Here is a 138795-nt window from a genome sequence, read left to right as displayed (position 1 = left end):
TAAAACTTTTAACCATTCTCTTATTTGCTTCCCATGTAGGTCTTAAAGCTCTAGCTCTTCTTGGTATATTGCCAGACGGTGACTCTACTTCAGAAAAGCAGGCCCCACCAGTCGCTGTGCCCACCCAAACATCAGAGGAGCAGCCAGAGAAAAAAGCCATCCAGGCTGCTGTGGAGCCAGCCGATGCAGGCCCATTTGTGCACCGCAGTGTAAGTAACAATCCTTCCCTGGGCAGAATCACAGGTGAGCTCAGAGCTTTCACACGAGGGACTGGAACACAGAGGTTAACGGTATAGGCTCGTGACCCAGATTACCTGGGTGCAGATCCTCTGTCAGACCTTGGGCACGTCACCCGAATCTCTTCGCTTTGGTTTTCTCGTCAGTAAAAATGGAAGGATAATAATGATAATACCCATTCCTTAGGATTGTTGTGAGGATTTACATGCATTACATACATTGAATTAATGTCTATAAAGTGCTTAAAACAGTGTTCAGGAACTTCCCTGATGGTCCAGTGGTTAAAACTCCATGCTCCCAGTGCAGGGGGCCTGGGTTCGATCCCTGGTTGGGGAGCTAGATCCCACATGCCGCAACTAAGATCCTGCATGCCACAACTAAGATCCCACATGCCACAGCTGAAGAGCCCGCATGCCACAGTGAAAAGCCTGCATGATGGAATGAAGATTTCCTCACGGAGCAACGAAGATCCTGCATGCTGCAACTGAGACCCGACACAACCAAATAAATAAATAGATAAATAAGTAAACATTTTTCTAAGAAAAGCAGTGTTCATAGTAAGTTCCCTGTCAGTGTTAATTACTCCTGTTTCCTGCCTCCTGTGGTTTTTATAAGAATTGAACAAGATTATGCACCTGAAGAGATTGGTTCCTGACCTATGATGAACACTGTATATGTGAAACTGTTTTTATATTCAGCCAACAAATAGGTGATACTAATTGCTTACTACTTATCAAGTAGTTTACATATGTAGTTTAGAGTAGTTTGCATATGCTTGTGTAAGTTGAAGAAAAGTCTTCCTGGATCCAGGTGGAACCTGTGACAGTGACATTAAGATTGTTCTGTGGAAGAGCAAGCAGAGCTTCCATGATACTGCCTCCAAAGCTTGAGTTGGTGCTGTAAATGCCCCTGGCTTTGCCTCAAGAGCTGCTGCTGTTTCTGTCCTCTGTCTCTGTTGTGGAGGATCCCCATTTGGTGGTTATAGCTCACTGGGATCCTGTTGTCATTTAGAGGAAGGCAAAAGCAAAGGTAGCTGGCAAAAACTTGAAAATTCTATTAGCTTCATTCCGCCAGAGAGCCAGCACAGGACAAGTGACATAATAACCTTCAAGCCTGTTTTGACCACAAAACCCCTTCTCCAGGCAGCATCGTACCCACCCACAGATTATGGTGGGGCAGAAAGAACGTTATCAGCAGAGACAGGATAAATCAGCAGTCTTGTCTTCACCTTTGAGCCTGGGAATAATTGTATCTTCTTGTGAGCTCCCAGCATCTTATGCTACCCATCAGCACAGCGCTCCCCATGTATCTACTTATTCATTTATTTATATGAAAATGGACTCGGTGAATTTTTTTTATTCAATGGATTAAAATCTTTTACTTTTATTACTTATTTTGATGCTCATGTTGTCCCGTGTTTGGCCAATGGAAACTTCCAGCTGGCTTTTGTGTCCTTTTGATATGTCTCCATTATTATTTGAGCACTTTCTTAATTTTTGATACAAAAAGATGTTTCAGGCTTATCTTAGGCTTTCCCTGCCTAGGGACTGGAATCACCCTTTTTCTAAGGATCTCCCAGGGCATTATTTTTATTCCTGAGGTATCCCTACCTTTTGGGTCCTCTTCCCATCAGCAGCTGGGTATACCCAGGGTACCCTGCCTCTGCCTCTGGCTCTTAGTCTTCTCTCTAGCAAATTGCAGTTTCCAACACTGTGCCCACAACAGAACCCAAACGTCCCCACTACAATGGCCCTAAGAACCATATCCTATTTGGGCCCTGAGTACAAATCACTTGTTTTTGAACTTCTGCATGTTTCTAGCCAATCCTAGGCTGTATTAAGGGTATTGTCCCTCCTTCCCTCTAATGTCTAGAGATACTTTTTGTTTTAAACAACTGAGAAAGCAGTCTCAGCCAGAGACATCATCTGTCTACAACGGCCTCTGGCCAGTAATGAGACCCTCTTGAGTGCCATGTGGTGCAACTGCAGTGGCTCTTTGGAGTCCTGTGATAACAGGAAAGAAGATCAAGACTAACATTATTAGCCAGAACTTTGGAATTATATTGTTTCCACAAAGGGCCGCATAGTACAGAGAGTATAGTGTTGGAGATCTTTTCAGAGGGTACATTTTTAACAAGGCAGGTAGCTCTCCCAGTCTCGGTCCCCTTTTTGGACAATCTTTTTTTTTTCTATTAAATAACTGTATTTAAACTTACATAGAGATTGAGAAATCCAAGATCAAGAAACAAGTCAGGAACAGAGCTGGGAAAAGAGGTCAGGTCTATGGATCTCAGCTTCATAGGAGAGAGAGAAGGTAGGGGACACGGTGGAAAGTAAAGGCACATTTGTCTTGATGTGGGTGAAGCTGATAATGTGTCGATTCATGATGTAGATGTGTTATCTTCCAAATGCAGAAAGCAGTTAGCTGACTTAACACAGGGAAAAACCGACAGTGACATGAGGACGGGGGAGGAGTCGCTAATTCGTGTCACAGGGGCAGGTATCTGTGTCACTGACTTTAATGATATTTTTGACTTGAACAGCCATTTTCTTTGTCTTTTCTTTGAAAACCTCGTAGTCTTCAGGGCTCAGATCATGGCCTTTGGCAAGTGCCATCGTCAGGGAAGTCATGAATCCGTCCTTACTTGTGTTGACTAGAAAAATAATACCTACCTTCCTGTGATCAGGAAGTGTGTATAAATAGTCCTTCCCTGAGTAGAGCATGCTGAACCAGATAGCCACGGGGTTTTTTTTGCAAGGAGGCTGAAGCTTTGACACATATAATTAACCCTTCAATAAAAGGTGACTCCAATGTCACCATTGGATGACTCGTTAATAAGCAGAAGTTCATCCTTAGTGGTCCATTTTCACTTACCATGTTTTCATTGTTGGCAGCCAAGTAAATGGTACTCCAGTTTCCAGTCCACTCTTCAAGCACCCACATTTTCTCTTCCATTACCATTTCTTCTTCTGTATCTTGGGCAATACAGAGAATGCCTTAATTAAAAAAGTGTATTGTTGTAAAAATGTCGCTGATGGACTTGCTCGATGCAGGGTTAACACAAACCTCAGAAAGCTCCAGTCATCCTGTGGTCAAACAGAACTGGTGCTGTGATCAGTTTCAAGCTTAGATTCAAGTTCCATTCTGTCTTGGTTCTGTCATGTGCTTCGGGCAAATCTCCTGGACAATCTCATAGCCACTTTCTTCTTGGGGTGTTGAGGGTAGGATTGATGTTGAGGTTACAGTATCTGGAGAAGGGAGGATAAGTCAGCTGCCGCTGGGAGATGTCAGGATCTTCTCATGAGTGTTTAGTGTTGGACAACGCTCCATCTTTGGCTCCAAAGTGTCCTGCAGTCGCAGACTCCTTGGAGCTAGGGTGCCTCCACCATGCACAGAAGCCTTCCTGCCTGGCCTGGTTTCCACATATAAGCCTGTGTGACAGCAAGGAAAAGTACCCTGAGGGCCCAGGGAGTGCAGGTGATTCTTGGGGTGACTCTGAGTGACTCCTAAGGAAATTCAGGTCAAGGACTGTCACCCTGCCAGTGTGGGCAGCTCACTGCCAGACTCCTGAGCCCAGAAAACCCTCCCAGCTCCAATGAGGGCCCCCTTTATAAGTCTCTCTGCCAAAATGGAATTCTCAAAGGTGTAAAGTCAGCTTACTGTGCTAGAAGGAAATCCACACCTTTGTTTTTTTTCTTTTTCCCCAAGAGAAGAACTGTCTATACCTGGCTTCTGGAAGATAAATAGAATGTGTTAGAGGTTTGTACCAGAGCCATTGCTTATGTGACTGCAGGCTCTGACAGAGCGGCATTTGGAAGGTGTTGGGGGGATGTGATGCAGTGATTACTGTCTTAATTAGAGTACAGATTTATCATCAGAAACGAGGGGCATTCTCTAATTCAAAAGTACTTTTGTTTGTGAAGACTGATTGGCTAGTGATTTTAAAAGTTGTATTAGATTAACAAGTAAACTTTTTAAAGAAAGAAACCTTAATTCTTTTACACTCACCGTTTTGCTTTTAGGGGAAGAGGGATGCCCCTAAGGAAGTCAGACCTTTAGACTGTAAGCAGAGGAGCAAGGCAGGGGGAGCTGCATCGTTACTGAAGGGTCCTTCCTGCCAGACGCAGATTTCAGACTCACCTGCAGATGTCTGTGCACCTACAGAACTTCCAGGTAAAGACTCTTTGACAGTTACCTTGATTTCTTTCATCTTAAAGTGCACGCATACCCGTCCCTGACTTACTCCTTGCACACAATTTAAAATTGGCTAGCACCCAAGGGTGCATGGTTTCTCAGTTCTACATCAGATGGTACTGATAACACTTTGAAAGTCACCTTTTCTTCATCTTGCCTGCTTTCCTACCTTGTTTATTCCCTAATTTACTGAGTGCCTTCTATGTGCCAAGCACTGTGCTAGGCCCTGGGGTTGAAACAGGGACCAAGTCAGACAGATAGACACATAGCTCCTGCCCTCACAGTGCTGACAGTCTGGGAGGGTTTAAGACAAAGGTGTGTGTAACTGATTTGAGCTGGGATGTGCTTCTGTCCAGGAGAGAGGCCCAAGTGGGTGTTAGCGGTGATGGGTGTGTAGCTGGAACAGGTTGTGTCAGTGTAAAGCCCTTGTAAATAAGGCCTGCACGGGACCTTCAATGTGCTGAGATCTACTGCGGGGAAGGGCATTCAGGGCAGAAAGAACTACACAAGCAAAGAAAGGCCCCAGAGTGGGAACCCCCAGAGAATCCAGGCAGTCCCCTGGGGGGCAGGTATGTAGGGAGGGAGTGGAGCACTGGAAGGTGGAAGTGGAGAGGGGCTGTGCACTCTGCTGTGGAGGCCCTCGGACATCTGCTGGGGATGGCAGCGCAAGGTCAGGGCTGTTTCAGGGCAACTGAGGAGCCATGAGTGGGGGCGCTGTGGGCAGAAGGAGCGCGGCAGCAACGTCAGCCCAGTCCAGGACGGCTCGGGGAGGCGGGATCCTCCCCACACGGCCGCTCTGTGACAGGCAGGGGTGAGCGCCGGCATCCTGCCCCGTCCGTGGGGCCAGCTCTCAGATGGGGCTGACGCTTATCTCTGCAGGGCCTATAATTCTAAGGTCCAGAAAACAGTTTGACTCCATGTCAATCCAGGTCATCAAAATCCACTCTGGTCTGATTCCATCTGAGGAGGAGCATCCTGGTTCACATACAGTTTATTCATCCATCAAGTATTTATTGAATAGCTGCTGTGCTCCAGAAACATTTCTAGGTGTTTGTGATACATCATTGAAAAAAACAAAAATCTAGAAGGGAAGCCAGACGGTAAACAATCAATATCAAATAATATGGTGTGTTAAAAGGTAATTAAATGCCATGAGCGCAAAAGAGCAGGGGAATGGAGAGCGCAGAGGGGTTGGGAGAGATCGGAGGGCAGGCTCAACCTTAAACCAGGGCGATCAGGACAGACGACCTTGAGTAAGACGTGTTCAGCAATAGGTTTTTAAAGTCCCAGCTTGATTCTGTAGTGGCACAGGAACAGTGCAGTGGTTTACTTGCCTCTTCATACACATATAGAACCTGGCAAAATCTCAAAGCTTGGTGTTTTACAACTCAGATGCTGAAAATGCAGAAGCATCATCTCAGAAGCCCATCGAGGAAAAGGCAGTTACTCCAAGCCCTGAGCAGGTGTTTGCTGAGTGTTCCCAGAAGAGGATTTTGGGATTATTAGCAGCCATGTTACCTCCCTTAAACTCGGTAAGAGACAAATTGGTATTTAAAAAAAGGGGGGGTGGGGTGGGTAGTGTTATGCATAGAAAAAATTTTTGGAAAGCCATATACTGAAATTAACTGTTAATTGCAGTCATCTGTGTATCCCTGGGGTAGGATTATAAATTACAAGTAGGATTGTAAGATGATACCTGAGAATGTTTATTTCACAGCCTATTGTCCCTAAGCCATTTGTGAAAGACACTGCATAATTCCTTTGGCACCAGGCCAGTTATAAATAATATATGAAGGAGATGGAGTGTTTAGTTGGTGTGGTTACATAGATTTTTGTATTGAACAGATTCTTCTCCTCTCTCGACAGGATCCCACAGTCCCCCTGATAGACCTGGAGCACGTGCTCCCACTCATGTTCCAGGTCGTCATCTCAAATGCAGGCCACCTGAATGAAACGTATCACCTCACCCTGGGTCTTCTCGGCCAGTTAATCATCCGCCTTTCACCAGTGGAGGTAGATGCCGCAGTGACCAAGGTCCTCTCAGCCAAACACAACCTGTTTGCAGCAGGGGACAGTTCCATTGTGCCAGATGGCTGGAAGACCACCCACCTGCTCTTTAGCCTGGGAGCTGTGTGTCTGGACAGGTAGCCACCCTCACTGTGCCCCACCTTGGTGTTCATTTCCTTAGGTCAGTGATCTGGCTGTTGATTAATTTCAGCGTGCTTCCCTGCTCTTGTCTAGGGATCTTTTGTGAGAGTGGAATTTGTTTTATTAGCAACACTGTCAACCGACATTAAAACTGCGCTTAAAACCCACATTAAGACAGCTGTGCAGTCTGGGCACTCTCTGGTGATATATATTCTGGTTTGTTCTTTCCTGAGAGTAATAAGTGTAGGCTTTGGGGTTGAAGAAAATAGATCTATTTTCATTATATAAAAGTAACCTAATCAAAATACCAAATTTGGAAAACCAAAATGAGGGGGAAAAATCACCTTGCCTTGTACCACATCAATGCATCTGGTGCTGTTTTATTCTCCCCACTGCCACCACACTGCTTGCAGGATCTCAGCTCCCCGACCAGGGATTGAACCCGGGCCATGGCGGTGAAAGCCCAGGATCCTAACCACTAGGCCTTTTTTTTTTCTGTACATGAATGTGAGTGTGCACAAGTGCACATGGTGCATGACCTTTTATAGAGATTTTTAAAAGCATAGCTGTAGACTTGAGTATATAAGTAACAAATCTTGATATCCCCCCACACACACTTATCATTATATGAAAAGCATCATTCTGGTAGTTTTTTTGTTTGTTTGTTTTGTTTTTGACTACATTTATTCCAGGAAATCAAGGAGGGTTTACAGTTTTAAAATCACTACGTTAACAACCACCAAAATGGGAGTGAGTGAGTACAATGTGATCATATCAACCAGTGAAGACAAATCATTTGATAAAGCACAACAATGTATTCATGATTTAAAGAAAAAAAGAATAGAGGAGTAGGCTCCTGATCAGTTAAAGAGTTGTCTAACATTCTGGTAGTTTTTAAATTAATATAATGAATGGCTCATTGGCATGCTTCTGGGTCTGCCGTTGAGTGTGGCGACCTGATGAGTTGAATTTGGAGCCTCTGCGCTGCTGTCTAATGGAGCTCTTGCCTTCTAGCCGCGTGGGCTTGGACTGGGCCTGCTCCATGGCGGAGATCCTGCGGTCACTCAACAGCGCCCCCCTGTGGCGTGACGTCATTGCCACCTTCACAGACCACTGCATCAAGCAGCTGCCCTTCCAGCTGAAGCACACCAACATCTTCACGCTGCTGGTGCTGGTCGGCTTCCCCCAGGTACGCCACTGAAGGCCTGGCGTCCTCTTCATCACGTGCACAGCGTATATCTTTGGAAGTTTTTTTTTCTTTAGTTGTATAATTTGCCTTTACAGTATTGGTATATTTTCAAGATTATGGGATGGTTTGTTCAACTTGCATTTTTAACAGTTTTAGCCATTTGATTCATTTTCTTGGCTTTGAATAATAGGTAACTGTAATATATTAAATTACAGAGAACTTCAAAATACAGTTGTTCACTTTGGCATTCACCTTGATCTCATTTCTACTCTTCACGTCTCTCAACTGGTTGGGACGAAGAGGACTGTGAAAACATGGCTTTATCCAGCAAGCACTTAAACCAATTCTGTGCCAGGCCTGTGCCAGGCCCTGGACTTAGAGATGGGAAGAACCCTGTCCTTGAGTGCTTGTTGAAGTCAGCGGCACAAGCAAAAGGCACTGTGCTCTATATGCTGCTGAGTTGCCTTTTCTGTCTGTGTCATGTTTAGGTCCTCTGTGCGGGGACCCGCTGTGTTTATATGGATAATGCCAACGAACCACATAATGTGATCATCTTGAAGCACTTCACTGAGAAGAACAGGGCTGTGATCGTCAACGTCAAAACCCGGAAGAGGAAGACAGGTCCCAAGCATAATTATTTTTTCTAAGAATGAGAGACAGTTGTCCAATCTCTGTATACCCTAAAATCAGTTAAGATATCTTGGTTCTTCCCCTGCATGTGAATTTTTAAAACACAAGTTATAGCTCCCCGAACTTCTTTTTGCTTGTCTCTGAAGTGATGTGGTTGAATTGGAATCACTTTGAAGGCCCTTTCCACACTGTTATTTTGTGTACATGGCTCTGTGTTTTTGAGTTGGCTAGATGTTTAGGTTCTGAACATTAACTCTTTTCATTTGCCAGTGTCATTTGTTTTCTAATGGGTAATTTAAATATATGATGGAGTCAGGCGGTTACAGGACTGTAAAATAACTTCACATAATTGTATTGGCATTCATGTCACTTTCCATTTTGTTTCATCAATAGAACAGTGAAGGTACATCATTATGTGCCCAGGTCTGCTCTTGAAATAATCTGCTTTATCATTCAGCTTCAGCACTAGGCACTGTCTGTGCTATTTTTGTGTACTGTGCAATGTAAAAGTCAAGGCTTATTTATTTATTTGTTTGTTTGTTTGCATGTGACTGTCCCATTGTTCTACGACCATTTGTTGAACAGACTGTTCTTTCTTCATTGAATTATCTTGGCAACTTTGTGAAAATTAATTGACCCATGTATGTTTGTATCTATTTGTGGATTCTGTGACGTTCCATTAATCTATATATCTGTCCTTACGCAAATACCACATTGTCCTGACTGTTGTAGATTTCTCCTGAGTTTTGAAATCAGGTTCTCCAACTTTGTGATTCTTCAGAATTGTTGGCTAGTCTAGTTCCTTTGTCTTTCTGTATAATTTTAGAATCAGCTTGTCAGTTTCTATTAAAGAACCTGTTGGACTTTTTTTTAATTAATATTTATTTGTTTATTTTTATTTTGGCTGCACCGAGTCTTAGTTGTGGCATTCGGGTTCTTTGATTGTGGCATTCGGGATCATTAGTTGTGACAAGTGGAGTCCTTTCAGCTGGGACATGTGAACTCTGAGTTGCGGCATGCATGTGGGATCTAGTTCCCTGACCAGGGATCAAACCCGAGCCCCCTGCATTGGGAGCACGAAGGCTTAGCCACTGGACCACCAGGGAAGTCCCCCTGCTGGACTTTTGATTGGCATTGTATTGAATCTATAGATGCATTTGGGGAGAATTGACATCTTACCAATACTGAGTCTTTTGACTTGGGAGCATGGTATATCTCTCCATTCACTTATGGGATAAATTTGGATCTTATAAAATGTAGATCTTTAATTTCTCTGAATTTCACATGGGGTATCAGATGCCTCTTCTCACTCCTGGTTTTGGTAATTTGTATCTTTTCTTTTTTGTTTCATAGGCTAGCCAGAGATTTATCAATTTATTGGATCTTTGCCAAGGACCAGCTTTTGGTTTCATTGATTTTTCTCTGTTTTCTCTTTTATTGATTTCTATCTTTCCATTATTAATTTCCTTATTTCTTCTTGCTTTGAGTTTAATTTGCTCTTTTTTTCTTTTTCTGGTTTCTTAAAGTGGAAGTCTAAGTCACTGATTTGAGACCTTTCTTTTTTGGTCGATAGAAGCATTTTAATGCTGTGAATTTCCTGTTAGGTGTGGCTTTATCCACATCCATAGTTTTTGATATGTTGTGTTATCATTTTCATTCAGGTCAGAGTATTTTCTATTCATCTTGTGATTTTTTTCTTTCTTCTGTGATTATTTAAAATTTTGTTGTTTAATTTCCAAATATTTGGGGGTATTCCAGATACCTTTCTGTTATTGATTGCAAGTTGTGGTCAGAGAACATACTATGAATGATTTCAGTCCTATTAGATTACTGCAATTTGTTTTATGGTCAAAAATTTAGTCTGTTTCAAATAAGATTCCATGTGCACTTGAAAAAAAATGCATATACTGTGTTGTTGGTAGAGTGTCCTATAGATGTCGTTGAGATCAAGTCATTTGACAGTGCTGTTCAAGTCTTCGATACTCTTACTGATTTTTTGTCTATTTGTTCTAACAATTGCTGAGAAAGGAATGTTGAGGTATCCAGCTATAATTGCGTGTATGGTCTGTTTCTCATTTCATTATGAAACGTTCCTTTATATCCCTAATAATATTCCGTGTTCTGAAATCTACTTTAATATTTAGGTAGCCTCTCTAGCTTTTTGGTTGTTGTTGTTACTAACATTTGCATGATGCATCTTTTTCTATTCTTTTGCTTTAACCTCCCTGTGTCTTTACATTTCAGGTGTAGATAGCACATAGTGGAGTCTTGGTTTTGAATCCAGTCTGACAATACCTGCCCTTTTTGTTGTTGTTTTTTTTATGGAAGTATAGTTGATTTACAATGTCATGCTAGTTTCAGGTTTACAGCACAGTGATTCAATATATATATTCTTTTTTCAGATTCTTTTCCTTTATAGGTTATTACAAAATATTGAGTATAGTTTCCTGTGGTATACAGTAGGTCCTTGTTGGTTATCTGTTTTATATGTAGTAGTGTATGTCTGTTAATCTCAAACTTCTAATTTATCCCTCCCCAATACCTGCCTTTTTTTTAAAATTTATTTATTTATTTTTGCTGTGTTGGGTCTTCGTTTCTATGCGTGGGCTTTCTCTAGTTGTGGCGAGCGGGGGCCACTCTTCATCGCGGTGCGCGGGCTTCTTACTGTCGCGGCCTCTCTTGTTATGGAGCACAAGCTCCAGACGCGTAGGCTCAGTAGTTGTGGCTCACGGGCCCAGTTGCTCCGTGGCATGTGGGATCTTTGCAGACCAGGGCTCGAACCCGTGTCCCCTGCATTGGCAGGCAGGTTCTCAACCACTGTGCCACCAGGGAAGCCCATACCTGCCTTTTAATTGAGATGTTTAGACCATTTGTATTCAATACACTTATCAGGATGATTGAGTTCAAATCTACTATCTTCTTATTTATTTATTTGTTTGTTTTTATTTTTGGCTGTGTTGGGTCTCTGTTGCTGTGCGCAGGCTTTCTCTAGTTGAGGCGAGCGGGGGCTACTCTTTGTTGCGGTGTGCGGGCTTCTCATTGTCGTGGCTTCTCTTGTTGCAGAGCATGGGCTCTAGGTGCATGAGGTTCAGTAGCGTGCAGGCTCAGTAGTTGTGGCACACGGGCTTAGTTGCTCTGCGGCATGTGGGATCTTCCCGGGCCAGGGATCGAACCCATGTCCCCTGCATTGGCAGGCGGATTCTTAACCACTGCGCCACCAGGGAAGCCCCTCTACTATATTCTTGCTTGTTTTTTGTTTGTCACATCTGTTCTTTGTTCCTTCTAACTTCTTTTGGATTGAGCTGGTTTTGTTTTTGTTTTTTTAATGATTCCATGTTATCTCCACTATGAGCTTGAAAGTATATCTTATTTTTTTAGTGGTTGCGTTAGGGTTTACAGTAGTTTACCTTCAAATAATTTCTTACTGGTTGCATTAGGGTTTATAATATACACCTTTAACTCATCGTGGTCTGTCTTCAAACAGTCTACCACTTCACATATAGTGAAGAAACATAGGTTTTGTATTTTTATTCCATCATCTTTTGTACTGTTGTTGTCACACATTTTACTTTTACATGATATAAACCTCACAATACATTATTTATTTTGCTTTAAAAGTCACATACTTTAAAAGGGATCTTAAAGTGAGAAAACAATAGCTTTAATATTTGGCCACATATTTACCATTTCTGGTGCTCTTCATTCCTTTGTATAAGTTCAGGTTTGTACCTGGTATCATTTTTTTTTTCCTGAAAAACTTCCCTTAATATCTCTTGTAGTGCAGGTCTGCTGCTACAAAATCATTATTTTGGTTCGTCCTGCCAAACCAAAGAAATATTTACTTTGACTTCATCTGTGAGATGAATTTTTCTAGGTAAAAAATTGTAGGCTGAGAGTTTTTTCTTTGTACACCTTAAAGATATTGATCTTTTTTCTTCTGGTTTGCATAGTTTCTGCCATGAAGTCAGCTGTCATTCTCTGTTACTCTTCAAAATGTGTCTCTTTCTCTGCCTGCTTTTAAGATTTTTCTCTTAATCACTGCTTTTTAGCATTTTGATTATGATGTGCCTTGGCATGATTTTCATTGTGTTTCTTCTGCTTGATGGTTTAAAGAGCTCCTTGGATCTACAGATTTATAGTTTTCATCAAATTTGGGATTTTTTTGATCATTATGTCTTCAAATAGTTTTATGCCCCCGACTAGGACACTTCCACTCTCACTGGTCAGAAGACAGAATATTCTCAGAGTTCTTTGTGAGCTCCAAGAATTGTTCTGCCTCCTGCTTTTTGACAGTTCTTTCCTAGAACCAGGTAGTTTCCTATCTAGTTTCTTCTCACATTTGTGTAGATCAGTATTCAGCCAAATACTCATGAGGAACCCTCTGTAGATATCTAGAGAGGTCTCCCACACACCCCTCTCTCTGTGCATCTCTCTTCTCTGTGATATTGTGTCCCATAAGTCCTAGCTGCCTTGACCTCCCTGAACTCTGACCTCTGTCTCCTCAGTTCATTAAAACTGGACTTGGATTTCCACTCCATGCTGTGCAGGCTGGAAATTGTCTCCAGATAGCCAGGGCTATTGGAAGGCTCACCTGGTTTATGTCCCTTCTTTCAGGGGTCATCATCCTGTACTACCTATTGTCCAATGTCTGCAAACCATCGTTTCATGTATTTTTCCAGGGTTCTGGTTGTTTAATGTAAGAGAGTAAACCCGATCCCTTTTACTCAGGCTTGTTCTGAAATGGAAGTCTCTCATGTGTTCTGTGTTTATGAACTTCCTTTAACACCTTTGGAGACAACCTGTTTGTGTGAGTAGTAGGAATGTGAATTGCATCTCTTGGTGGCTTGGTGGGTAGGTGGCCCAGTACCACTTTTGTGCTCAGCTGCAAACTGGCCTTAAATATAATGGCTAAGTTTGAAGCCAGAGAGATTTGTGTTTTGGGGTCTGCAGTTCTTGCTTCAGTAAGGCACATTACTGGGGAAGAAACTTATCTGCAGGAAGTATTAACTGTGCTTTTTGTGCCTTCTTTTCCTGCCTGACATCACCCTTCAGTGAAGGACTACCAGCTGGTCCAGAAAGGAGGAGGACCGGAATGCAGCAACTCTCAGGCCCAGCTGAGCCAATACTCCCAGCACTTTGCCTTTATTGCCAGTCACCTTCTGCAAACCAGCATGGACAGCCATTGTCCCGAGGCAGTGGAAGCAACTTGGGTCCTGTCCCTGGCCCTCAAAGGATTATACAAAACATTAAAGGTAGTGGTGAGCTGCTTCTATTTGCTAATGAATCTGGCTGTGTTTTAACACCTGCAGGGTATTAACTAGAAGGACATACCATCTGATTTCAATGGATGGTTAATCATAGGATCTTGATTATTTTTAGAAATAATTGGCACCTTGCACAAGGATAACTTTAAGGAAGAAACAGAGTTTTCCCAATAGTTGGTTCTCTGTAATTTTTCAGTCCTGCCTCATGGAACCAGGTACCACTACCTAATGGGCCCATAACCTTGGAAGATGAGAAGAAAAATTGACTGAACAGTTTCTCACTTGCCTCTGAACCACAGTCCCTTCTGGTTCATCCTGGGAAGAATAAAGGGGGCTAATATCTTACGGGATCTTGGAGCAATAGGTTTGGCATTTGGTGTAAGAGAAGACAGACAAGTTAAAGAGCTGGCCGATAATTGACATGGAGATGGGAAGCCTTGACTTGTGGGGAACATGATTCTTCTACCATCTGAGGGGCATCGATAGGGAGGATCTTTCCAACAGAACTAGCCATGAGAGAAGGATCTCATTTGGAAAGTTTATGCGTTCCCTGACTTTGGCAACACTGGCGAGGAGGCCGTGGAACGACTCAAGCACCACAAGGAGATTGGACTAGATGGCATTTCAGCTCTGGCCCAGCCCTGAGAGTTTATATTTTTAGGCTTGAGACCACACATCTGCTGTTTGTTGATTTCATGGCATTTATCACAATCTACTATTGTTTTAGTTGTTTACATTACAGTAGGAAAGAGAAAATAAACTCCCTGAGGGCAGAGACCATTTCTGTCTTTGAATCCTTCATTCTGTAAATATATGTCTATTTGTGGAGCACCGGGGGCCAGATGGAACTGAGTAGTAGTGTTGAACTAGAAAGAATGTCCCTGCTGTCATGGAGCTTTCAGCCTAAACTGCAAGGGAGACGACAAAGAGCCTGCAAGGAAATCCACCATAAGCCAGAAAGAGCCTTTCTGAGGAGGTGAAATCTGAGGTGATAAATAAGGAGTCTGGGCAGAGCATTACATCCTGGGAGAGGTCAAACTCCAGGCCTGGTTGTCAGGGAGCAGAAGGAACTACCTTAGGGCTTCAGGAAAGTGCCGAGGAGGAGATGAGACCACAGAGACAGGCAGGGAGCCTGCGGGACCTTGTCAGCTATGAATAGGGACTTGGATTTCAGTCTGCAGGGCAGTGGGAAGCTTTTGGAAGGTAGAGAGCAGGAGAGGGACATAAAACCTCTGTTCTTAGCACAGGACTCAGCACGTAGAATGTACGAAGCTTCAGAAATACTTGTTGAATGAATGAATTAGAGAGCGAACACACTTAGGTTATGGCTCAGGTTCAGAGTTTCATTCTCCCCGTTGACTCTGGAATTTTCACCAGAAGGTGAACTTGGGCCACTAGCTGAGACTGGGCTGTGACAGAGGCCTGCTTCTCCCCGAGTGACCCTTACCTTCTTCACTCTGAGGCAGTTGCAGATCATTCTTTTTCTGTTTGACAGGCTCATGGTTTTGAAGAGACCCATGCTACCTTCCTTCAGACTGATTTGCTGAAGCTGCTGGTGAAAAAGTGCAGCAAAGGGACCGGCTTCAGTAAAACGTGGCTCCTCCGGGACCTGGAAGTAAGGGACCAGGGTGATTCCTGCTGCTGCTTCCTGATGCAGATTTACTGGCCTGGGAGTTAGAACCACCAGTCAGTTACAGCTGGTTCTGCCCTGTGCACTCTCATCTGGTGCAGTTGTTAAAACAGTGTCTTATATTTGTCTTCCTTTTTGGAAATAGAGATTATGACACCTGTCCTCCCTTGTCAGGGAAAATGAATTTGATGTTTCTTCAAAGAATATTGGAAGAGAAGTATTTTGTGGAAACACACGGTTGACCAATTATATCATGGTAGTAAATCTGCCCTTGAATTATAATTTCCCTTTAAACTTCCTTTGAGCTAAAATCAGTTCCTAAATTTGTCCTCACTTATGTTTATTTTATGTAGGATTTTAGTTGATAATTTTCATTTTATTTCTTTTCGCCATAGGCCTTAGACTTTTCTTAGTGGAATTACTGTGGTTCCCTGGGGCGTTTCTGTGCCAAGCGTCAGCTTCAGGTCAGAAAAGGCTGCTGCTGTATGGGGGTGCTCAGCTGGTCATTCTCAGTCACGCAGAGGCCTGAGCTCCAGGAAGCAGCTCTCAGGTGCCACAGGAGGATTTGGTTAGGTTTTAGGAAAGTACGCTGAAACATATTAATGGATAACCTGGTGAGCATTTGAGCTCTTGTTCTTTAGGAAATATTTTAAAGTAAATTTTTTTTTACATTCAAAAACTTATATTTTTTATATTCAGAAAGTTTGAAAAATAGAAAAGAAAGAAAAACCCCAAATTTCATCCACCCCAAACACAGCTACCGTTAGTATTATGTGTATTTCCTTTTTCTAATTTTTTTCCTTCTGTGTTTATATTACATACGTAGGTTTAGATTGTACAATGAGGCACACTGTTGAAATAAATTGAGGTCATGTGACGGCCACTTTTCTAGGCTGCTAGGTAGTTTTCATAACAACCATCTTTAGTGGCTGCAGATGATCCATAAAGATGGATTTCAGGTTTTTGCCATTATTAAATGCTTCATTGACCATATCAAGAGTATAGCTTTTCACACATTTTACATTATTCCTAGAAGATGAGTTACCAGGTCAAAAGTTATGAACATTTGTGTAGCTCTTTACATTTCACCAAAATGCCTTCTAAAAGGATGATAACAACTTACACCATCAGTGGCAAAGTTAAACACAAAGGTCCCGTGTAGTTTTTAGTTTTTTATTTTTTTTCAGTGTTCTTAAAGTTTTTTATTCTAATGCACATATTTTTACAAAATAGGGTAATGCTATATAACATGGCTTTTCTCTAAATATCATCTAACAAACGCTTTTCAGAACCAATAGAAATCTGTCATTATTTGTAAGGAATGTTCCTTTGTGTGAGATGTGCACTAATCAAACTCCTACTGTTGGAAATTTAGCTTGTTCCCAGTTTTTTGTTTGTTTGTTTTTTTGTTTTGTTTGTTTTTTTACATCTTTATTGGAGTATAATTGCTTTACAATGGTGTGTTAGTTTCTGCTTTATAACAAAGTGAATCAGTTATACATATACATATGTTCCCATATCTCTTCCCTCTTGCGTCTCCCTGCCTCCCTCCCACCCTCCCTATCCCACCCCTCCAGGCGGTCACAGTCCCTTGTAGTTTTTAGTCAGCATTTCTTTGATTATAAGTATGGTTGAACATGTTTTCATATTTCTTTACTAATTTTACATTCTTTTTGTGAATTCTGATGTCTTTTAAAAGGTTCAGTCAGATATTTTCTACCCTTTGAGGGTTAAAGATCTCACCCACTAAACACTCATGTTCCTGCCCTGCCTGATTTTCTTTCTGTATAGATTTTGTCCATCATGCTGTACTCCTCAAAAAAGGAGATCAGCACTTTGGCTGAGCATGGAGAGCTGGAGCTGGATGAGCGAGGGGACCAGGAGGAAGAGGTGGAACGGTCAGTCAGCAGCCCGGGTGAGCCGGAGCAGAAAAAGCTGGACCCTCTCGAAAGCCTGGATGAGCCCACCAGGATATGTTTCTTGGTATGTTCTTGGGTCACGGTGTGGACTGAGGAAGGGACTCTAAGGAATGGATTCTCTTTGGCTTGGGCTGTGTTTTAGCCTCCACGTGAAAATGCTTCAGACTGATGTCCTGAGAATGCACTTCCTGAAGACTCAGTCGGTATTGTGCAGAATTTGTCCAGAGGGATGGAAAAGCCCTATTACAACAATAGTTCTTAATGTTTGGGGGGGGTCATGGACCCAAAAGCTTTAGATCGTTTCTCCCATAAACTATACTTGCAAATAACTTTTGTAGAATTTTGCATGTAATTTCAGGCCTGTCCATAAATCCCCAGGTGACAGTCTGTCCTCACAGTTTCTCAAGACACACTCCTACTTTCCCTGGATAATCCACTCTTCCTCAGAATGATGTGAAAATGGGCAAGGGCTTGCACTTCAAAGGGTCTAACTGTGTGAAGAGTAAACAGAGAGTATGGGGTGGATATTAGAAAAGCAAGTACAGTTTTTAAAAGCATCAAAAGAAAGTCCAGTACTTAGATTTATGTGCCACTTAACAAACTTGAGTGCAAGGCAGCTGCTACAGAGAAGCTAGCAATGAATACAATTTGGTGGGTTATTATTGACTATTAACAGTAGATTTGTTTGCATGACTTTTTTTTTTTGGTGTTTCCATGTTTTATATCTTCCTTTGAATTTATAACAGTAATGCAGATTTTACAGTCTATGTTTTAGGGCTTATAATCTTTTTTAATTTTTTTATAATTTTTTATTTTTTTGTGGTACGCGGGCCTCTCGCCGCTATGGCCTCTCCCGTCGCGGAGCACAGGCTCCAGACGCGCAGGCTCAGCAGCCATGGCTCACGGGCCCAGCCGCTCCGCGGCATGTGGGATCTTCCCGGACTGGGGCACGAACCTGTGTCCCCTGCATCGGCAGGCGGACTCTCAACCACTGCGCCACCAGGGAAGCCCAGGGCTTATAATCTTATATACATGAAGTGCCCATGTGATGTTTTTAAATTATAACTTGTGGTAACTTTAGGAAATAATTGTTTTATCACTTTTGAGGTCAGATCGTCAATAATGTGTTAAAGCAGTTTAAATTGTCTCTCTTCTACTTCCTCCTTGTGGCCTTCAGATGGCTCACGACGCCCTCAATGCCCCTCTGCACATTCTCCGGGCCATATACGAACTGCAGATGAAGAGGACCGACTCTTTCTTCCTGGAGGTTCAGAAGAGGTAAGGGACATTTAGATGCAGCCAAAGTGTAGTGAGTGAGGCAACAAGTAAGGGCAGGACTCTGTTTACCTCCTGCCAACTAGATCTGGGTAAAAACTCCTGACGGGCCAAAGAGCAGTTGGTTTTCAGTTCTTCATAAAGCGACATGAAAGCTGGCAGTGCCACACCGCATGGCTCATCTTTGGGTTGTGTTGTGTGCTTCTTCTTTAGGAAGAGCTTTATATTCGCAGTCTGCCTCTTAGAGTAAACTCGTTGTGGGGGCAGAGTTTTGACACAGACGCCAAGGTTTCTCTCCCACGTCAGCCCAGGGAGCAAACGGTGCAGAGCAGGACCTTCTGGTACATTCTGGTCAAAAGTGTCCTTTCGTTTGTTTGTTTTTTCACTTCTGTACATTATTTTCGTGTTTTTTCTTCAAGGATTATTATAAAATAACAATATACCCTTCCTCTTGGCCAGGAAGTTCAGAGCTAGTTCTCGGGCCCAGCTCTTAAATTTGTGGAGAACTTTATGTTTCTGCAACTAATCTCCTCCTCCATCCCCCACATCCTAGTTTTGACTTCCTATTCTGATTTATATCCAATTCCAATTTAATTTTCTTTTATTTCATATTTCTATTTTCCCATATGTATTTCTTATCTACTGCCTCAAATCCTTTGTGAGATGAGGCAGGGTTGCATCAGTTAGGACACAGAAGTATCATGGTCAAGGAAGATGGAATTTGTTTTCCCTCTCACGGCACAGTCCAGAGGTAGGCAGTAGCCTATGGTGGGTGGGCGGTCTGCTTCACAAGGGACCCCGCACCCCCAAGGGTGCTGTCCTCATCTGTGTCCTCAGAGCTGGCTCCCCGACACCAGCTCTTTGTTCCAGCCCAGGGGAAAGGGGGAAGGTGGGGAAAGGAGCTCATCCTTAACCCAGTTGTTTGAGAGCAAGCTGCAGAAATGGCACACGTTACCTCACTGGCCTCCCGTTGGCGTGACCCTAGTTGCATTGCTGCTAGGAGGACTGGGAACTGTGTCTCCAGCTGGGTGATTGTGTATCCTGCTAAAACTTCAGGGAACTTTGTTTCTAAATGAAAGGAAGAATGGATCCTAAGGGATGGCTTGCATCTCTGCTTTGGGCACATGGGCATGCGTGCATGTTTGTGTGCCCGTTTGTGTGCACGTTTGCGTGCACGAATAGATGAACACTGTGAATCTAGTGTGCGAAATATGGAACGTAATAACGTAATTGCAAAATAACAGGAAAATAACTCGGATTGGCATTTCTGCAAGTTTCACTGCAGGTTAAACTCTTGCCTTTCTGTAACTAGGGTGCCCAGCTTTGTGTTTCTTCCTCCTCTTCAGGTTTGACGGGGATGAGCTCACCACTGATGAAAGAATACGGACCCTGGCTCAGAGGTGGCAGCCCAGCAGGAGTCTGAGACTGGACGAGCAGAGCGCCAAAGCTGTGGATACAGACATGATTATCTTACCATGCTTGGTATGTTGCCCCACCTGGGAAGCAAGGTGTCTGCCCTGCCCCCACCCCAGTTGTGAGAAGGCCAGGCCTCTGTGACGGTGGTCTTTGGGTTGCAGTCCCGGCCCGCACGCTGTGACCAGGCCACCACGGAGTCAAACCCTGTGACCCAGAAGCTGATCTCCAGCACGGAGAGTGAACTGCAGCAGAGCTACGCCAAGCAGCGGCGCAGCAAGAGCGCCGCCCTCCTGCACAAAGAGCTCAACTGCAAGAGCAAGAGGGCTGTGCGCGACTACCTCTTCCGCGTGAACGAGGCCACAGCAGTTCTGTACGCCCGCCATGTGCTCGCATCCTTGCTCGCTGAGTGGCCAGGGCACGTGCCAGTGAGCGAGGACATCCTGGAGCTGAGCGGCCCTGCCCACATGACCTACATTCTGGATATGTTCATGCAGCTGGAAGAAAAGCACCAGTGGGAGAAGGTAATTAGGCGGCCGGGCTGGGCTCTTACCCCACTTGCTCCTCCTCTGTGTCCCTCCCAGCCCCCCGCTGGGGCGTTTGAATAGGCTTCCTCTAGGGAGTGCCTTCCTGGAGTGAGGTTACCTGTGTGGCCCTACAGCCCCCCTGACAGGTGTGAACGCAACGAAGGCAGGGTCAGGTTGCTGTTAAACTCTCCCAAGTACTGGCCTGGAGCCGAGCTCATGGCCTAGGCAGACTTGGTGCTCAGGGAGTGTTTGATGTAACAATCCACGAAACCTACCCTTGCAGTTTTCCTTTTTTGTTTTCAGACTTAAGAGTCTAACTCTCCTTGATAGCCTGTCTCTTCTCATGTTCCCTAGGGTCTCACACAGTGTGAAGTCTGCGGGACAGGGTTAATTATGATTCTGACAGCCTGTTCCCGTAATACAGGAAGCCTTCCAGGAAGGTTTACGTCGTCTGTTTTAAACCATGGTTTCTAGAATGTCTACCTCAGGTCAGACACTCTGCCAGCACTTACACCTGTGTTACGTTGTGACCCAGGGAGTTTTATTGGTGAAGAAGTCAAGCCCGGGAGGCTTGTCCAAGGCTCCCAGCTTCTGGGTGGCAGACGTGGGGTCTTACCAGAGTCTGTGCATTCTCTTAAGTCCAGTGCTCTAATTTTTTTTTTCTTTGGCCACACCTTGTGGCATGTGGGATCTTAGTTCCCTGACTAGGGATCAGACCCGTGCCCCCTACAGTGGAAGCACGGAGTCCTAACCACTGGGCCGCCAGGGGAGTCTTCAGTGCTCTAATTTTAAGTTTCAACTTGACAAGTGGTGACCATCTTTTGTTTTGTTTTTAAATCACATCTTCGACTTGGTCTTTTGAAGTAGTGCTGGGTTACCAAACTTTCACAGGACTGGAAGCATCTCTTCCACTTCCTTCTGTGTAGAACCAGGGGACCCACATAGCAGAACTCAGGAGCCCTGGGCACAGTCTCTAGCTGAACTACAAAGTTTTGTCACCATCTTCCCATGTTTCCTGCCTGTGTCCCACCAGATACTGCAGAAGGTGCTCCAGGGCTGCCGAGAGAGCATGCTAGGCACCATGGCCCTGGCTGCCTGCCAGTTCATGGAGGAGCCAGGAATGGAGGTGCAAGTGAGGGAGTCGAAACACCCGTATAACAACAACACCAACTTCGAGGTACGATCCAGGGTCGGCCAGACTCGCCCAGCCTCAGGGTACGCAGCTGGCAGGACCGGCAAGGGTTGCTGAGTAGCATGAATTTCATCAACTCCCACTGTGGCTCTTTCTGCCTGGACAGACATGGCCTAGAATGTGCTCCCGTGGTCTCAGCAGCAGTCCGCCTCCCTGAAGCCAGTCCCGGGAATCTATACAAACAAGTCGTTTCTTCTCCTGACCTTGTTTTAATAGAAAGCAAGGGGCCATCCGGCCCTGGAGGAGAGATTCCTCTTCCTGCAGCAAGCTCCTTAGAGTGAGGCCTTGGTGTCTCTGGCAGAGACTTTGAGTGTGGGTCTGGGTTCAGCCCTCACTCTGTCCATCTCCTGATGACCTGGCCACACCTTGGAGTCTCCCACCCCTTTGTTTAATTACCCAGAACTGAAAAGCCGCATCTCTTCCTTCCTTAACTCTGTATGTGGAGAGATGTAGGAGTTTGAATGAGGCCAGGAGGGTGGCGGCCTCAGTTATCCTCATTGACTTAATGCTGCTTGCATTTCTTCATCTCTTTTCAAAATGTTGGTGCTGTCGTTCTGAGTAGGTGACGACCTGTGGCCACAGTGGTGGGCGATAGAGAAACTAATCCAGGAGATGGTTGTTGCCAGCTGAGGTTTCGTTTTGCAGACGTATAAACCTCCTCACTCTCTACCTTCTAAGCCTCTTTTCTTCCCCGGCTCCTAGGCTCTGTCCCCACTCCCCCAGCCCCACGTAGACACACCTAGTGAGCTAGCGAGTTCTACCTCAGAGCCCTCAGAGTGATCACCTTACCTTCTCCACTGCCCTGACTCCTCCCCTTCCCTGGGTCCCTTCCTCTGCTCCTCTCTGATCCCCCACTGCTGGCCTGCCCCGGCCCTGGCCTTGCTGCACACCAGCTGTCACAGTGATCCTGGTACAGCACAAACCTAACCTAGGCTTTCTCCTGCTTACAACCCTTCCAGGGCTCCCCCTGCCGTCCAGACAAGTCTCAACGCTTCATTTTAGCACACAAAGCCTTCTGCATCTGTCCCTGCCAGCCTCTCCAGGGCCACGCCACCCCTGTCCCCATCTCCCAAGCATATGTGCACACAGAGCTCACCCGGTACCTCAGACACATCCCTGAACATGTCAGGCTTTCCAGTCAGTGCTCTTTCCTTTGCCTGGAATGTACCCGCCAGGTGCTCATCTCTCTCACCTGCCTCCTGCCATTCCTTCCTCCTGGACAGGCTGCTCCTGTGCCCCCAGTCTCCACAGCAACCCAAACATCCCTTCACTGGGACTCTTTTCTGCCCTCGCCTCCCCTCCCCTCCCCCCACTCCTTCGAGCTGTGCCCCAGGCTGCACAGTGTGCTTCCTGCCGTGTTTGCAGCCATGTGCGTTCTCCCCGACTCAGCTGGGCCGAGAGCTCCTGGAAGGCAGGGGCTGTGACTTACCCCTTCTTACGTGCCCAGTTTTAACTGCAGATTGGCACAAGGAAGCCTTCAGTCACTGTCCAGTGGCCAGCGATGACAGGAATGTCCTTGTTTCCCCTCCTAGGATAAAGTTCACATTCCTGGTGCAATCTACCTCTCAATCAAATTCGATCCTCAGTGCAATACAGAGGAGGGCTGTGACGAGCTAGCCATGTCCAGCAGCAGCGACTTTCAGCAGGATCGACACAACTTCAGCGGGTCTCAACAGAAATGGAAAGATTTTGAGCTTCCAGGTAGTAAATAAATACTGAGTTATACAGACTCTTAACGTTAAGTACCTAGAAGGGAAATTGTTGAAGGATTTAAAACTGTGTTGAATCTGTCTCAGTGGAAAGCGCTCACTTGCCTTTCCCTGTTGCTGCAGTGTCCTGACTTGTTTTCTGATCCTTGTGTGCCCCAGGAGATACTCTGTATTACCGCTTCACCTCTGACATGAGCAACACCGAGTGGGGCTACAAATTCACTGTGACAGCTGGGCACCTGGGGCGATTCCAGACAGGTGTGTGCTCTGGTCTTTCTGTTTGCATGATCTCCCGGCCCGGGACCCTCTGGGGTTCGGTGCCATTATGTCACTGATCTTTGTTAAAATCAAAGCAGGTACTTTTCTCTGAGACTTCAACAAATATGTCCACAAGGCCCACGCATATCCCTCGTGAATGTGCTGGAGTTGGCAGGTTGTAACTTCTAAAGGGCCATCTGTCAAGACCTAGGAAAGATGCTTGTTCTCTTAGAATTTGCCAGGGCATTCTGCAAAAAGGAAGAACTGAAAGTGTTCCTATGTTGCTTTTACATAAGGCATAATTTCAGGTGAAATGTAAATGATCACAGTGGTTTCCTCCTAGTCATAAAAACTTGAGCAGTTTACATTTTTCAAATGTCTCTGTGTTGTGGGGGTTGCCAGGATTCGAGATTTTGAAGCAGATGCTGTCAGAGGAAAGAGTTGTGCCGCACCTCCCGTTGGCCAAAATTTGGGAATGGCTGGTGAGCGTGGCCTGTCGCCAGACTGGTCATCAGCGGTTAAAAGCCATCCACCTACTCCTGAGGATCGTGCGATGCTGCACCCACAGGTGAGCTGCCTTCTGGATACGAGTCCCTTGCTGGGTATTTGTATTGTGAATATCTCCCCCCACTTCGGGGCTTGCCATTCACTCTGTTAGTGGTGTCTTTGATGAGAAGTTTCTAATTTTAATGTCTTCCAGTTCATCACTCATTTCCTTTATGATAGAGCTTTCATTGTCCTATTTAGGAAAATTTTGCCTTATTTGACCTTGGGGTCATGAAGATAAAGCTTAATTATTTTTTCTTCCATATTTAGGTCTACAGTCCACATGGAATGAATTTTAGTGCATGATTTGAAGGGTAGGGTCAAACTTTGCTTTTTCTCACATGGATGTCCACTTAACTCGAAAGCCCACCTTTCCCCTCACCACACTCCAGTGCCATCTTTGTCACAGAGAAGGTGTCCATATACACATGGATCCATCCCTGGTTGCTTTTGTTCCATTGGTCTTTTTGGTTATCTTTGTGCCAGTACCACACTTAGATTTTGTAGCTTTATAGCAAATTTACGTTATCTAGCAGTATAAATCCTTCAACTGGTTCTTCATCTTCCAGATTGTCTTGGCTATCTTTACCCTACATGTCCATGTAAATTTTAGGATTAGTTTCTTTCTTTCCCCCCCACCAGCTTTATTGAGGTATAATTGACAAATAAAATTGTAATGTATTTAAAGTATAGAAGGTAATGATTTGATACATAATACATTATACATTGTGAAAGGATTCCCACAATCGAGTTAACTAACACATCCATCACCTCATATGTTTACCTTTTTTTGTGGTATGTGACAACACTTAAATTTCACCCTCTTGCTGAAATTTGCTTTTCAGCAAATTTCTGTTATGTGTTATAGTATTGTACACTATTATCAACTGTAGTCACCATGTTGTATAATAGATCCTCAGACCTTATTCATCTTGTAACTGAAAGTTTATACCCTTTTACCAGCCTTTCTCCATTTCCCCCACTTCCCAGCCACTGGCAACTACCATTCTAACTCCCCGTTTCTATAGGATTGACTTTTTTTTGGATTCCACATAAAAGTGATACCGTGCAGTATTTGTCTTTCTTTATCTAGCTTATTTCACTTAGCATAATGCCCTCCAGGTTCATCTATGTTGTCAGAAATGGCAGGATTTCCTTTTTTCTCATAACTGAATAATATTTCATTGTGTATGTATACACCACATTTTCTTTATCCATTCGTCCATTGACAGGCATTATTTCCAGACATTGGCTATTAGGAATAATACTGCAATGAACATAGGAGTACTGATAATCTCTTTGAGATAATGATTTCATTTCTTTTGGATATACCCAGAGGTGGGATCGCTGGATCATTTGGTAGTTCTAGCTTTAACTTCTTGAGGAACCTCCATACTGTTGTGCATAGTGGCTGTACCAGCTTACATTCCCACCAACAGTGCACAAGGGTTCTCTCTTTTCTCAACATCCTTGCCAGCATTTGTTTTCTCTTATCTTTTTGATGAAAGCTATCCTAACACAGGTGAGGTGATATCTTATTGTGGTTTTGATTTGCATTTCCCTGATGATTAGTGATAATTGAACACCTTTTTACGTACCTGTTGGCCATTTGTATGCCTTCTTTGGACAGATGTCTCTTTAGGTCATTTGCCTTTTTTTTTTTTTTTTTTTTTTTTGCGGTACGCAGGCCTCTCACTGTTGTGGTCTCTCCCGTTGTGGAGCACAGGCTCCGGATGCGCAGGCTCGGCGGCCATGGCTCACGGGCCCAGCCGCTCCGCGGCATGTGGGATCTTCCCGGACCGGGGCACGAACCCGTGTCCCCTGCATCGGCAGGTGGACTCTCAACCACTGCGCCACCAGGGAAGCCCTGATAACATTTTTGATATGTTTATTTACTATTGTTTTTAATATGGTCACACAATACTACATACACAGTTTTTAAATGTTTACATTTTATGTTGCGTATCTTGCTCTTTTCCACTTAACGTTTATCTTGAGTTTTTTCCGCTGTCACTGGAAGTTTTTAACAACCATTTTTAAAGATGTGTAGTTGATTTACATGAATGTGCTTGAGGATATCCTTTTCCCCGGAGTCCTGGTTTGAAGTTGAGATGCTGCCCCTTTTTTTTATTTGCCATTGGTGAATATTTGGGGCTGTTTTGGGGAGTGTGAGGTGACTGGAACTGTCCTGTCCTGCCTTTACTGGATGGGGGGGCGGGGAGTGTTGGAGCTGCAGTGCCCGGCAGCTACCCTCTGTCTGTCTGACATCTGATGGGCGTGATCCCAGCAAACCATACCCCTCTCCCACAGCGACCTCTGTGACCTCATGCTGTTGAAGCCCCTGTGGCAGCTCTTCACCCAGATGGAGTACAGCCTGTTTGAGGACGTGACACAGCCTGGCATCCTGCTGCCCCTGCATCGCGCCCTTACCGAGCTCTTCTTTGTCACTGAGAACCGCGCCCAGGTGAGGGCCTGTCCTGCCTCCCCACCAGGTTCCGGGCCTCTGCTTCGTCTGCTGCCTGGGGCCAGCGCTGGGCCTCAGGTCACAGCCCTCTGAGAGCCCAGGGTGTCGTGGGGGCTTGGCAAACCCTCACAGGGAGACAAGCGTGGCCTGGGGCCCGGGGTTCCCCTCTCTCCCGCCCCAGGGAGCCAGGCCCTCCCCAGGATTGCTTGTTTGCTCAGGCCTGATGCCAAAGGGGGAAGGAAACTGCCCTGGATCGACCCTTGACAGCAGTGAGTTTGGGAAAATAAACCAACAGGTTCTTTCTTCTTCCTCTTTTCCCTCCCCTCAGCACAATAGACTCATTGACTGTGAGAGATGAAAGGGCCTTTCAGAACTCTTTAGCTTAAGCCCTCGTTTTATAGTGAGGAGACTGCGGTGAGTCAGGACACCTGGTTCCCCACCGTCCTGCTCCTTCCATGGCTCCCAAGGAAAGCAGGCAGTGAGATGTCTGGCAGAGTGGGCAGCAGTGTCCCACCCGAGTCTTTTGCGGCCTTGGGTCGTGGGTAGTGGGTGGGTGTCCGCTAGCAGGTGGCCTCTGACAGCTGCCCTCCGCTCTTTCCGCAGGAGCTCGGCCTGCTGCAGGATTACTTGCTGGCCTTAACCACCGACGACCACCTTCTGCGCTGCGCGGCGCAGGTACGCCCTCCCCGGGCGGCCGAAATTCCCCCGGCACCCGTGCAGACTCCACCCCAGCTTTACACGGAGCTCTGTTCCCAGTCAGCCACTTCCTACTGGTGTCACAGAGAGCAACGGAGCCCCATTTATCAGTGTCGTTCGTATTAAACTGTGGGGTCAGTAGACACTAGCAAGAATTTGTGGCTTTTACACCAGAACAGCCAGTGCCTTAAATTTATAGTTTGGCTGATCCCTGAAGTTTCCATAGAGGATTTCAGATATTTTTGGATGTAACTTTCTTCCCTGGTAGGAGAACTCCTCTCTGACAGCTATTGGGTCTCAGGGCCCCTTTGTGCTTTTAAATTACTGAGGATCCCCAAAAGCTTTTGCTTATATGCATTATATATATTGATATATACTGTTAGAAATTAAATTAGATTTTAAATTTAGAAATTAAGTTAGAAATTAAATGCTAAACACTTATCAATTTGTTTTTTAAAATAATCTCATTCTATTTAATACTACAGTTGTGAAAAACAACGGTATTTTTCAAAACAAAATAATTTTTGAGAAGGGTAGCGTTGTGTTCCATTTTTGCAGATCTCTTTAATGTCTTCCTTAACAGAAGACAGCTGGATTCGCAGATCTGTTTCTGCTTTCAGTTGTTCTACTATCACACAGCAGCCTCTGGAAAACTCCACTGTATACTCGTGAGAGTATGAAAGTGAAAAAAGAGAAATAATGTCTTGGTATTATTATGAAAATTGTTTCCACGACACGGAGCCCCTGAAAGGGTCTGGGGAACCCGCAGGCTCCAGACTACATTTTGAGAACCTTAGGCTCACAGACTCCTTGAACATCGTAGAGTGTGTGGTCTGCGTCCAGAGTGGACAGATGGGGACACGGAGGCTCAGAGAAGGGAAAGATTTGCCCGCAGTCTCACTTGAGGGGCATCCAGCTGGGACTCCCGGCCAGCGCCCTGCACTCTGTTCCTGGCAAGTTTTCTCAGTGAACCTACGGTCCTCCTACAAAAAAGGGTCAGAGTGCCTGCTTAGAAGCGGGCTTCCCCATCCACTACGGAGGGGTTTGTGTGAATCGTCCTGACCCCGAAGGCAGAGTGAAAACTCCCTCCCCTCCCGACGGATGCCTGCCAGCCCTGCCATCACCATCCGTGGTGTCCCAAGGTTTCACACAGTGAAATCTTGACATTTGACCGTTTTGACACCGGAAGCTTTGACACCGCATCACATATTGCTGTGGCTTCTCCCTCACCTGCCGCTGTGTCCGGTCTCCTAATCCTCATTCTGACCCTCCCTGCAGCCTGTCCACTTCGCTGGACCGGCGCTCTGCTGCTTCTCCCTGCTTCCGCCTCTTCCTTCCCCAGCCCCTGCCCCCGGCTCCTGCTGCCTTGGCTTGGAGACCAGCCTTGGCCTGGCTCCAGGGCGTCTGCCTTCCCAGCATTGCTTCCCGGGGGGGCCCCCCACTGGCTGTTTGTTTCTTCCCTTCTGCACTTTAGTGCTGCTGTCCCCATTCCCTAAACAGCTTTCCCAGACCCCCCCACAGATGTGCCCTCTGAGCCCCCAGAACTGCACCTGCTCCTCTCTCGGGACAGTGATGATTCTGCCTACATTTGGAGTTTCCATGTGGACTTTCTTGATAGCTTTGTCTTTCACTCTAGACTGTGGTCCCCCTGTTGAGGGGAACCACATCTGGCTCGCGTCTGCCTCTCCCCTTCCCTCCTCAGGTGCTCAGCTGAGGGTCTTGTTCTGTCAGTTAGTGACCCAGCAGGTGACCGGTTCTTGACGTTGGTGATGACTCTTTCTCCCTCCACAGGCTCTGCAGAACATTGCTGCTATCAGCCTGGCCATCAACTACCCAAACAAGGCCACCCGCCTCTGGAATGTTGAGTGTTAGCCCTTGGTATGGTGTGCATGGAACTAGCTAATCTGTCCACAAGGATCTTAGAGCAGATGTCTAAACTCATTCGGGAAGATTCCTGTGGCGTTGGTGCCTGGCTCTCCTTGAGCTCCCCCTTCCACCCCAACTAGAATGCCAAGCCGCCATGTCTCCGAGAACTTCCCGTGTCACAGGCCAGGCACCCGCACGTACCATAGCATGTGAGAATAAGCAGACCAGTGCAAAATTATTCAGAAAGGGCAGGCAGCAGGCCCTTGAGAAGGTTGTTCAGAGGCCAGCCTCCTCCAGGGTCTGTCCCTGCAGAAGCCACAGCCCCAAGAAGACCTGGCTGCAGCCGCTCTGGAAAGGAATCTGTCTCCGTTGAGCTGGAACTGCCTGCACTTGACCTTCAGGGGAAGACAGGGTCCGCCCTGAGCCACCTTTCTCAGCAGGACCTCCAGCAGCAGCCTGGGAGCTCCTCCTTTGCTTTTGCTTCTTGAGACTGGGTCATCCAAACCAAAACCAGTGAGAGCCCCTCGGGGCTGCCACCTGGTCTCCACCATTCAGTACGGAACCCACTGCCGCACTGGCCCCCTGCATAGCCTCGGCCGTCCCGGAGAAATCCTTGGTGAGAACAAGTGCCCTTGGGAACAGCCTGCAGGCCGCCGTGCACGTCCACCTGTGCCCTGCTCCCAGCACAGCTGCGTTGTTTTAGTTGTTGTTTTAACATATTTCGGTTCACACCTCATGTTCTTAGAAAGAACCACACCAACTCCCTTGAGAGAAGCTCGGGGGCCTGACCAGTGGATCGGTCATTCCGGGGGACAAACTGGTTTGTGTGAAAGTAGCAGAACTTGAAGAATACTCTTTAGCTTCTGTACCTAAAGATTTGAAATGTAATCACAGGATATCTTACCTTAGAAGTAAAAACAAACAAAACCACATGATTGTATATCTGCTCCACGGTCGTGGTAGTCCATCACGTCCACCTCTGGGACTCTCCGTGGTTACTTGGCTGTCACTTGTCTGGCAATAACTACATTAGTTCTAATGAATGCTGTTTTCCACATTTTTTTTTAAATGGTTGTAGTCTTGCCCTGAAGTGCTGATTACTATTCTCTTTCCAAAGCCACGCTTTGGAGTGTGAGGCTGGGTTGGCACCTGTGCCATGGATAAGCCTCAGTGGGACTCGCCATTTGAAGAATGTTTGAGCCAGCTGCCATTTAAGGGCGGGGGTCTGGGCCCGAGCATGTCCCCCCACACAGGGCCAAACCCAAGGAAGGCTCATCATACCCAGGGCCAAGTTGAGCAGATCAGCACTGCCATGGCCTCGGAAGCCCCCTCTGCAGGGCCCAAGACTCCTGGTCCCAGGAGCATCTCACCGCAAGAGCACTTTTGCCTTCTGGGTCAGGAGGCCAAGGTGCAGCGACCTTCTGCAGCCCTAGAATTGGATTCTCAGCCCAGCCCCAAGCTGCATGTGGAGCCATTATGGAGGGAAGAATTCAAAGGAGACGGAAACAAACAGGACAGGTCCTGAAGCTCGGTGACCTGAAGCCCATCACCCTGGTGTCAGAAAGGCCCGGGCATGGCCTGGTGTCCCACGGTGTTGAGGTGTGAGGCGCTGCTGGCTTGGTAGAAGCCGCTTTCTCATCTTTTGCTCTGCCTGCATCCCCAGAGAAGGGCCTACACTCCGTACCACCCAGACCCGGGTGGGTCTCTCAGTGAGGAGGGAATTCACAGAGAAGCGCTGTGCTCGGGAGGAGAGGTCCCTACTGCGGGCTCGGGCTCACTGAGGGGCTCCACGGAAGGTCAGCATGGAGATGGTGCACTCACTGCTTACCCTCGCCATGCCCCCCACCTCCCCGATACCCCTCCGTGCCTCAAACTGACAGCAGCCACCAGCTTTGCTCCCCATGCTCCCTCCTGGAAGATAAACTGTAAATAAACGCTGGTCTCCTCATAGCTTCTCTGTGTACACCACCCTTGCTATTCTGGTCTCTCTGTGTTCAGTTTGCACAGAATAAGCCTCGGTTTCCCCTTCACACACAACTGCTGCTCTCTCCTGGGAGGGCCCTGCCTGGCCCAGCTCCCCTGCATCTCACCCGCCTCTGCTTCCAGCCACTGGGTGGCGCCGCTGAGCCAGGCCCCGCTCCCCTGGTCCCCAGCTGGGCCAACAGCATCCGAAAGCGCGATTTCCATCAAGACCAACATCCCTCTGATCCTTCTTAGGCAGGACTGCCTGGAATGAGATAAAACTGGCAGGAATGAAGGTGTTGTGGAAACATGTGCCTAATCTATAAAGAAATCTGTTCCAAACCATGTATATTGTACAGACAGACGCTGTTCCTAACGAGGAGTGACTTATTTTCATCATCGTTTTTAATTTGTTTTCTTACAGGTTTACGATTTTGAATTTTTCTTATTTGGTTGAAGGAAAGAATTTTGATTATATCAGCTGAGTAAGTTCAGCCTGTATAAAGGATGTTAAGTTGTGGGTAAAATATGCAAATGAAGAGAAATATATTGTACAAATTCTATATAAAAAGGTACACTTGTGTGTGGACTTTTCTTTTTTTCCTTCTGCCTCTCTTACGAAGATGATACCTGGAGTTTCTATCAAGTCCATCCTGATGAATTTCTAGAATCCCACGTCCTCAGGGTAGAAAGGAATCAGAACGGTTCTTAGCTCCGATACCCCTCCCAGCTGCACCTCCTGCCTTGACTATAGCCGTGCAGGAGATGCCCCTCCCCTCGGGCTTATGGTCTGGGGGGCTTATGCTCAGCCCCTGCCCCCTGGGCCTGTCCATCTGCACAGCTACTCAGAGGTTTGTGCACATACACGCTCTCTGCCCGGTCAGCTCCTCTCCAGCCACACACCCCAGCTGCATCCCAGGCACCCCTCACCTCTTGTGGCTCACAGGACCTGTGTGCAGCCAGCCGAGGGGAGGAAGGCAGGGGTCTCACGGGGCTGCTACCCATCCAGGGCCCGGTTTCCTCCTTGCCTGCCTCTGGACCTGCTTCTGACAAAACACGAGGCCGACGTCTGCCCATCCTGGGGTCTTGCGCTTCCTCCCTCACATCGCTGGTTTGCCACTTACTGCTGTGCCCCCTTTTCAGCCACTTTCCTAGTGCTGAGGGCTGTCTCATGAATTAGAGAAGAGAGACTTTGGTGGGAGCTGGATGTAACCAATCTTCGAGGCCCGTCTGTTCCGGCCTGAAAGCATCTTGACACATCCCCCCTAAAGCCCCCAGACTGCCTTCTGAGGAATCCGGGGCCAGGACCCAGGACCCAGACTCAGCCCTCATCATCCTTGAGGCCGGAGAGAAAACTGGATCAGCGTGGGGCTCAGCAGAACTGGGTGCTCCCAAGGCCTGTGCAGCCACTGAGTCTCCCTCTAGAGCCTGTGGGTGATGCTTTCGCCCTCTCCTGTCTCACAGCGTTACCTAAGCAACATTGATTGCTTGGGCCTTTACTCCAAAAAGTCGGCCTGGAGAGGCTGGCTGTGTTGCGCTCTGTCCGTCTGAGCCCCGTGCTGCTGCTCTGACACTGCTTTTGCTTGGCTGGAAAGGCTGCCTGCTGAGATTAACCCACGAGTAAACAATAGAAGGTCACAGAGGTCAATAGCAATCTGAACTCAAGCCTTTTAGAACGGAAGGGAGACACAGTTCAACCAGCCAAGCCTCCTCATTTGAGAAAGAACTAGAAGCTGTGAGAGGTCAGCTTGAAATCGCACAGGAAGTGGTGGCAGAGCCAGACCAGCTCAGCTCTTCTGACACACCAGCCCCAAAGCTGTCACCGTGGTAGGCACGCGTTCATTCATTCAACAAACAAATTTACTCAACCAATCAGCAGTAAGCCACCCGGTTAAAAACCCAGGCTCTGGCTTTAAATTCTGATGTTTTCAAGGATTTTAAGCCCCTGGTGTTTCCTCTTCATATACTAAGTTCTCCAGTCTGCATTTTAATTAAAATGGTAATTTCTATTAAAAACAAAAACAAAACCAGCCTCCGGATTGAGGCCAAATGTAAACATGGCCCTGTGTGCCCTATATGGTGGACCCTGTCACTTACTACCCTTTCCCACCCACTCGCCTTCCCTGCTAACAGAATCCAATTTTTTTGCAGGTGACGACTGGAGATACTTTAATCTCAAGAAAGACAGGACCTTACACTAGCTCCTGAGGAAAGTCACGATTGGTTTAAATCCGTCTCGGTAATCTCATTTCTATTTGCTGAATGTTCACTTTTCCAGCCCCTCCCACAGTCAGGGTACCTGTGTGACCCAGTTCTGGCTAAAGAGAATTCAGCTTAAGCCTGTTGGGAGGCCTTGGGGAAGGGATTTTGCCCCGGCCCCCACTTGTTCCTCTTGACTGTGGTGAGAGAGCACCATGCTTGGCACTCCCGCAGCAGTCTTGCTGCCACGGGGCAACCTCCAGAAGTGCGTGTGTGTGTGTGTGTTTGTGTGTGTGTGTGTGTGTGTGTGTGAAAGAGAGAGGGAGAGGGAGAGGGAGAGGGAGAGGGAGAGGATGATAGAGAATATGTTTGTTGTTGTGCGGTCTCTTCCAGCTGAAAGCAATTCTGACCCAAGTTTATGCAACAATTTGGCTCCAATAGTTCGAAAAAATGTCGTAGTTCTGTCTCATCACGTCAATACGAAAGGTATATGGAAAGCAAATATGTAAAAATCCCTGAAATAAAATCAAAGAGACTTCTGACAGTGTCCAGTCAAGCCACAGATGACATTAAGCTGCAGCCGTTGCCAAGTTGTTATTCTCCTTTCTAGGGATTCTTGGTACGGAGCTTTGCTCATGCTCAGTTAGCCAAAGTGCCAGACTAACTTTGGAGGCGCTGCCCTGGATTTACTGGGATTTCTTCAGTTGCAAGTTAAACCCACTCTAAGCTAACTTAATTTAAAAGAGAATTTATTGACTTACAAAACTGAAAAAGCCCAAGTTGCATCTGGCTCCAGGCAAAGCTAGATTCCAGGTCAGTCTGTCTGTCTCTCCCCCTCCCTCCCCTGCTCTGCTTCTCTCTTGGGTTTTCACAGAGGTGAAGGTGAAGAACCAGGTGATGGTTCTCCTCTCCTTTCCAACCTGACCACTGCCCACCACTGACTCCCCGGTGGCGACAGCCTCTCACTGTCTCTTCATGTGATGCTTCCCTGAGTTGTTAACTGATGTTTTCTAGCCATGAGTTAAGTTCATGTTTACAAAGCTACTTGGGAGACCCATGACTTTGCAGGTTGTCAGCCCAGAACTGCTGAGCAGCACAGCATCCATGACAACTGGGCAGGAGATGTGCCGGGAGAGCCCCACAGAGGTGTGCTGTGGGTCACACCAGCACACCTGCTCAACCACTCAGCTACCCTGCCGGGCAAGATGCCCCTCATCCATTAGTGGTATAGACGTTTCCCATACAGAAGTGGAGAAAAACATCCAAAAACAACCGATCTAAAAAAAAGGTTACATGGAAAAGAATAAGCACGGGTATACCAAGCAGATGAGACCAGAAAATCAGGGTCATTTAGTATTAGGCAATGCAATTCAAGACAAAAAATTTAACTGGACCAAATGTCATTTTATGGATCAATATTTTCTGCGGATAAAGAGTGTAATTTGTGGGACTTCCCTGGTGGTCCAGTGGTTAAGACTCTACGCTCCTGATGCAGGGGGCCCGGGTTCGATCCCTGGTCAGGGAACTAGATCCCACATGCCACAGCTAAGAGCCTGCATGCTGCAACTAAGACCTGGCGCAGCCAAATATATATATATATATATTTTTTTTTTTAAGAGTGTAATTGGCAGTTAAAACAGTTTTCTGTACGAAATCCCACCAGAAATTACATAAGGCAAGCACTGCTAGAAATGTGTGGAGAATTGAGCAATTGTAACGGAAGGCAGGTGACATCCTTCTCATTTACCAGCAGGTTATTTGAAAAAAAAATGAACAGCAGAGTTGTAAGGAAGCTTTCATGACAAAGCTCCCCTTCGCCGAGACTGCCTATGGAGAGAGAACCTCCTGAGAAGGAGGGCAGTTGACCCTCCCAGACCTTGACTCTCCTAGGCCTGCCTCCCGTCCCTGAGGGTCCCCTTCCGGGTGGACCATGTCATGCTCCCCGGGGGGCCTTGTGCTCCCTTTGCCCTGCAGGCTGGGTATGGACATAGGCCTTTGTCTTACTGCACATGACACAACCAGGGCTGGACTGGGCAGCTCATCAAGGCTTGTCAGATGGTCCAGGCAGAGCAGGCAGGAGCCACAGCACAGCCAAATCTACCACAGGTGACTGGCTAGCTCTGGTCATCAGTCAAAGGATGGGAGGAAGTGCCCTTCAGGATTCAGAAAGGACAGTAGCTACCTTTTCCTCTCTCTAAAGCACCTTATACTGGGATGGATTGGGAGTTTAGGGTTAGCAGATGCAAACTATTATATGTAGAATGGATAAACAACAAGGTCCTGCTGTATAGCACAGGGAACTATATTCAGTACCCTGTGATAAACCATAATGGAAAAGAATATGAAAAATAATGTGTGTGTGTGTGTATATACATATATATATGTATATACACACACACATACATATATGTGTATATATGTATACATATATATGTATAAATAACAGAATCACTTTGCTGTACAGTAGAAATTAACACAACATTGTAAATCAGCTATACTTCGATGAAATAAATTTTAAAATAAATAAAGCCCCTTACACCAGCCCCTGCTCCAAGTCCTCACTTTCTCTCCCAGGTCCAATTCTTCCCAGGCTGATGGGCAGTGGGAATGTCTAGTTCCTACAGGGGCACCTCCACTCAACTTCCCATCATGCTACTAACAGTCTGGCTAGACCACAACACAATCACCCACCGTCTCTCTGTTCAAGGGTCTTACAGCAGTTAATAGCACTGCTCTGTTCTTAAGTAAGTGTGGGTGCGTACCTGTGCTTGTGTGTGTACATGCAGATCGTGCCCATAGAGAAGGCCTTCTTTTCCAGTGCTCATGGATAATTCCTAAAAAATGGATCCTATTTCAGGCCATTGTATTAGATATGCTGGACATCACATCTCTTCCCATATAATCTTTCTAAGGGAACCTGACCCCATTCCTAGCCCAGCTGGGGGGGGGTGGTGAGCAAATAACCATCCATTATGGCCACAGGTGATTGGATCAGGAGTGAACACCTGACCCAACTTACGGCAATCAGACCCTTTAGGAAATAAGGATTTTAGGACACAAAAAACTGTGGCAAACTGTGGATCTAAAGAGTTACGTAAAATTGGGGTTGGTGGTCATGTTGAGCCATGTTCAAGTGAATGAAACTAATCTACAGAGTAGATATTGGAGCAGATGAAAAGAAAGAGGTTCAGTAAGAGATTCCCAGCCCTAGAGTAGCTTCCTGGTTCTTTCTTTTTCCTCTGAAGTCCAGCTATTGTTCCTCCACTTCATTTCTGTGAGAGTGTTCCCCTTTTTACTTGACTTAATGTGAGTGGGTTTCTCAATAAATATTTTAAAAACAGAAATTGGGTGATGGAAATACTCTGAAATTAGATCATGGAGATGGTTGCACAACATGGTAAATACACTAAAACTACTAAATTGTGTTTGACTTTTAAATGGTAAATTTTATGTTCTATGAATTATATCTCAATGAAAAACTTAAAGTAGAAATTATATGCCGTTAAGACCAGATGTTATTAACAAAAGGTTTAGAAATCTAGCCACCAGAACAAGGAAACGGAAGGGAAGGGAACTATCATAGGTCATTCTTTGGTGAAAAAGAGAATCCACACTGCAATTACTATTTTGAAGTTAATGACAGTGAAAAAATATAAAAATTGTGCGTGTGGAGGGTGGTCAAAGCTTTATTCAAGGAAAATCATAACCATAAGTGAATTTTTACTAACATAAAGAAAGCAAAATTAAATGAACTAAGTGTTCATGTCAAGAAGTTAGAAATCAAAAAGCAAAATAAACGTAGGCAAGATGACAGAAAGGAATGAATGAAGATTAAAAATAAAATAATAAGATTTTATTTATTTATGTATTTTGGCCGTGCTGCGTGGCATGTGAGATCTTGGTTCCCTTACCAGGGATCGAACCTGTGCCCCCTACAGTGGAAGCACAGAGTCTTAACCACTCGACTGCCAGGGAAGTCCCCAAATAATAAAATTTTAAAAAGAAAAAGCAGAGAGGATAAACGTGGGTCCTAGACATGTCAGTCACAAAGCTTACAGGTCCACCATCCTTCTTAGAGACAGCCATCCCGTTCCTGCCTCTCTGCTAAGGGAGGGGGCCCTGGGCTGCTCCTTAAACAAGAGAAGCTTCTGACAAGAACTCCAGTGAGGCCCTGAGCAACGGAGGCCCAGGATAGCCAGGCATAAAGAGCTCTGTCCAACAGAGGCAGTGTCAAACAGCATGACATCAAAGATGGGAGCCATAAAGGAGAGATGGACAACTTTGACTATACAGAAGTTAGAACTATTGCAAAGGAGAGGAAAGCTTGAAAGCATGCTGGGTCAGATGTGGAAAACAAAGTTTGATTCCTACCTCACACCTTACATCAATATAATTCCAGAGAAAGAAATACAACTGGCCAAAGAACATATGAAAAAGAATGTGCATTCTCATTTAAAATTGAAATGTAATTCAAACAGTTGTTTTATCTATGAGGTTCACAAAAACTAGAAAATTCTACCTTACCCAGATCTCTCACACATTGCTGGTGGGTGTGCAAACTGATGCAGCGTTTCTGCAAGATCTAAGTAAATGCTGAATATATTTACCCTTAACCCAGCAATTTCACACCCAGGAACGTATCCTGCAGAAACCTTAGAACATGTTCACAAGTGTGTGTGTGTCTCTCTCTCTCTCTTTTTTTTTTTTTTTTTTTTTTGTGCCGCACCGCACCGCATGCAGGATCTTAGTTCCCCGACCAGGGATTGAACCTGTGCCCCCTGCAGTGGAAGCGCAGAGTCATAACCGCTGGACCGCCAGGGAAGTCCCACAAATGTGTCTCTTTGTTATTCTGTTGAAAGAAATTTGGGAAGCTCACAAATATATGAAAATTAAATAACATACTCCTAAATAACCAATGAGTCAAAGAAGAAACTGAAAGGAAAATTAGAAAATGAAGTGAATAAAAATGAAGACACAAAACACCAAAGAGCAGCTAAAGCCATGCTTAGAGGAAATTTTAAGCCGTAACTACCTACATTAAAAAAAGAATGATTTTAAATCCGTAACCTAACTTCTACCTCAAGACAATGGTAAAGTAAGAGCAAACTAAGCCTAAAGAAAGCAGAATGAAGACTGGAGTGGAAATAAATAGAGTTCGAAAAGCAGAGAGAAAAATCAATGAAATCAAATCCTGGGTCTTTGAAAAGATAACCGTATTGACAAACTTCAGCTGAATTGACCAAGAAAATAAAAAAGAATACTCAAATTACTAGAATCAGAAATGAAAGAAGGAATATTACTACCAACCTTACAGAAATAAAGTGGATTATAAAGGAAGGCTATGAACAATTGTATGCCAATAAATTAGATAACTTGGATGAAATGAACAGATTCCTGTAAAGATAACAAACTACCTTCAGGAACCCGGGCCCCTGGCAGTGAGAGCGCCAAGTTCTAACCACTGGACCACCAGGGAGTTCCCAGAAATAGAAAATCTTTAACAAAATATTGAATTAGTAATCAAAACACTACTTACAAAGAAAAGCCCAGGACCAGATGGCTTCACTGCAGAATTCTACCAAAATTTAAAGAAGAATTCATACCAAAGAAGTCTTCACAAGCTATTCCAAAAGTGGAAGAGGAAGGAATACTTCCCAACTCATTCTATGAGGCCAGTATTACCCTGACACCAAAATAGTGAAGATAGCACCAGAAAAGAAAGCTATAGGCCATTGTCTCTTATGAGATTGGATTCAGAAATCCTAAACAAAATACTCGCACAAACCCACATCACAGAAAATAATTATACACCATGAGCAAATGGAATCTATCACAGGAACGCAAGGTTGGTTTAACATCTGAAAATCAATTAATGCTCTACACCATATCAATGGAATAAAAACAAAAACCACAGGATCATCAAAATACACAGAAAAGGGCTTCCCTGGTGGCGCAGTGGTTGGGGGTCCGCCTGCCAATGCGGGGGGCGCGGGTTCATGCCCTGGTCCGGGAGGGTCCCGCGTGCTGCGGAGCGGCTGGGCCCGTGGGCCGTGGCCGCTGGACCTGCGCGTCCGGAGCCTGTGCTCCACGGCAGGAGTGGCCACAGTGGTGAGGGGCCCGTGTACCGCAGAAAAAAAAAAAATACACAGAAAAAGCATTTGACAAAATCCAGCACCCTTTCATTAAAACAACAAACTAGGAGTAGAAGAGATCTTCTATAAAGGGCGTCTATGAAAAACCCACTAACATCATACTTACTAGTGAAAGACTGGATGCTTTCCTCTTGATATCAGGAGCAACACAAGGATGTCCACTCTCACCACTTCTACTCAGCATTGTACTGGAGGTTCTAGCCAGGGCAATTAGGCAAGAAAAAGAAATAAAAGGATTCTGTATTGGACAGGAAGAAGTAAAATTATCGCTATTTGCAGATGACATGATCTTGTATATGGAAAATCCTAAACAATTCACTAAAAAACTACTATAACTAACAAATGAATTCAGGAAGGTTGCAGAATACAAAATCAATATATATAAAAAATCAATTACATTTCTACATATTTGCAGTGAAAAATTAAGAAAACAATTCCAAAAAAACAAACAAAAAACAACATCAAGAATAATAAAATACTTAGGAGTAAATTTAACAAAAGGAGTGCAAAATTTATTGGTGGAAACCATGAAACATCGTTGAAAGCAATTAAAGATCTAAATAGATTTTAAAACATTCCATATACATAGATCAGAAGACTTATTGCTATTAAGATGGCAATAGTCCCCAAACTGATCTATAGATTTGGTGCCATCCCTTGTCAGATTCCCAACTGACTTCTTTGAAGAACTGGCAGACTGATTCTAAAATTCACATGGAATGACAAGGGACCCTGCATAGCCAAAACAATCCTGAAAAAAGAAAAATGGGGAACTCACACTCAAAATTTACTGCAAAGCAACAGAACTTCAAGATAGTGTGATGCTGGCTTAAAGACAGACGTATTACTAAATAAAAAAACAAGATATAAATAATGTCAACAATCCCATTTATATAAGAAAAAATATTTTTTCCCCATAAGGAAAAGTCTCACAACATTAACACTGCGTGAGTAACAGTGCTCATGCAAATAAGGGTAAAATTAAATACGCAGGCTTGAGGCCTGGCATGTGGGGCTCAGCATTAAGGGTGGTGTGGTGACCCAGGTCCAGGGGCTGCCCCAGAGTCAGGACTTCATGAGAAACAGGCAGCTAGCTCCTGTTTGTTCCAAACTCCCAGTGCCTCTCAGGCAACCTGGAAAAACACAATTCCCCAAGCAGGAAACCCGCCACATATTCCAGCCTGGAGCTCAGAAAGCCAAACCCTGTGACAAATTTAAAAACAAAACTTGAAAAAGCAAACTCTCACAATAGAATGTTAAAAAAAACAAAAACCAAAAAGCCAACTTTTATTTTCCTTTCTTATTAATAAGTACCACACGTTTATTGCAAAAAAATTTTTTTCAAAATACAGATAAGCAAAAAGAATATTTCCCATAATCTCGCTGCCAATGATGACCAATGTTAATATTTTACTGCAAATGTTGTGAGATTTTCACTATAGGTCAAAAAACTTGTAGACGCTATAACTTATTTTTTCATTTAGTAATACACTGTGAACGTTTTTACATGTCAGTAAATATACATGTATATTATTACATAAAGCACCTGTTCTTGCCATTTTCCCTTCTCTCACAGAAGTTTTTCTCTCTGGGGCTAACCCAGCAGGATGCCCACTCCTGGCCCAGACTCAGGCCTGGCCAATCAGAGTCTTCTGTTCCCCTGCTACAGTGATTCATCCAGGGGTGGGCACGTGACCCAAGTCATTCCAATGAAACTCTGTCCCAGGACCTTTGCCGCAACTGTGGAGAAAGAGAAGTTCTCTCCCTACGGGGGTTGCTGGGACACAGGAACATCAGCATGGCCCTTCTGCGCTCCTGTCAGGAGCATAAGAATGAGGATGCTTTATCCCTTGATACAGCCATCCTGACACCAGCTACCCTGAAATTGTCAGTCACAGGAGCCGAGAGTTTCCCCATTTTTGCACACCCACTCTGAGATCAGCTTCTGTTACCTGCAAACAAAAGAGGCCTAATTCAGTGAGCTAGGAGCCAGGTGCTGTGCCAGGCTCGGACGTGGCAGTGACAGACCCAGTAAGGTCCAGGCTTCCTCCTGGTGGCTGACCTTGTCTGTGGTCTCCCCACCAGCCTGCCCAGCAAGGCAGCCCTCTGGGTCCTTCCATCCGCAGAGCCTTGCAGATTTTGAACTCTCCTGTACAAGTCTCTCGTTGGCAGGAGAGCAAGAAGTTGAACTCACATTCCCCCCACATGCTTGACTTCACGTTCCACATTTCTTAAAGTCTCCCATGGTAGCTAGAATTTTGTGTAAATTCTGCATTCTCTACTATTATGTCTTAACATTTAAAGAATGTGTTCTCCAAAAAATCTTGGAGTAAAAGTAAGATACACCCTGCTTATCCTGTGTCTTTTTAAACTAGACTTTTATCTAGATAAAAGTAAAGATAAAGGTATATGACTTGTAAATATTTTCTCCCATTCTATGGGTTGTCCTTTTACTCTCTTAATAGTTCCTTTGATGCATTAAAGTTTTAAATTTTTTTAATTTACATATAGTTAATTTACAATGTGTTAGTTTCAGGTGCATAGCAAAGTGATTCATATATATATTCATATATATATATATATACACATATATATATACACATATATACATATATATTCTTTTTCAGATTCTTTTCCGTTGTAGGTTATTACAAGGTATTGAATATAGTTCCCTGTGCTATGCAGTAGGTCCTTGTTGTTTATCTATTTTATATATAGTAACGTGTATCTGTTAATCCCAAATTCCTAATTTATCCATCCCTTCCCCTTTCCCCTTTGGTGACCATAAGTTTGTTTTCTATGTCTGTGAGTCTGTTTCTGTTTTGTAAATAAGTTCATTTGTAACATGATATCACATATAAGTGATATCATATGATATTTGTCTTTCTCTATCTGACTGCACTTAGTGTGATAATCTCTAGGTCTATCCATATTGCTGCAAATGGCATTATTTCATTCCTTTTTATGGCTGAGTAATATTCCATTCTTTTTTTTTTGAATTTTATTTTTTTATACAGCAGGTTCTTATTAGTCATCCTTTTTTTTTTTTTTTTTGCGGTATGCGGGCCTCTCACTGTTGTGGCCTCTCCTGTTGCAGAGCACAGGCTCTGGACGCGCAGGCTCAGCGGCCATGGCTCACGGGCCCAGCCACTCCGCGGCATGTGGGATCTTCCCGGACCGGGGCACGAACCCGCGTCCCCTGCATCGGCAGGCGGACTCTCAACCACTGCGCCACCAGGGAAGCCCCAGTCATCCATTTTATACACATCAGTGTATACATGTCAATCCCAATCTCCCAGTTCATCACACCACCACACCACCCCCTGCCACTTTCCCCTCTTGGAGTCCATACATTTGTTCTCTACATCTGTGTCTCAATTTATGCCCTGCAAACCGGTTCATCTGTACCATTTTTCTAGGTTCCACATATATGCGTTAATATACAATATTTGTTTTTCTCTTTCTGACTTACTTCACTCTGTATGACAGTCTCTAGAGCCATCCAAGTCTCTACAAATGACCCAGTTTTGTTCCTTCTTATGGCTGAGTAATTTTCATTGTATATATGTACCACATCTTTATCCATTCGTCTGTTGATGGGCATTTAGGTTGCTTCCATGACCTGGCTATCGTAAATAGTGCTGCAATGAACATTGGGGTGCATGTGTCTTTTTGAATTATGGTTTTCTCTGAGTATATGCCCAGTAGTGTGATTGCGGGTCATATGGTAATTCTATTTTTAGTTTTTTAGGGAACCTCCATACTGTTCTCCATAGTGGCTGTATCAATTTACATTCCCACCAACAGTGCAAGAGGGTTCCCTTTTCTCCACACCCTCTGCAGCATTTGTTGTTTGTAGATTTTCTGATGATGCCCATTCTAACTGGTGTGAGGTGATACCCCATTGTAGTTTTGATTTGCATTTCTCTAATAATTAGTGATGTTGAGCAGCTTTTCATGTGCTTCCTGGCCATCTGTATGTCTTCTTCGGAGAAATGTCTATATAGGTCTTCTGCCCATTTTTGGATTGGGGTGTTTGTTTCTTTAATATTGAGCTGCATGAGCTGTTTTGGAGATTAATCCTTTGTCCGTTGATTCATTTTCAGATATTTTCTCCCATTCTGAGGGTTGTCTTTTCATCTTGTTTGTAGTTTCCTTTGCTGTGCAAAAGCTTTTAAGTTTCATTAGGTCCCATTTGCTTATTTTATTTCCAGTACTCTAGAAGGTGGATCAAAAAAGATCTTGCTGTGATTTATGTCAAAGAGTGTTCTTCCTATGTTTTCCTCTAAGAGTTTTATAGTGTCCAGTCTTACATTTAGGTCTGTAATCCATTTTTTTTTTTTTTTTTGCGGTACACGGGCCTCTCACTGTTGTGGCCTCTCCCGTTGCGGAGCACAGGCTCCAGATGCGCAGGCTCAGCGGCCATGGCTCACGGGCCCAGCCGCCCCGCGTCATGTGGGATCTTCCCGGACCGGGGCACGAACCCGTGTCCCCTGCATCGGCAGGCGGACTCTCAACCACTGCGCCACCAGGGAAGCCCTGTAATCCATTTTGAGTTTATTTTTGTGTATGGTGTTAGGGAGTATTCTAATTTCATTCTTTTACATGTAGCTGTCCAGTTTTCCCAGCACCACTTATTGAAGAGACTGTCTTTTCTCCATTGTATATCCTTGCCTCCTGTGTCGTAGATTAGTTGACCATAGGTGTGTGGGTTTATCTCTGAGCTTTCTATCTTGTTCCATTGATCTGTGTTTCTGTTTTTGTGCCAGTACCATATTGTCTTGATTACTGTAGCTTTGTAGTATACTCTGAAGTCAGGGAGTCTGATTCCTCCAGCTCTGTTTTTTTCCCTCAAGACTGCTTTTGTTATTCGGGGTCTTTTGTGTCTCCATACAAATTTTAAGATTTTTTGTTCTAGTTCTGCAAAAAATGCCATTGGTAGTTTGATAGGGATTGCGCTGAATCTGTAGATTGCTTTGGGTAGTATAGTCATTTTCACAATGTTTTTTCTTCCAATCCAAGAACATGGTATATCTCTCCATCTGTTTGTATCATTTTTAATTTCTTTCATCAGTGTCTTATAGTTTTCTGCATACAGGTCTTTTGTCTCCTTAGGTAGGTTTATTCCTAGGTATTTTATTCTTTTGTTGCAGCAGTAAATGGGAGTGTTTCCTTAATTTCTCTTTCAGATTTTTCATCATTAGTGTATAGGAATGCAAGAGATTTCTGTGCATTAATTTTGTATCCTGCAACTTTACCCAATTTATTGATTAGCTCTAGTAGTTTTTTGGTGGCATCTTTAGTATTCTCTATGTATAGTATCATGTCATCGCAAACAGTGACAGTTTTACTTTTTCTGTTCCAATTTGTATTCCTTTTATTTATTTTTCTTCTCTGATTGCTGTGGCTAGGACTTCCAAAACTATGTTGAATAATAGTGGTGAGAGTGGACATCCTTGTCTTGTTCCTGATCTTAGAGGAAATGGTTTCAGTTTTTCACCATTGAGAACGATGTTTGCTGTGGGTTTGTCATATATGGCCTTTATTATGTTGAGGTAGGTTCCCTCTATGCCCACTTTCTGGAGAGTTTTTATCATAAATGGGTGTTGAATTTTGTCAAAAGCTTTCTCTGCATCTACTGAGATGATCATATTGTTTTTATTCTTCAGTTTGTTAATATGGTGTATCACATTGATTGATTTGCATATATTGAAGAACCCTTGCATCCCTGGGATAAATCTCACTTGATCATGGTGTATTATCCTTTTAATGTGTTGTTGGATTCTGTTTGCTAGTATTTTGTTGAGGATTTTTACATCTATATTCATCAGTGATATTGGTCTGTAATTTTCTTTTTTTGTAGTATCTTTGTCTGGTTTTGGTATCAGCGTGATGGTGGCCTCATAGAATGAGTTTGGGAGTGTTCCTTCCTCTGCAATTTTTTGAAAGAGTTTGAGAAGCATAGGTGTTAGCTCTTCTCTAAATGTTTGATAGAATATCACCTGTGAAGCCATCTGGTCCTGGACTTTTGTTTGTTGGGGGATTTTTAATCACAGTTTCAATTTCATTACTGTGATTGGTCTGTTCATATTTTCTATTTCTTCCTGGTTCAGTCTTGGGAGTTTATACCTTTCTAAGAATTTGTCCATTTCTTCTAGGTTGTCCATTTTATTGGCATAGAGTTGCTTGTAGTAGTCTCTTAGGATGCTTTGTATTTCTGTAGTGTCTGTTGTAACTTCTTTTTCATTTCTAATTTTATTGATTTGAGTCCTCTCCCTCTTTTTCTTGATGAGTCTGGCTACTGGTTTATCAATTTTGTTTATCTTCTCAAAGAACCAGCTTTTAGTTTTATTGATCTTTGCTATTGTTTTTTGTTTGTTTGTTTTTTGTTTTTTTTTGTGGTACATGGGCCTCTCACTGTTGTGGCCTCTCCCGTTGCGGAGCACAGGCTGCAGACGCACAGGCTTAGCGGCCACGGCTCACGAGCCCAGCCGCTCCGCGGCATGTGGGATCTTCCCGGACCAGGGCACGAACCCGTGTCCCTTGCAGCAGCAGGCGGACTCCCAACCACTGCGCCACCAGGGAAGCCCTTTGCTATTGTTTTTTTTTTTGTTTCTATTTCATTTATTTCTGCTGTGATCTTTATGATTTCTTTCCTTTCTGCTAACTTTGGGGTTTGTTCGTTCTTCTTTTTCTAGTTCCTTTAGGTGTAAGGTTAGATTGTTTATTTTTGATTTTTCTTGTTTCTTGAGGTAGGCTTGTATAGCTATAAAATTCCCTCTTAGAATGGCTTTTGCTGCATCCCATAAGTTTTGGATCGTCGTGTTTTCATTGTCATTTGTCTCTACGTATTTTTTGATTTCCTCTTTGATTTCTTCAGTGATCTCTTGGTTATTCAGTAACGTATTGTTTAGCCTCCATGTGTTTGTGTTTTTTACATTTTTTTCCCTGTAATTATTTGATTTCTAATCTCATAGCGTTGTGGTCAGAAAAGATGCTTGATATGATTTCACTTTTCTTAAATTTACTGAGGCTTGATTTGTGACCCAAGATGCGATCTATCCTGGAGAATGTTCCGTGCGCACTTGAGAATAAAGTGTAATCTGCTGTTTTTGGATGGAATGTCCTATAAATATCAATTAAATCTATCTGGTCTGTTGTGTCATTTGAAGCTTGTGTTTCCTTATTAATTTTCTGTTTGGATGATCTGTCCATTGGTGTAAGTGAGGTGTTAAAAGTCCCCCACTATTACTGTGTTACTGTCAATTTCCTCCTTTATAGCTGTTAGCAGTTGCCTTATGTGTTGAGGTGCTCCTATGTTGGGTGCATATATATTTATAATTATTATATCTTCTTCTTGGATTGATCCCTTGATCAGTATGTAGTGTCCTTCCTTGTCTCTTGTAACATTCTTTATTTTAAAGTCTATTTTATTTGATATGAGTATTGCTACTCCAGCTTTCTTTTGATTTCCATTTGCTTGGAATATCTTTTTCCATCCCCTCACTTTCAGTCTGTATGTGTTCCTAGGTCTGAAGTGGGTCTCTTGTAGATAGCATATATATGGGTCTTGTTTTTGTATCCATTCAGCAAGCCTGTGTCTTTGGTTGGAGCATTTAATCCATTCACGTTTAAGTTAATTATCGATATGTATGTTCCTATTACCATTTTCTTAAGTGTTTTGGGTTTGTTTTTGTAGGTCCTTTTCTTCTCTTGTGTTTCCCACTTAGAGAAGTTCCTTTAGCATTTGTTGTAGAGCTGGTTTGCTGGTGCTGAATTCTCTGAGCTTTTGCTTGTCTGTAAAGCTTTTGATTTCTCCATCGAATTTGAATGAGATCCTTGCTAGGTAGAGTAATCTTGGTTGTAGGTTCTTCCCTTGCATCGCTTTAAGTATATCATGCCACTCCCTTCTGGCTTGTAGAGTTTCTGCTGAGAAATCAGCTCTTAACCTTGTGGGTATTCCCTTGTATGTTATTTGTCGTTTTTCCCTTGCTGCTTTCAATAATTTTTCGTTGTCTTTAATTTTTGCCAATTTGATTACTATGTGTCCGGGCCTGTTTCTCCTTGGGTTTATCCTGTATGGGACTCTCTGCACTTCCTGTACTGGGGTGGCTATTACCTTTCCCATGTTAGGGAAGTTTTTGACTATAATCTCTTCAAATATTTTCTCTGGTCCTTTCTCTCTCTCTTCTCCTTCTGGGACCCCTATAATGCGAATGTTGTTGCGTTTAATGTTGTCCCAGAGGTCTCTTAGGCTGTCTTCATTTCTTTTCATTCTTTTTTCTTTATTCTGTTCTGTGGCAGTGAATTCCACCATTCTGTCTTCCAGGTCACTTATCCGTTCTTCTGCCTCAGTTATTCTGCTATTGATTCCTTCTAGTGTATTTTTCATTTCAGTTATTGTATTGTTCATCTCTACTTGTTTATTCTTTAATTCTTCTAGGTCTTTGTTAAACATTTCTTGCATCTTCTCGATCTTTGCCTCCATTCTTTTTCCGAAGTCCTGGATCATCTTCACTATCATTATTCTGAATTCTTTTTCTGGAAGGTTGCCTATCTCCACTTCATTTAATTGTTTTTCTGAGGTTTTATCTTGTTTCTTCATCTGGTACATAGCCCTCTGCCTTTTCATCTTGTCTATCTTTCTGTGAATGTGGTTTTTGTTCCACAGGCTGCAGGATTGTAGTTCTTCTTGCTTCTGCTGTCTGCCCTCTGGTGGATGAGGCTATCTAAGAGGCTTGTGCAAGTTTCCTGATGGGAGGGACTGTCCATTCTTCTTTATACATTCATAAACGTACACCACACTTTCTTTATACATTCATCTGTTGATAGATACTTAGGTTGCTTCCATGTCTTGGCTATTGTAAATAGTGTTGCTGTGAACATTGCGGTGCATCTGTCTTTTCAAATTAGAGTTTTCCTCTTTTCTGGATATATGCCCAGCAGTGGGATTGCTGGATCATATGGCAACTCTATTTTTAATTTTTTTAAGGAACCTCCATACTGTTTTCCATAGTGGCTGCACCAATTTACTTTCCCACCAACAGTGTAGGAGGGCTCCCTTTCTCCACACCCTCTCCAGCATGTATTTGTAGGCTTTTTGTTTGTTTGTTTGGCCTCATTGTGCGGTTTGTGGGATCTTAGTTCCCCGACCAGGGATTGAACCTGGGCCCTCGGCAGTGAAAGCACCAAGTGCTAACCACTGGACCGCCAGGGAATTCCCATTTGTAGACTTTTTTTTTTTTTTTTTTTGGCGGTACGTGGGCCTCTCACTGTTGTGGCCTCTCCCATTGCGGAGCACAGGCTCCGGACGCGCAGGCTCAGCGGCCATGGCTCACAGGCCCAGCCGCTCCGTGGCATGTGGGATCTTCCCGGACCAGGGCACGAACCTGTGTCCCTTGCATTGGCAGGCGGACTCTCAACCACTGCGCCACCAGGGAAGCCCTGTAGACTTTTTAATGATGGCCATTCTTACTGGTGTGAGATGATACCTCATTTTATTGGGTTGGCCAAAAAATTCTTTAGGTTTTTAAGTAAAAATAAAAGACACATTTTTCATTTTCACCAAGAACTTTATTGAACAACGTATTCACCGTTTTGTTCCACTTCCTTCTGCCATATTTCAGGCAACTTCATAATTCCATCTTCCCAAAACTTTTTATCTTCTTGAGCAAAGAACTGTTCAGGTGCCTTTTACAGTCTTCCAGGGAATTGAAATATTTTCCATTAAGAGAATTTTGTAAAGACCGAAATAAATGGAAATCCGAAGGTGCAATGTCTGGTGAATACAGTGGGTGAATCAGAACTTCCCAGCCAAGCTGTAGCAGTTTTTGCCTGGTCATCAAAGAAACATGTGGTCTTGTGTTATCCTGATGGAAGATTATGCATTTTCTGTTGATTAATTCTGGACACTTTTCATCGAGTGCTGCTTTCAGTCAGTCTAATTGGGAGCAGTACTTGTTGGAATTAATCGTTTGGTTTTCCGGAAGGAGCTCATAATAGAGGACTCCCTTCCAATCCCACCATATACACAGCATCCCGGCCTTTGGTGGGGTTAATGGTGGTTCATTTCGCTTGCCCCACGATCTCTTCCATTCCACATTGTTGTACAATATCCACTCTTCATCGCCCGTCACAATTTGTTTTAAAAATGGAATATTTTTGTTACATTTAAGTAGAGAATCACATGCAGAAGTACATCAAGAAGGTTCTTTTCGCTTAACTTATGTGGAACCCAAACATCAAAGCGATTCACATAACCAAGCTGATGCAAGTGATTTTCAGCGCTTGATTTGGATATTTTGAGTATGTCAGCTATGTCCCGCGTGGCATAACGTTGATTGTTCTCAATTAATGTCTCAATTTGATTGCTATCAACTTCAACTGGTCTACCTGACCGTGGAGCATCTCCAGCACAAAACTTCGCAACCACTTTTGACATGTTTGATCAGTCACAGCACCTTCTCCATACAGTGCACAAACTTTTTTTTGTGTTTCAGTTGCATTTTTACCTTCCTTGAAATAATAGAGCATAATATGCCAAAAATGTTACTTTTTTTCTTCCATCTTCAATATTAAAATGGTTACACAAAAACTCACCAATTTCGATAAGTTTTTTTAAAATGCACACTGATACGACAGTTGTCACAATACAATCTAACAAAGTTGTTTCGAATGAAGTGAAAGACAACTAAGGGCTACTAGAGCCATCGTACAGAAAAAACCAAACGAGCTTTTTGGCCAACCCATAGTTTTGATTTGCATTTCTCTAATAATTAATGATGTTGAGCATCTTTTCATGTGCCTGTTGGCCATCTGTATGTCTTCTTTGGAGAAATGTCTGTTTAGGTCTTCTGCCCATTTTTTTGATTGGGTTGTTTGGTTTTTTTTGATACTGAGCTGCATCAGCGGTTTGTATATTTTGGAAATTAAGCCTTTGTCAGTCACATCATTTGCAAATATTTTCTCCCATTCCATAGGTTATCTTTTTGTTTATGGCTTCCTTTGCTGTACAAAAGGTTATAGGTTTGATTAGGTCCCATTTGTTTATTTTTGCTTTTATTTCTTTTGCCTTGGGAGCCTAACCTAAGAAAATATTGCTATGATTTCTGTCAGAGAATGTTTTGCCTATATTCTCTTCTAGGAGTTTTGTGGTGTCAAGTCTTATATTTAAGTCTAAGCCGTTTTGAGTTTATTTTTGCGCATGGTGTGAGGATGTGTTCTAACTGCATTGTTTCACATGCAGCTGTCCAGCTTTCCCAGTGCCACTTGCTGAAGAGACCGTCTTTTCTCCATTGTATATTCTTGCCTCCTTTGTAAAAGTTTTTAATTTTGATGAAGTCCAATTTATCTATTTGTCTTTTGTTGCTCGTGCTTTTAGTGTCATATCTAAGAAACCATTATAAATTTCAAGCTTATGAAGCTATGTTTTCTTCTAAGAATTTTATAGTTTTAACTGTTTGATTCATTTTGAGTTAACTTTTGTATATGGTGTGAGGTAAGGGCCCAACTTCAGTCTGTTGCATGTGAATATCCAGTTGTCCCAGCCACACAGACCCCTGGACTGGGTGTCTCCCAGGCCCCCTGAGAACCTTGAAGAGAGGACACACTCACACCTTTTCGGAAAGGACAGGTGTACTAAATGCCGGACCCAGCTCAGGTCAGGATGGTTTGGGTCTCGGAAGATGAAGATAGACTAGGAGAAAGGAATATGATGAGTAAAGACAGGACAAGCAGACAAAGCAAGTGGGGAAATAAGCTGGAGAAGTGGGAGGACACTGAAATGAGGGGACCGGAGGCAGGCTGGCTGGGAGTGTGGGGGGAGCCCACCAGTGACCAGAGAGCCCAGAGTCTGGGGTTGGGGTAAGGCTGAGGCAGGAGACAGAAGGCCTGGAGCTGAGGGCTCCTCAGCCACCCTGCCTGGATGGCCCTGAGGATAAGGATGCTTAGAGGATGCCAGGCTTAGAGTGCCTGGTGGACTGTTCTAAGCTCCTGGAAAAATAACGGGTCCCACCCCGCACCTCAAAACCATAGATGTCAGCGTTTCCAGGCAACGTCGCACAGAGATCAGCCTCCTGAACTTCAGGGGCCTGTTAGAGTTCAGCTCCTGAACCTAACATAAACAAGTATGTGCCCTTGGGCAAGTCACTTAGCCTCTCTGAGCCCAGATAAACCATCAAAGGAGGAAAACCTCAGTGGGGATAAAGGGAGTAAAGTCAGGCAAAGTGCTCAGATTACACCTAGCACGTACTGCATGCTGAGTGTCAGTTACCGTCTTATGCCGGGAACCCAAGAGGTCTAAGGACACTTGTTTTCCAATTATTTCTATATTTAGTTGTTTACAATGATGGTATATACACTTAGGACCACAAAACCCAGTGACGCTTAGGATTTGTGTCTTGGCATTTTCACCCGGGGCCTGCTCCTGGCTGGGGACCGGAGGCCGGGGCGAAAGCCATACTATTGGTTTGACCTGAGCGTGGCCAGGCAGTGCTTGGCTTGGAGCCAGCTGCGGCAGGAAGCATTTGCTGCCCAGCGTCTCCGACCCTTCGTGCCTGGGGATGCCGGGCAGGGGCTGCCTCTGAGAGGAGCTAAGGCAGACCCTTTGTCGTTGGTGGCCTCTTGGAGCCTCACAGAGGCCCCCAGGCTGGCACATGACCTGTTTTACAGCCTGGGAGTCATCTCAGAGGGCAGGCGACTTGCTGTAGGATTCACGCATGTTTCTGGGGTTGGAACCCCAATCTGACCCGGGCTCTCTGCACCCCTCTCAGAAGGCTGAGGTCTAGGCCCAGGGGCCATGGGAGTCTGAGACGCACGCCCACCCCCCACCGCCGGGCTGGAGAGTCACATCCGCTGTTTGGCTGTGGGCGTGGGCTCTGCAGCACCTCCTCGGGGGGAAGCTGGCATTGTGTCCTCAATGGCCTGTTGTGGAAAAATCACAGAGAGCAGAGTAAACAGAGGACCGAGGCTGCCGCCATGGGAACCGCCGGGTGGAGGTGGCAGTGGAAGGCAAAGGAGGGAGGCTGTGGCTTGGCCCAGGCTCACCTTGGAGCCAGGAATCTGCCAGCACAGATCCAGAGGGCCTACCGGGTGGCTCGAGGAGGTCTGAAGCTCAAGGAGTTCCCCGAGGTCACCCAGCGAGCCAGGGCCAGGGCCAAGGGCAGCGCCCTGGCCTCTCGGCTCTAGCTGCTCTGCTTGCTCCCTGCTCTCCCAGCCAGAAAGACTGGCAGAGGCACAGCAGGAATTTCTTCCAGAGCTGTTACTTCCAGGAGACTCTGGGGACAGCCCTTAGCCTTTATGGCCCAGAGTCTGGCCTTGACTGATGCTCAGAGCAAGGAGCCGTCAATACCCAGGTAAAACTGAGTGTAGTCCCGAGTACTAACTTGTGCTGTTTAAAGCCCTTCACAAGCCCAGAATGAAGCTAGTACCTGGAAGACACTGGCACACAGAATGTGTGAGCTCACGGGAGATGATTAGCCATGGAGGTATAAGCGCATGGTGGTATTAACACATGGAGGTAATTAGCACACGGCAGTATTAGCACATGAGAAGTGGTAACGCTTGAAAGGTATTAAAGTCAGAAAGATTCAGTGGGATGGATCAAGTTTATGACAACGCCACCCGTGCTGCCTTACTAAGGGCCTGATCAAGGGGTACCTTTATTTAAGGGGATGATGATTCACTTTGAGGCTAAAAGAGGAATGAGAGGCAAGATGTGGACCTATTAGTTATGCTTCCTCGTGTGACCTGTAACCACATGCTTTTGGAAGTGGCTGGACCCCTGATGGCTCGGGGCCTGGGGACGAGGTCAGTTTGCTCTCAGGAAGCTATCACTTCCTGTTTCTAAGAATAAGGATCAGACGGCATTTCCCTCGAGAGTCTCCCAGCCTCCCAGGAGAGAGACTCGTCCACCAAGGCCACGGGCCCTCCTCAGCCCTCCATCATCCGTGAGGCTTCGTCTCTGGGCTGCTCTGCACTCAGCACTCACCCTGTGCCCTTACGCCTCCTCCCTGAAGACTGTGCCACTGCTGGGGCTCCTTGGAGCCCGGGGCTGGACAGGAGCTTCCTCCCTTCCCCCTGGGACCATCACAGAAGCTCACACAGAGCTGGCCCCTCTTAGTGCCCGTGGAGGAGGTCCCTGACCTGGCATGCTCCCGCGGTGGTGGTGACCCTTCATGTTCCTGCCTGTTCAGCACCCCTTCCTCCAGGTTCAGCGCCTTCACTGTCCTTTGAGGAACCCCCTTCAGCCCTTGTGTTGACCTCTTCCCTCTTCCTCCTCACCACCCCCCATCTCCCGGGTTTAGAGCATGTGACTCCATATAGCCAACTGGAGCATGACAAGGATTTGTTCAGGAAGGGGCACAGGACCCACATCCCATGGGAGCACAGGATATGAGACTCAAATCAGGGGCTTTTCATGAAACTGTTGGCAGAGAGAATCTCCTTCTAGGGTGACCACGCAAGTGAGATGTTAGGTGGAGCTCCTGGCGGCCATTTTACCACCATGAGGAGAGAACCATGGACTCACCACAGAAGAAACATCCCAGAGGCAGAGAGAGACAAATTCCCCAATTCATAATTTGAGAACCCTTGATGCAGCCGTTTCTGAAGCCATCGCCATCCCCTGGACTTTGAACAGAAATGAGCCAATAATTTCCCATTTGTGCTTCAGCCTATTTAAATTGGGCTTATATCCCCTGCAACTGAAAAGAGACCAGATTTGTCCTCCACATCCACTTCAGACTCTGCTGGACCCGTGGGGACCTTCCGGGTGCCCCTTTCCTTTTCTCTGGAAGATCCCAGGCACGTGACTGGTTTCCTGCTGGCCTACATCACTCACTCCTTGCTTAGACTAAGGGGACTGAGGGGACCCAGGAGGCCCAATCAGAGGGGAGGAGGCAAGCCAGGAGAGACCCCATTGGACGAGGGTTGGTGGAGGTGTGGGGGCTGGGGCAGGGCAGGGGCCTGGTCCCAAGGCATGAGAAGGCCCAAGGTGCATCTGGAGAGGTTTCTCGAGGCTGTGAAGTGAGGGACACTCAAAGGGCTGGTGAGACCATCCTGTCCAGCCCCCGCTGTGCCAGCAGGGTGACTGAGGCCAGAGGGGCAGGGACTGCCCAGGACCCAGCAGCTGGGCAGGGCTCTGTCCACTCAGGGGTTGTAGCGGAGCAAGTGAGGCTCCACCCCATCCCACCCCCAGCCCCTCCCCCATGCCCACTACTGACGCTCTGTGGAAGGTTTCCTCTGAGCAAACGTTTCTGCCTAAAACAGTGTAAAACGTCACAGACCTGGAACTGGAGGGGGAGAGCCTTGGAGACCACCTGACCCCTCCTATACATCCCCTTCCCCCACCCACTGTGCAAGAAGGGAAACTGAGGTCCAAAGCAGGGCTGGGGTCTGCCAGAATTTGCAGAACAGGTGTGGTCCCAGGTGCAGAGTGGAATGGGGATCTCCCAACTCCCAGGCCAGGCACATCCATTCTCTAAGCCTGGGGGGAAGGGCAGGCAGTGGGGGATGTGAGGGTGGGGGGCCAGGACGACTGTCTGACCACATGTCTGTGCGTCTGTCCCTGAGTTGGGCAGAGGCATGAACATTCTGTAGCAGGTGCCCTTAGTTCCCTTGGAGAAGGGGATACCTCAAAAAATCCCGGGGACGGGTTTTCCCTCCACTGTGGGCGGTGGTCCAGCGGGTGCCAGGTCCCAGCATTGCCATCCGTGAGCAAGAGCGTGTGGCTGCTGCCACCAGCATCGCTGTCCCAGGTGGTTCCCGTCCTGTGACTGTTCTGTGTCTCCCATTCTGTGGCTGTTCTCTTGACATTTATGGTAGAAAATGTCATCACACAAACGTGTATCATTTTCATCTGTCCTCATTTATCTTCTTGCTGACAACATTCCCTGTTTCTTCAGGACTCTGACCCCTTTCCCCTCTACATGGCCTTGCCGTTTCTCCTTGGGACAGTTCCTGGCCTCTCCGGGCTTCGAGTCCAACCTGCGCAAGGAGAGAAAACAGGAGAAGATGACTCAGGGGTCTCTCCAGGTCAGATGCCCTGGGTTCCACTATTTTGTCATTTTTAAGGTGAGGCACAGAGCCGCAGCACCTCCTCGGGCACTGGGTCCCTTAACCGCTTCTTGGTCTGTGCTCCGAATGCCTTTCTCTGCCTGGTGGTGGAGCGACACCACAAAGGCTGTCCTTCGGGGCAGGCCCCGTGCTCAGAGCCACGTGGCAACGGATGAAGTGGGTTCTAGCATTATTCCCGTTTCTCAGACAGCGAAACAGAGAGCAGAGCCTGAGCTCTTAAGCTCCACTTAACCACATTGCCTCCTGTTAAAAAAAAAAAAAAGCAACCAAAAAAACCCAATTCAGAATATTTACAACCCAGGAAGTTAACCACTTGAAAGTTTTGGGGACCGAGACCCCAAATGGGCTTCAGCTTGGTTGGGCGCCCCCCTTTATCACAAATCCCAGACCCTCCCTGTCTTCATTGGCACTTAATGTAAAATGCAGCCAGCTCTTGAGATGTCAAGTTGTTCACCCCAGAGACTGTGCTAACACTGGGCTAAGACCTGCGTGAGGTCACAGGCAGCCTGTTGTAGGGAACAACCTTGGTTCATGAATTCAGACTAATTAATCACTTAGGTTCTAAATGAGCTATGTTTCTCCCTTTTCCTCCCTTTGTTCTCCCTGGGCAACCTCTGGTGGGGGGTCAGCCCCTTGTCTGCTGGTTTCCCTCCACCTGTTCCATCCAGCGGGGTAATGGGCACCTCCGGCAGTTCTGATTCAAATGCATGGACGGCCCAGGCGCATAAGGCAAAAACTGAGGATGAGTGAAATTACCCTTGAAACCCTCCAGGAAGGGGTGGGGAGCCAGATGCCATTACCTGTTGGTGGTTTCCAGCCAGACATGGGGCAGCCTTGGTTTCTCCAGTGGAGCCCACACCCAAGGCTACCTTTGCACCTTGAGGTCCTGAGAGATACTTGGGCCCAGCAGATTCACAGCTCCATCCCATTTACACACTGAGTGGAAAGGCAAGTGGAGTGACCCACACCATTTATCTTTTATGTAACTCATCTCCCACTTGCTTTGAATAAAGACTTTTAAAATCATCTTTCAGAACAAGAAGTCTGGATGTGGGCGATCTCAGGCTGTTCTGCAGCTCAGCAATGCCTCCCCACATAGCCATCCTCAGGGTAGGTTTCTCATCCTTAAGCTGGATGCCTCATGGCCACAAAATGGCTGCTGCAGCTGCAGGCATCAAAACTCTTCATAGGGAGGAAGCAGGGAAAGCAAAGCCTTCATCCTCTGTATTTTATTCAGGAAGCCCTCAGCAGGCTTCCCCTTATACCTTACTGGCTATAAGTGGGTCACATGGCCATCCTCAGCAGCCAGGAAACTGAGAAAAACAGTATCTGGCAAAGCGGATTTTGGCCTGCGATTGGCTTAAATCACTCATGATTCATGCACTGGGATGGGGCAAAGTCTTTGCTACCTGGAGTGAAGTCAGGGCTCTGTTAGCAAAAAGGGGGCACCTATGTTGGGTACCCAACTATCAATGCCATATATTTTCTCAGTTAAACTCACAGCAGTCCACTGAGGTGGGTCTTGTTATCACTCCCATTTTACAAATGATGAAACTGAGACTCATTTAGTAACTGTCCAAGATCATATGCCTGGTAACTAGTAGCAGTTTAATCCCAGGTCTGTCTCCTGAGAGCATACTCTTAACTACTACACACGCTTAAGTACCTGCTACTTGAGGATGTACCAGCCAGGCTGTGACCCTCTTGAGGGAAGGGACCACATCTTTCTCTTCTTGGTATTTTGGCAATGTCTGAAAATTGACAGAAGCCCAGCTGAGTTGATTTAAACACAAAATCATTTGGTTTTGATACTTGCTGCTTTGTAATATGTTTTATAACCAAGAGTGCAAGCTTGCCAATACTACCTTTAGAAAAATACACCTATCTCTTTTTTTGTATTGTTTTCCACTTGCCCATGCTGGGTTCCTGAAGTCCTGGGAAGAATTCCAACGTAAATATCACCAGTGATGGAAATCTGAGGGAAGGAGAGGAGGATGAAAGACTAATTGAGGCCCAGAAGAGTGTCAGTTCCTCATTAACTGCGGAGCCATGGAAAATTCTTTGTTCCTGCCTGTTGGCGTCTTGCCTCCAGGATCTGGGTGGGTATTGCCCTTGGCCAGCTTCCTGGTCAGGTCACAGACAGTTTGACCAGAGGGGGAGTGTCCTGGGGAAGACAGGGCAGAACCGGGCTGGGTCCTTGGAAGTGGACACAAGTAAAAGATGGGTTCTGAAGATCTACGGCCCAGTAGGCCCATGCTGGCCACTGTAGATACACCAGCTCACTTAGCACTCAGAATGACCTGTGGGTTTAGGTCTACTATGTTGCCCATTTTACAGATGAGAAAACTGGGGCTCAGAGAGGTGAAGTCACTTGTCCCAGGTCACGCAGCAGAGCTGAGATTAAAAACTAAAGCCTATGGTCTTCTCAGGTGGGGTTCTTTCCCCAGTCAAGGGTGACTGCCATCTCAGGGACCTGGAGTGGATGCTGATGGCATGTTGGGGACCCTGGCCCCTCCTCAGAGCTTTCACCAGGCTGTATAACTTAGTGGTCATGAGCAGGGGCTTTGAGTCAGAGCCAGGTTAGGAAACTAGCCCTGCATTGCCTAGGGACCCAGCACAAGCAGAATAGCACAGTGGTTAAAAGCCTGGGCTCTGAGGCCAGATGGCCCAGGTTCAAAGCTTTGCTCTCCTATGTATCAACTGTGTGGCTCTTACCTCATTGGGCAGCTCTATAAGGCAGGGGTGTAAGAACCTGCTCTAAAGTGTAAGGGGTGTAAGGGGTATAAGTGTAAGGGGTGTAAGAACCTGCTGGTAAAGATTAAATAATGCACTCAGCACAGTGCCTGGCTGTTGTTACTTTATACCCCCAGAGCAGATAGTGCTGTGAGGTGTCCAAGGCAGATCCCATGCCCAGGTCCCATCCTTCCCTCCACCCCAGCAGCTGGTTGTGAATGACCCACCCAGGAGGGCCTGGGCTGATTTGAATACACAAATGAGGGGGTGTGTGACTCCAGGGAATGAAAGGCAAATGGAACCCAGTTTGCAAATCTGGGCATTTTCATGGAGCCCGGTTACTGGAGGCCAGGGCCTGGGCTGGGTTGGCCGTAAGTCATGGCCTCAGGGAGGGAGCTCAGAGAAGTAGAGGACATGCCAAGGTCACCCAGAGAGTGGGCAATGGGGCAGGGAGACCTGCCGGTGCGTCTGCCCAGAGGCTGGCCATGGCCCAGGCGTCAGGTGTCTTGGGCACCATGCCCGGTCTGCCACGCTGGGGATCTGGGTGCCTTTGCCAACTTCCCTAACCTCTCTGGGCTCCTGGGCCCCACCTGGGGACCTGGAAGGGACCCAGAGGACTGGAGCTGACCTGGCAAGAGGCAGTGCCTAGGCTCTGGGCCACAATGACAGGATATCCCCAGGGAGCTGGGCTGGCCGCCACACAGGGAACACCGGGGCGGAGACCTGGCACCGCTGGTGAGAGACCCAAAAGAGCACTGAGGAGGGAAAGTCAGGACAGCTGGGCCCTGAGAGGGTAAAGAACAGGCCAGGAGTGACATGGAGCCTGTGACTATAGGCAGCAAGGGGACCACAAATAGAGACCTGAGTTTTTCCCTCTGCCCCCAGCCTTTGAGCCAAGGACAGACCTGGGTCTCCTGCCACTTTGTCCTGATTTTGCTCCTGGGTGGACCCTGTAAGCAAGTTCCTACCATGGATCCTGTGAACTCCAGACACTGTTCTGTCCCACCCCCACTGCACAGAGACCCTGGGTCCAGAGGGGAGGGGGCTTTCTCAGACTCCCATGGCCAGGGTTGTGCCCAGAAGGAGCCAACCTCGCTTGAGGACTTGACCAGCCCCACTAATCCAGCCCCAGGCCTGTGGGTACCCGCTGGGTAAGGCTGAACCAGCAGCCCCTGCTCTCTGCGCACAGGAGGCAGGGATGGTTCTCCAGGCTGAGGGTCTAACCAAGAAAAGCCTTGCCCTCAGGTACCCCCAGGCCAAAGGCCTTTCTCTATACCAGGGAGCAAGTCCCAGGTCTCACATTCCTTTTCAAGTTGTGCCTCAGTCTTACAAGCCTGGTCAGGTGTAACCATTTACAAGGCAAATAGGGGTTTTGTGTTTTAACTTCTTACAACCCACTACCAGCTGATCCTATAAGCAGACTGGTCAGGCATGGCCTGGAGCCTGGAATGAAACCTCCTCCCTGCCAAGCAGGACTTCTCACCTCACTGGCCAAGGTGCTGATAGGCACAGCCCAAGACTAGCCGAGGCACTATGTGCTTGTGCCAGACACTGTGGCAGAAAAAGTAACAGAGCTAGGAGGTAACCTAACCCTCTGTGTGACCTCCAGCAAATTCCAGCCTCTCTGGGCCTTAAACCCCTATCCATACAATGGGAGTGCTAACTCTGATATACCCATGGTGAGACTGTCACAGCTCCTGGATGTGATTACACTGACTCAGTCTTTCACTTTCCAGTATTTGTATCCCATTTCCTTTTCTTCTCTTGTTGCATTGGCTAAGAACGTGTTCATTTAACCAGTATCTTTGAGAGTCTAGTAAGTGCCAGACCAGATGCCAGGCGCTGAGAGGCAATGATGAGTGTTATAGACACATTTTCAGTCTCAGGAGATCCCCAGCCTAGAGGGCAACTTTATAATGACCTTCATGCACTGGGCCACCCTGTAGAGACCTTGTGATGATTCAGATGCAGCTCCTGTCCCGGACAGATGCACAGCCTGGATGCTGCTGCTGAAAATTCAGGCAAATAGGGCGGAGCACAGAAAAGCTGGGCCACGCAGGAGGCACACGGTCACTGGCTCTTGAGGGGTCAAAGAGGACTTCTCGGAGAAGGTAGCATTTGAGCCTGGCTTTAAAGAGTAAGGAGGGTTTAGACAGGTAAAGATGAGAAGAACTAGTTTCCTACTATAGGTAATAGCATGGGCAGAGGCAGGGAAGGAGAAGACAGGTCAAAGTGACTAAAGTCCAAGGGGCTGAGGAGTTGATGTTAATTGGGGAGACCATGGGGAGCAGGAGAGTAGCAGCATGGCTGCTTAGGAAGAGGGCTCTAGTAGCAGCACCAGGAGAAGGCAGGTCTGCAAGAAGCAGGCGCACCCTCACATGACATGCTCCCCCCCGCCTGAGGTCCAGGAGGGTGTCTCTGTCCACCATTGGGAGGGAGAGGACAACTTCCTCTCCTCAGCCTGGCCAGCGAGATAAGGGGACAACGACAGGAAGTTGCCTCAAGGAGCTAAAGAGTGAGTAGCCTGACCCAAGGCCCCGGCCCCCATGCTGTGCAGGGCGGTCCCACAGAGGTGGATGCAGGGAAAGGAGGCCAGCCTCCTCTAGCCAAAATGCAATGGTCCGGGTGTCCAGGACCAAAGGCCCCTGGGTGCCTGTTCTGTCCCACTTGCTGACAAAGCCCCACTTCCCCAGGTCCCTGAAGGCCAGGTGTGCCCCCTTCCCAGGAAGAGGCTCTGGAGTTTTCCTGCCTTAACTCAGTCATTCAGACACCCTCCCTGACACCTCCTGAGAACTGAGGTGAGTCTGCCTTCAAGGGTGACTACAGACGGGGGTGCAGGGCAGACAGTGAACACAAGGGTGCGGGGAGCTTGATGGGGTCATACGGACGATGGGAGTCTTATTGGCCTCAGGGATGAGCCATGGCTTTTGGGCCTTAAGGTCTAATAGGAATGAGCCCCAGAGGATGGCAGAGGGAACAGAGTGAGCAAAGATCCAGAGACAAAGAAACTTCTTACTGTGTACAGGGAGCTAGATGTGGCCCCGGTGGGACAACATGGGCAGCTGCAAGTGATGAGGATGAGTGTGGGCCAGGGAAGCTGGATATCCCTGAGGGGCAGGGCTGAGGGGAGGTCAGAGTGTGGGGGTCCCCACCTAGGGCATGGGGAGAGGCGGGAGGGTGGCTCCAGGTTAGTAGGGGCCCTAGGCCCAAGAGGACTGGGGTTGGGGTGCATCTAGAACTTGCCCAGGGGTCCCCAAGACTGAAATAAAAGAACTTGCGGTTAGGGGGGTGGCCGACAGGAGGGTCTCCCACTCTGTACGGCTGGGGGCCAGTCTTCCCTGCCCCCACTTCACAGGGTCTGTCCAAGTGGGCAGGGTGGGGCTAAGACAGTGGACTTGAAAGGGAGGGAGGAAGGGAGGGAGGGAGAGAGGGAATCAGGGACGGGGGAAGCTGGGACAACAGCAGGGTGGGAGCCCAGTCCTCCTGCCTCCAATCCTCCCAAACTCTGGCCCAGCGCCTGTCCCCTGAACTATCGCTCAAGACCCTCCCCCAGGTTCAGGTTGGAGCCCCCATTGGCCAGGCTGTCCTAAGCTCACTCCCTGGCCTCAGAGGAGACCTCCCCAGCCTGGCCCAGCAGAGGTATCCCAGCAGCTGAACACCAAGGAAAGCCATCAGCAGAGGAGGAACAGGACACTTGGCCTGGGAGTTCCAGCTGAAGCTCTGCCTTGGCCTCCCTGGCTCCATGTCCCTGTTTGAGTCCCATCCTCTCCCTGGACCTCAGTTTCCCCTTGTGTGCAATGGGGAGATAGGCCTTGATCTATGGGGCCTCATTCAAAGTCAGTCAGAAGCGTGCAGGAAGAGCATGAATACACAGTGTTGGGGTAGCCAAGGAACTGAGTTTCTTGGGGAGACATTTTAGGGGGAGGAGCTGGGAGAGCACTTGAGGCCAGGGGAACAGCCTGGACAAAGGGCTGAAGCTAGAATGTGCAAGGCCCGTTTGGAGAATTTTGAGCAGACCGGTTTGCTTGGATATGAGTAGGAGCCGACTGGTAAAGAAAGGGCTGTGAATGCTGGGTTGAAGGGTCTGGACTTTATCCTGCCGGTAATGGGGAGCTAAGGAAGGGTCTTGAGCAGAGGGATGAAGTAATGAAATCACCAGCTCAGGCAGGCAATCTTGATATACAGAGGTAAGTCTGGAGGCAGGGAGGCCAGGGAGGAGGCTGTTGGAGAGCTTGAGAGAGAAGGTGGGGCCTGAGCGGGGGCAGTGACGATAGGCGATAAGGTAGGGCAGGGAGAGGGGAGCTGCAAGAGGAACCCTCTTCCGCCTCCACGTGGATTCCTCCAGGCCCCTCCCACTCCACTTGGACCCACACACCCTCCCACCTCAACCCGCTCCTCCCCCACCTCAGGGCTGAACCCCTCACCCACCAGAAACACGGGAGTCAGCTGTCACTCCTCACTTGCTCTCACCCCTGAACCTAATCCGCAACCAGCTCCCTCTGCCTTGGTCTACACCTCCTCATTTGTTACCACTGTGGGGTCCTTTCAGCGTCTCCTCTCCCCTTGGATGCCGTCCCCCACCAGCTTCCAGGGGGAAACTATTCTAGAAAGCAAATGTGACCTCACATCTTCATTGCTTAAAAGGCCAGGCCATTAAATGTTCGATCAGGGCTCTCAGCGTCCTAGCCCTGCCTCTCCGGTCTACCCTCCTGATCCCGTGCTCATGCTCCTTCTGGTGCAGCCATGTTGAGGGGCTGAGGCACCGTCTCTGGCACACGGCTGAGGTTTCCCACCTTCAACTTAGGTTGTTTTTTCTGCCTGTGACACCCTCTTCTTCATGTGTCCAAATCCTTCTGGCAAATACCTACCTTTCCTCCATGCTCCGCTCTGCCCCCCCCCAGGTGAGGTTGGCAGGCACACCTCCTGCCAAAGAGGTGGTAAGTTCTGCCATCATCTGTCCTGTGGGGGATTTAGAAAGAGCTGGTACTGGGTGCCAGGCCTAGAGCTCTCAGTACCTGGCAGCTGGGAGGTGGGGATGATAGACCAGCCCTTTGGACAGCGTACCTGTGACCATGTCCCCCTGGCTACCAGCTGTATGTCTAGGTGCAGATAGAGGGCATAATGGGGGGGGGGGCACACAGCAACTGGGCAAGTAGTTGGAGTGTGAAATGACTGTGGAAGCTTGGAGTGATGCCCAGAAGCTGTCATGGGGGCAACCAAGCAGGTGGGCATGCTGACAGGTGTGTGAACCTGCCAGGTGGGGGCCATAGTTGCTGGCAGCTGCTGGCCCTGCTTGTGGTGGTTTGGAAGCAGGGTGGGGTGCGGTGGGTGGGCTGGAGAGAGGGAAGATAGGCCAGGCTGCCAGGGCAAGCAGGCAGGCCTTCTGGCTCTGCCTTCGAGCAAATGCCAACTGACAGCTGAGGGTGGGGTGGAGTGGAGAGGCTTAGTGTTAAGGTCCCTGGGGCTGACAAACGGGAGTCAGGAGTCGTACCCGAGGATGTGTAAGTGGGGGATGGGGAGGGATTTCCAGTTGCTTTGTGACTAGGGCTTCATGTCTCTGGGAGAGAGGTCTCTAGTGGAAAGCTGTAGGGTTCTGTCCCCGCCTAGCCCTAGCTAACATTCTTCCTGGCAACTTAGAGATGCAGGTAGGGCTGTCTTTGTGCCCTACAGTGGTGGGGGAAGAAAGGGAGAGGGTGGAAACACAGGGAATATTGGACTTGAGATCTAAAATGTCAGGCTGCATGAAGCCACAGACAGAAAACCAGCATTCCCCTACCTCAACGGCAGTAGGCTGAGCCCCAGCTGATGCCCCTGGAGTCAGTCTGGGTGACCTGTCAAAAGCAGCAAAGCACTGGACCGTTCCGCCAGCTAGTCCTCACTCAATCTCTCTATATTCAAGGAGTAATGGCAAAGGGGAGAGAGAGGAGCAGGACCATGGCCCCATCCTGGGAGGAAGAGATCAGGAACTGGGGGGACACTGGGTAGGGGTCAGCGGGGGGGGGGGCCAGGCTGGAAGCTGGGGCTTGTGTGTGTGCAGTTGCAGTCTCCCGGAAGGCTTTCTGTTTGCAGAGGCACTATAGGGTTTGGGGTTTGAACAGCCAGCTGAGTGGGCTCAGTCCTGGAATCTCTGACCTTGTGCCACCAAGGTGGATCCCAGAGGTCTGGGCAGCAGAGGCCACCAGTGGAGGTATGATGGTGGGTGGGGTGAGACTGGCTGGGTCTGTCAAGCTGGAGGGGCGCAAGCAGATGGCTCTTTTTTGCTCTTCCCTTTGGCGCGGTGAGTGGTTTCTGCCTTCCCCCAGTTTGCTTCCCTGACCTGCAGCCCTCCTCCTGGTACCCCTGGACAGACTGGATCTCAGGGAGCACCGGAGTAGGGGTTCCTCTTCCCTCCCCTGCCCTGCACCAGGGTCACTCTCCCTGGGGGCCTGGTCAGAGGCCTCCCCCCCACACCCTCAGACTTCTCCAGGGAACCCTCATCCCACCTGGCAGTTACATTTCCTGCTGGGGTGAAGGTGTGAGTCTAAGGCAGCAAGACTGGTTTCCTTTCTTATCTACCGGGTCATTGTTAGAGGTTCTGATTGTGTGAGGAATAACCGCTCATCGCTGGACTTCAGCAAAACAATAAAGCAAGCATAAACAGCAGAAGAAGAAAACATCAGGTAATCTCCAGAGAAGTCTTGCTTATTCACAGGCTTTTGGGTTCCCTCTAGACCCAGGGTCATACTTTGCAGAATTCGAGTAGGGGGTAGGAAGCCCCCCTATGGACATCCCCGTTTTGCAACCTCCCAGGACCCAAGAGGGCTCAAAAGAAGGCATCTCAGAGACACGTGCTCAGCAGCCCTCCCCAGTTCTCTGACCTGCCTCCCCCTTCCAGCTCTGTGGACGGTGGTCGAGGCCCTTCCGGACCACGCTCCCTCGGCTCCCGCAAGCTCAGCGCGTTCCGCGTGGGCGGCCTCAGTTCCCGCTTCTGCAGAATGGGCGGGCAGCTAAGCCTCCGCGCCTCGGGGTCCTGCGGGGGCGGGGCGGAGGGCTCCGAGGGCGGCCGGAAGGGGTGTGAGTGCGGGGGCGGGCCCCAGGCCGCCCCGCCCCTGGGAGGGAGCCCTGGGCGCAGCATTCTGGCGCGGGCCGCGGCCGCTACCGCCACTGCCGTCGGGGAAGGTCCCAGCGCGGTCCTGGCCTCGCACGGCGCCCGTCGGGGCCCGAGCCCCCCGCGCCCCGCGCAGTAGCCCTGCAGAGAGGCGGCCCCGACTGTGCCGACGGCGCAGACTGCCGTGGGGGCGGCATGGAGGAGGCGGAGGCGCACCTGCTCCCGGCCGCCGACGTGCTGCGCCGCTTCTCGGTGACTGCCGAGGGCGGCCTGAGCCCGGAGCAGGTGACCGGCGCGCGGGAGCGCTACGGCCCTAACGGTGAGAGCGCAGGCCACGCGGGGGCAGCCGGGGCCGCGTGCGCCGCGGTCTCCGTATCGCCCCCGGCACCGCGGCTGCGGAGAGGTCCACTCCCCTCCCAGCCATCGGCCCCCGCGGGCGGGCGGGCGGGCAGGAAGCGAGGGCTCAGGAAACCTCTGCAGATGCCCTTGGGGCTCCCGGCGGGGCTGCGCGGTACCTTCGCAGGGGAAGTAGGGGTGCGGGTTCCGGGTTCGGAGACCGGACGCCTGGCTCCCCTGCCCCGCTCTCCTCCCTCCGGGCCCAGGGACGCGTGCGGCCCTTCCGGGCTAACCACCTCCACCCGCGTCCCAGTCCACTCCTGCAGGCCCTCGCCCACCCCCATCGGCGCTCAGCGCTGCATCCCCGCGCCGCCGCAGTCCGCCGGAGTCGTGCAGGTGCACACACCGGGGTCGGCCGGCGAGGGACCAGCCGGGGACTCTGAGGCTCAGCCTCCTAGCTGACCCCGAGGGTCTCCCCCGAGGGCTCAGTAAAACGCCCAGAAGGTGCAGCTTGTCAGCTGGCAGGCTTGGTGACCCCACCCCCAGGTCTTCCTCTTTCTGCAACCCCAGGCGGATGTGGCTGGCGGAGTCGGTGGGGGCTTTGAACTGCTGAGGCGGGAGACCCACCTCCTTGGGGGTGGCAGGTTCAAGGCCTCACTCAGGGAGTTGCCTGGGGAGGCCTTTCCTTCCTGGGTGACCTGGAGCCACGCCCGCCCATCTCTGGGCAAGGAGGGAGCCTTCATGCTGTTGCTGTTTGGGAGGGAAAGGTATCGTTCTTCCTCATGTTCAAAGGAGTGTGGGATTCTCCACCTGCCAAGAAGCACGGCAAGTGCCAGCTGTGCAGATACGACCCAGGGATGGTAGAAGGTGTAGAGGCCCCTCCCCAGGTCGCTTGCAGGCAGGACTTGCCACCCCTTTGGTCCACCCCAGGGCACGGGGCAGAGTGTTAGGGGTCCAGAGAGAAGTGTCGCCTCCATCCCCAGAGTGCAGCCTGGACCCACGCCCTTTCAGAACTTGGGGCCTCACCCTTTCAGGGTTCCCCGCCAGCCAGAAGGAAGGTTCTCTGGCCTGTGTGTCTCACTGCTCAGGGCTGGCTTGAAAATTACGAAGAGCTGTCAGAAAGGGAGCTTTGGGTTTTGTATTGGTTTATGACAACCACCTCTTATATAAATATTATCTTTCTGGAGCAGAAATCCTTTTTCGAAAAAATTAGTTGCTATATTTAGTTGAGCTGTGGGCGGAACTAGGGAGATAAATATTATTTAATATCCCCTACTAGTGACTTGGCAGGGAGGGTGTCCTCGCTGCAGGAGCGCAGGGCATCAGGGCTGGTCCCCCAGCCCATGGGTGGGGCTGGGGGTCGGGGCAGCAGGTCTGGGGTTCCACCGCCTCCTCTGTGCCGCTGTGGCCTCCAGCTTAGGAGTCCTGATTCCCAAGGGAAGCTGGAGATCCAGCCCTTGGTTCTGCCTCCAGAATCACACAGATGTTGCCCTGCGTTACTCTAGCCAACACCCTTCTCCTTTCTGGCCCCCACGTCTTCATGAGGAGGGGAAGCTGGCTGGGAAGGAGGGAGCCTCTAGTTCCCCCCATGTTGTTTTGTCTAGGTGAGAGGATTTGGGGGTGCCCTGGCGGCTGAGCATCTGTGTGGGGTGATGAATAAGGATGTTGGTGCAGTGTGTAGGTACAGAGAGGTGGATGTGCATTTTGGGGAGGGTGGTAGGAAAAGTTAGGGGGCTATTCCTGGGCTCCTCTGGTTCCTCTGTGCTTCGATGGTAGTAAAAATGAAAGCTCATGTTCGCTGACTACCTATTGATACTACGTGCCAGGCATTGGTCTTATAGCACTTTTCATCTCTTGTCTCATTCCTTCCTCAAAACAACTCTATGAAAACAACTGTTGTCATCCCCATTTTACAGAGGCGGTAACTGAGGCACCAGGAGGTTAGACAGCTTACCCAAGGTCACACAGTAAGTGGTAGAGCTGGTACTGGGTGCCTGCCCCTCTCTGGGCCTCAGTTCCCCTGTCTGTTCAAGGGTGTCATCGGTTCTGCAGACTCTGGGACCCTGGTGTTGGGGCCTGTGCTAGGAGCTGGGGTCAGCTAGACAGGAGCTAGTACAGCCTTGCCCCCGGCCCCCGCGGGGACCCCAAGGGTTTTTTCCTCGGGAAGCATTCCAGAGCTCTGGAAGTCATCAGGTGAGGAGAAGGGAGCCGGCTTCCCCTTCCTGGCTCATGCTCCTGCAGCAGAGCCCCGGCCTGAGGAGGAGGCGTGGGTGTCCCGCGGTCTCTACCCACGCAGCCTCTGGGGTGAGGCTGACAGGGTTTTGAGCCCTAGCTCTGCCCTTTCATAGCTGTGCAATCCTGGATAAACTGCTTTGCCTCTCGGTGCCTCTATTTGCTCATCATAAGTGAGGCTACGATAGGACCCATGCCAGACATTTGTGAGTGTTTGCATATACCAAGCCATCCCTTCTTGTGGCAGAAGGAGCTGGGCCTGGCTCTGGGCCAGAAATAGGGTGGAGGGGGCGGGAACTGCAGGTGGAGGGAACACCCCAGGGACTAGTGTCCTCCCCCACCCCAGGAGTCTATGCACCTGCAAGGTCGTTAGGCTGGAAACCACAAGGAAGTCATTTGCTTAAGTCTTGAAGTTCACAATTTCTGCCAGCACAGGAAGAGGGGAAGCAGGGGCCGGGGATCCTCCCTCCCTGCTCCTCAGAGCTGGGGGAGGGGCCTCAGTCAGTGAGTGTACTGGGAGTCGCACCTCCCTCCCCCGCATCTGTCCCAACCCCAGCAAGTAGCCATGTCCTCTGAGGCCCCAACAGGGCAGAAAGTGGGAGGCTCCTGGCCTCTTGTGAGCCGCCTTTCTCTGCAGACCCCAGCAGTGCCCAGGACTCAGCTTTCTGGGAGGGGCCTTTCTACATCCCTTCAACTTATTTTTTTGAATAAAAATGTGCACACAGTACCACATTCAAAATGTACAAAAGGTATATAGTAAATTCTCCCCAGCCCTGTCCCCAGTCACCCATTCCCAGCCACCCCAGTGTCTCCTTCCCAGGATACTCTGTGCACACACACTTCTGGGTCTGTGATCAATGATCTTTTTTACATGAAAGGAAGTGGATTTTGAGGGCTGTTTTGCCCCTGATTTCCACGTGACCGAGTCACTCTTGCAGGTGGTTCCACGTGGAGCATCCTTGGGCTTCCTAGTGGCCACTCAGAGTTTCATCATGTGGCTGTTCCAGCACTTCTTCACCCGAGCTTTTGATGGGCTCTGGGGTTGTTCAAAGCCTGTGTTATCACACACACGTTATAAGGCACATCCTTGTCCCCATGTCATTTCACACACTGTGACTATCTCCAAAGGATAAATTCCTAGAGGGGGAATTGCTGGGTCAAAGGGTGTGTGTATTTTAAATTTTGACCGCTGTTGCTAAATTGTTCTCCATAAAGTTGCACCAGTTGACCTGCCCATTTCCCTACCACCTCACCAGCACAGTGTGTTATTGGACGCCAATCTCATAGAAGAGTGGCCTCTCATAGTCTTACTTTGCATTTCTCTGTTTGCCAGTCATGTTGGGCATTTTTTCATATATGCAGGAGCCATCTGATCTCCTCATGTCCGTGGATGGGCTGCCTATCACCCCTGCTGGACGTGAGCCTAGGCAGGAGGCAGGACTGGGTTGGGGGTGTCCCCCCAAATGGGCGGGGCAACACCTAAGCCACCCCCACCCCAGAGCCCACTGATGTGGGAGTCAGGCGAGGTCCCAGGAAGTCTCTGTGGGGGAGGGGCAGTGTCTCTGTTTAGGGGAGCTGGGGGAGGGGCTGTGACAGGGGCTGGAGCCTGCCTTCCTGGGCCTCAGCCTGCCCATCTGTACAGTGGGTACCAGAGCTCCAGGGGTGCCAGGTGGGAGGGATAGTCTGGATTTAGATTCCTGCCGGTGGGGTCTCTGCTGTGACCTTATCTCCTGCCCTCAGCCCAGGTACCCGCTTCCTTGGCCCCAGTGTTGTCAGTAGGGCAGAGACAGGCCCCTGAGATCCCCCAAGGGCCTTGCAGATGTGAACTGACTCGGATCTGAGGCGGGTATTTCAGGCTTCACCCCCATTCTCACACCCTTGTTGGGCAGCCTTAGTACCCCCTCTCAGGAACAGCACCAGCCCCGCCCCTGCAGAACCCCAAGCCCTTGCACCAGGAGCTCCCTGAGGCGGGGCTGGGTCTGCCCACAGCTCCGAGGACGCCCAGCAAACACTTCGCCTCTGGGCCTGGTCAGCCAGTAAGGCTGCACCAGGGCAGAGGTTATCCACTCCAGGTGGGGCCTGGAGACCGTGGCAGGCCAGGTGGGCGGGGTGGCGTCTGCCAACCAAGGTCTCTCCCTGACTTTGTGAGTGAGGATTTAATTGCTCTGTAAATTTGCCTTTGAGGAAGACCTTGGTGAGCACTTGCCTCTCCCAACTGGAACCAACACTTAGAAGCTGAAATACCAGTTTCCATTGTTGTGAGAAGGAAGGAGTCAAGGGGGGATTAGGGGAGCAGGTGGTGTGTGGAGCCTGGGGGCAGCCCTGGCCCCGCACCCCCCTTCTCCTGGGCTCTGGGCTGTGAGCCCAGGGTCCAGGGCTGAACCATGGGGCAACCGAATAAACAATTCAGTGAGGCTCTGTGTGGAACCAGGGATGACTCAGCCCCTGCCTGCCCTGGGGGTGCTCCGAGGCGGGAAGCAGAAGGCAACATTGATGACCCTTGAGAGCAAAGCTTTTCTGGGAAGCCTTCCTGGAGATTCAGATGAGGAAATGGGGAGGTACCCTGCACAGAAAAAATGGCGAAACAAAATCTTGGAGGGGGGAAAGCTTTAGCAAAACCAGGGGACGTGGTAGCAATCCTGAGGCATCTCACTTGGCTGACAGAGGGAGGGACGGATGTCTAAGCTATGAGAGTGATTCTGGAAGGGTGGGTTGGGGCAAATCCAGGAAGACCTTGAAGGCCCTGTTAAGGTTGGTCTTTATCCTGTAGGTCCAGGAGAGTCACTGAAGGTCTGTGAGCGGGGCAGGGTCATTCATTCATTCACAGAGTTTTATTGAGCACCTACTGTGTGCCAGGCGCTGTCCCAGGTGCTAGGGACACTGGAGCTTCCATCCTCTTAACTGTTGTTATGGCTGATGTTTACTGAGCATTCACCATATGCTATGCATTAGTCTAAGTTCTTCATACATATTACATCATTTCATCTTCACAGCAACCTTATGAGGTAGTTACTATTATTATCCCCATTTTCCAGATGCAGAAACTGAAGCACAGCCAGGGTTAGAGTGACTTGCCTGTGGCCGCAGAACTACCAAGATATAGGATTTGAACCCCAGCCCTCTGGACCAGGCTCTCTGCTCTAAGCTGCAGAGTTTCTCTAATCACATCCCAGGCCCTTCCAGGCCAGCTCCACATCGGGCATCTGTGGACATGGGCTGGTTCAGTCTGGCAACAGTGACCCAGAGCAGGGTTCGGCCAGGAGAAGCCACCATGTGAGAGGTCCAGACAAGAATAGTGGGGGCTCATATGCCCCCAGGCTGGCCCAGCTGGGGTCTGGGAGGGGCAGCACCTCCTGTTACTGACTTGGCCCGTGCAGCCTGGCAGATGGCACCAAGAGGTGGGCAGGGCCAGGGCATTCTCCTCACTTAACAAATGGGGCATCTGGTGCTGCTGAGGGCCCAATGCCATCATTTCAAGGGGAACTGGCTCAGCCCCACCAAATGCAACCTGGAGGTGGCAAGGGGGAACCAGCATCTTCCAGGGATGCCTAGGAAGGGGAGGAGGTGCTCTCCTAGCCCCTGGATCCCACACCGTGGCCCTGGAACTAATTCATGTGAGGGGAGAACTGGGTTGTTCAGAGTCTTGGCAGGATTGCAGTTTGAAGCATATCAGGCCTGAGCAGATACGGTCTAGTAACCCCCAAAACACCACCTGTTTTGTGAGGAAGAGCCTTTGGGCCGGGATGATTGGGCTGATGGCTCTAGGGTCACAATAGAAGGATGAACCGATTGATGGGATGAGGGCATCCAGCCCAACAATCAGGACATGGGATATTACGTTCTTTCAGGTGACCTTGGCTGTGGGGAGACAGGGGGACCACTGAGGTGGGAAGGCAGGACAGCCTAGGCATGAGTGCAGGAGGTCCAGAGTAGGGATTTGAGCTCAAGATGCTTCCCTGCCACTTCCCAGCTGTGTGACCATGAACTAGTCACTCAACCTCTCTGTACTTCCACTCTGTAAAATGGGAATGATAATTGTATCCTCCTTCCCAGGTTATTTGAGAATCACAAGAGAGTAATGCACATGAGGAAGTGATAGAATAATCTGTGGAGCACCTTCTCACGTGCTGGGCACACAATGCCCTCCCGTTTATCTCCGGAGATGAAGTAGGTAAAGCACCTGGCACACTGCTCGGTATATAGTAGGTGCTCAATAAATGTGACTTATTAATATTAATGATACTAATGCTGATCCTCACAGCAGCCCTTCTGGGTGGGGGTGGGTACTCCATCTTCCAAATGAGGCTCAGGGCCCCACGGGGAGCCAGCTACTCAGACATGACTGGAAGCATGTGCATTACATGAGCAGGGATGGCCCTCATTCAGGGATGGGCAGGGCATCTGTGGTGACCTCATGGCTGGCTGAGCCTCCCCCAGGGGCAGCGGATGGGGGTGAAAGGGGAGCCTTGCAGTAGAGGCTAGGTCTGGGGAGAAGGGGGCATCGGTCAGGATCGGCTAGGTTATGTTGCAGTAACAACCCTCAGATCTCAGTGGCTTGAAACAATCCAGGTCATTTCTTGCTCACACTGTATATATGTACCTCAGTGCAGCCCATCTGGGGGCTCGGTGTCTCCCGACTCTGTGACTCAGGTTCACAAAGCAGATACCGTTGCACAGGTGCTGGTTGCTGTAGCAGAGGGTCAAAGAAGTCCAGACTGTGCTGTCCAATAGGGCAGCCACTAACCTTGTGTGGCTGATTGAGTTTAAATGAATAAAAATTAAGTATAATTTAAAATGTAGGGAATTCCCTGGTGGTCCAGTGGTTAGAACTCCGTGCTTCTGCTGCTGGGGGCCTGGGTTCAATCCCTGGTCAGAGAACTAAGATCCTGCAAACCTCAAGGTGTGGCAAAAATAAATAAAATGTGGCTACTTAGTCACACTAGCTACATTCCCAGTGCTCAGTTGCTACATGTGGCTGGTGGCTACCATATCAGACAGTGTGGCTATAGGACTCTTCCATCATCACAGAAATTTTCCATCGGACGGCGCCCTTCTCCAGCAGTTCAACATTCCAGCCCGAATATACATCCTTCTTTTTGCCACTCACACAGGAAGCTGGGACGTGCAGTCCTACTGTGTGCCCACAAGGTGGGGAGAATGAGAAGTATTTGGGGAACAGCATGATGACCACCACCAAGAGTGGACCCTGGATCGAGCTGTGGGTCAGCAGAAGGGGAGATCCAGGTGGAAGGGGAGAGAAAGGAGAACTGGTGAGACCTGCAGGCAGAGGGCAGCTTGCAGGGGAACTAGAGCTGGTATGTGTGTCCAATAACATGATTCCCAACCCCGGGCCTCACTCTTACCCAGAAAAAAAGCCCTGAGGAATATGGTGGTCAAGGGGCTACATGCCAAATAGAGGGAGGGGTCAGGGAGACAGCAGGAGGGATTCAGGTGAGACTTAACGGATACACTCTCCCTTAGGTCAGGAACCCTGAAGACACCTGCAGAGGTGAGGGGTTGAGGAATCTCCTGGGTCGAGCATGGCAGAAGCAGACTGATGTGTGCCATGAGGCTGGGGCATGGCCGAGATGACCTCTAAAGGGCGCTGCTCCATTGGAGAATCGGCCCAGAAACCAGGCCTGGCCCTCCCCCCGCCTTTCCTGTTCGCCTCAGCTAAATAGATCAGAAGGAAAAAGTCTGTTTGATTTTAATCTCAACGCAGGACACTGGAGATTACATTTTCCACGGAAAATGTCAGCCATTGCCTAAAATAGGACTTTGGAGAAAATGCTAGAAAGTGTATTTTTAGGTTACATGTTTTCCTCCTGGATTCCTGCAGCCCGGTGGGCTGCTTATTACTCCCCATGGTTCAGCTGCCAGGTGCAGACCCCAGACCTTTGAAACAGATGGTCAGGGGAGAGGTGCCCATGGGAAGAAATGCTGGCAGGTGCTCGAGCCGAAAGCAGGTGGACAGAGGCAAGGACCCATGTCAGGGAGGAGGAGAGAGGGAGAGCCAGCCTGGGGTGGGGCTCGGATTCTGCATGCTAACAAGCTCCCAAGCGACCCGGGGTGGGGCTGGGGGTGTAGACAAGAGGAGGCAAGGCTCAGTTAGGCTTGATCTGGGAGGGGCCTCAGACAGCTGTGGGCAGGTCCCGAGCTTGGCAGGAGGAGGGAGAAGCCCGTCCAGGGCCCCTTTCCATAGACCCACAGATACCCTTGCTGGCTGTGTGACCTTGTTCAAGCCACGAATCCACTCTGGACCTCACTCTTGCACCTGCGAAACGGGGTCGGAATTCCCACCTGCCTCCCCTTTAGGCTGTTGGGAAGATTCCAAGACTTCAGGTACTGGGGCAGCCAGCTCCACCTGTAACATAGGTGCTTCGGGAAACAGGAGATAAAAGTGGAGCCCGTAAAGTGACAGCAGGTCCTGGTGGTGTTTGGAAACATGGTTCTTCAAAATGTTCTGTGGTCTGGCCTGGGCATGCTGGCTGGGTCCTCACAGAGCTTGCCTGGAGTGGAGGGCCTGGGAGGGGACAAGCTGAGACTCAGCCTCTAGGAACTGAACTGCGGTGGGTTTCTCAGTGCCCGGGATGCTGGCTGCTGGGGTCGTGCTCAGGGGGAGCCTGGGATGGGGTGGGGCTCAGAGGGACAGCAGTGCTGTGGGCCTTGTCCCTGTGGTCCTGGAGAAGCAGGTGTGTCAGAGGTGGCCTGAGCCGATGTTCTCAATTTGAGGGAAGGGCTACCCTGCCATGGGTGGGGGACATTGAACGGGACCAGGTGGGCATCTGAGAAAGAGCAGAGTGCAGGGAGCTGTGAGAACTACCAACTCCCTATGTGACCTCAGGGGTCCCGTCTCTTCTCCAGGCCTCAGTTACCCCTCTGTGCAATGGGGGAGTGTCTAGGAGGCCGCTCCTGGCTCCCATCTTGTCCCAGGGTGAGCCAGGCCACACCAGACCTTCCTCAACCAGAGTGAGGTGAGGGTTGGGGGTGGAAGCATCTGGGCTCAAACCATCCATTCTGTGATCTCAGAGAACTGGGGTGATGTGTCCTACCCATCGTGGAGGTCCCGGTGGGCACATGGGGAGGGGCTGCTCAGACTCCACTCTATAACCCAGTCATTTCTTGTCTCCCCATGGCTCCTGTGGCTGCCTGGATCCTGCAGAGCTCCCGACCGAGGAAGGTGAGCCTTGGGCCAGGGCGGCCTATGAGGTCACCAGACACCATCGTGGGCCATTCACTGTCAGGCCGTGTCCTCCCCCACCCCCGGCTGGGTGGGGCCTTGCTGAGCAACCCCCCCCCCCCCCCCCCCAGCCCCCACCCCCGCATTGCCCATCCGTGCTTCTCAGGGCCTCTGGGCTCTCCCTTTTCAAATGGTAGGGAGGGAGTGGGCCAGGTGGTCCTGAGGCCGCCCCAGCTCTGCATGGAAGCAGGTCAGTCGGTCAGGGGCCCAGGCCTCATGCGGCACTCCTGTCCCCAGGGAAGTCCCTGTGGGAGCTGGTGCTGGAGCAGTTTGAGGACCTCCTGGTGCGCATCCTGCTGCTGGCGGCCCTGGTCTCCTTCGTAAGTAGGGCCCCCATTTCATGGCATCGGGCAACCCGGGAGGGAGACCAGGTCAGGGCAGTGCTCAGAGGCCCAGGCTCTGGGCCACAGGGCTGTCCTCTCAGCTGTGGGCATCCCTGGGCCCCTACCTGCCCCCTGCCCTTGCCCACACCCTCGCAGCCCCCCGCACTGGACTCCCGGCTCCTACCTGTCCCCTGGCTGGCAGAGTGAGCTCGCAGAGGCACAGGTCTGACCCCGCCCCTCCTTGCCTTAGCGCAGGGTTCTCAGCATCCGCCCTGCTGACTTCTTGGACCAGATGATTCTTGGTGGTGGGAGCTGTCCTGTGCACTGTAGAAGTTTTAGCAGCATCCCTGGCCCCTGCCCACCAGATGCCAGTAGCACTCCCCACTTGTAACAATCAAGCCTACAGATGTTGCCAAATGTCCCTGGGGGGCGAAATCCCCCCGGCTGTGAGCCCATTCTGTGACTTGCAGAGCTCCTCAGACAGACTTCGGGCCTTAACCTCCTGCAGCCTCCTCATGGATGCTGCTCCTTGTGGCTGTCCCCCATCCGCCCTGCCCAGGCTCCTTCTGCACCTGCAGGGCCACGGGGCCAGAGTGGAGCGGTGGGGAAGGGGAACACCAGTGGCTGAGCAGCAGAGACCCAACGGTCATGCAGGGAATGGAGCCCCGGGGGTGCATGTGACTCCTGCCCCAGGCCCCTCCAGCCAGGAGGGGCCCAGCCAGCTGTGTCTGACCCCCCTGGCCACTCACTGTTCCTTGGAAACGGAGGACTCTTAAAAAAGTCTGTCCAGGCATGTGCCCAAAACAGCTGAGCCAAAAGGGTTCTGGTACCCTCTCCACAGAACAGATGGACACACTGAGTCCTGGAGAGGATGACAAGTGCCCACCTGGGCCAAGAGGTGGGAACGGACTTGAACCAGGTCTCGCGCCTCCAGGCCTGGGCTCTGGCTGGAATCATGGTCCTCTGGTCTGTGAACTGTGAACTTGAGCCTGCAGCAGGATCACCTGGGCTGCTTAAAACACAGACTGCTGGGCCCCACCCCAGAGTTTCTGACTTGGGAGGTCTGGGATGGACACCAAGGATTTGCATTTCTAACAAGTTCCCAGGTGATGCTGCCGCCACTCCTGGTCTGGGCACACCACACCTGCTCCGAGAACCACCGCCAGGCAGGTGGCGATGCCTCCTACTGGCCATCACACAACGGCCCCACGTCCCTGAAAGTGGGTGGGGTGGGCCGTGGGCTCTGGTGGTCACTACCTGCAGGGGCTGGACTTCGTAAGCCAAGGCCTTCTGAGAGCAGACCTCTCTAGGTCTGGTGCTCCTCGGGTATTTCCCCCAAAACGGGAGCAGACAGAGACCCGGCATACAAAGGAAATGGCAAGCAGACCCTGGCCCACGGCTTAGCCTAAACTCACCAGCTTTGATCCCGGCAGGTCCTGGCCTGGTTCGAGGAAGGTGAGGAGACCACAACTGCCTTCGTGGAGCCCCTGGTCATCATGCTGATCCTTGTGGCCAATGCGATCGTGGGCGTGTGGCAGGTGGGAGGCTCGGTGGTGGGACTGGGCCCTGGGGTCTCCCAGCTGCTAGGTGTGACCTCCATTTGGTCCGGAAATCCTGCAGGTCCTTCTGCTTCCAGATCCATCCCAAGCCCTAAGGGTGTCACTCCAAGGGGGTGGCCTGCTGGGGCCAGCAGGGACAGACAGCCTTCCTGCCTCTGCAGGAACGCAATGCTGAGAGTGCCATTGAGGCCCTGAAGGAGTATGAGCCTGAGATGGGCAAGGTGATCCGCTTGGACCGCAAGGGCGTGCAGCGGATCCGCGCCCGGGACATCGTCCCCGGAGACATCGTGGAAGTGGCAGGTGCGTTGGGAGCCTCCTCCTTTCATTATGTGACGCAGATGAGCCCATCCTTCTCTTTCTGACTGTATATGCAGAGGGGGTAGCTATTGGATTCTTCTAAAGCTCTTTGGCCAAAACCGCATCGGACAGATAAGGGGACTGTAGGCCAGGGGACAGCTCAGGCCTCTGCCTCCCAGCCCCAGCCTTGGTTTCTGGGAGCCCTCCTGGCTTTCCCAGGAGGCGGCATCCAAAGCCACCCTCAGCCAAGCTGTTCTCCCTCCACAGTGGGAGACAAAGTGCCCGCCGACCTCCGTCTCATCGAGATCAAGTCCACCGCGCTGAGAGTGGACCAGTCCATCCTGACTGGTGAGGCCTGGAGGCCGGAACCGGGGGCGGCTAGGCCAGGGGACAGAGGTGCCTTCAGGTGGGGCTTCTCACTTCTGATTCCGCATCCAGGTGAATCTGTGTCTGTGACCAAGCACACGGATGCCATCCCAGACCCCAGAGCTGTGAACCAGGACAAGAAGAACATGCTGTTTTCTGTAAGTGCTTGGGATCCCTGGGGCCTTTGCCTGGATGGTGATGGTAAAGATAATAACATTTAGATTAATCAGCTGAAGCCCTGTGGGAAAGAACCTCATCTGTTATTAAGAATACCTACAAACTTATAGTAATAATAATAGCTGTGTTTACCTAAGGCTGTGTGCTTGGCCCTGTTCTAAGCCCTTTACCTGTATTAATTTATTTAATCCTCACAGCGCCTTTGAAATAAGTACTCTTGTCTGCATTTTCCAGCAAGGAAGCAGGCACAGAGAGGTTAAGTAAGTTGCCCAAAGTCACACAGCCAGCGAGTGACAGAGCTGGGATGTGGACTCAGACTCCTGATTCCAGAGCTTTTCCTCCTACCTGCTAGGCTTATCCTGCCTTAAACTGGAGAGAGGCAGAGCCTCTCTTGCCTCAACAGAATCCTCTAGAGGGAGAAGCATTGCCAAAATGGTGAAGGATATCAAGAACAGTCCATTTCTCAGATAGGAAAACTGATCCCCAAGGCAAGATTCCAAGCCACCCAGCTCTTCTCAGGGAGAGTGATGGGTTCTTCTCTGATGGGAGGGATCAGCCTCTGTGGCCTTAGAGGGACTTAACCAGTGATGCTCACAGGCTGCCCACGGAGGCCACAGGGAGGGGTCAGGCCAATTGGCAGTGGCCCTGGGCACTAAGTTATTAAAGTCTCCCCAGAAGTGAACAGAAATGGAGAAAGTGATATACACCCACAGCTCTTCTTGAGGAGAGCACCCTGCCTAGGTGCCTGGAAGCTTTGGACAAGCTGCCTTGGGTGGGGAGGGGATACCAAGGGGCATGTTCAGGCATTAGAAGCTGTCACCAGAAGCTTTCTAAGGAGGGTGCCCTGGCTAACTGCAGGTCATTTCCTTAGCGGAGGGGCCTGTAAGGGGGGGCAGGAGCTGCATGGCTCAGGGCAGAAGGGATGCTGAGGCTACCAGAACCCACCTTCTCTCCAGCCTCAGCATAGTGCACCTGTCTGAAGGGGACCGAGTTATGAGCCTCCTCAGAGCAGCTGTGTCTCGGGCCTCTGTTGGACCGTTTTACAGCAGAGGACACAGAGGCTCAAGGCTGGCTGGCACTTGCACCGGGGCTTGGGGATCTTACTGGGGCCTTGGGAATGGATGGACTTCAGCTCAAATTTTCTGGATTCTTCAGTAAATATTTATCGACTGTTTACCTGAGGTCACGGTTAGCCACACTCCTGTGTGGCTGTATTGGTCGTTTATGAGCTGAATTTTGATGGGTTGGTGCTATGCTGTGCTGGTTGATCATACTGTCAATAGCAGCTGGTGCTTCTTCTGTGCCAGGCCCCCCACACTAGGCACTGGGGATGTGGCACTGAACCAAGTCCCTGCTTTCATAGAGCTGACACTATCATGGCGATGACAATGACTCAAGACTAAGTAGTGGCATACCTCTGAGAGCACTAAGTATGGAGAAAAAGAAAGCCAAGGAGGGGAATAAGAGCCCTAGCCCCAGCCTGAAGGGATCAGGGGTTCTGGGCCCCAGCTGGGGTGCTAACCAGCCCTTTCCTTATCCCTCCCTCGGCCAGGGCACCAACATCGCATCGGGCAAGGCGATGGGTGTGGCAGTGGCCACGGGCTTGCACACGGAGCTGGGTAAGATCCGGAGTCAGATGGCGGCCATGGCACCAGAGCGGACGCCCCTGCAGCAGAAGCTGGATGAGTTCGGGCAGCAGCTGTCCCGCGCCGTCTCCGTGGTCTGCATGGCCGTGTGGGTCATTAACATTGGTCACTTTGCTGATCCGGCCCACGGCGGCTCTTGGCTCCGAGGTGCTGTCTACTACTTCAAGATTGCCGTGGCCCTGGCAGTGGCCGCCATCCCTGAGGGCCTCCCGGCTGTCATCACTACATGCTTGGCACTGGGCACACGGCGTATGGCCCGCAAGAATGCCATCGTGCGGAGTCTGCCCTCCGTGGAGACCCTGGGCTGCACCTCGGTCATCTGCTCTGATAAGACGGGCACACTCACCACCAATCAGATGTCGGTCTGCCGGGTGAGTGGCTGCAGCCAGGTTGGGTATTGCTGTGTGATGTTTGGCAGGCTAGGCTCCCTCTCTGGGCCACTCCCTGACTCCTTTTTGGCCAGAGGTGGAGGAGAGAACCTGTGTGCTGCCCCATGGTGGGGAGCAGATCCAGGTTCTCATGGGGCAGAGCAGCAAAGCCTGGCTGGACTTGCATCGTTAGGACCCATGGGTCACTCTGTAGGGTCCTGGCAGGCAACTGCCCATCTGTGAACCTCAGTTTCCCCATCTGAAGTTTGGGTGTGCAAGCCCTGCCAGGTAACCATAAAGGACACAGGGGAGGGTCAAGTACAGCCTGGGCATCTGATCCAAGCTGGGCCTAGACCCAGGTTCGTTTTTTTCTTCTTTTTCTTTTTTTTTTTTTTTAGAAATTTATTTATTTATTTATTTTTGGCTGTGTTGGGTCTTCGTTGCTGCACGTGGGCTTTCTCTAGTTGTGGCAAGCGAGGGCTACTCTTCGCTGTGGTGCATGGGCTTCTCATTGCTGTGGCTTCTGTTGTTGCAGAGCATGGGCTCTAGGCGCGTGGGCTCAGTAGTTGTGGCACGAGGGCTCAGTAATTGTGGCTTGCAGGCTCTAGAGCACAGGCTCAGTAGTTGTGGCACACAGGCTTACTTGCTCTGTGGCATGTGGGATCTTCTGGACCAGGGACTGGACCCAGGTTCTAACCTTCACCACCGTGACTCTCTGTGGTCAACGCCTATCACCAGATACGCCAGCTCCAGTGACCTGGGAAGGGCCCAGGCAGGAATTATTCATTTCCTGGCACTTGATCCCAGATCCTGGGCTGCTGCCCACATGCATCAGGGAGTCTGGCTGAGACTCCAGCAGGCCCCTGGGGTAGAGGAGTGGGTGGCATGACGGTGAAGCTTTTGGATTTCCCACTCCCTAGGTCCCCCAATCACTCCTCTCCCACCCCTGCTCCCATAATCTGCCCACTGGGCCTGGGAAACCCAGGCTCTATATCTGAGACCTTAGTCCCCCACAGAAGCCCATCAGGGGCTGCCATGGGGTTGGGGGCACCAGCACGCTTTACTGCCCTGCAGCCCCTGACCTGCTAGAATCCCTAGTAGGACTTCATTTGAACAGTCCTACTAGGGGTTCTGAAATAAAGATTTGAAAAACACAGTATAGGGAAGTCGTAGGGGCCTTACATACTGGATGATAGGCTAAGAAACTTGACTTCTCAGGGGTCTGCTGGCTGGAGGGCTGTCCCCAGGGGCAGGGAGGAAAGTGCAATGGAAGGGATGTTTATTGAGCACCTGCTGGGTGCTGGGCTGGCCATTGGCTTGGGAATGTGCAGTGAGGCAGTTTCCAGGAAGCAAGCATTATCTCCCTGGCAGAGCTGGCTGACAGATGAGGACATGGGCTGCCCTGGGAGAGGTGAGCCCCCTGTCCCGCAGGGGCACAGGTAGGGGCTGGGCCCTGCGGGCAGGAGCTCACTCTCTGGGGACGGGGTCTGTGCCTCAGGATGCTATGTCGGTTTCCTCCCTTGGAGGTCAGGAACTCATTCCCTTGAAGGGCAAGGAGGGGCAGCTGCACTCTGATCCCACTTTCTCCACGTTACCAGTGGAGAAACTGAGGCTTAGGTGCTCCGCCAGGGGTCACATAGTGAGATGGGCAAGGACCCAGGCTTTCTGTCCCAGCTCAGCGCTCTGTCAAGCTGGCAGCTGCCCCAGAACATTGAAGAATCTGCCATAAATCTCTCGTGGGTTTAGAGCAAAGGACAAGCCTGAACTGGACACAGCTGGGCAGGGCAGAGAGGCCCGGCCTCAGCCTGGACGCAGTACTCTTACACTTCACCTCCAAGATCCTGGGGGAGGGAAGGCCAGTACCTCCTCTGGAGACCCACAGGACACCACCCTGGGGTCAGGCTTGAGTCAGACTGGCTGCCCAGGGAGGAGGGCCTGCCTGAGCACGCCCCTGCGCTCCGCAGATGTTCGTGGTAGCCGAGGCCGAAGCGGGTACCTGCAGTTTGCACGAGTTCACCATCTCGGGCACCACGTATGCCCCGGAGGGCGAAGTGTGAGTGCTCGGCGAGGGGTCTCAGGTGGGCGGGGTTTCCTGGTGGGCGGAGCTATGTAGGACAGCTCTGAGAGCTGTCATTGGTGAGGCCTCTTGGGGGCCAAGAGGCTGGGCATTGCCCAGGGGCTGGGACGAGGGCACCGTACTGACAGCTCTGGCTCCACAGGCGGCTGGGGGGGTGGCCTGTGTGCTGCGGACAGTTTGACGCACTGGCGGAGCTGGCGACCATCTGCGCCCTGTGCAATGACTCAGCGCTGGACTACAACGAGGTGGGCCCCCGCTCCCCTTCGTGACCTCCCTAGTATCCAGGCGCTCAGAACAGACCTTGCTCCCAGAGTATCAAAGCTCGCAGGATTGGAGGTCCTGCTCCGTTGGAGTGCCACACCCCAGGAGCACTGCCATCCTTTGTCCACTCCACACTGCCACCCCTCCTTCCTCAGACTGGCTCTGGAACCCTGCTCGGGGCTCTTGGGCTGTGGGGGACTGTAATGTAAAGGGCAGAAGGGCCAGGGGTGCCTAGGGGAAGAGGTTTGGGGGACAAGACTAAGAAGTGTTTAAAGCAGAAGGCACAGCCCAGAAACGGGCATTGAATGCTCTTCCCTGTGGCTGGAGCATGTGGGAGGCCGCTCCTGCCTGTTGGGGCGGGGGCGCTTGGCCAAGTCAGTCTGATGCCCAGATGAGGGCAGTAGACAGACAGCAAAGGGTTTGGAGCAGGAGAGTGATATGGTCAGATCTGCATTCACAGAAGATCACCCAGGCTTCTGTGTGGAGGACAGAACAGACTGGGCAAGACCGGAGCCAAGGAGCCTCTTGTGGGCATCCAGGCTGGAGCGGTGCCAGCTGAGTCCTGGCTGGCGCTTCAGGGGGAGGGGGGCAGGCATGGGTTGGAGAGTTTGGAGCCCAGATCCTGGGACTTGGTGACTGGTTAGGTGAAAGAGGGAGGAGGTCAGGGTAGCTTGTAGTTGCTGTCCTGGCTGGGACTGTCATGGGAGTGGCAAAATAGGGAGGGGGAGAGGTAGCCTGAGGGGCCCCAGGGAACAGAGTCCAACAGATAGCAGCTGTACGTGTGGGCTTGGAGCTCAGGAGAGAGGTTGCAGTGGGCTGGGTGGGCACTGGCCATCATGAGCCCATGAAGGATGGGAGAGGCCAGGGGCATATGAGGCCTCAGGGAGACGGGGGTGGACGGGAGGAGCAGGGCCCAGACAGCAGGTTTAGAAAGAGGAATCTGGTGAAGGAAGCTGAGAAGTGTGAGCAGAGGGCGATTCAGAGGACAGGAAAGGTGCATGGCCATTGATGTCAGGGGAGGAGGGAAGGGAGGAGGGAGGGTCAGGTCAGCTGGGCTGGGAAGGGCCCACAGGCCTGGCGCAAAGGACGTTACAGGTGACTAGCAAAGGGAGCTCCAGGGGGCAGGGAGCGAGTGGGAGGTGAGGCTGGGGGCCGCCCTGCCCCTCACCCCCTGTACCTGGCCCCCGCTAGGCGAAGGGCGTGTATGAGAAGGTGGGAGAGGCTACGGAGACGGCCCTGACTTGCCTCGTAGAGAAGATGAATGTTTTTGACACGGACCTGGAGGCCCTGTCCCGGGTGGAGCGAGCTGGGGCCTGCAACGCGGTGAGCAGCTTGAGGGTTCGGCCACAGGCCGCGTGGCTGGGGCTTCTGGGGCATCTGGAGAAGGGAGGGAAGGGAATGAAGTGGTGGGAGGCTTCTGGGAGGAGAAGGGCCCTCAGACCCCTAGTGAGACTGGTCTAGGGGGAAAAGAGAGGAAAAGCTGAGTGTGGGCAAGGACTCCGAGTCGGGAATTACACAGCGTGGTCAGGAAATGGCAACTTCGGGGCATTTCTGGGGCTGGAGAGGGGGAGAGAGGCCTTGAATGCCAGGGTCAGAAGAGGGTAGACAACATCGTGCAGGGAGCAAGAGGCTCTTCATGGGGCTGAGCAGCTGGCAAGGAAGGAGCCAGAGTTGCTGGCTGTGCCCCTCACGCCCTGACCCACCTGGGCCCTGCAGGTCATCAAGCAGCTGATGCGGAAGGAGTTCACCCTGGAGTTCTCCCGAGACCGGAAGTCCATGTCGGTGTACTGCACGCCCACCCACCCTGGCCTAGCGGCCCAGGGCAGCAAGATGTTTGTGAAGGTGGGCCTGCCTGACCAGCCTGGGGCCTCTGGAGAGCCAGAGCCTGCAGCGGTGGGAGACTGGGGGAGGTGTGAGGCCCTCTGTCAAAGCGACGACTCCATAACAAGGGTGCTCAGCCTGCCATGGGGAACTGGGAGTGGGATCCACATGTGGGGCAGATAAAGCCAGGGCCAGATGCCCTGTGGTCCCCGCTCTGGGCTGAGAGGCATTGCCTGGCCACATGACCTTGCGGTCACCGTACCCCCGTGTGGGCCTCGGGCTCCCCATCTGAACAGCAGGTCAGGCTGGCAGGTCTTGGAACCCCTCTTGCTTCTGATAGGGCGTGTTGAGGTGGTTGGTGTGCAACTTTGGTGCTTTGTGTTTTGGAAACCGAGACCCACGTTCCCATCCAGACCCCCGTTCACGTCTTCACGCGCAGTGGAGGGTTTTAACCTCTTTGGAAATGACAAGCTTCTGTACTGGGAGCTTGGGCAGCCGAAAAAACCTAGCATTTGGAGTGCCCTTTGAGGAGGGGTAGGAGGCACTGATGGAGGATTCAGAGGTTCTTCCCAGGCCTCGGGCGAGATCTGGGTTGAGACCCCAAGGCCGCTGAGTAGCCCGGCACCCCCAAGACCACCTTCCCAGAGCCACACCGCACACATCCTCAGCAGGGCTCTGTTCCTGGTCCCACTGCCGAGCACCCCACAGAACTGGGATCCCGGTAGCAGCAGGCTGGCAGGGAGGCAGGGCCTGCAGGAGGGCTGCCATTCCCACCCCATCCCCCAAAATGCTGCAGCAGGCCTTCTCAGCTGCAGGTTGGTGAGGGGAGGGTGCCTCTGCCTGGGCTTCACACGGTGTCACACCCTGTGTGAGCCCCCTTCCCTCTGGGCTTTCTCACAGTGGGGCCTAATTGGTTCCCTCTCCGAGCTTCCAAAGAATGGATTCTGGTCTGTGCCTTGCTGTGTGTCCCCTTGGGTGACCTTTCCCCGTATCTGGGCCTCAATTTCCTCTGTTAGGCAGGAGGGAGGGAAGGGGTCCTGACAGACGGACTTGTCTCCTCCCCTACCCCACGCGGCAGGGGGCACCTGAGAGTGTGATCGAACGCTGCAGCTCAGTCCGCGTGGGGAGCCGCACGGTACCCCTGAACACCACCTCCAGGGAGCAGATTCTGGCCAAGATCCGGGACTGGAGCTCAGGCTCGGACACACTGCGCTGCCTGGCACTGGCCACCCGGGATGCGCCCCCGAGGAAGGAGGACATGCAGCTAGACGACTGCAGCAAGTTTGTGCAGTACGAGGTGGGTGCTGGGTCCCAGGGCTGGGAGCCATGTGTCCGCCTGCGGCGCTGGGCAGGTGGCAGGCTGAGGATGGGCCCAGGCCCCACTCGCATCTGCCCCCTCCCTGCAGACGGACCTGACTTTCGTGGGCTGCGTGGGCATGCTGGACCCTCCGAGGCCCGAGGTGGCTGCCTGCATCTCACGCTGCCACCAGGCGGGCATCCGTGTGGTCATGATCACGGGGGACAACAAAGGCACGGCTGTGGCCATCTGCCGCCGGCTTGGCATCCTCAAGGACACAGAGGACGTGGCGGGCAAGGCCTACACGGGCCGAGAATTCGATGACCTCAGCCCCGAGCAGCAGCGCCGCGCCTGCCGCACAGCCTGCTGCTTCGCTCGGGTGGAGCCCTCACACAAGTCCCGCATCGTGGAGAACCTGCAGTCCTTCAATGAGATCACCGCCATGGTGAGGCCACGAGACGGGAGCCTGGGGAAGGTGGCGAGGGTGGGGGTGAAGCACTTGCCATAAGCCTTGGGAGGAGCAACCCGGGCAACCGCTGCTTCTGCTTCATTCTTATTTTTCCCAACATTTTATTACAAAAAATTTCAAACACGAAGAGAAGTCAAAATGATTTTTATAGTGAATGCCTATAAATATCCACTATCTAGATTCTATAAATAACATAGTTATATTGGCTTTATCACGTACCTATCCCTCTACCCATCCTTCATCCATCTTTTCTTAAATGTGTTTCAAAGTTGCAGACATCAGTACACTTTTCCCCCACACGCGCTAGGGAACATTACCGTCAACCCGTGAAGTTCCCTTATGCTCCTTCCCATTTTTTTGCATCATAGATTAGTTTTGCCTCTCCTGGATTTTCATGTGAGTGGGATCACACAGCATGTGCTTTTTTGTGTCTGGCTTCTTTCCTTTGAGGTTTACCCATGTTGTTGCAGGTATCAGTTACACGATAGCTTTTTTACTGTTCAGTGGCATTCCACGGTGTGAATATACCAGAGTCTCTTTTAAAGATTTATTCATTTATTTATGTATTTGCTTGCTTGTTTGGTTGCGCCAGGTCTTAGTTGCGGCAGGCGGGCTCCCTAGTTGCAGCTCACGGGCTCCTCCTTAGTTGCGGCTCCAGGGTTCCTTAGTTGTGGCATGTGAACTCTTAGTTGCGGCATGCATGTGGGATCCAGTTCCCTGACCAGGGATCGAACCCAGGCCCCCTGCATTGGGAGTGCAGAGTCTTATCCACTGCACCACCAGGGAAGTCCCATCCACAGTCTCTTTATCCATTCACCTCTGGATGGACATTTGGTTTGGACCCAGTTTTTGTTCTGTCTCATTCTTGATTGTTGACTTCTTCATCAACACTGAACTGATTCTCAATCTCAGCCTCAACCCTGACTTGGCCTCAGTTTATAATCTTGACTTCCAGCCTAACCCAGTCCTTTACCTTGACCTTAATCCTGACCTGTGGCTCAGCCTAGACCTGGATAATGAGCTGAGCACCAACCTCAACTTGACTACAGCTGTAACCTTGTTCTTGACTTTATTTTGATCTTCACACTGTGTCCCTGACCTTGACCTTGACCATCTTAAACTGATTCTTTAGTCTGAGCTCAACCCTGATATGGGTTCCAGTCTTGACCTGGACCCTGATCTGATCCCTGACATTGATCCCCCCCACTGCAGTCCAATACTTTATGTTGACCTCAACTTTTATCTGGCCTTCAGTCTTGACCTCAACTCCAATTTCTACCATGACATCGTTCCTGATATGGACCATAGCCTTGACTTGACCTCTACCTTAATCTAATTTTTTTATCTTGAAAGGAGTCCATTCTTGACCCTGCTCTTCACTTTGGCTCCAGCCTTCCCCTTGACTACAACACCTAACCGACCCTTGACCTGGGCCATGACCTTCACCTCATTCCTGACTTGAGCTTACCTTTGTCCTTAATCTCAATTTCATCTTCTACCCCACATCCCACCTGAATTTCACCCCTACTCTCGACGTTGACTCACCCTCATCCCTGTCCCCACCTCACCATTCTCTCTGATCTTTGACTTGATCTCCTCAATTTTGTCCTTATCTGCACTCCTTGCCTTCCCCTTAGCCTCATCCCCAGATCAGTTTCTAGGCTCGTGACCTCACCATTTGTTCTGTCCAGCTGTCTGCTTCTTCGGGGACGTCCCCTAAACTTGGTGATAGGCTGAGTTGAGGGGAGTCAGGGAGGTAGAAGGGAAGTTTCTCAGGCATGAACCTACCTAACCTGGCCCTCAGACTGGAGACGGGGTGAATGATGCCCCAGCCCTGAAGAAAGCGGAGATCGGCATCGCCATGGGCTCTGGCACAGCCGTGGCCAAGTCAGCGGCAGAGATGGTACTGTCAGATGACAACTTTGCCTCCATCGTGGCTGCAGTGGAGGAGGGCCGGGCCATCTACAGCAACATGAAGCAATTCATCCGCTATCTCATTTCCTCCAATGTTGGCGAGGTCGTCTGGTGAGGCCCTGTGTTCCCTCCTCCCAGCCCTCTGGACCAGCTCTGCATCCCTAAGACTGGGGAAATGCCTGTTCCTGGGATGGGGCTGCAGGGATGGAGGGACCCGTGCCCTGCCCTGGAAGGCTGGGGCCTTCCAGAGTCCCACCTCAGGATGGGGAGGGATGGGGACACCTCATCATTCTCCAGAGGCCCTGATGCACCTCAGCCCCTGAGGTGGTGCCTGAAAAGTCCCCTGTCATCCCTCCAGCCGTGACCTTCTTCCCACTTTCGGAGTCCTGCAAGATGGGAGAACTTGCTTCACCTTTGGGCAGTAATGTGTTCGTGCATGTGTGTGTGTGTGTGTGTGTGTGTGTGCACATAGGGTGTATGCCTGAGTGAGAGGTGTGTATACGTGTGTGCATGTGAGTCCTTGTTCATCTTTTCGCATGAGGATTTGTGCTAGTGTGTAATTGTGTACACACTTAGGTTCACATGTGAGTGATGCCTGTGGAGAACGGTGCACACGTTTGCCTGGCTATGTAAGAATTCTGCATCTCTGCACGTCGGGGCAAGCATGTAGGTGTTTGCTTGTGTTTGTGGGATTGTGTAACCTGTGCTAGGTTGTTGTACACATCTGTGAACAAATGTGTATATGTTTCAGGCATGCACTGTCCACGTGTGTGTGTGTGTGTGTGTGTGTGCCCCCCCTAAAGAGGACTTGTGTCCTCAAGAGGAGAGGCCTAAAAGGCAGGTCTGTCCAGGCGCCAGAGCTGGGACTGGGGGCGCAGGGGTGGCCCAGTGTGAGGCGGGGCTGCTGTGGAGACAGTGCAGGAGCTCCTGGGCCTGGGGTAAGAGTAGGAGCTGTACCCTCCATTTGCTGGGGCTAGAGCCCATGACTCTGGTTCCAGCATCTTCGTCACAGCAATTCTGGGCCTGCCCGAAGCCCTGATCCCTGTGCAGCTGCTCTGGGTGAACCTGGTGACGGATGGCCTACCTGCCACGGCCCTGGGCTTCAACCCACCAGACCTGGATATTATGGAGAAGCGGCCCCGGAACCCTCGGGAGGCCCTCATCAGTGGCTGGCTCTTCTTCCGATATCTGGCTATTGGAGGTGAGTGGGGCCCCAGTCTTCAGTGCGGTTCCTGGAGCTTCCTAAGACCCTTGTATCAGTTACACTTGCAAACTACAGACCAGTATGACTCAGCCTGGCTTATGCCAAGAGAAACTGTGTGGGCTCATGTAACTGAAGAGATTAGATCATGCCTCAGGCATGGCTGGACCCAGCCCTCAGACAGTATCATTGGCATATTTTGGCTCTGCCTCAGCTCCATTCTCATGCAGGTGCTCCTTGGGGTGGCAGGATGGCTGCCGTAGCTCCAGCCCTTGTACTTGCCCCATTACAACCTCAAATAAAGCAGGAGAAAGAGCGTTTTGTCCTCTTACTCCTGCAGTAGTGTGCAAACCACATGGCTCAGAAAGGGAGAGAGTGGTTCCAGAGAATTATTAGGAAGGGGAAACGGATACCAGAAAACCAGAGGTGTCCACTGTAACCAGTTTTCTCCTGCCCTCCCCACAGTGTATGTTGGCCTGGCCACAGTGGCTGCTGCCACCTGGTGGTTCCTGTATGATGCCGAGGGACCTCAGGTCACCTTCTACCAGCTGGTGAGCAAGGGATGGCCAGGGAGCCTGTTGGGGGCATCTGGGAGGTAGAACTCACAGCCCAAGTTGTTGTTGGAGTTCCAGGGGAAAGGAGTCCAGAACCCCACGGGTGCCAGTGGCTGTCCCGCCCCCCCGACCCACTCCTCACGTATAGACATCCACCACCTAAAGAGACAAGCTCAGAAGCCACAGGAAGCCTAGAGATGGCAGCACAGCCCCCGAGCCAGAGAGGAGGCTACTTCCTCCCCCAATCATTTAGTTACAGGGGGACCAAGGAGCTTAACTGCCCAGAAGTGTCTTACCTTTACTGGGAAACTGCCCAAACAATTGAGGGCTCAGAGGTAGGAGCCCCTAAATGGTGGAACTTCAGGCAGAGGGTCAAACTGGAGCAATTGACAGTGGACAGAAGGAATCTGCCGGGCTCCCCACTTTCATAACCAACGTGTGTCTTGGGGAAGGGACCCTCTGACCTCTGGAAGTCACCTGGCTGGCAGGTGCACACCACGGGCCAGGCTTAGCTCAGCAAAGCTCTGGAAGCAGGCAGGGAGCCCCACCTCAGCTGCTGTCTGTCAGTCTGTCCTTCTGTCTGAGCAGCCAGTGCATCTCCTTTGCTTGAAAGAAGCTTCGCGGCAATTCCAGCAAAGGCAGTTGTGGGTTTCTCATTTAAAGGGGAGAGAGGCGGGGATGTGGAATTTCCTTCCTCTGACTGTGCCTGACTTTGCTACTTTCCTGTAGGTAGAAGAGCTCAAGAGAGGGACCCTGACTTCCTGGCCACTCTTGGGAGTGTCAGGGGAGGACAGTCTTCCCCACCCTGAGGGCAGCGTGAGAGCTCCTTCAGGGGTTCACACCTAGGTAGAGGCAGCCTGGGGATGCTTTCCTCCATCCACCAGCCCTCAAGCACATGGGGCTCTCCCTCCTGGCAGCAATGAAGAGCATGGGCCCAGACCCTTGTCCCAAAGGCTGGTGGCCCCACAGCCCTTGGCAGATGGCTCAGACCAGCCTCAGGCACCTGCTCCTGTAGCTCCTGTGGGGGCAGCAGCTGGAGAGTGGGGATGTGCCAGCCATCCCGCTGCTGCCTCCTTCCTGCCCTGCCTCTGTTACCATCCTTTGTGCTGTGGATCCCCTGGGGTCATGACCCCTGGGGTCATGCTAGACACACATCCCATGCCCACTACCAGTCAGTCCCCAGTCCCCTTGGTGCCACCTTCCCAACTGTCCTCAGGTCATTCCATTTCTCATTTATCCACTTGGTTAAGAAACAGCTATTAGGCACTGACTCTGTGCCCGGCACAAATTGTTAGGGCGATGACAGTGACCGAGCCGGCAAAGGCTCTGCAAAGAGCGTACAGTCCGGTGGGGGAGAGAGCCACGGAAATGGGCAGTCACATTTCACAGTGAGAAGTGCTTCAGCAGAGAAAAGGCAGGTGGCTGTGGAACTCAGAGATGGTCAAGAGGTAGACCTAAGAGAACTTTCAGCTCCAGGTGCTGGAATTTCAGGAGAAGTGCCCAGAGCCCCCGTTGATTCCTGGAGGAACACTGAGTAAAAGCAGCAGAGTGGATCCTGGATCCTGGCTGCCCAGGTTCCCACCCTGGTTCCATCACACACTAGCTGTGTGATTTTGGACAGGTTACTTAACCTCTCTGTTGGTTTCTTCATCCATATAAAATGGATAATAGACCCTGCCTCATAGGGCTAAGATGATTCAATACTTACAAAGTGCTTAGACCAACACCTGGCACATAGTAAGAGCTATGTAAGTGTTAAGTTAATGAAACCCAGAGGGGGCCTTGCAGGTGAAGGTGAATAGGAAATAGCCAGGGAGGCAAAGGGAAGGAGTAGGCAGAACAGTGGCTTCCCCCAAAGAAGCAGCCTCCCCACCCCTCGGGGGCTGCTCACCATACATCTGTGAGGCAGAAGTTCCAGCCCTGAGCACCTTCTAATAAACGATGTAGGAGGCCACACTGTGACCCACGACCTGGGGACAATGCGTGTGTGGCAGGTGCTCACGGCTGAAACCCAGGAGGTCTGAACTGGGCAGGGCGTTTGTCTATGGAAACACCTCCGTGTTTCAATCCTGTTTGTATTTTCTTCCCGTGCACGGGCATAGGGATGCAAGCACACACATGCCCGAGTGGGAGGTGTGTGCACTGCGTTTGTGGGTACATGCATGTGCAAGGTCCTTACCATTAAGGTCTGGAGGTGGGGCCTGGCGGTGGTGACACAACTCGCAAGAGCATTTGGTCCTCTTGATCAGTGGGTGGGTTCAAAGTTTAGGACATTTTCTCTGGCCTGTGATCAGTGCCAAATAAAAACATGCACTTGTCCCAAATACCGGAGCTTGGTTTTTGGAGAAATCCCCACTGTTCGTTTAAATAAGACTCTCCATTTCTTTGTTAAAATAAGAAATCTAGCCAAGCCATAGTCTTTTACAATTTTGCATTCTGCACGAGAGAGGGAAGTGCCAGCAGCCCCTTCTGGCTGACAGAGTCACCTTACCCGCATTTTTGCCCGGGGGGAAATGAGGGATGGATTTCCTGGACAGGAGGTCAGACAGCTGGTCACTTTACAGATTTCTCTTTGAGAGTTATTTTCACAGCATGTGTCCCCCCCCACCTTTCTGAACTTTTAGCTTAAAGGATCACTGTGTTCAGATGAGATTCCAGAGGCCAGATTTGTATTGTTGGAGAACAGAGCTGTTGAACGGTTATGAACGTTCATGCTTATCCCCGTGGTGCGGAAGAGAACAAGACGGAAGTTCTCACGAGTGTCCTCAGTTCAGCATGTTATTACAGCAGATTCTGTGAGCCAGGTTTATGGGCAGGAAGAAAACTCCCCTGGGGCTGCAGGGGCAAGGGCCACTTCCCTTATTGAGCCCCGAGAGCTCCCTGTTAATTATGAAGAAGCCGTGCAGCAAGCCTGCACCTGGCCATGAGTTAGGCCACGTCATAAGCAAAGGGCAGGTCTGGTAGAGCTCGATTTCAGCAGCAGAAGTGGAGGGAGGTGTGAATGGAATCTTATTTAATAATCATGACTAGGGCCCCAGTAACCTTCCTCTTCTACCCACCAAGGGTGAATTCTGTTCAAGTATAATTTTACTGATCAGTTTTCATATGCGTTTACTCATGTTACTCTGTGGCCTCAGTTAATCACCGTCCGCACTCCTGTACCTCGGATACTCAGGCCCCCACCCCCTGATTCCAGGGCCCCCTGCCGTCCATCCCCAGCCTAATGCCAGCTGCTCCCCCTCCGTCCCACCACCCCCCTGCCCCAGAACGGTCTGCCCTTCTCCCTGGCACAGTGCAGCCCCTCTGTCCCCATCCTGGGAGAGCGAGCACCCTCCCTGGACCCTCCCCGCGGCAGTGCTGGCTGTATTGAGTCCTCAGATGTGAGCTGAGGGTGAGGGCGGAGTGAGGCTTCCCTCTTCCCATGCCCTGGCCCCGCCCCTGACCGCTGTTCTCCCTGCCACCACCCCACCCCACCCCACCTGGGGGCCCTCAGAGGAACTTCCTGAAGTGCTCAGAGGACAACCCGCTCTTTGCCGGCACTGAATGCGAGGTCTTTGAGTCACGCTTCCCCACGACCATGGCCTTGTCTGTGCTGGTGACCATTGAGATGTGCAACGCCCTTAACAGGTGGGCTGGGCAGAGGGACCTGGAGAGGGTGTTGAGGGATGGGGGCTGAGGGTCAGTGGGGCCCAGAATTGGGGTCAGAGGTGTCCAGGAGTGCGGTCTGAGGTTTCGGGGGTCCAGAATTTGGGTCGGGGGGTCAGAGGGTCCAGAAGAGGGTTCTGAGGACCCATGGGGGCCCAAATTGGTGGACCTGCTGATGGAGGTCTGAGGAAACAGGGGGGCCAGGATTGGGTCTGAGGGGCAGAGAAAGGGCGTCCAAGCCCCAGCATAGGCCCCTGGGGGCTGAGAGGGCAGCAGTGACATCCACCTTCCGGCGGCACTGGCCTCCCAGAAGCTCTCCCGTCCTTAAAGGGCAGTGCCGAGGCCCAGACCACCTGCTGCATCTCACATGGGGGGGGCGGGTGGGTGACCACGGCGGGGCCTGCCCGCATCCTGGCCTGAGGTGAGCGCCCTGTGCCCTTGGCAGCGTCTCGGAGAACCAGTCACTGTTGCGGATGCCGCCCTGGCTGAACCCCTGGCTGCTGGTGGCTGTGGCCATGTCCATGGCCCTTCACTTCCTCATCCTGCTTGTGCCGCCCCTGCCTGTGAGTCTCCATCCAGCCCTGCTCACCTTCTCGGGCTCCTGGGGTCACAGGGTCCTAATTCTCCTCTGATGCTAGGCCTTCCTGGGCCTGTTCGTGATGGAAGCTGCCTGGGGGGTGTGATGGGGGGGTCTGATGGTGCTCTGTGACTGCAGCCTGTGTTGGGACCCTGGCCAGCCACTGTCCTCCAGATGTGTCCCCCACTTTGGGACCCTCCCCCCAGACTTGGGGAACAGAAGAGGTGGGGAACCTTCCCAGGCTGGGGCAGGAGGAAATCTGATGCCCTTTCCCAGTGCAGAAACCCTCCCACTTCCCTACAGAACAGAAGGATTTGGTCGTCTGGGTGAGGGCAGGGGAGAGCACCTCAGGCAGAGGAAACGGGGGACACATCTGGAGGTGGGACCTTGAGAGGCATCTCAGACGTGCTCGTGAAGAGTCCACTGTAGTCCGGGTGTGTGAAGCAGTGGATCTGGGGGGCTCTGGGCACTCCTTCCTTTAACCAGAACTACCCCGCTGCAGCTCATCTTCCAGGTGACCCCACTGAGTGGGCACCAGTGGGTGGTGGTGCTCCAGATATCTCTGCCTGTCATCCTGCTCGATGAGGCCTTCAAGTACCTGTCCCGGAAGCACGTGGATGGTGAGTGAGAGGCCCCAGACCCTCCCCACCCTGCTCGCCTCCAGCCCGCCTCCCTGCCCACCCCTGCTTCCAGGCTGCAGTGAGTGTCCGCAGGGTCTTGCGCTGCAGGGGTTGGGGCCCTGGGCTCACTGGGCCGCCAGTGGGAGCACTGCTCAGAGCCACGCGGCTTCGCTGTCTTCACTTGCCACCAGCCCTGCACAGCCAGGCCTGCTGTGCCCTCCTCTGGGCCTTGCTTGGCCTCTGACTTCCCTGAACCGGGCCTGATTTTATGCAGGCATTCTCAGCACAGTCTCCCAGGCGGTTCTCTGTTTCTGAGTTCACAGCTCTGGGTCTGCCTGAATCCGGGAATGGAGGAAAGAATGGCAGGGTTGGCGTGGGGGGCGGTGAGTGGAGGAGCAGGCTGGGGCACGGTGTCCACCTGCCTGCCTCTGCCAGGGGCTCAGAGCGTGGGTGATTCTGACCCTGCCCGAGCTGCCCAGAGAGGGAGGAGGCAGGGGTGAGAAAGTCCCTGTTCCTGGGAGTTTGAGCCAAGGCTGTAGGTCTGTGGCCAGGCTGCTGTTGAGGGCCCCGGGTTAGGCCCAGAGATGGCTGAGGCCTGCTCTGGAGCAGCTGGGTCCTTGAGGGCCACCTCTGGCAGGAATGTATCCCGGGCCCAGGGGAGGGTGCCGGGGCGGGGCGGGGGGGGGGGCATAAACAGATCACGTGCCTGTCATTCCGCAGGGGCCAGGGCAGCCGATCAGCCCCCATCTCCCATGCTGGCCAGCCCTCCCAGGCACTGCAAATATTTTATGTTATTAAAAAGGCTAAAACAAATTGGCCTCCTCTCTCTGGAGAAGCTGGCCCACCGCAGGTCTGTCCAGAGGGTGACCACACACGTGGCAGGGGGAAGGGTGCTCAGCTGAGGGTAGAGGTGGCCTTGGTCAAAGCAAGGTCTGTTGGAGCCCACAGGTCGGGGGGTGGGGAAGGGGGAGCCAAGCCAGACAAGGCATTCTGCCCCGGCATGGTTCTCTCGGGCCCACCCTCAGGGCGCTTCTGGGGAGGTGAAGACAGGGAAATGGCTCTGTCACCTGAAACTCCGTCTGCAGCAGCCCCAGCTCTGGCTGGAGCACAGGGCTGGGCCACCAGGAAGGCTGCCGGCCAACCTTGACCACACTAACTCACCTGCAAAGTCCCCCACATCCTCCGGGGGACGTGGGCACCTTCGTCTTTAAGAGCTTTCCCTAGCCAAGAGGTTCCGCGTCTTCTCCAGAAAGCTGAAAAGTGAGAACGTTTCTCAGCCAATGGGAGAAGCCTATGTCTTGGGCACTGTTCCAGTGCTGGCTACTGGATGATGGAGGATTTGGCTTGGGTGGGGGAGGGGAGCGGGCCCCTAGCAGGACCGGGTAGGTTGGAAGGACTGGGGAGGGAGCAGCCCCTCCTGGGCCAGGGTTGGGGGTGGTTTCTAGAAGAGGTGGGGTTTGGGCAGAGGTTTGAAAGGGGAGGATTGAACTTGGTGGAGAAGAGGCTGGGCTCGAAAGGCTTGGCCTCTTCAGTGGAGCTGGGGCTTGGAGTGCAGGGTAGAGGGCTGAGGCCAGAGTGTGGCAGGGGCCTCGGATACCAAGGTAAGGACCCTGGACGTTATCCTCAGGTCAGAGGGAGCCACAGAAGGGTGGAAGCATGGGAGGGACTGGGGTGACCATGGAGGGTAGATGGGAGCGAGACTAAGGGCAGGGAGGCTGGTGGGCCTTGTTAAGCTGGTTTGGGAGGGAGACACTGAGGCCCAGCCCAGGGTAAGCTGGTCCCGGAAGATGCCTCCACCTCCGCCATTAACCTGAGATGTTGACTGTGGTCCTGGTGAAGCTCGGCTTGTGAGGGTGGTGCTCTGCTCTCAGGAGTGGCCATGGGACCCGCAGGACAGACACAGGCTGGGTATCTGTGGCCACATCTGAGAGGTGGGGTGGAGTGTGCCCGCTGGCAGCCCAGGCAGCTATGCCCTGTGCAGCCGCAGTCCCTCGGGCCTCCTAAAGGCAGACAGGGCAGGGGTGAGACAGGGGACTCTGTTACGTTCCCAAGCCAGCCTGGTGGCCTTTTAGGGAAGTTTTGCTGAGGCCTGATGCTCGTGGCTTCCCCATGATTTACGAGAGATGTGTCCTGGGAAGAACTGTGGATGCTGGGTCAGTCCCGGAGGGGCAGGGGCAGGGGCCTCTTACCCCACCTCAGCTGTCAGGCGGAGGCCTGTGGGCCAGGCTGAAGGGAGGGGAGGCCTGGAGAGACTGAGTGGGGACCGATCTGGGAGGGTTCAGGATGTGGGGCAGGTTTGGAGTTTATCCTGATGGCAGTTGGGGAGCCATTGAAGGGAGTGATGGGCTAGGTCTGTAGTGTGATGCCAGGGACAGGAGGTTGTTGGTGAGAGGCCTTGAGTCCTGGTGGGGGCAGTGGAGGAAGAGAGATGAAGATGGTGAAATAGCAGGCCTGGTATGTGGGATGGGCAAGCAGTAAAGGATGGCCAGGGTTTCTGGACCTCATGATGGTAGGTAGTGGTTCCCAAACTGGAAACCAAGAGGATAATGTTCATCAGATGCTCTGAGGGAGTTGATGGAACATGTGGGGTGAAGGAAGCTCCAGGGACATCCAGGGCGTGTAGCGGGGCTGGGGGCCGACCGAGAGATGCCATGGGAGAGTGGGGCTGTCCCAGGGAAAGAGGAGGACAGAAGGAACCAGTGTGGATGTGTGCTTTCATACGTACATCTTACCACGCTCTCGGGTTTTCTTCCAGAAGAGAGTGCCGGGAGCAGAGTGGAGTTTCCAGTGTGTACCTCAGAGTGATGGTGCCCAAGCCTTCGCCCCCCGAACCCCCCCTGCCTGCACGCTCACCTGCTTGCTCACTGGGCCCTGCTGAGGTCGGGGCGGCCACCTCCAGGCCCATCCCGGGGTCTCTGTCCCCCTCCCATCTCCCTGGGGGCTCTGTAATTCAGGTCTCTAGGGCCCTCCTGGGCAGTTCATCCCTGAAGCTGTGGTCCAGGAGCTACAGCCCGGGCGGGGCCTGCCCAGAAGCCCACAGCAGAGCCCTCCTCCCCAGATCCACAAGGGCGCTCAGGAGTCTGCTTCCCCTTCCTCGGACGCAGGTGACCTGCGTCTCTGCATAGACAGAGCTCTCCTGGGAGCCACTCTGGCCTCTCCCTCAGTGCCTGGGCTGGGGCCTGGTTGGCCCGGGGTGAAGCGGGGACAGCCAGGCCCAGCTGTGCACAGCGAGGGCAGACAGCCCCCTCCACTCTGCTTCCACGGAGTCAGCTCCCGAGGGCTTGCGCCTCTTTGTGTTTATGTGTGCAGGGGGTGGAAGGCTCAGAGAGAGGGACACGGGAGCGGGGGAGGGGGGCAGAGCAAGGACCTCCTTTCCTGGGAGATGGCCAGCCTGCCTGCTGCAGCTCGGCGCACCCCCAGGCTCAGGTTTCTCTGTTCCAAGCCGACAGAGCACGTGCCGTCTTGGTGCTGCCTGCTCTGCCAAGCGGAGGACGATTTGCCTTCTGCGTCCCTGGCGCCCGAGACCCGAGCCGTCCTCGGGTCCCTGACCACTGCGCCTTGACACCCTGACCCAGCTCCTGGCCGCGTCAAGCTCTGCACGGCTGCGTGATCCTGAGTCCCCACACCCATGGGCCGAAAGGACGTCCTGAAGAATGGTTAGCTACCCAAGGGCACGTCCGCTCCCTCCCTTCCGATGATGGGAAAAGAGCGTTTGCGGGACACACGTGTTCTCTTCACTCGGCTTTTGCCCCTCCAGCGAAAATTAGCTAAGAGCAGAAGAAGCAGTGAGTAAATGGCCGTGCGTCCTCGCCCCTCCTAGAGAGTGTACAAAGCGATTATTTTATGTGTAAATCAAGACCCGCATCCCTGTCCTGGTCCCCAGCATCAAAAGGCCCCCTGGGCCCGCCTTGCAGACAGATGGGCTCCACGTTCAGTAGCCCCTCCGCCCACACTTCCGCCCTCCCCTCTCTCGAAAGTGAGAGAATCAGAGTTGGGTGGGACTTTCCTGGAGCCCCCAGAGATTCTCCGCATCTTTCCTGCTGGGGGAACGGAGGTCTCGGAAGGGGGCAGGGCCCTGTACCCACCTGCTGACGTGCAGTCTGGTAGAGAAATAAAGGTTGAGTGTCTGGGGCAACAAGGGCCATCAGCGTGTTTCCTGGAGAGCGGTCCCCCCTCTGCCCCCTCGGTGTCTCCCTGGGGGCTCCCACCACCTGTGCCCCCTCCGCCAGGAGCAGTGAGTGAAGGTCTGGGGCTCCGATGCCAGCCGGAGGGAGATCTCATCCTCAGACAGGGGGCGGGGAGCCACGCCCCCGTAGCAGAGGCCTGACTGCCTTCTCCTCACGTGTACAGCACTTGAAAGTTTGTGCATGTGATCAAAGCCCTTTACACACCATTCACAGGGAGATGAGGCTGGGAGGGGCCCGTGACTCCCCGGGGCAGGGCTGGGTCTGAAGCCTGAATATCCAGGGTCACTTGCTCCCCACAGAGGGGCCCCCGGCCCTGGCTGTTCCAGGGGTCCTGCGTCTCCCTGAGGTACCATCCGTCTCTTGTCCTTCCCAGCCCAGCTCAAATGCACCTCCCCGAGGCTTCCTGAGGCTCACACTGTCCCGGGGCCTCGTGAGGCTGCTTGACATTAACTCCTGACTCGCCCAGGTGACCCTGCCCTCCAAAAGTGGGAGCTCTGGGAAGGGAAGAGCCGTGTTCCCCTGCCTCCCTCATTTCCTCCTCTGAAAGGAGGACTCACTGCCCTCGGAAGGGGACTCAGGCCCTGCCCACAGGGCCAGAGGCAGGAACAACTGTATAATTTGTGGAGCTCAGTGCAAAATGAAAATGGGGAGCCTCTTGTTCAAAACTTAAGAATTTCTTAGCAGTGGCAGCAGAGCAATACACCAAGTGCGGGTCCCTTCTGAGCACAGGGCCCTGTGTAATGCAAGGATGGCACGTCCAGGAAGCAGGCCGTGACCAGAGGAGACAGGCAGGACCCACCCTTCGGAGCTCCCAGGCTTTATTTAGGAGACAGGATTTGACACACAGCACACAGCAGAAGCCGGGGATGGGCAGGCAGAAGGATTCCCTCTTGAACAAAATCCATCTCAGATCACAGAGCATTTTCATGTACCTTGTCTCCGGGTCCTCAACCAGCTCCACGAGATGGGCCCGGCAGGGCGTAGGGCTCCGTCTTACAGATAAAGAGCCTGAGGCCCTCTGAAAGTCTGACCATTAAGCTGGCCCTCACCCTGACGGACAGGCAGCAAGCGGCGCTAAGATGGGCCTGGGGTGCTTACATAGGAGGCAGGCGGGCTCCAGCTCCTGGCAGCCTCTGGGGCACGTGGCCAGGCCTGCTTTGCCTCCATCCCCACCCAGCCCTGCCCAAGTCCGGCCTTGTCCAGCCCACAGGACATGGAGCCCGATGGGCCAAGGTAAACAGAGGTTTCCTACCTCACGGCCACTGACCCAGGAGGGAATTCCGGGGAAAGCCCCGGCACACTTCGCACTGGCTCGGGGATGGCAGTGACCAAAATGCCCATGGCCTCCCCCGTCCCCTCCAGAGGCCAGGATTTTGTGCTCCTACGGACCCCCACCCTGCACCCTTCCCAGGAGGGATGGATGCCCATTGGGGCTGCACTGGGAGAAGTGGAAGGGCAAAAACAGGAAATGAAGATGTGTCCACGCAAAGACCTGAACCTAAGTGTCCACAGCAGCTTTATTCATCGTAGCCCCAAACTGAAAACAGCCCAAATGGCCATCAGCAGGGGAAGGATGAACAAACTGGCATGTCCATACAGCAGAATACTGCTCAGCAATAGAAAACAACGGACCCATGTATGCGACAGAATGCGTGATGCTTAAAACCCTGGTGTGAGGAAAAGAAGCCAGAACCAAAAAGAGCCCGTACTGAGCGATTCCACCTCCATGAAGTTCTAGAAAAGGCAAAACAGCTGTAGCAACAGAGCGGATCCGTGATTGCCGGGGGCTGGGGGTTGGGGAAGACAGACAGCAAAGGGGCAGGAGGGAACGTTCAAGGGTGAGGGATTGGGGAGGGGAGGGGAGTTCCATGCATTTGTCAAGACTCATCAAACTGTGTGCCTAAAATGGGTACATTTTATTGCATGTAAATTACCTTAGTGCAGTTGGATTTAGAAGAAAGAGAAAAGAGGTGGGAGCCAGAGGAGGTGGCGGGCACGCGGCTGCTGTAGGTGTAGTGGCTTCAGCGTCGGCAGGGGGCGGGCCTCCAGGTGTGTGCGCAGTGTTTGTGGGGCAGTGGCCCAGGCCAGCCCCAAAGAGTCCCCACATTCCAGGGGAAGGAAGAGGCTGAGAACCAAGGGGAGATGGCCCCAAAGCATGGAGGAGAACCAGGGGATCGTGATGCCTCAGACACTCTGGCAGAGGGGTTCCAGCTGGATGGAGGCCCTTAGTAGGGGACGGAAGAGGCCAGAGAAGCCATGCAAGATCTGAGCAGTGAGGAGAAGCCAGCCTGGGGACCCCTGTAGTGGCCTCCCCATGGATGCCTGCCCTCCCCTAGACAGTCCAGTTAGGCCAGCCCAGGGCCCTGTTCCACAGCGTCTGAGAGGCTGTGTGAACACTGAGGCTGGACCAGCTGGTGTGGGAGCTTGGGCCGAGCTCCTCTCCGGGCAGAGGCGTGGCCCCTGCACCTTGGGACCCTGAGTGGCCAAGGAGACCCACTGGAGCCTGTGCCAACCTCCTTGAGGGCCCGGGCTGGCCTCCAGGATAGGCACACAGGCCCCCTCCACCCTCACAGAGTGGCTAAGTTTAGCCAGGCAGGGGAGGTCATCCTGGGGCCAAGCTTGGCAGCACTGCCTTGCCTCCCTACAAGGCCCGGCCCAGTACCCGCTCAGGCCATCCGGCCTTTGGGCTTATAAGGCAGGTCTGGCGGCTCTGAAGGGCTGGAGTCCTAGGGTGGGCTCTGGGCCAAGATCTCAGACTTTGGGGAGCTTCCTTCCCGGCCACCAGCAGATACGGGAGCTAATCGTCGTGTGACCTTGGGCAAGGCCCTTAACTTCCAGAGCCTCAGTGTCTTTATCTGCAAAGTGACAATTCTTGAGCCTCCATCACGGGGCTGCTGTAAAGAAGAGCCTGCAGAATTCTAGGTTTCCTTCACTTCCCAAAATGCCTGGAACAAACACGGATATCTGCCCCTGGGGATGCTGAGGTGGGGGCCAAGGGCGGGAAAGCACAGGCCTCAGTGGAAAGACGCACTTTAGAACCAGTGAAAGGGACATCGACCCTCTCAGCTGCCTGTCTTACTCTCGCAGAGTGATTCACGAGAAAAGGAATTTGGGGAAAGAAATGTAATTGCTTTTCTTTCTTTTTGTTTGGGGCACATTTTTCGTTATGATAACATCCCCAAATAAGACTGTCGTCCGGCGCATCCTGTTTTCTGAGTGTCAGGGTCAGAACCGAGGCTGTAACAGCAGCACATGTGTGTGTTCCAAGCAAGTCTGTCTGTCCATTGGTCCATCTGTCTGTCAGCAAGCCTAGCTCCTTGGAGGAGGAAGAGGAGGAGGAGGCAGGGGAGAAGGAGGAGAACATGGTGACAGAGTGAAGGGCACAGACACAGACTGGAGGACTGTCTGGCTTCCCTCCTTCCTCCCTCCCTTCCTCCTCCCTTCCTTTCCCCCTCCCCTTCCCCCAAACCCCAATTTAGTGCCTGCCGCCCTCCCAAGTGTGGTGTGCTGTCCTGAGAAGTGTGGGTGGAGTGGGAACACAGAGATGGCCCAGACACGGTGTCAGCATCCACCTCACCCCCACTGCAAACAGTTCATGTCCAGCGCCTGCTGTTCCAAGGGCATGAGGTCAGCTGGGAAGAGGACAGGCGCGTTTGTCTGAGGTCAAGACCAGGCCAAGGGGATGTGGCTACCTCCGCTCTGCCTCCCAGCATCTCTGGATTTTCCTTAGAAAAGCCAGGACGTGGTACTCACCAGCCCCTCTTGAAGGCAGCATCCCCGGACAGACCCTTGAGCCTGAGATTAGCGGGAACTCTGTGTTGGGTGAGGCTGATCTGTTTGATGGGGGGATTGAGCTAGGGTGCTGGAGAGGCCCTCTGTGGGGACCCCTTGCTGTCTAGAAGGCAGCTCTACTCAGACAGGAGGCTGGGATTCCCAGCCCCGGGGCCTGGCTCCTTGCCCAGAGTGATTTCCCAGCTAAAGGCCTGCCAGGAAGAAGACTCCCATCAGCCTTCAGGGTGGGGCAGCCTGGACGGGGCGGGCGGGGTGTGGGGGAGCCCCGAGGACACCCAGCCTGGGTGGAGGGAGGGCCAGGGAGACCTTCCTGCTTCAAGCGGGGGCTTCCTGTACCGTGCAGGGTGAGCTTGGGCAATTCATTTCTCCTCTCTGAGCTCTAGTTTCCTCACCTGCAAAATGAGAGGGAGGTTGGGAGTTAGCCTCCAGCTCTGATGCTCGGAGGGTTAACACAGGACCTGCCCCAGCCCAGCCCCCAGGGCCTCTGCTTTCAGGGCCTGGGTTGGGGTTGAGGGCAGGGGCTGCAGGAGTGGCCTCAATTTCTCTGTCCTCAGTGTTGTCAGGACCCATCCCCTGGCCTCTCCCTATGAGGAAAGTCCCATTATTGCCCCATTTCACGGATGAGGAAGCAGGCTCAGGGAGGTGAGGCAAGGTACCCAGGCCCCCACAGCAAGGAGCACAGCCAGGGGTGTTCGCTGAGGCGGTCTGATGTCAGGCTTCCCCTGCTGGGCTCTGAGAGCCCCACAGTGATGTGTGACAGACGCGGCCTTCGCCTTGCCTGGGTTCCTGCGCCCTGTGCTGGTTTCAGGTGGTGGAGGAGCGGCTAGGACAAGAGAGGTGGGGGATGGAGATGCCAGCCCGGCCCTGAGGTTGACTGGGCACGGGCCAGGCTCAGACCCAGAGGGATGGGTGGGTGGAGGGTGGTCTATAAGGGCGGGGTGGGGGTCCTGCCCCAGGTTCCGGAAGTGTCAGGCAGCTGGGCTGGAAGCAGCCCTCCTTCCTCTCTGCCCTCCTGGCTGTAGGCTCCCAGGGACTGAGCTTTCCACCTGGGACCAAGGTAGGGTGGGGAGGATGTTTGGATACAAGATGGGTCCCTGGTTTGGGGAGGGCTCCAGCCTGAGGCCACTCCACCCAGGCCCTGGCCTGAGCCCCCAGCTCTGTTCCACCAAGCTCGTGGGGGGCAGACAGCTTTATCTTTGCCTTGTGACGGGTGGCCCATGGTTTCCTGCCAGCAGCTCCCGTTTCCGGAGGCCCAGCAGGGCCCAGGCGGAGCCAGGAGGGGCAGTGGGGCCGGGCCCCGCCCCCGCCTATCTTTGGGAATTTATTTGTCCACAGGCACAGCTGGTCCACAGTCCATTGCCTGCCAGGGGCCAAGAGCGGCTCTGACCACCCAAGGACTCTCCCTCCCAACTCAAGTGCTGACAACTGACCTCTGACTCCTGACCTCTGGCCTCACCTTTCCCACCCTGCTCTTCCTAAGGGGCTGGGAAACCTCTAGAAACTTCGCTGTAGACTTGGGTGTTGACGCCTGGCTCACCCCAGGAGCCAAGGCTGTGCAGGGGGCTCGGTTCTCAGCCCCCAGCTGGGCCACCATGGCGCGGCGGCTCCAGGACGAGCTGGCCGCCTTCTTCTTTGAGTATGACACTCCCCGAATGGTGCTTGTGCGCAACAAGAAGGTGGGCGTCATCTTCCGCCTGATCCAGCTCGTGGTTCTGGTCTACGTCATTGGGTGAGTCTGGACGCCCCCCTGCTGCCCTCCTGCACCAGCCCCCAACCCAGGCCTGTCCTCCAGGCTGATGCTTCCCATGACCCCAAAGAGCCCCTCTTTCTCTCCACGGCCTGTCATGCTTCCTGACAAACCTTTCAGGTGCCATTCAGAAGGAAGGGAAGCCTGCTAACCCGCTGCCTAGGTGGGGACACTGGGACGAGGGGCAGCCCTGCCTCCGGTCATGTGGTGAACAAGAGGCAAAGCCTCTGGGCTCTGAGGAACTGACCCACTGCTAATGGTTCCCTCAAGGGGTGGGGGGCGTCAGAGGCCAGGGCCCCAGCCAGCCCCAGCCAGAGCCCTTCCACTTCTGACCTCCCAGCCAAGCCACGCAGCTCCTGAGAGATGGAGGCCGCACCCCACTTTACAGGCCAGAGTGGGACGGGCCCTGCGCTCACCTGCCCTGCCTAAAGTAAAGGCATCCTGGTCTGTTCCAGAACCTGAGCAGAGAAACCTTCAAATTCAGGACACCTGGTGCCTTAATGGTGGCATGTCACGCAGAGGTGGGAGGTCCGTTCTGGTCCCGGCGAAGACAGCTCCTTTCTGGGCATCGTGGGGCCTGTCCCACCGCCCCAGGGGTGCAGGGGCAGAAGTAGGTGGGACTCCCCTGTGGGCTGCTGTTCTGGGAGCCATGCAAAGGCCATCTTCCTGAAATTGGTCTGGCTGTCCGGGCAGGTGCTTATGTGATCACACGTGTGTGTGGTGTGTGGATGCGTGTGCATCGTACCCAGGGCTCTGTGTGGGGTGCACGTGCCCTCGTGTGTCTGGGCACGAGCCTATCGGGTGTGGTTGCTGGGGGTGCCCCTGGGGCTGGGCGCCCCTGTGTCAGGGACACTATGTCCACTTACAGTGACTCCACAGAGGGCTCCTGGAGGCCTCAAGGCCACTGAAGGGGGTTCAGCCCCCGCTGGGGGGTCTGGGGCACCCAGAAGCCCTGCCCCTCTGGTCTCCGTGTCCCCGTTTTTGCTGTGAGACCAAACTAGGGCGGGCTGACCAGGAGGCCAGTGACCACCTGGTCCCCCCAGGGCCTCTGACATCCAAAACAGCCTTCCCTCTGCCCCCCATCCCCCACCCCGAGGCCCCAGAGCTGGTTGGGTGGAGCCAGGGCCACGACCCAGCCCTCCGATACCTTTCGGACTCTGCCTCCTTACTGTTCACAAACCAGTTTGATATGTGCGGTGTCATTGAGCTTGTGAGGGAAAGAGACCCAGAGGGGAGCAGTGGGGTTTCCAGGTCACACAGCAAGTCAGCGTCCAGGCCCAGTTAGAACTGGGGCCTCCTGATCCCCAGCCTTGACTCTGCCTTCTCTTCCCCTCCTCACAAGGGCTCTGAGAACCCTTCTAATGGGGCCCCGATGTGTTTCCACCATTAGCCACACTCCTGACCCTCCATCGGGGAGAGAGCTTGCCCACAGGCCCAGCGCATCGCTCCCACCAAGAGGCTGGGAGAACGTTGTCCTCACCGTGGCCCCCATGGTTCCCCATCTCTGCTTTCGGGTCAGCACTGCCAGACCTCCTTTTGTGTGTTGGTGACAGACTGTCAGAGGGAAAGGCACAGTCCTCCCACCCCACCCCCAGCTGCAGCAGTTGCCCCAAGCCACCATCCAGTCCTGAACACATGCCTCCAGTGACAGGGACCTCACTACCTGCCTCCTTCCCTTCCTCTCTCCCAAGACAGTGCGCTCAGTTTCCAAATGGATGTGGCCTCCTCAGTGTCGGTGAGACTCAGAGACACTGAATGATTTAGCCTGGTTCTCACAGCTAGAAAAAGGCTGAACCAGGACTTGAATCCAGCTGTGTGACTCCAAAGTTGGACTTGATATCCTGGAAAGGAAACATGCTCAGAGAGGGGCACTGACCTGCCCTAGTCACAGAGCAGAGGGAGGCAGGCAGAGTCCCTGGAAACACCCACCAACCCCCAGACTCCAGCTGGGGCTGCCACTCCTGCTGTCTCTGGTGCCGCCACTCCTGCTGTCTCTGGTGCCCTCATCTGGTCACTGCCCACTGCTGCACTGACCGCTCAGCTAGGCACCCGCAACTGCTGACCAAACCCAGCCTGCACTTGGTCTTACAATTTCAGACCTCAGTTTCCCAGCTGTTCCACGGAGCAGGGGTTAGGGGACCCCCTCCAAAGACATTGTCTGCAGGCTCAATAATTTGCCCTTTTCTGAGGAGGGATGGCCTTTCTTTAATTGCCCCCCCTTCCCAAGGGCCCTGTCTGTCAGACTCTCTGGTCCTGTGAGCATTGCAGGGGCACAGAGGGGAGCACAGAAGAGCCAGACACCCCAACCCCAGAGACACAGAGATAGTCCAGATGGGGGGTGGGCAGACAGAGACAGAACTGGACAGAGGGACAGACATTGGAACACAACACTCAGATGAAGAGAGAGGCCCTGAGGCTCAGATATGGAGAGGGAATTATTGAGACAGAGGCAGAGAGGCTGAGATGCTGAGAACTCGAACAGACTCCGAGGAGGGAAACTGAGGCTGTTTTCTCTGTCAGTCACAATCCTCCGGGAAGTCAAGGGCAAGTGGAGGGAGCGGACCTGAGGCCCTGGCAGCCTGAGCTAAGATGTCACTCTTTTTATCTCAAATTGGGATGGTTTAATTTGCCGTTAAAGCTGTCTCCTGGGAGGTGATGAGCTCTCTGTAACTGGAGGTGTGCAGGCAGTGGGCTGTCATCCATGACCTCGCAGGCCCATACAAGAGGTGTGTTGGGATATGTCCCTGTCTGGGGGGCTCTGGCTGCACACACAGGAGGGTCTCAAGGGGATTTATGAATGCTGCTTGGGGAGGGGAGCCTGGGAAGACTTCCTGGAGGAGGTGGCACAGTGGTAGAACCAGCCTTGAGCAAAGGCCTGGAGGCTCTAGTCCAGGCAGTCCTGCTCTTGGCTTTCCCTCAGGCCTCCTGTGTGCCCCTACACAGAGCTCATGAAATCACATGCCTCTGATCTTGGAGTGCACCAATCAGAGATAAGGAGAGATACCAATTATTGCTGGGAGAGACACATCCAGGGACACTTCCATAGCATCTTCTCTGTGCCTAGGCCTGTGTCAGGTTCCCTGGGACAGAGGTGCGGTACAGGGTGGGCAGGGGGAGAGAGAGAAGCTGAGGATGAGTTAGCTGGAACTTCTTGGTTCCTAGGGACTGAAACCCAATCAAAATGGATTAACAAGGGAGGATGAGGGTATTAACTGGTTTGTGTAACTGAAAAATCAGTGTGGGCTTCAGGCCTGGCTGGATCCTCCCTGATGAGGGTGCAGGAGCATGTTCTATGGGAAGATGAGGAATTCAGGTTGGTCCCATTGGGTTCTCCAAGGAAGCTAGCCAGGATCTTCTCAGCTCTGCTTTCCTCTGTGGAGGCCTCATTCTCAGGCAGGCTCTCTGCCCTCAGAGTGGGAAAATGGCCACCAGCAGCCCTGGGGCACAAAAGCGTCTTCTCCTCCAGAGTTCCAGCAAAAGTCCCAGGTCCAGCTCTTATCAGCTGTGGTTGGGTCATGTGCCCATCCCAGAACCAGTTGTTGTGGCCAAGGAAAGGGAATGTCCTGACTGGTGGAGCCTGGTTGGGTACCCACCTCGCTCCAGGCACTTCTGCTGGAAAGCAGAGTGTGATCAAAGGTCCTGGGGCAGGGAAGGAACACCCAAAGAGTCACTAGGGCTAGGCTGAGGGAGCATGAATAGAGACAGGGAGAGGAAGTGGAGGAGTGAGCAGGGCCACTGGCTCAGCTCTCTCAAGGCTGAGTTGAGGGATATGGGCTTTCTCCTGCAGGTGGTGGGGAGCCATGGAAGGGTGTCTAACAGGGGAAGGCCCAGGGCAGGCAGGTGCTGGGGTAGGGGGTGGAGGCCAGAGGCAGGACAGCTGTGAAGAGGCAGCAGTGATAAGAGGTGAGGGTGAGGCCAAGGCAGAAGCAGCGAGCATGGAAGACAGGTCATCATCCCAGTGGGCCCCGCACTGGGGGTGGCCACAGCTCAGCTTCTGCCCACCGTTGCTGCATCAGGACATGTGCCCAGCATGGCCAGAGTTCCTGACTTCTCAAGAGCAGTGGGAAATTGGAAATTATGGGTGAAAGGAACATCTCTTGGTTTTTAGAGGTTGGTGATTCAGTCAAAACACTTACAGACATAAATCATCAGCCTGACTTGTCTGCAGACTGCATGTTGATGAACCTCTGAGCCCCGGTGTGGGCCCCAGCTCTGAACTCAGTCCCTCCTGGGCCCGGAGCCTGGTCTTGCCTCTCTCCAAGGGCGCTCTGCCCAATAGCACGTGGCCCAAGGCTATACCCTGTATCACCAGCCACACGCCCTGTCCTCCCTGCTGCACGCCCCAGCTGCCCCGGCATCTGCCCCAGCTCCTCTTGTGTCTCAGCCTCCCCACAAGAAGCCCTCTGGGTTCTTTGCTGAAAGCCAAGGGGAGATGGGAAGGATGGAGGGATGCAAAGAATGGGGGCATGAGAGGGAGGGTGCCGTGTCCAGGCTGTGAGCCTGGGGGTTGGGGCAAGTACGGCCCCGTCCTTCAGGATGAGGGCACCAGAGAAGCAAGTTCTGTGGGAAGATGAGGCGTTCAGTTTGGTCCGGTTGAATTTTTGTTTTGAGATAGATTTCACAAGTCATAACGTTCACCCTTTTAAAGTACACAAGTTGGTGGATTTTAGTGTAATCACGAAGTTGTGCAACCATCACCACTATGTAATTCCAGAACGTTTGCACTATTCCAAAAGGAGCCTCACACCCCTTAGCAGCCACTCCCCGTTGCGCCTCCCTACCCCTTGCTCTGCCTATTTTGGACGTTTCATAAAGATCAAATCGTACAATATGTGGCCTTTTTGTGTCTGGCTTCTGTCACTTAGCACCATGTTTGCAAGGTTCGTCCACGTTGGTTGTAACACGTTTCAGTTTTCAGTCCTTTTAATGGCTGAATAATATTCCACTGTATGGAAATTCCACACTTAGCTGGGCATTTGGGTTGTTTCCACTTTTTGCTTGTGAATAATGTTGTGAACATCTGTATATAAGTTTCTGTGTGGACATGTTTTCCGTTGTCTTGGGTATTCGGTTCTAGGAGTGGAGTTGCTGGGTCAAATGGTAATTCCATGTTTAACTTTCTGAGGACCTTCCAGACTGTTTTCCAAAGGGTCAGGTTAAGTTGGAGGTACCTATGAGATGTCTGGGAGGGGGGTGGGAGGGTAGGCAGGGCAGGGGGGAGGAATCTGTGTCACCAAACAGTTGGAGACTGAACATTTGCATAAGTTCTTTTTTTTTAAATGTTTATTTATTTGGCTGCACCGCGTCTCAGTTGCGGCATGCAGGATCTTCGCTGGCACGTGGGATCTAGTTCCCTGACCAGGGATCGAACCTGGGCCCCCTGCATTGGGAGCACGGAGTCTTAACCACTGGACCACTAGGGAAGCCCCTGTATAAGTCCTTTGAGTGCAGAATTTTGGTTTGTTTTTCCTTGGCACATAATAGGGGTCCGATAAATAAATATCTGTTGAATGACTGAATGTGTGGAACTGAATCTCGGAGGAGAGTGCAGAAGTGGAGATAAAAAATCGGGGACAAAGTGTGCCCGCAACAGCACACACAAGGTTCTGCCTGGGCTGAGAATGGAAGCCAGAGGATGGGGACAGATCGACATTTAAGGAGGAATTGGTGAAGGAGAACCAGAGACCGTAAATAAATAGGATTATTTTATCATGTGCTTGCTGCATGCCAAGCACTGTGTTAATTTCCTTAAAAAGAACTCATGGGAACGTCCTCCACACCATCACCTAGACTCTTTTTCTTCCTGGAGCCCAGCCCACGGCTCAGTGAGGGGTAGGACCTTGCTTGTAAATATCTGTGGAACGATCAGCATCTTTGAGGTAGGTGCCTTCACCTCCTTTTACTGAGACATCTAGTGCTCAGAGAGGTTTAGTCTTTAGCCTGAAGCCACACAGCTGGTGAGTGGCGGTGCTGGTGTGTGAACCTCGGCCTCTGTGACTCCAGAGGCCACACTCTCAGCCACTCCACCATGTGGCCTCTTCCACAAGGGGCTGTTGAAGAAGAGAGACTACTGAGGATGAGGAGGAGAGAATGGAAAAGAGAATTTCTGGAAGGGGAGGGGCTTCTGAAGATGCCAGTGTCTTTGGCATCAGACCCCCTTGGTGGCCTTCCTGGGGTGTTGACCACAAGACCGGATGAAGGAGAGCATGGCTTTGGAGGGACAGGCCTGGCGCCATGGTCATTCCGGTATTATCAGAACCGAGGTCATTGATGTCAGATTTGGGCCACAGGACTGACAGCCCCTGGGAACGGACACAGCCTGGAATGGCTACATCAGCCCCAGGGCACAGCCTCTGTGTGGCTCCTGGCAGACACATTGATGCCAGACTGCTCAGTGGAGGGGCCAGGGTCCTGGGCTGGGGAGCCTCGAGCCTGGGTCTGCCTCTGACTCGGGAGGGACACTCCCTCAGGCCTCAGTTTTTCTATCTATACGGTGAGGAGTTGGTTCTGAGCAAAGAGAGAAATGCTGCTACTAGGATGTCAGGGATGGGGGGCCCAGGAGGCAGGCCGGTGACCTCTCTCTCCTGCAGCGTGTTCAGAGTGCGGAGCAGCTCCCCGTCATCCCCCTCAGTAGCAACTTCACACTTGGACCTGGAGCCAGAGGCCTTCCTGGAGGAAGGAACCTAAGGAGACTGGGGGAATAGGTGATGGCCCACCCTCCCTGACGGGGCTGGAGGCAAGCAGGCAGGCTCAGGCTTTGTCATGCCTCACCTGTTGCCATCTGAGACCTGCAGGGGGCAGCAGTGACCATGCTTAAGCTTGGGAGGGGTTGTCTGGGCTCCAGCACCAGGCTTTGGGGGTCGAGGGGGCTTGGAGAAGGAGAGGAGTAGACTATAGGAGGGGAGAGGACGACATTGGTGGGCTGCCTTCCTGGAGCCTGGAGCAGGGAGACAGCCCCCAGAGAGCTAGTGGTGACTGGGAATAGGAGGCCTGGAGAACTCTGTCATGGGTCCTGAGCTCTGGGGGACAGAAGAAGGGCTCTGAGCTCTGCTTTGGACGGGTGGGCTAAAGGTAGGGTGAGGGGTGACAGGGGCAGAAACACACCTCCCCACAGTCAGCCACAGCCACAAGTGTGCTCACAGATTTGCCCTGGAGATACACAGCTACACACTCTGATGGATACCATGGACACACACACACACATACACACACAGACACACACACACACAGACACACACAGACACACACACACACACACACAGAGTTACAATGAATCGCCAAGATTCTTTCCTGAAGGAAGGGGACCACACCCTGGAGAGAAGTATTATCCACAACTCTCACTTGTAAGCTACGGAAACCAAACTCAAATTGGCTCAAATAAAGGAAAAGAATTTATAATTGTATAACTGAAAAGTCCAGAAGTGACTTTTCAACATGCTTCAGGTGTGGCAGGATCCAGGTGCTCAAGCAACATTGTCAGGAGTCTGCCCCTCTCCATCTACTGGCCCGGCTTTTCTCTAAGCTGGCTTCATTCTCAGGCTTGCTGTCTCCGTGAGGTAACACAGATGACTAACCATACCTTGCTTAGCCACCCAACAGAGAGGACGTTTCTTTCCCAGTAATTCCCAGAAAAATTCGGGCTGCGTTGCTGAAACTCCTCAGGGTTGTGTGCCCATCCTTAGACCCATGGCTGTTGCTAGGGCAATGGAACATTGATTGGCAAACCCTGGTCGTGTGCCCCCCACTGTGGGGCTAGGAGGGAGGTTGACCCCACTAAACCTCCCAGATTGGAAATGGAGAACCCAGAGGAGCAGGGGTTCTTGATGCTGGGAGGGGAAGGCCAGAATCTCCCGAGAAAGCTGGGAGACCTCCAGCCTGACCCACACCCACAAGGGCCTCATCTGGGGCCAGATGCTGTGAGCCCTTCAAAGGGCCACTTGCCCCTCCGGTTTCCCTTCCAGTCAGTCCCCCTCCCCAAGAGCTCCCAGCATGGCTGAGATAATAGTAGCTAATGTCTATACAGTGCTTAGCCCATGCCCGTTTCCATTCCAAGTGCTTTCACAGGCATTAACTCACAACATAAGTAGTATTGGTACTATTATTGTTTACATTTTACAAGGAAACTGAAACAGAGAGGGATTTGCCCTAAACAGAGACTAGTTTACCCTCATACAGCCTGTGAGATTCAAGCCCAGACTCTCGGGCACCAAAGGCCAGGCTCTCGGCCATCATCATACTCTGCTGTTTCTCAGCGGGAAGAGCTCAGGAAGGAAGGAGATAGGGCTGAAGACTGGAGTCCAAGCAGCTTGGCCTCCAACAAATGCTACTCTTGGAAAAGGCTCTGAAAGAGACCTTCAGGGGCTCTGCTCCCTGGCCAACCAGTAAGAGTATTTTCATAGTGAAAAGAATGGTAGAACCCTAGGCACAGGCCAGCAGGGGGAGCAGGTGAGGATTTCCAGCCTCCAGTCCCAGATGTAGCTTTAGGAACGGAGAGTGGCTCAGAGACGCGTCTGGGGAGGAGAAGGGAAAGGACTTGACACGTCCAGCTGGTGCCGGAAGGGGCGGTGGCCCACAGCCTCATGCCATCCTTGAATGGCTCCGGCCAACTCTGGCCCCTCTGCCCCCCTGCAGGTGGGTGTTTGTCTATGAGAAGGGCTACCAGACCTCGAGTGGCCTTATCAGCAGCGTGTCTGTGAAACTCAAGGGTCTGGCTGTGACGAAGCTCCCAAGCCTGGGCCCCCAGGTCTGGGATGTGGCTGACTACGTCTTCCCAGCCCAGGTGAGCAGACTCGGGGGTGCACCTTCCACCCACAGGGCTTGCTGGCTCAGAGCTGGGTTAGGCTCCGACCCACCTCCCTGGGGGACCAGCCTAGCTCCTCTCTCTCTCTGGGCCTCAGATTCCCTGTGAGTGAGGGGCGGAAGCAGCCTCATAACATCACCCCAGTCTGATGTCGTGGGTTATGGAGGCTGCTGGGTGTCCTGTGGGTTCTGGGGGCTTGCTAGGGCAGTGCTTGGGTTCTTGGGGCTCTTCTCCCAGCTCAGAGCCCTGCCCTCCCCTCCCCCTGCCTCTCACTTCCAGGGGGACAACTCCTTTGTGGTCATGACCAATTTTATCGCCACCCCCCGGCAGGCCCAAGGCCACTGTGCAGAGGTGAGGACTGTTGCCCATCCCCCCTTCTTGGACCCACAGGGGAAAATAACATAGAAGAGGAGGCCCCCTTGGGCATTGGAGGGGAAGCCAGGTAGGCTTCCTACGGCACCAGTGGTGGAATCTCAGGCATAGGTTCACACCCAGTAATGGCCCACCACTGGCGGTTGCTGAGGCTTCCCTCCCAGCTGTGTGCCACGCAGGATGCTGAGCCTCAGTGCCTGCCCAACCCCCAGGCCCCAACCTCCCCTACCCCTGCTGTGACATCAGCACTAGGGCAGCTGGGCATGAGCCCAGAGGGTCCTGGGAGGGGACTGGGGGAAGGAGGCTGTGATTAAGCGTCACTCCAAAGGGGTCTGCCCCACACCCTAGGGCCATGCAGGGGGCGGGGGATCTTCTTAGGACCCTACCCAGGGGACCTGGGGCCAGCAGCTCTCCCCTTCCCCAGAACCCGGAAGGGGGCACGTGCACGAATAATAGTGGCTGCACCCCGGGAAAGGCAGAAAGGAAGGCCCAAGGTAAGGTCGGCCTCCTCCTGTCCCCCTCCACAGTCTGTCAGCTCCAGGCTTCCTCCACCAGGATGTCCTTCCTGCTCTCTCTCCTCCCACCACCTTGACCTTGGCCTCCCCTGTCCCAGAACCAGCCAGGCTTCTGCTCTTGGGCGCCCCATCAATGGGGGCTCCTAGGAGTGGGGCCTGGGGGTTCTCCTCTGCACCCCCAGCTTGGGGTGGGCACCCAGGGGTTCCACCCTTGCTCCAGGCATCCGCACAGGCAAGTGTGTGGCCTTCAACGACATCGTGCATACGTGTGAGATCTTTGGCTGGTGCCCCGTGGAGGTGGATGACAACATCCCATGGTAATGCCCTGTCCTTCCGGGGAGCTGGGAGCAGGGTCCCCAGCCCAGACTAGAGGAGCATCTGGATCTGTGCTCCGTCCCCCCTTCTTCCAACCCCACCCTCACCCCATCTGTGCAGCTCAGGCCAAAGATGCCCCAGCCTCTGCTCAAGGGGCCTGAGAGTCCACATTACAGCATGCCCACCCCTCCAATGACTCAGGAAGATCCCATAGGCCCTCACAGCCCCACACGCCAAGCCCAGCTCTGGTAGGCACACGAAGGACTCCTGGGGAGGGGGCAGTGGGTGAGTGCCGTCTCCTCCAGCCCTGCCCTTCTCCGAGAGGCCGAGAACTTCACTCTCTTCATCAAGAACAGCATCAGCTTTCCACGCTTCAAGGTCACCAGGTTTGTGGGAAAAGCGGGCAGAAATGCAGACGGCTCTCGGAGGTTGCTCCAGCCGGTCTTAACCTGTCACCTCTGTCACCCTGCACTCATGCTGAGTTCCTTCTGGAGGCAGAAGCTTGGGCTGGGCCCCTGGGGTGGGCTGCCTTCAGTCTCCAAGGGCTAGGGAAGGGGCGTCTCTAGGGCCCGGGAGGGGTCCCCAGAGCTCCCAGGCATGGTGGGTGCCCTCCCAGCTGGCATGCTGCCACCACCAATGCCGTCTGCCCCTGTAGGCGCAACCTGGTGGAGGAGGTGGATGCCGCCTACATGAAGACCTGCCTCTATCACAAGACCTTGCACCCACTGTGCCCAGTTTTCAAGCTCGGCCATATGGTACAAGAGTCAGGCCAGAATTTTAGCACCTTGGCCGAGAAGGTATGGTGCCAGCCGAGTGGGGAGGGCTGGGCCCCCAGATCATCGGCGCAAAAAGACTTTTCAGGCCCAGTTAACCCCCGCACCGCACCCAGTCCCTAGCGTGGGCCGAGCATATATATAGATCTATCCCCTAATACTGGGGGCCCCTGTGGTTCAGGCCTGTGTCCTCAGCAGGGCCTGGCATGGACCTGGCACAGAGGAGGTGCCCAGAATGAATGGCCATAGGCAGATGTCACTTGGCTGTCTTCCGAGGGCCCAGTGTTTTTTAAATATTAGATACAAGCAGCTTAAATCCCATGGCCCATGGCCCTGGGAAATCCTGTGCCTGCCCAGGTTTCCTGGGAATTCTGGAGGCTGAGATGCACACAGTCACGTGGGATTCCCAGAGAAACGTTACCTTATAAGGAGCACAGACCTGTCTGACTGGGTTCAGATCCTGGCTCAGACAAGTCTCTTACCTTCAGTGAGTCTGCGCTTTTGCACCTGTAAAGTGGGAGCAGTAATAGTGCGAGTCTCTCGGGATTGCCTTGAGGGCACGGGACAGCACTTCAGGGTGGCCTGGCCCAAGGCACCCTAGGTACATGCTCCCTTGTGAGCCTTATCATCCGCTCCTGTGGGATCCAGGGATGGAAATCAGCCCCTCTCTGTGACATCACACACCAAAACGACTCACCCACAGTGCCTTTATGGAGAACACGGGTCAGCAAACTTTTTCTTTAAGGGGCCAGAGAATAAGTATGGGCCACAGGTCACATGGTCTCTGTTCTAGCCACCCAGGTCAGCTGCTGTAGGGCAAAGGCAGCCACAGGCAATGTGTAAACAGATTCGGCCCCGAGGCCTCAGTTTGCCAACCCCTGGAGGGGGTTTACACAGTAGCAACACACAGGACCAGAAAGCTGAATGTTAGTTTCCCCTGTTCCTAAAAATCTCCCTGCCACCCCCAGTAGGAACTTCTCACCCATCACCATTGTCGGTACGCATCTAGCCTCCCGCCTAGCTGCCCAGCTCCACACGCAACTCTCCTCTTGCTCAGCCCACCTGTCCCTGATCCTTGCCTCGCCCAGAGGGGCTTCACTTTCTCAGGTTTTCTCTTCCCAGCCCACGTCTTTACAGACTCCCTCTTTAATTCAACAGCTATTTACTTGCCTCCTGCGCTGTGACTCAGGAGTCAGTGCAAATGAGACAGACAGCTCCACCCTTGTGGAGTTTACAGTCTTCGAAGAGATGCGTTAATAATCACACAAAATAAATGTGTGGTTACAAAGTGACACGTGTTCTAGAAGAGAACACAGAGGGAATCACAAGGGCATATTTTAGACTGGGGGTGGTGGTCAGGGAAGGCTTCCCAGGAGAAGTGACCAAAGGATGAGAAAGAACCAGCCTTGTGGGGAATGGTGGTGGGCGGGGGTGGGGGGAGTGACTGCTTGTGCAAAGACCCTGAGGTAGGAAGAACCTGGTGTATTCTAGAAACTGTCAGAAAGCTGGAATGTGATGGGTGGGAGGCAGGACCAGAGAGGGTGATGGGACCTCAACCCTGAAGCAGCTTCTCAGTGTCTCTTCTCAAACAGACAGAAAACAGCTGCACCAGCTGTAAGGCAGGAGTTCTTGATCCTAAACACCGGATCTTGAGGGCCTGTGTCCCTGGTAGGGCGGGGTGGTAGGCATCACCATCGACTGGCACTGTGACCTGGACTGGCATGTGCGACACTGCAAACCCGTCTATGAGTTCCACGGGCTGTATGAAGAGAAAAAACTGTCTCAAGGCTTCAACTTCAGGTGCCTGCCGGGCCCCCACCAGTGCATCCTTCCTTGGCGTCCTGCGGGCTTTTCTACTCCCAGAACCCCTTAAGGCCAAGCAAGTGTCCCCGGGAGGGGAGCAGCAGATCCTAGGAAACTCCCATTCTCCCGGAATTGACCAAGCAGGGAGCACGAGCCCAGAGGCCTGAGCCCTGCCCCTGGCTCTCGGTTCCCTTGAGGCCCACCTGGCCAGGACTGGCTGGGGAGATTGCCCACATCAGGAGTTAGGGCAGCGGTTGAATACAGCATTCCTGGAATGAGGCCTGCGATTCCCCCTCTATATAATGTTGGGGGGCACGGGGCTGTCCTCATGGACCTCTAAGGGCTCCTGTATCCCTGATGCTGTGGAAACTCTGGACCCAAGACAGTTCTCCATCACCCACCCTCTCCTGCAACCTCTCCCCTTCCCCAAGGTTTGCCAGGCACTTCGTGGAGAATGGGACCAACTACCGGCACCTGTTCAAGGTGTTTGGGATTCGCTTTGACATCCTCGTGGACGGCAAGGTGAGTGTCCAGTGTGAGGGGTAGCCAGAGACACACTCTCGGTTCCTGCCGGTGCTTGTTGGGTGTCTGTGGTTAGAGGCGACAGGAAGTTGGATGGGCCTCATTCAGCACTTCTACATCTGATAACAGAGGGACCCAGATGCTGTTGAGGGCAGGGCTTTCCAGCCTGTGACCACACCTCCCTCACTGTCTCCCCTTGTCCAGGGAGGGCAGAGTCAAGGTCAAAACCCAGGGCTCCCAAGCAGCAGCTGGGTCTCCATGCAGAGCCAGAGCCGTGGGCAGCAGGCTGTGGGACCAGCTGCCAGTGGAGGGTGGGGAAGGCCCCTTGCTCCCAGCCCGGTCTCAGCGCTCCTGTGGAAGGCCTTTTCCACCAGACCCTTCTGACTGTTAACCTTCTTTCCCCTGGGCCCTGCCACCAGGCTGGCAAGTTTGACATCATCCCCACCATGACCACCATTGGCTCTGGGATTGGCATCTTTGGGGTGGTAAGTGCTGAGGTCATGGGGTCACTGCGCCGGGGTCAGGCCCTCCCCTTCCACACCTCAGCAACAAGTCTCCCATCCCAGACCTGACCGAAATTGTTCCCTATTACTGAGCCCACCCCACCTCCCTAGACCCGCACACAGTATGTCTGAGGAAACTGGGGCCCAGAGCTGGGGCAGGACAGAGGTGGGGAGTGGAGGGTCCTGTCCCCACCCCCAGGTTCCCGTGTGCCGCCCCTCAGGCCACGGTTCTCTGCGATCTGCTGCTGCTCCACATCCTGCCCAGGAGGCACTACTACAAGCAGAAGAAGTTCAAGTACGCGGAGGACATGGGGTCAGGGCCGGTAAGAGAACTCCCGGAGCCAGCCCTGCAGAGGCCCCAGGCCTGCGTGTCTGTGCCGGGGAACCAGCTGCTTCCCCCGGGATGACTTTCATCCCCCCAATGTTTACACAGGGGGCGCACGACCCTGCGGCCACCAGCTCCACCCTGGTTCTGCAGGACAACGTGAAGACATCCTGACCTCTGTCCCCCCCCTCCTACTGGACACAGCAGGCAGGGAGCCTGGTGGGGTCTCAGCCAGGGTGGAGGGGTCTCCCCAGGAGCGCTCCCACCCTCTCGGCCAGGCAGACACCAGGTTGCCGGAAACTCAGGGTGGACTCTGGGAGAGACCTGCACAATTCTGGGCTCTGGCTCCAACTCTGCAGCCCCCAAGGGAGCCTCACACCAGCCTCAGCCACTCCTGGCCCCAGGTTTTATGCCTCTCCCTCTGGGCCCTTGTCCATCCATCCTACTCCCTCATGTCTCCAGACCTCTGCTGTCCCATATGGCAGCCACTAGCCATCGGTGACTATTTAAATTAATTAAGATTGAATAAAATTAAAACTTCAGTTCCTCAAATAGCCACATTACAACTGCTGAATACACACATATGGCTGTGGTTGCCCTATTGAACCACATGGAACGTTTCCAGCATCGCAGAAAGTTCTGTTGGACAGCTCTGCTTGAACCCTGTTTCTTACTGACCCCAGATTTCCCTGGGATGCTTATCAACAGTGCTGGCACCGGGGGATTCCCTGGCAGTCCAGTGTTTAGGACTCTGCGCTTTCATTGCCAAGGGGCCTGGGTTCGATCCCTGGTCAGGGAACTAGGATCCCACAAGCTGCGAGGCCAAAGGAAAAAAAAAAAAAAAAGAAAAGCAGTGCCAGCAGCTGGGCGCGCCCCAGACCTCCGGGACCAGAAACTCCACGTCTGGTCACATGGTCTGCAAGCACAGCAAACTCTTCAGGTCATTTTCAGGACCTAAGTTTTAGAACCGCTCCTGATCAGGTATCAGACTTAGCTGGGGCCGGCATCCCCTGGCAGGTGCGGGCCTTGAGCAGGTGTGTGGTGTGCTCACAGGCCACACGGTGTCTCATGCACTCCTCCCCCACGTGCACACTCACCCGCATGCACGCTCACCCGCACGCACAGCCCCCCCCCCCATCCACACTGTGTGTTTGAACAGCTTGGGCCCTGCAAACACAACCATCTGAACACACCTACACCCCCAGGCGCAGACTCATGGTCCATGCCACCCCGCCTCTGTGGGGATGTGCTTCTCCTCAAGTGTGTCAGGCCAGGACAGCCCCTTCTAGTAATGAATCCTTACTCAGCTACCTCTGGTCGGCGTGGGAGCCTCACCCGAATCCTGGGCTTTCTGCCTGTGAGCCAGCCCCAGCTCCCGGGGCCTGCCCGGCCCTGTGTGAACACAAGGTCTGGGAAATCAAGGGCTGGAGTGTAATAAGAGGATTGGTGAACAAGTTCAAACCTCTGCCTTCCGCCCTTTCTTCCCAGCCCTCTCTGAAACCCAGTGTCCGCAGCTGTGAAACACGGGGCTGAGCTGAGAGATCTTTGAGATCCTTCTGGGTCTCCGTGGGAGGTGGTGAGCTGACCCTTATGCAGAGGCAGTGCTGGGCATCAGCTCACCTCTATCCAGGGTCCGCTGTCCTGGCACGGCCCCAATCATTGGAGATCTTTCCAACCCTCCTCACGCCCCTCCCCCGGCTTTGAAAGGCCCGGCACTGGGACAAGCAGAGACCCCAGGAGTGGCCTCATGAAAGCAGGGGTGAGGAAGGGGCTGGCTGTCCCAGGAGGGAGATCGGATGGAATCCCAAAGAGGGGAGGAAGGTCTTGACTGGAGACAGTGTGGAAGGATCCTCCAGGGACCCTGCCGTGGGCATGACCCTCTGGCCAAGCAGGGTCTCTGGGCACCCCCATCACCATGCTCTGTCTAGACCAGTGTTGTCCAACACCAGTGATGGAACAGTCTCTATCTGTGCTGTCCAATGTAGTATTCACATTGTGGACATTAAGTATTTAAAATGTGGCTCATGCAACCAAGGAACTGAATTTTTTATTTTATTCATTTGAATTTAACTCGCCACGTATGGCTAGTGGCTACCATATTGAACATCACAGGCTAGCCCCTCCCCTCTCCCTCAGGCCCTTGGCCTCCTGCCGTCTTCCCCGGCCAAGAGCCATCCCTCGGATTTTACAAGACAGGCACTCCCTCTTCTTCCCTCCCTTCCTTCTCCACATCTACCTGCTTGTGCACCTCCAGTCCCCTTCCCTCCCGAGTGAGCAGAGGATTCCTCCCTGGAAATCATGCCTCCCCCAGCCTGGAGGCCGCCTCTCCTCTCTCCCGCTCCCCTCCTGCCTCCTCGCAGCCCACATTTCCCTGCTGCTCTGCCTGCTCTCCGTTCACTGCCACCACCATTCCAGAAAGACCAGTCTACACTTCCCTCTGGGTCCAACCCTCTACAATTGGTCTCCAGCCCCTACCCCCACTTCTAGATGCCCTTGCCAAGGTTACCAGCGGCGTCCTTGTTGCCAGATGCAAGCAGACACTTCAGCCCATATCCTGCTCAGCCTGTCAGCCTCTGACACTGTTGGCTGAGCCCTCCTTTGTTGAAAGATTTCCTTCCAGCAGCTCCTAGGACCCACCCTCTCCAGATTTTCCTGTCAGCCTGGAGTGTAGGGATAAGATAGTTTTCAATTGCAACTCTGTCACTGTGTGTCCTTGGGCAAGTTGCTTAACTCTCCAAGCCTCCTCTGTGAGTCAGGGATAATAATAGCCTTTACTCAGGTTGGGGTAAGATAAGATGCATAAAGTACCTAGCACAGAGCCTGGCACACAGTAGTGCTCTGCCCCTGCCTCTATCCTCTCTTTCAATGGCAGAGTCAGCTAGCTGTCTCCAGGTTCTTGGCTGGGTATGTGGCTGCCTAGAATGAAAGCTGCATTTCCCAGCCTCCTCTTGCAGCTGGGTCTGGTCATGTGACTGTTATAGCTAATTGGATGTATGTGGAAGTGTCATGTGACGCCTTCTGGGAACTTTCCTTAAAAGAGAGCTGGTGCAGATCCTTTGCCTTCTTCTTCTTCATCCTTGTCTCCTTCCCACTGCCTGGAATGTGTGCGTGATGGCTGGAGCTCTAGCCACCATCCTGAATCACGAGGACAAGGGTTAAATCCAGAAGTGGCTGGAGTAGTGAGTGGAAAGAGCCACATCTGGGAGGTCTTTGTGGAGCACAGCTGACATACTGTTACCCCAAAACTGGGTTCACCTTCTGGTGGGTGTTGAGCCCAAAGACACAACCAAGCCAAAGAGTGGGAGAAGGAGACACTTATTACCTGAGGCAAGTAAGGAGAACACTGGGGATCTTTCCCAAAGCAGTGTCTCCCCGAATGGCAAAATTGTGGAAGTGTTAAGCTACGGGTACATGCATATTCATGAAGAGGCTTGGGCAGTGTACGCATCATAGAATTGGGGCAAAGGTTGACAGAAGCGTCAGAAAAGATCAACATCATCCCTCAGGTTCTAGTTGATCTGGTGGTTGAAGGGGGTTTAAATTCTGCAAAACAGCTCTTTTAAGAAAGTACTTCAGGCTAATCTGAAGTACTCAAACAGAACTGGGAGTCTTTACAACTGCTCTATTATCTTTGCTATTGTTATTTCTCCACCTGATAACAGCTGCTTGTTCCTGCATTCTTTTGTTCCCTTATGATCATTAATTACTGAGACCTGCTCAAGGACAAGCATTGTGGCCAGGGTTAGATTACAAGAACGGCTTAGGCCAAAAATGGCTTCTCTTATGTCAAAATGCTACATCTGGTTCTTTTCCTCGGGGACCCCGTACCCCATCTGCTTACCATACCAGCCCAGGACTGTCTTCCCTGAGGCTCTTACATGGAATTTCTGTTATCTAAGTCAAAACTGATCCTACCTGGTACAGAAATTTTTCCCCCTAAAAGCAAGTGTTCTGTCCTCAGCCCCTGTTTATTTGCCCTGAAGTTATCTCAGCCTTTCCCGTGGCCCTACTATGGGTCCCTTCGGACAACTCCCCAAACTGTCTCAATGGCCCAGCCCCCTTTCCTGAACTCCAACCACACACATCCAACCCCCTAATCGCCATATCAATTAATTATTCATTCGACAAACATCTTTTAAGCAACGTGTCAGGCTTTGTGCTGGATGAATCAGGCATGGTCCTTGCCCTCAAGGAGCTCCCAGTCCAGAGGAGGAACAGGCAGGTAAACAGATGCTCACTTCAAGGAAGTCCCTAAGAGGACTCGCTAACCCACTCTGGGCAGTGAGCTCATAGGGAAGTGTGTCTGGCAGAAGGGGCACTGAACCAAGTCCTGAAAGGAGTGAGGCAGGTGATTAGGACTGAGGTCATGGAGGGCCTGATTAGATCTATTCTCAGGGTACTGGTGAGCCATGGAAGATTCCGAAGCAGGAGCTGACCGGTTGGACTTGTGTTTCTAAAATATTACTCTGGCCACCAGGTGGAGAAATGCAAGTGGGTGGGGGCCGTGCGGGAGGGCAATGAGGCTGCACGGAGCTGGGAGGCCAATGAGGAGGCTGCTGTAGCAATTCAGGTGCAAGAAGATAGTGACCTGAGCCAAGGGAGGGGCAGAGAAGCAGAAAAAAGTGGGTGGATTCCAGGGATATTTAAGAAGCAGCATGGGCAGGACTTGGTGATCTACTGGTTGGAACAGGTAAGCGGTAGGCTATGATGACTCCCAGGTGTCTGGCTCCAGACTGAGACAGGGACATAAGAGGCCAGGTTTGGGGGAGTGATATGGGGCTCTGTCTTGGACAAGCGGTGGGGTGAGGTGCCAGAGGATAGATACACAAGTGTAGAATGTAATTGAACCAAGAGTTGATGAGCTTGCCAGGGGAGAGGTGGGCTACCACGAAGGTCAAGACGTCCTGCCCCAGCTCGCCATTCCTGCTGCCTGCTCCCTTCCCCAAATGAGAATCCGACTATGACCCCAGCATTCTGTTAAAACCGCTTCCCGTTTCCCCTACCCTCCACGCAGCAGAAGGCTAAACTCCTGAGTCTACCATTCAAGGCCTTCCTCCCTGGCCCTCGGCCCGGGCCCCATCCCTTTGCTGATCTCGCTTCGCCCCTCCTCTAGTACTCACTGCGCCTCATCCCCGCCCCCCACTCCGGGGGCAGGGGTGCGCTCTTGCCCCTCCCAGGCCGAGATGTTTGGGGGACAAAGGGTTTTATGGGGGAAGCAACCGTACCCTCCAGGTCCAGCTAAGGGGCCCAGGCCGCGGCGTGGAGGGATTTCGGGGGACCCCAGATAGCCTGCCGCGAGTCGATGGGGGCGTGACGAGGCCGGTCCAGCCGCAGGGGGAGGTACCCCTACAGAGTCACCGCCCGCCGCGGCCCCTCCCTTCCAGGAGCCGGGCGGGAGTCCTGGGCTCTGATTGGGCGGTGCCGGAGGGGGGCCGCGCGGCCAGGCCAATGAGCGCGCGCCGAGAGCGGCGGCTGGCTGGGGAGCGAGCGCCGCTTGGAGCCCAGGGGCCGGCGGTCTGAGCTCCGTGATCTCGGCCCTGGATAGGCGGGCGGGGCGGGATGCGCGCCGCGGGAGCGAGCCTGGCCGTCCTCAGGGCCGCGGAGAATCTCGCTGGGCACCGAGGTAGGGGTCGGCTGGGAGGGGGCGGGGGAGCGGGAGGGGACGAACGCCTGAACGTCTGCTCGGAGCCTGCAGGCGAGAAGGATGGTCTGCGAGGACAGCCGAGAACTAGTCCATGCGGGGATCCTCCCCCTTCGGTCTGCGGGGCCCAGTCTATTAGGTGCCTCCCGGAGCCTGCTTCTGTCTGCGCCGGCATCCGGGACCGCATCTATGAGGGCGCCCCGCCGTCTGCGTCCCTCTCCCAGCTCTGGTCTGCGGGACCGCGTCCATACCTGGCGTACTACCCCAGCCCCAGCTCTTGGTGGGAGGCCGTGTCTATGCGGAGTGGGCCCAGACAGGTGAACCCACGTGTGGATCTGCGCGGAGCGCTCCTCCCACACTGCCCACCTCCGAGTCTTCGTGCTGGAGCTGGGGCGGGGGGATGAATGGGACAGATGCGACTCGAGTGGTTTTAGCTGCGCAGTCCTCCCTGGTTGGGGCGGGGGGTGGAGGAGGGCGGCGGAGGTGGATGCTGCGGTTTCGGCGGCCCGACAGGCACAGAACTGGTGGCTCGGAGGGTGCACACGTGCACAGGGACCTGTGTGTGATGTTTGGAGGCGGGTGTGCGTGTGTCACGTGGGCACAGGAGTGTGCCTGTGTGCATTACAGGATGGAGTGGTGTGTGCGGGCGGGTCACGCGGATATCGGCGTGTGCCTGCTCCGGGAGTGGGGTGTGTGTGTGTGTGTGTGTATCTTGAGGGTGCAGGGGTGTGTAGAGAAGGCTGTGTCCCAGGTCACAGGACTGTGCCTCGGTGGGCTTGTATGGGGCTGTATATCTGTCAAGTGGGCCGGGAAGTGGGAGGAGCACACAGCTTGTGTCCTTGAGGGTGCACCGACTGCCCTCACAGCCCCCACTCCTTCCTTCAGTGCATACAGACTGAGCACCCACCGTGTGCCAGACCGTGTCCTAGGCCCACAGACTCTGGGGACTCCTGCCCCTTCCTTGGCCTCTTACCCTCAGTCCCCACAGAAGGCAGAGGGATGATTTTTTAAAACCTCATCCAAATCGAGTCACTCCCCTACTCAAAACCTTCCTCTGGCTTTCGAGTCCTCCTGGTCTCTGTCCAAAAAGACCCCCAAAGCCAAGCCCTGAGCCCCAGCCTGGAAGTGGCTCTCTGTCATGCACAGTGTGAACTTCTATCCTCTCCTCTGAAACCCGTACTCAGCAATCATGAAAGCGCTTAAATGCCACCTCCTCCAGGAAGCCATCCGTGAGGCCAGGCACAGTGAATGACTGGGCCTTGTCATCCAGGTGTAACTCTGCTTGCCATCAGGTACCTCTCACACGTGGATACCCCACTCTGGTGACATCGGCCTCCTTGCTGTTCCTCAGACAGTGCAAGCACCGTCTCACCTCACAGCCTTTGCGGTTGCTGTGCCTAAAATGCCCTCCCCAGATATCCACACAGTTCGCTCCCTCACTTCCTTCAGATTCTGCTCAAATCCTGCATCAGAAAGGCCTTTCCTGATCGCCCTGTATAAATAGCACCCCCCAGTGCCTCACTCTTGATTCCGCTTGACACGATTGTATTTCTTCTCCATAGCATGTACTGTTTGACATACCATCTATTAAGTCCTGGCTTTCTTGTTTGTTGCTTCTTGCCCCACTAGAAATTAAACTTCATCAGGGCAGGGACTTTGTCTTTTTGGTTTGCTGCTTTATTTCCTGGGAACTAGCACAGTGCCTGGGCATATACAGCAGGTGCTCAATGAGTTTTTCTTGCATGAATGAATGACCCTGGGTTTGCGTCCCAGAAGTCTGTGTCCCTGGCTGCTCCCTAGCCTGTGAGCCCTAGTCTGAGTCTAGGTCTCCTGCTCTTCTGTCCTCCAGATTCCAAGATCCCGGAAGGCCAGGTCTGGAAGAACTGAGACCAAATTTGCATGTTAGGAATATTCCCTCTAGCAACTGGTCTGGAGGTTGGGGTGTGGTGGGGTTGGGGTGTGAGCCTGGAGGCGGGTGACCTGTGTGGCAGAAACAGGGGGGAAGGAAAGTGGAGGTCTGCGTCTGGACTTTTTAAGGAGTTGGGCTCATTGACCTCATCCAGCACAGCAGTGGGGAGATCAGGAAGGAGATGTCTGAACTGCCCTCCAGCAGCAAAGGAGAGGGAGGTGTGTTCTGGCAGAAGGCACAGCTTGGACAAAGGCCTGGCAGCAGAACAGAGTCTGCAGTTTGGGACTTGCAGCCAGAGTGGAGAGTAAGTGTGAGGTTAGGGGGGATAAGGATGGGCAAAAGGGAAAAGATGGCTGATAAGGAGGGCTCCTGGGTTTCTGGGCTGGGAGAACTGCGGTGGGGGGCACTCGTCTCAGCAATGGGGACAGAGGAGGAAGAGCAGACTCAGGGAAATGCTGAGTTGAACTGGAGCCTCTTGGAACCGAGCTGCCAGGGAACACGGAGGGGAGGAGGCGCAGACCTGCTATGGAGGATGCGGGGGCAGAGGGAGGGGGGAGGCCTGGAGACTCTCAGCCAAGGGCGCTCAGGATGTGCTGAGGGCTGCCGTGCGGAATCAGGCACAGAGCCCATCTCGGCGCCTGGGGCCTCCCTGGGAATGGGGGGGCGGGGGCGCGTCCTCACAGCAGGCGTCCTCGAGCATGACAGACGCCTGGGCCTCCCTCGAGGGGACTGAGTCATCCTGGGCGGGGGCGGGAGCCACAGAGGCCACCGTTGCCAGGGCCATCCAGACACTTGTCAGGAGCATAAACATGGCTCCTGTGAGGCAGCCCAGTGATGTCAAGGCCACTTTCTGTGTCTGGCCCGGGTGACTGGACCACCTCCTTACAGCTTTCCCTTCTGGCCTGCCCTCTGCCAGCCAGGGCCACAGCTTGTCTTGCCTAGATGATAGCGGGACCCCTGCTCAACCTTGCCTGAGGTTCCCAGCAGCCTTCCAGAACTCAGGGTGAGGCCTGACTGGTACCTGAAGTCATCCCAGGAGAGGCTGCTTGAACCAGCGTGGATGAGAGCAGGATACCCCTGCTCTGTCCTGCACTGGGCCTCCTCCGAGGGACCCAGGTGATGAGGCACATCCTGAGGGGGAGGCCTGGCCAAGCAGGGTCTGGAGCCAGGGTCTGCATCCCTTGGGAATAGCCAGACACCTGTGCATGAGGGACGTAGCCTGGGAGGAGAAGCCTGAGGGGGTAATGTGTCAGGCCACCTGGGAGCGGGGGGCAGATATGGGGCTGCGCTTTGCACGTACATCAGGGCTCGCTCTCGGTGGCCGTGCCACAGACTCATCCCAGCTCCACGTCGCTCAGGCACCATCCTCTTCAACGTTCACAGTCTCATCCATTTCCTCCCGTAGTCCTGGGAGGCGGCATGATGGTGGCTCTCTGTGCAGTTCACAGATGATCAAGCTGAGGCCCCGAGGAGCTCAGTGACCCGTCCAGACAGCACAGTCACAGGCTGGGAGGACAGACTCGGGTAGCATTTTTCAGTGAGCGAGGGCCTGAGCCTGGCCATTCTCGGCTGCAGGACCAGGCTGGTCCCTGGGAGGCTCCCCACGCCCATAGGAGTCCTTGCTCTGTCCTGGGCCTGGGTGCCAGCCTGTCTGTCCTTCTATTTGCCCATGTGGCTCCTAGCCACCTGCTGAGTCAGTTTATATGTAGTGTGCACGGAGGCCTCAGCTTAGAGAGGGCCTTGAGAGACCCCCTGGGTGAGCCTCCAGAGAGGGGTGGGTCCTGCCCAAGACACACAGCCCAGCCCAGCAGGCAGCCCCAGGCTGGTAGACTGTTGACCATGTGGGAAGTTCAGACTTGATGCTGTGGGATCACATTGCTATGGCCCCGAGGGGCGCAGGCCCCACCCCCCATTCTGGGACACACATATGCAAAGACCTAAAGGCACACAATGCACATGAACACACTTATCCACAAGTATAGACCACACCCATAGAGTCTTGTTTCCATGCAGATGCCCTCCTGTGTGCGTTCCACTGCCCCCGGCCCCACACACACACACACACACTGTCACCCCGAGCCTACAGCCCTGCTTACATGTACTCTCTCACGCGGACACACGGCCCTGTCTCCTGGACACGAGGCAGGAACCTGGGGCCTCCTCAGGGTGCCTCCTGCACAGACGTGCTTAGTCACCTGAATTTGATCCAGGCGGGAGGGAGGGCGGAGGGCCTGACGTCAGCCCTCACAGCTGCCTTGTGCCGCCCGTGCATCCATCTGGGCCACCACGTGTCCCAGGCAATCACAACAACGGCAGCACAACTCCGTTTTACGGGGCTTCGTCAGTGGCAGGCCTGGTTCTGAGCCCGGGAAGGGTGTTCACTCCTTTTCACAGCCCCGCGGGCGGGTGATACTGCTGTTAACCTCATTCTGCAGATGGGGAAAACCCAGGCACGGAGTGCAGTCACCTGCCCATGGGCACATGGCCAGGAAGGAGCGTAGCCTGGCAGCCTGGCTTCAGAGCCTGGGTCCTCAACCAGGTAACAGGGCCCCAAACTGGAGCAGGAAGGCTCTGCCCTGACGTGCTGTGTGACCTTGCTGAGCCCTACTTTCCCAATCTGAGAAAAGAGGGAAAGAGAGTTGAAGGAGGATGGCCTGTGGCTGGGGTAACAGCCTCAGGGAAATCCTATGCAAACTTGATGGGCTAGGGCAGCCTGTGGCCTCTGCCTGGGGTGACTCTCAGTCCCCTCGGTCACTGCTGTGGACAAGAGGACAGGAGGTCCGCACACTGCCATTTGTTCCCTGCCATGGGCTTGCCTTAGGCTCCCTGGGGTCTCCTTCCCCCTCTCTGCTGTTCCATCTGTCTAATGGGGCCAGGACTGTAATGATCACTATGGCAACTACTCGTTCATTCAAAAAATATTTACTGTTTCTCTGTGCCAGGCACTGCTGCTGATGCCAGTAATCTTATGGAGACGAGGCAGACAAGAGCCCTAACCTGTGGAGTTTATATTCTGGTGGGAGAAAAAGGGCCTACAGAGTGAGGGGGAGGGGCGGCAGGGTGAGCCACCTACAGGGTGGGCCAGGCTTGTAGGGCTCCCTTTAGCCTTGGCTTCTTCCTTCCTGCAACCATCTGGTTCCCAAAGCCTCCCTGATGCTCTAATTCCATTCCACCTCCTCCAAGGAGGCCTCCATGATGCTCCAGCCCTACTCCCTTCCTCACCTACTTCAGAGAGTCCTCCCCGATGTTCTACTCCTACTTGCCACTCTCACCTTCTCCAGGGAGGCCTCCCTGATGCTCTAGCCTCACCAACCCCCACTCCCCTCACTCCTTTAGGTCCAGCGTCCATGTCTTTTCCTGTTGCCAGTCTAAATGCCCTTCTCCCTTCCTTTCTGCATGCCAACATCAGCTCCACCAGGCTTCTACTCATACAATACACTGTGTGCCAGGCACAGGGGGTCTGGACCACACCCTTACCCACAATCCATCTCCAAGTTTTGCTGTGGCCTTAGGAATCTGGGAAGGTCCTGCATCTGTGGTACAGATGGGGAGACTGAGGCTCAGAGTCAGGAAGGAGCTGCCTAGGGCCCACAGCAGGTTGGCCGGCAGGACTGGAACCCAGCCCAGGCTCCTCTGTGGCCAGTGGACTCCAGTGAACCCCGCCTCCTTGACATCTGTCAAAGCAAGGTGATGGGGGAATAAGGGGTGTAACGGAGACCACGTTCTCAAAATTGTTGTGCGGTGACAGCACAAGTTACCGCCAAACAGGAAGGGCAGAGGGTCAGGAGTCCATTTACTTCCTTTTCCTGAGAAGATGCTGAGTCTGGTCCAGGAAAGGGGAGGGGCATCGAGTGGGGTGGGGCCAGTGCTCAGCCTGGGGCAGAAATGGAGTCCCAGCCTGAGTATCAGGGTTCAGCCCTGGGTCAGGGTTCAGCCCAGAGCTGTAGTTGAGTGTGAGGTCTGGGGCTGGAGGTTGGAGGTTGGTTCGGGGTTCAAGCTGGAGTTAGTCCTTGGCCTGGAGGCTCAGACTGCAATAGGGCCAGTGTGGATATAAGGCCAGGCCAGGGGGAGCATCTCAGCCTGAACAGATGTGGGGAACATTTTAGCCACATGAATAAACTGGAAGGAAAAACCAGGAGAAATAAGTGCAGTGAAGTCTCTCTTCACAGTCACCAAAGTAGCAGCCTCCTCCTCTAATGGACCCTGTCCTGGGTTGCCGGCTCTGCTAGGGCAGGGAAGAGAGGAATGGGAGACTTGCCCTGTAGCCCTGGAGGGTCTCCTGGAGGAAGTGAGATGGGTGGGAGAGGCTGGAGACCCAGGGAAGTCCTCCTGGAGGAAGTGAGATGGGTGGGAGAGGCTGGAGACCCAGGGAAGTCTTCCTGGAGGCAGTGAGGGGTGGAGGGGGGCCTGGATCAGCTTCCAGGCGGCCACAGCAGCAGCATTGGAATGCTCTGTTGTCAGGGGGTGGGGCTGTGAGTCACTGCGCTGTCTGCTGGATGGGGGCCTGAGCTGACCTGGGGCTCTGTTTCTCCCAGTACTGCTGGGCCTCCAGTGTTCTGCCCATGTCTGTCTGTCCTGACTCCAGAGTATCAGATTCTCCCTGCTTCCCTGTGAAGCCAGGAAGGCTGATGTGACTGTGCCTGTTTCACAGATGCGGACACTGAGGTCTAGAGGGCTGGTGTGCAGCAGAGCCAGATGAGTTCCTGGAATTCCTTTAGTTAGTAGGGAGACTTGAGTTTGGATGCTGGCAACCCAGGCAGAGGGAACAGGCCAGGTAAAGACACGGAGGTGGGACTCACAGTTTGTGGCTACGATGGGAGAAGGGCCTGGAAATCTGACCTCCTTGCTCTGTGGCCGGGATTGAAGGCTTCTCTGCCCTCTTTTCTCAGGTTCCCAATAAGGCTGCACAGAGGAACCCGCTGACTGTGGCAATGGAGGGGGGCCCGGCGGTCTGCTGCCAGGACCCTCGGGCAGAGTTGGTGGAGCGAGTGGCAGCCATGGATGTGGCCCACTTGGAGGAGACGGATGGCAGCCCAGAGCCCACCAGGAACTGTGTGGACCCTTCACCACGGGCCAGAGCTGCCTCCGTGATCCCCGGCGGTACTTCAAGATGCCCCGCTGCCCGGCCCAGCCTCTCGGCTAGGAAGTTCTCCCTGCAGGAGCGGCCAGCGGGGAGCTGCCTGGAGGCCCAGGCTGCACCTTACGCCACAGGGCCTGCCAGCCACATCTCCCCACGGGCATGGCGCAGGCCCACCATCGAGTCCCACCATGTGGCCATCTCGGACGCAGAGGTTGGTGGGGCAGAGCTAGGGGGTGCCCACGAGCTTTTCAGTAGTCCTCAGTGAAGACCCTTTGCTGTTCCTATCCCTGCCACACAGCTGTCTAGCCTTTGGTTTGCATACCCCCAGAGCTGAGGAGCTCACTACCTCACTACATGGTCTCTTCCCACCCAGGGGAGCTTCATCTGAGCCAGTTGCTGCCTCCTGTAAGTCTCACCATTCCCACCCCCAGTCCAGGCCTAGGAAATAGGTCCCTCCCTTATTCCCCCAAGAAGTCCTCTTAGAGATTTGAAGATAGACAGTGCGTCCTCCTGTCCCCCAAGTCTTCCCCAGCTTGAACCTTCCACCTCTAATCCTGCCTCTTAGAGTCTGCTCTGACTCAGGAGCTGCCAGCAGGCTTCCAGCCTCTGGGCTCCGTCCTTGCCACTTAGATCTGAAAGGGAACCCAAGTACTGAGCAATCTCCAGGCTTCAGAAGCTGAGCGTTTCACGCCTGAGCCAGGGCTCTGGTCTCCTGTCCCCAAGGCTCTCCTCATCTTTCTTGTCCATGCAGTCTCCTCATTCAGCTGCTTCTGGAAATACTTGCTCATGGGTTTCTCCCATCAGGGTCTCCCAGCCCCCAGCATCCAGGTAGGAATCAGTGCATTTTTCCACCACTTCCTAGGGAGCAAAGCATAGGCATGCTTCACCATTCATGTTTTCAAACATTCTCCAAGTCTTGTCACTTTTGGCTTCACTTTTGGCATTGGCACTACCTCACTTGCCTATGTAAACTTGAAAGGTGGGTGAGACCCAGGGTCTGGGAGCAAGGGGCCTGGGGCCAGGATGGGGCCCTGGACGTGCTCCTGGAGTGGGAGCAGTGCTGCTTCTGGATCAAGCTTTACCTGATGTTCTCTCTCTTTCCCCCACCAGGACTGTGTGCAGCTGAACCAGTACAAGCTGCAGAGTGAGATTGGCAAGGTAGGCCTGGGGGCAGGCCAGGAGCAGTGGGAACTTGTCTGGGGGATTTGCGGAGGCAGCCTGTCCAGATCCTCTGCTTGGCAAAATCCCCTCTCCTCCTCTGGGAATGTGAGGCTGGGCCAAGGAGGTCCTAGCCTGGAAGTGAGGAAAGTTTTGTCCTCTATAGGAAACACCTGGGGTGGGGGTGGGCGATGACTCCTGATTCCTGACTCCCCAGAGGTTTTTTTTTTTTAATATAAATTTATTTATTTATTTGTTTTTGGCTGTGTTGGGTCTTCGTTGCTGTGCGCGGGCTTTCTCTAGTTGCAGTGAGCGGGGGCTACTCTTCGTCGTGGTGCGCGGTCTTCTCATTGCGGTGGTTTCTCTTAATGTGGAACACGGGCTCTAGAGCACAGGCTCAGTAGTTGTGGCGCACGGGCTTAGTTGCTCCATGGCACATGGGATCTTCCCAGACCAGCGCTCGAACCTATGTCCCCTGCATTGGCAGGTGGATTCTTAACCACTGCGCCACCAGGGAAGTCCCCTCCCCAGAGTTTTTGATGGAAGGGACTGGGGAAGGCATAGAGCTGTGTTGAGCCCGGCAGGGGCAGTGACCAGGGCATAGGAGCCCTCTCCCTGCCCGCCTGAAATTTATGCCCACTGGTGGCAGGGGTGGAGATGGGAAGCGGGGGGAGGGGGCTGGAGCTGTTCAGGCTCCCTTCTCCTGGGCTAGTCCTGGGGGAGGCTGTCCTGTCCAGCGGGGGCTGACCTGTGCCTATCTGCAGGGTGCCTACGGCGTGGTGAGGCTGGCCTACAACGAAAGTGAAGACAGGCACTATGTGAGTCTGGGGATAGACTCACTATGTGAGTCTAGGGCCCCTCCAAGCTGGGCCCTAGGAGGCTGGGAGGGTGGGCAGAGGCTGTGCTAAGACAGAGGACAAGGCTGCCTGTGAACAGAGTGAGCTCCCTCTAGTTGCTGCATGCAGGCTCTTTAGTTGTGGCGCGTGGGCTTCATTGCCCCGCGGCATGTAGGATCTTAGTTCTCTGACCAGGGATCGAACCCACGTCCCCTGCATCGGAAGGCAGATTCTTAACCACTGGACCACCAGGGAATTCTCGGAAATGAGCTTCTTGACCCTGGGGATATGCAAGCAGAGGCTGGATGCCTCTAAGGGGAGAGCTCTAGAAAGGCTTGTTGGGGGGAAGAGGGGTGAGGCCTAGGTTCAGATATGGCTCCCTCCTAACCCAGCATAACTGCAGGCAGTCCATATCCTCAGTGCCAGTGACAGATGCTCATGTGCCTTTCTGGACCTCAGTCCACATGTAACCAGCCTGTTCTAACCCCTGGTGGCTTCACACAAGTGACATGTCTGCCCCTCCCTCCTCAGGCAATGAAAGTTCTTTCCAAGAAGAAGTTACTGAAGCAGTATGGCTTTCCACGTACGTATCTGTCTGGTCCTGGGCTTGGGAGCTCCTGGCCTGGGGGCAGAGGAGGAGGAGACCTCGGAGGCTAGTTTTTGTTAGGACTGGGGGTAGGCAGGGAGAAAATGAGCAAAGGCCTGGTGGTGGGACTGTGCTTGGGGGTTTGAGGCCAAGGCCATGGTCTTGCAAGATTCTTGCTTGAGGCTGGTCGCAGGGCCGTGGTGAGGCCCAGCCTTCTGCAACTGGCTGGACTCCCCTTCCTGGTCACAGGTCGCCCTCCCCCTAGAGGGTCCCAGGCTGCCCAGGCAGGACCAGCCAAGCAGCTGCTGCCCCTGGAGCGGGTGTACCAGGAGATCGCCATCCTGAAGAAGCTGGACCACGTGAATGTGGTCAAGCTGATCGAGGTAGGTGGTGAGCCAGTGAGGCCTGTGGAGTAGCCTCTGGTGCAGGGGGCACTTGGCACGGACCCAGCGATCCCGCTGAGGGAAATATGCCAAGGGCAGGGCCAGAATTGGAGTGGGGGCTGCCGGGAGGCTTCTGGGGTCAGCTCAGGCTGGTCTGGGATGTTCTCAAGTTCTCATGGAGGGGGACGAGCTGCCCCAGAGGCAAGAAGTGAGCCCCCATTATGGCAGGAGGGGAAGAGGGGCTGGGTGCCATGTGGTGAACCCAGGTCGGGGCCCGCGATTCCTGAGGCCTCATCTGCCTGGTGCCTGCAGAGTTCCTGCTGCATCGTCCAGGGTGGCTGTGGAGCACACTAGGGGTCCTAGGGCTGGTGAGGACGAGACAGCCTGGGATGCCCACCCCATAACTCCCCAAGACTCACCCTCATGTGTGCTCCCTCTCACCAGGTCCTGGATGACCCAGCTGAGGACAATCTCTATTTGGGTGAGTGACCCAGCTCATCCCCAAAGCAGCTTACCCCGGTGGGTCTGAGTGCTCCCCGGAGACACACTTGACATTTAGATGGGCTGTGTGCAACGCACTGACCTCCTGGGGGCAGGGAGGAAACACATGTTCTCAAGGCCCAGATTCTCTTGCCCAGCCCTGCTGAGCCAGGCTCAGAATATCCAGTTAGATTCAACAAATATTCCCAAGCCCCTCCACTCCACTGATCGGAGAGATGGTGGATCAGATAGATACAGGAAGTAGGCTATGTGATGTGGGTTCCCAGACCCTATCTGATAACTCTGTGCCTCAGTTTCCTCACCTGTAAAATGGGGATAATAATGGTATCTACCTCCTAGTGCTGATGTGAGAAGAAAATGAGTTATTATATACAAGACACATTAGCTATTATTAGTAATAGTATGCTGTTGTCATTACTTAAGGCCTTGGTGCTCGATCCAGGGCTGGGCTTAGCAGCTCTCAGGGAATGGCCAGAAGGAACACTGGCTTAGGAATCAGAGGCCAAGTCTTTAGCCTCCACTCCCTCTCCTACCTGCCTATCTGCTATGACCTGTAGGAAAATTCCTGCCCCTTCTCTGAGGTTCCATTTCCCCCCTATAAAAGGGGTCTATGTTGATGGTCCTCACTCGGCACCTGGGAATCTAGTGAGGCAGGTCCATAGTCGACCCACGCTCATTTACTTCCTCTGATACCCTGGGACCCCTGTCCTATCCCTCCCTCAAGTATGCCTGGATGCCTGCCCCCTCTCCCACCCTCCAGAACAGGGAGGAACCTTGGCATCGGCTGTTTTTTCAGCCTGGCTGCACCTTACCTACTCTTCTTTTCTTCTCTTTTCTTTCAGTGTTTGACCTCCTGAGAAAGGGGTGAGTTCCCCATCCCGATCAGGCAGGTCAAGTCTTCCTTTCCTTCCCTGTATCCCTAGTCCTGGGGTCAGCTACTCTAGCAAAAAAAAGAGGTCCAGCCTCTGTCCTTAGGGAGCTGTGGTCTGGGTTGGGGAGTGGGGGCAGAACGAGAGACCAAGAGGATGATTCTTTGAAGGCCGGTGGGGTCAGTGAGACTGGAATAGCCAGGGAGGCCTCAGGAAGAGGGGGTGGGTTTTGAGCCAGGACTTGAAGAACTGGAAAGAAGATTTTGATGGAGAAGAGAGAGAAGAAAGGAATATTTCTCCAGCAAAAGTATAGAGATGGAACTCAACTCTCATCTGTATTCAAATCACAAAGAGTTCTTTCAGTTTTACAAGTTTGTGAGTTGGGTGGCTGGGATGCCATTCACTCCCATTTACAAGAAGGGAAGCTGAGGTTCAGAGAGGGTAAGTGGCTTGCCCAAAGTCACACAGCAAGTCACTGATGAAATCTAGGGTTGTAACTCATGTTTGCCTTGTCTGACCTTCTCAGGGTATGTGAAGAACAGCAGACATGCAGTAAAGGGCACGGGGCTGGGTGGACTGGGGGCCCTCACTGCCAAGGCCTGAATACAGGCTGTGACTTGTCTCTCTGCCTGGGAGGCTACCTAAAGACCAATTTGGGGAAGGGGCAGGGAGTGATGTCCTTTTAAGACTCAGGGGCTTTCAGCATTTTTGACCTCCATTCAAAGTAAGAAATACAAGTTTTACATTGCCATCCATATCTGTAATTGAAACCAAAGTTTTATAAAACAGTGTATTACATGTGATATACTCTGATATATTCTACTTCATTAGGAAAAAAAAAAAAAAAAGCAGTAGGCATCCACTAAATTGATTTCATGACCTTCTTGGTCCTGGACCTACAGTTTGAAAACACTGCCCTAAATGGCATCTTCACAACTGTTTGATTATAGATAATTAAGTACTTAGAAGAAGGAATACCAAGCCAATCAGAAATTAAGATAAAGCTAATTTGAAATTGTAGTGATTGAAGAGGGATATTTGCGTCTATGCATGTTTTCAAATTTTCATTATATGGGAGAAGAAGCTACTATCTGGGGTTTTAGGGACACGTTCGAGCATAGAGGGCTCCCAAAAGGTCCTGAGGGATCTGTACGGCCCAGTCCCTGTTCGCCTCCACCTGACATCTGCCTTTATTCATCCTGATTCCGGCGAAACATCCCTCCTCCCCGCCCTCCCCATAGGCCGGTCATGGAAGTGCCCTGCGACAAGCCCTTCCCCGAGGAGCAAGCTCGTCTCTACCTGAGGGACATCATCCTGGGTCTTGAGTACTGTGAGTAAGGGGCTGCCTGCCCCTCTGAGGCTGGAGACCCGGGGGGAGTGGAGGGGACACAAGAGGAGACGGAGCCCAGGCTGAGCAGACTCTGAGCAGTTCCTGTCAGTCAGTGCTGATCTACCAATCATCTTTAGCTGGGGGTGGGGAAATGGCCCGTGGGCGGGGCCGAAACTTCCTGAACAGGTAGGGTGGCGGCAGACTTCACTGGGCACGCGCCAGGTCCTTCTCGGCGCCTGGTCGTCACCGCGTCGGCCAGCGCCTCGGACGTTCAGCGTGTATCTCACCTCCGCTGAATTCTTAGCCAAGCTTAGCCTCTCCACTGGGCCTCAAGAGCTGTGGGAAGGAATTTATGTCCAGCGGCTCGAGGAGGAGTCTGTCCTGGTATGGGGCCAGTGGGTGGTAGCAGAGTCCGTTTACTGTGAGGGGCCCTAAGGTGATGAGAGCTCAGAAGGGAGAATGTTCGTTTAGCCTCTATCTGTGGAATTCATTTATTCATTCATTTATCCATTTACGAGTACCTACTAAGTGCCAGCTGGGGGCGTGTAGATGCCAAAGACCCAGAAGTGATCTCAAGGATCTCGCAGCCTAGCGGGAGGGACGGGAACCTAAGCAGTGCCTGCCAAGGCTGGGGAGGCACAGGGGCTGTCAGAGCACTAAGGGACCAGGGGTGGCTTCCTGGAGGAAGCCACTTATGAGTAGGGTCCTGAAAGATGAGTAGGAGTTCGTTGGCTAGTTTGAGGCATGGCGGGAGGGAGTACACCAGGCGGAGAGAACTGCATGACAGCGGCACGGAGGGGAGTACTATTTGAGACTGGGGAGAAGTTCAATTTGGTTAAGTCCAACCTGGGAGCCAGGGATAGGGAAAGATGATGCTGTAAACACTGTCCAGGCTGCACCGCGAGGGCTGGGAATGCCTCCATAGAGGACTTTCATGACTTTATCCTGTCAGCCTTGTGAGCCCCTGAGGGCTTTGAGCAGGGGAGGGGAGTGACAGGATTTGTGTCTTGGAAAGCTCTGTCTGGCAGCGTATGGTGGCTGGATGGAGGACAAGAGGCCACCAGCTGGTCAGGGAGGAGGCTGGTTCTACAGCCCAACTGACAGATGGTGAGGCCTGGATTAGGGCAGTGGCAGCGGGGAGCAAATGTGAACGAGGTGAGGTGGGCAGCAGTGGGTGACTAACTGGTCATGGGGAGAAGAGGGCCCGCAGGCACCTAGGGTTCTGGCCTGGTTTGGGGAGTGGGGCACAGGCCATCCCTCTGAAATCTCAGTTTGGTTTATCAGAAGCATATTCTCTCCCTAGGGGAACAGGTGAGGACCAGCTGAGGTTTGACCTGCAGTGAATGTCTTTATCTCATCTGAGGCACTCCAGTGCCTTCATTTTAATGATGTCTTTGTACCTATGGGGAAACTGAGGCACAGAGAGGGAAGGGCTTTGCAGAAAGTCCCTAACAAGGGCCTAGAGGTGTGAGAAGGGGGCCACTTCACCCTGGTGTGGTCGGCAGCAGACACAACCCCGTACCAGCTTGGCTTCCACCCACTTCTTGTCCCGGGCCTGTTGTCTCCCATCCTCTCTTCTTGCAAAAAAAAAAAAAAAAAAAAAACAGAAAAAAACAGAAAAAACAAGCTAATCCCATCTGGCTCTTGGGTAAAGCCTCATCAGGACCCAGCTAACCATGATGAAGGGCTTTCTGGAGTGAACTGGTCAGCACCAGGGACTGGACAGGCAGACAAATGGTGGCACCCGGTGCTGAAGACCCGCCTTCTGACTCTGGCCCCCAGAAGGGAGAGCTGAGGCTGCCCGGGGAAGGCCCTGTGGTCGGGGAGGCTCAGGCCTGATTCTTACAGATGGGGCAAGTGAAGCCATGCAGGTAGGAGAAGCAGTCGCATCTGGAATACATCTCAGAGGTCCAGTCCATAGAACTTGCTGATGCATTGGATGTGGGGTCTGAAGGAGAGAGGAGTTGAGGCTTTTGGCCTGAGCAGCTGATAATATGGCCATTAACTAAATGGGAAAGACTAGAAGAGGAGCAGAGCTTTTCTGTTCTGTTTGTTTGGTGGTGGTGTGTGTGCGTGTGTTTAGGCGGGGCGGGGGTTGCAGACAAGAGAAGTCAAGTTCTCAATTAAATATGTGATTGATAAATACTGAGGTGTATGTTGAGATGTCTGTGGGATATCCATGTGGATAAAGAGCTGGGAGTTCAAGGGCGATGCCAGGGTTTGTGATAAGAATCTGAGCCCACTTTCCATGGTCCAATACACAGCCTCCTGAGCGTCTGTGTTCTGATGGGTGTGTGTCAAATGCTTTGTGTGTACCTGGCACATAGGAGGCAGTCGCTATAGGGCCATGGGTCCTGTTGTTATTCTTATTAATATATGATGTTCACTCCTTCTGCCCCCAGCCTTCCTCTCCTTCTCCTTCCCCCTCCCCTTCCCTCCTTCCCATTCCATTCCCTCCTCTCCAACACCCTGGGGTCTGTTGGTCCAGGGGAACGTATTTGTTG

At 52.2% G+C, this 138795-nt stretch overlaps 4 protein-coding genes across 21 annotated transcripts in view; all 4 read left to right on the top strand.

Annotated features, from left to right (window-relative positions):
* Positions 1 to 31702, top strand: part of ZZEF1 (zinc finger ZZ-type and EF-hand domain containing 1) — a 128053-nt gene extending 96351 nt beyond the window's left edge. For 5 of the 8 annotated variants that reach the window (XM_027130730.1, XM_027130727.1, XM_027130725.1 and 2 more), the window contains 18 exons: positions 40 to 209; positions 4260 to 4410; positions 5824 to 5963; positions 6298 to 6575; positions 7594 to 7768; positions 8257 to 8389; positions 13451 to 13650; positions 15158 to 15277; positions 17084 to 17275; positions 18389 to 18489; positions 19833 to 19968; positions 20064 to 20423; positions 21460 to 21603; positions 23151 to 23319; positions 23487 to 23585; positions 23988 to 24153; positions 26442 to 26595; positions 27199 to 31702. In XM_027130730.1, the coding sequence (XP_026986531.1) occupies positions 40 to 209; positions 4260 to 4410; positions 5824 to 5963; positions 6298 to 6575; positions 7594 to 7768; positions 8257 to 8389; positions 13451 to 13650; positions 15158 to 15277; positions 17084 to 17275; positions 18389 to 18489; positions 19833 to 19968; positions 20064 to 20423; positions 21460 to 21603; positions 23151 to 23319; positions 23487 to 23585; positions 23988 to 24153; positions 26442 to 26595; positions 27199 to 27417 (3107 nt within the window). In that variant the 3' untranslated portion in view covers positions 27418 to 31702. Of the gene's footprint in view, positions 1 to 39; positions 210 to 4259; positions 4411 to 5823; positions 5964 to 6297; positions 6576 to 7593; positions 7769 to 8256; positions 8390 to 13450; positions 13651 to 15157; positions 15278 to 17083; positions 17276 to 18388; positions 18490 to 18699; positions 19169 to 19832; positions 19969 to 20063; positions 20424 to 21459; positions 21604 to 23150; positions 23320 to 23486; positions 23586 to 23987; positions 24154 to 26441; positions 26596 to 27198 lie in introns of those variants that run through there. The other 3 variants (XM_027130734.1, XM_027130728.1, XM_027130733.1) reach the window with 2 other exon arrangements.
* Positions 31703 to 65394: 33692 nt separating this feature from the next.
* On the top strand, positions 65395 to 98479 carry ATP2A3 (ATPase sarcoplasmic/endoplasmic reticulum Ca2+ transporting 3). 4 transcript variants are annotated; one of them, XM_027130720.1, is made up of 21 exons: positions 65395 to 65683; positions 75095 to 75112; positions 75410 to 75492; positions 76929 to 77033; positions 77216 to 77354; positions 77619 to 77699; positions 77790 to 77875; positions 79447 to 79911; positions 81873 to 81961; positions 82128 to 82230; positions 83438 to 83569; positions 83963 to 84088; positions 85146 to 85364; positions 85474 to 85809; positions 87638 to 87858; positions 88746 to 88948; positions 89414 to 89499; positions 92996 to 93129; positions 93593 to 93710; positions 94227 to 94344; positions 95065 to 96771. In XM_027130720.1, exons 1-21 carry the CDS (start codon positions 65560 to 65562, stop codon positions 95244 to 95246), a joined length of 3168 nt encoding a protein of 1055 aa, XP_026986521.1. In that variant the 5' UTR covers positions 65395 to 65559; the 3' UTR covers positions 95247 to 96771. The 4 variants fall into 4 exon arrangements, with proteins under 4 accessions (XP_026986521.1, XP_026986520.1, XP_026986524.1 ...); XM_027130719.1 differs by having other exon boundaries at positions 65406 to 65767; XM_027130723.1 differs by lacking the exon at positions 95065 to 96771 and adding an exon at positions 97103 to 98479 and having other exon boundaries at positions 65407 to 65767.
* Positions 98480 to 103511: 5032 nt separating this feature from the next.
* P2RX1 (purinergic receptor P2X 1) lies at positions 103512 to 118550 on the top strand. Of its 4 annotated transcripts, none has more exons than XM_027130709.1 (12): positions 103512 to 104052; positions 112702 to 112849; positions 113150 to 113221; positions 113667 to 113736; positions 113978 to 114074; positions 114378 to 114458; positions 114728 to 114869; positions 116518 to 116645; positions 117080 to 117170; positions 117590 to 117655; positions 117895 to 117996; positions 118107 to 118542. In XM_027130709.1, the coding sequence occupies exons 1-12, from the start codon at positions 103916 to 103918 to the stop codon at positions 118170 to 118172; spliced, it is 1200 nt and encodes a 399-aa protein (XP_026986510.1). In that variant the 5' UTR covers positions 103512 to 103915; the 3' UTR covers positions 118173 to 118542. The 4 variants fall into 4 exon arrangements, with proteins under 4 accessions (XP_026986510.1, XP_026986508.1, XP_026986507.1 ...); XM_027130707.1 differs by having other exon boundaries at positions 103650 to 104052; positions 113201 to 113221; positions 117873 to 117996; positions 118107 to 118550; XM_027130706.1 differs by having other exon boundaries at positions 103653 to 104052; positions 117873 to 117996; positions 118107 to 118550.
* Positions 118551 to 123491: 4941 nt separating this feature from the next.
* Positions 123492 to 138795, top strand: part of CAMKK1 (calcium/calmodulin dependent protein kinase kinase 1) — a 27350-nt gene continuing 12046 nt past the window's right edge. For 3 of the 5 annotated variants that reach the window (XR_003437992.1, XR_003437993.1, XR_003437994.1), the window contains exons 1-8: positions 130438 to 130839; positions 131739 to 131786; positions 132551 to 132604; positions 133154 to 133205; positions 133458 to 133591; positions 134036 to 134072; positions 134935 to 134956; positions 136203 to 136291. Coding sequence is in view for 2 of the 5 variants with exons in the window: in XM_027130703.1 (XP_026986504.1) it covers positions 130290 to 130322; positions 130438 to 130839; positions 131739 to 131786; positions 132551 to 132604; positions 133154 to 133205; positions 133458 to 133591; positions 134036 to 134072; positions 134935 to 134956; positions 136203 to 136291 (871 nt within the window). In the remaining 3 variants the exon portion in view is untranslated. Of the gene's footprint in view, positions 123622 to 130199; positions 130323 to 130437; positions 130840 to 131738; positions 131787 to 132550; positions 132605 to 133153; positions 133206 to 133457; positions 133592 to 134035; positions 134073 to 134934; positions 134957 to 136202; positions 136292 to 138795 lie in introns of those variants that run through there. The other 2 variants (XM_027130703.1, XM_027130704.1) reach the window with 2 other exon arrangements.

The sequence above is a fragment of the Aethalodelphis obliquidens genome, unplaced genomic scaffold (assembly GCF_003676395.1).
Source record: "Aethalodelphis obliquidens isolate GAN/ISIS:26980383/991018 unplaced genomic scaffold, ASM367639v1 scaffold38, whole genome shotgun sequence".
In the NCBI taxonomy this organism is placed as follows: domain Eukaryota; kingdom Metazoa; phylum Chordata; class Mammalia; order Artiodactyla; family Delphinidae; genus Aethalodelphis; species Aethalodelphis obliquidens.
The sequence above is the reverse complement of the archived record's forward strand: the minus strand, read 5'-3'. Positions and strand labels throughout refer to the sequence as shown.

Excerpts from the sequence above, each read along its gene's own strand:
- ATP2A3 (XM_027130719.1), top strand. The coding sequence starts at position 65,560 with ATGGAGGAGGCGGAGGCGCACCTGCTCCCGGCCGCCGACGTGCTGCGC. Across the intron at positions 77,355-77,618 it reads AGACATCGTGGAAGTGGCAG|TGGGAGACAAAGTGCCCGCC; the intron begins GTGCGTTGGGAG and ends CTCCCTCCACAG. Across the intron at positions 82,231-83,437 it reads CAGCGCTGGACTACAACGAG|GCGAAGGGCGTGTATGAGAA; the intron begins GTGGGCCCCCGC and ends GGCCCCCGCTAG.
- P2RX1 (XM_027130706.1), top strand. The coding sequence starts at position 103,916 with ATGGCGCGGCGGCTCCAGGACGAGCTGGCCGCCTTCTTCTTTGAGTAT. Across the intron at positions 114,075-114,377 it reads GTGGATGACAACATCCCATG|CCCTGCCCTTCTCCGAGAGG; the intron begins GTAATGCCCTGT and ends CGTCTCCTCCAG. Across the intron at positions 117,656-117,872 it reads GGATTGGCATCTTTGGGGTG|GTTCCCGTGTGCCGCCCCTC; the intron begins GTAAGTGCTGAG and ends CCCCACCCCCAG.